The sequence below is a fragment of the Coregonus clupeaformis genome, chromosome 17, assembly GCF_020615455.1.
Source record: "Coregonus clupeaformis isolate EN_2021a chromosome 17, ASM2061545v1, whole genome shotgun sequence".
In the NCBI taxonomy this organism is placed as follows: domain Eukaryota; kingdom Metazoa; phylum Chordata; class Actinopteri; order Salmoniformes; family Salmonidae; genus Coregonus; species Coregonus clupeaformis.
This window is the reverse complement of record NC_059208.1, coordinates 42,026,090-42,170,268: the sequence shown is the minus strand read 5'-3', so window position 1 is coordinate 42,170,268 and position 144,179 is coordinate 42,026,090. Positions and strand designations below refer to the sequence as shown.

The 144,179-nt window shown below is 43.4% G+C and overlaps 5 protein-coding genes across 7 annotated transcripts; 4 read left to right on the top strand and 1 right to left on the bottom strand.

Moving 5' to 3' along the window:
• The first annotated feature begins 6,988 nt into the window (after positions 1-6,988).
• Positions 6,989-28,602, top strand: LOC121586435 (C-type lectin domain family 4 member A-like). Of its 2 annotated transcripts, none has more exons than XM_045226361.1 (6): positions 6,989-7,345; positions 15,944-16,069; positions 17,645-17,860; positions 18,190-18,407; positions 19,223-19,338; positions 27,893-28,602. In XM_045226361.1, the coding sequence occupies exons 1-6, from the start codon at positions 7,237-7,239 to the stop codon at positions 28,041-28,043; spliced, it is 936 nt and encodes a 311-aa protein (XP_045082296.1). In that variant the 5' UTR covers positions 6,989-7,236; the 3' UTR covers positions 28,044-28,602. The 2 variants fall into 2 exon arrangements, with proteins under 2 accessions (XP_045082296.1, XP_041759041.2); XM_041903107.2 differs by having other exon boundaries at positions 6,990-7,345; positions 17,666-17,860.
• An 11,643-nt stretch (positions 28,603-40,245) lies between these two features.
• LOC121586434 (guanine nucleotide-binding protein G(I)/G(S)/G(T) subunit beta-3-like) lies at positions 40,246-47,246 on the top strand. The gene is made up of 8 exons (XM_041903106.2): positions 40,246-40,727; positions 43,068-43,172; positions 43,599-43,744; positions 44,161-44,224; positions 44,525-44,681; positions 44,928-45,196; positions 45,546-45,762; positions 46,151-47,246. Exons 2-8 carry the CDS (start codon positions 43,116-43,118, stop codon positions 46,255-46,257), a joined length of 1,017 nt encoding a protein of 338 aa, XP_041759040.1. The 5' UTR covers positions 40,246-40,727; positions 43,068-43,115; the 3' UTR covers positions 46,258-47,246.
• Positions 47,247-62,583: 15,337 nt separating this feature from the next.
• Positions 62,584-75,546, top strand: LOC121586433 (triosephosphate isomerase A). Its single transcript, XM_041903105.2, has 6 exons — positions 62,584-62,808; positions 65,957-66,080; positions 68,877-69,094; positions 71,274-71,359; positions 74,405-74,492; positions 74,844-75,546. The coding sequence occupies exons 1-6, from the start codon at positions 62,697-62,699 to the stop codon at positions 74,960-74,962; spliced, it is 747 nt and encodes a 248-aa protein (XP_041759039.1). The 5' UTR covers positions 62,584-62,696; the 3' UTR covers positions 74,963-75,546.
• Positions 75,547-83,499: 7,953 nt separating this feature from the next.
• Positions 83,500-113,804, bottom strand: LOC121586430 (gamma-enolase). 2 transcript variants are annotated; one of them, XM_041903102.2, is made up of 13 exons: positions 113,706-113,804; positions 111,506-111,695; positions 103,567-103,652; positions 103,245-103,340; positions 103,075-103,133; positions 102,382-102,451; positions 102,089-102,222; positions 101,604-101,826; positions 100,308-100,505; positions 99,673-99,874; positions 97,544-97,652; positions 97,240-97,298; positions 83,500-84,194 (listed from the first exon to the last, which is right to left on the bottom strand). In XM_041903102.2, exons 1-13 carry the CDS (start codon positions 113,713-113,715, stop codon positions 84,125-84,127), a joined length of 1,506 nt encoding a protein of 501 aa, XP_041759036.1. In that variant the 5' UTR covers positions 113,716-113,804; the 3' UTR covers positions 83,500-84,124. The 2 variants fall into 2 exon arrangements, with proteins under 2 accessions (XP_041759036.1, XP_041759037.1); XM_041903103.2 differs by lacking the exons at positions 111,506-111,695; positions 113,706-113,804 and adding an exon at positions 105,799-106,018.
• Positions 113,755-139,302, top strand: LOC121586431 (cell division control protein 42 homolog). The gene is made up of 6 exons (XM_041903104.1): positions 113,755-113,839; positions 117,699-117,803; positions 136,429-136,501; positions 136,917-137,026; positions 137,646-137,843; positions 138,161-139,302. Exons 2-6 carry the CDS (start codon positions 117,699-117,701, stop codon positions 138,248-138,250), a joined length of 576 nt encoding a protein of 191 aa, XP_041759038.1. The 5' UTR covers positions 113,755-113,839; the 3' UTR covers positions 138,251-139,302.
• The last annotated feature ends 4,877 nt before the right edge of the window (positions 139,303-144,179 follow it).

Genomic DNA, 144,179 nt, shown 5'->3' with positions numbered 1-144,179 from the left:
TTCTGGGTAACAATGAATTACCTTACTGTGATTGTTTTCAATCTAAATGGTAAAATATAAACAAAAATAGCTTCTTCGCAAAAGCAATTTCTCAAGCAAGAATTTTCCGAGGACTGTCTGGGAGGGATCTGAGTGGGGAAAACTGAAAACTAGCTGTTATTGGCAGAAAGGTTTGGAACTCTCTTTCCTATTGGTCTATTAACTAATTTATCGCCTGGTGATGTCACCAGGCAGGCCAAAACTCCATCCCACCAAAACGGGCTGAAAATCCAGCTTCCATTTTTTAAACAACTCTAAAGGGGCATTATCATAATTCTCACAATATTATTCCACCCTCATAGTGTGGAACTATCTATAAAATACAGGAACATCTCGTTTTTGACTGCACTGGGTCTTTAATGGTGTGCTTTTCAGCCTGGGTGTCAAAATGACTGTAGTGCCACCTGCTGGTCCTTAAGCCTCCTTATATTCCTCTCACTTTTGTGAGCAGATCCAGTTATCCTCAGTTTCTACTAGGGTTGGGTTGAATTCCATTTAAATTTCTGTCAATTCAGAAAGTAAACAAAACTACAATTACAATTACTCATTTGAATGACTGGAATTGAAATGGAATTGACCCCAACACTGGTTTCTACATGACTTTTGAATGTTATTCCCTTTTTGTCTTGGCACTACAGAGGGAGTGGTGCAACTGTCTATCTATGCCTGCGCAATCATACCATCCTTACCAAAACAAACTCAGAATTTGATGCTGGTAGTTAGGTTTGCTAGGCCTCAGTCTTGCTTGGCCAGACTAGCTAGCTAGGCCCTACAGTAGTGTAGCCTAATGGTAATAATTTCCCCCTGTGTCACAGTAACTCCCCTGCATTCTATCAGTTGCTTCAAAGCAGTAGTAGGAACACACACATTCTGGCAGGCTTGTATTGGTTTATAATAGTACCAGGAACACACTGTGACATTTCCCAATCCCTTCCCAACCCCCAAACACATATAGTATTACTCAACATCCTAAAGTAAACAAGATCAGCATTCCCTTGAAAAGGAGTCACCCACTTCCCATATCTATTTTGACATTGCCAACTCCCAGATAGTGAATGAATCCAGGGGAGTATCACACAGCATTCTGATGTGAGAAGACTTAGTGACACAGTAACAGACACAAAAAACGGGAATTAACCTTTTGTTACTGTCTGGCTCAATGTGATATGTAATGTGTAGCCTAGTAAACCTACACAATGTAAGTTTAAGGTACACACACACACACACACACACACACCTAAAGACATTGAATTTACATCATTTATCTCCACCGGTCATTACAGTATTTTTTTTATCGCTTTGGAACTTTTTTCCCAAGCATGTTGTGAATTTTCAAAACTCAAAACTGATAACACTAGTAATGGCCCAATCTTGTGTTCAGAACCATTGATTGTGCATTCATTTGGGGTTTCACACATCTTTCATTCATACAAAGTTTTTCATGAAATACCATAAGAACCTTTTGTGATAGGATCACCATTTAGTCATTTTAACTACCTTTAATCCAATAGCAAAAAATACAAGATACATATTTCAAAACTGTTCTTCTTGAAGTGCTGACTAGAACGAATAGTAGATGGTAAATATCATTTTCCTTACAGTATTTAACTATAACTTGACATGCACAATTTTTTTTCAAAATTTGTTTACAACGGCAGGTTGTGAGCATGTTGAGAAATGTCTGTCTTACCGTTTCATTATCCTTATACAGTACATACAGTGCATTTTGAAAGTATTCAGACTCCTTCCCTTTTTCCACATTTTGTTACGTTACAGCCTTATTCTAACATGGATTATGTTAAAAAAATGTCCTCATAAATCTATACACAATACCCCATAACGACAAAGCAAAAACAGGTTTTTAGACATTTTTGCAAATTTATAAAACAGAAAAAACTGATACCTTATTTACATAAGTGTTCAGACCCTTTGCTATGACACTCGAAATTGAGCTCAGATACACCCTATTTCCATTGATCATCCTTGAGATGTTTCTACAACTTGATGGAGTCCACCTGTGGTAAATTCACATGATTGGACATTATTTGGAAAGGCACACACCTGTCCAAATAAAGTCCCACAGTTGACAGAGCATGTCAGAGCAAAAACCAAGCCATGAGGTCAAAGGAATTGTCTGTAGAGCTCTGAGACAGGATTGTGTCGAGGCACAGATCTGGGGAAGGGTACCAAAACATTTCTGCAGCATTGAAGGTCCCCAAGAACACAGTGGCCTCCATCATTCTTAAATGGAAGAAGTTTGGAACCACCAAGACTCTTCCTAGAGCTGGCCGCCAGGCCAAATTGAGCAATCGAGAGAGAAGGGCCTTGGTCAGGGAGGTGACCAAGAACCCGATGGTCCCTCTAACAGAGCTCCAGAGTTCCTCTGTGGAGATGGGAGAAACTTCCAGAAGGACAACCATCTCTGCAGCACTCCACCAATCAGGCCTTTATGGTAGAATGGCCAGATGGAAGCCACTACTCAGTAAAAGGCACATGACAGCCCGCTTGGAGCTTGCTAAAAGGCACCTAAAGGACTCTTAGACCATGAGAAACAAGATTCTCTGGTCTGATGAAACCAAGATTGAAGTCTTTGGCCTGAATGCCAACCGTCACGTCTGGAGGAAACCTGGCACCATCCCTACGGTGAAGCATGGTGGTGGCAGCATCATGCTGTGGGGATGTTTTTCAGCGGCAGGGACTGGGAGACTAGTCAGGATCAAGGGAAAGATGAACGGAGCAAAGTACAGAGAGCCTTGATGAAAACCTGCTCCAGAGCGCTCAGGACCTCAGACTGGGGCGAAGGTTCACCTTCCAACAGGACAACGACCCTAAGCACACAGCCAAGACAACGCAGGAGTGGCTTCGGGACAAGTCTATGAAAGTCCTTGAGTGGCCCAGCCAGAGCCCGGACTTGAACCCGATCTAACATCTCTGGACAGACCTGAAAATAGCTGTGCAGCTACGCTCCCTATCCAACCTGACAGGGCTTGAGAGGATCTGCAGAGAATAATGGGAGAAACTCCCCAAATACAGGTGTGCCAAGCTTGTAGCTTCATACCCAATAAGACTCAAGGCTGTAATCGCTGCCAAAGGTGCTTCAACAAAGTATTGAGTAAAGGGTCTGAATACTTTCCGAATGCGCTGTAGATGTCACCTTGATACATAACCTACATAAAGTCTACTACTCTATGGGGAGGGCATGAATGGCAACACCGGGACACAGTGCCCTTCACTCTCGCTTGACAAGCACTACTGTCCGGCAACTGCGTGGGAAGTAGCTACCTAGTAGCCAATATCAGGGTGACAGTACACCTATCATAAATACTTTTAATAAAAAATAAACAATCGTCAGTTTGATATGTACAATTATTTGTGTAAAACTAACAGTGAAATACGACTCAGACTCATCCTCTGGCTTAAAAACAGAAGTCCAAACTCTCGCAGTACGTTAGCTTGTGTGGTAAGAAACTGAAGAAAAAAACTACTGCTCAATAAACACTGTCCAACCTATAGCAGAGCGCTTTCGACACACCCACTCCTTTCCATACGCCCACTCCTTTCCACATGCCCACTCCTTTCCATACGCCCACTCCTTTCCATACGCCCACTCCTTTCCACATGCCCACTACTTTCCTTTTGATACACCCACCCGCCCAAACTCCTGTCGCAATATTGGGATGCAGCTACCCCCTTCTCATTCAAAGTGAAAACACTACACAAGAAGTGGGGCAGCATTGAGTTGCCATGACCTGCGTATTTGAATCAATGCTGAAAAAACATTAATGATTTATCAATGTAGTTTTTGTATGCAACGTGTATGTAGGCCTATACAACTCCCTTTCCACACTTGTCAGTCACCTAATAGTCTTAATTGTACACACCTTTAATAAATAGACAGTAGTTCACTTACCAGAATTTTTTTTACCTCAGACTCAGTCATGAAAATAAAACTGTTTACAGAAGTGCATTACTACTGTAGCTGTATAATGATTATAGACAACTGTACACACTGTACATGAAAGCATTTTAAAGGCTAGTGGTGCACTCTAGTGGCTGATCAAAGGAAAATAAGCGCAGAAAAAAATACACACTTTTTTATTACAATAGCCTACATGGAACAATTTTAAATCATTTTGAAGGCGAGCGGTGCACTCTGCTAATCATAATCTCTAGTATATTGATTGCACTGTACAGTCGTGGTTAAAAGTTTTGAGAATGACACAAGTATTGGTCTTCACAAAGTTCGCCGCTTCAGTGTTAGGAGATGTTTTTGTTAGATGTTCCTATGGTATACTGAAGTATAATTACAAGCATTCCATAAGTGTCAATGGCTTTTATTGACAATTACATTAAGTTTATGCAAAGAGCCAATATTTGCAGTGTTGACCCTTCTTTTTCAAGACCTCTGCAATCCGCCCTGGCATGCTGTCAATTAACTTCTGGGCCACATCCTGACTGATGGCAGCCCATTCTTGCATAATCAATGCTTGGAGTTTGTCAGAATTTGTGGGTTTTTGTTTGTCCACCCGCCTCTTGAGGATCACCCACAAGTTCTCAATGGGATTAAGGTCTGGGGTGTTTCCGGGCCATGGACCCAAAATGTCGATATTTTGTTCCCCGAGCCACTTAGTTATCACTTTTGCCTTATGGCAAGGTGCTCCATCATGCTGGAAAAGGCATTGGTCGTCACCAAACTGTTCTTGGATGGTTGGGAGAAGTTGCTCTCAGAGGATGTGTTGGTACCATTCTTTATTCATGTCTGTGATCTTAGGCAAAAAATGTGAGTGAGCCCACTCCCTTGGCTGAGAAGCAACCCCACACATGAATGGTCTCAGGATGCTTTACTGTTGGCATGACACAGGACTGATGGTAGCACTCACCGGACAAAGTGTTTTCCGGATGCCCCAAACAATCGGAAAGGGGATTCATCAGAGAAAATGACTTTACCCCTTCCTCAGCAGTCCAATCCCTGTACCTTTTGCAGAATATCAGTCTGTCCCTGATGTTTTTCCTGGAGAGAAGTGGCTTCTTTGCTGCCCTTCTTGACACCAGGCCATCCTCCAAAAGTCTTTTTTTTTGCAGATGCACTCACACCTGCCTGCTGCCATTCCTGAGAAAGCTCTGCACTGGTGGTGCCCCGATCCCGCAGCTGAATCAACTTTAGGAGACGGTCCTGGCGCTTGCTGGACTTTCTTGGGCGCCCTGACGCCTTCTTCACAACAATTGAACCTCTCTCCTTGAAGTTCTTGATGATCCAATAAATGGTTGATTTAGGTGCAATCTTACAAGCAGCAATATCCTTGCCTGTGAAGCCCTTTTTGTGCAAAGCAATGATGACAGCACGTGTTTCCTTGCAGGTAACCATGGTTAACAGAGGAAGAACAATGATTTCAAGCACCACCCTCCTTTTAAAGCTTCCAGTCTGTTATTCTAACTCAATCAGCATGACAGAGTGATCTCCAGCCTTGTCCTCGTCAACACTCTCACCTGTGTTAACGAGAGAATCACTGACATGACGGCAGCTGGTCCTTTTGTGGCAGGGCTGAAATGCATTGGAAAAGGTTTTTGGGGATGAAGTTCATTTTCATGGCAAAGAGGGACTTTGCAATTAATTGCAATTCATCTGATCACTCTTCATGACATTCTGGAGAATATGCAAATTGCCATCATCAAAACTGAGGCAGCAGACTTTGTGAAAATTTGTATTTGTGTCATTCTCAAAACGTTTGACCACGACTGTATATATACTGAACAAAAATATAAACGCAACATGCAACAATTTCAAAGATTTTAATGAGTTACAGTTCATATAAGGAAATCAGTCAATTGAAATAAATAAATTAGACCCTAATCTATGAATTTCACATAACTGGGAATACAGATATGCATCTGTTGGTTACAGATATCTTAAAAAGGGCCTCACAATGGGCCTCAGGATCTCGTCACAGTATTTCTGTGCATTCAAATTGCCATCGATAAAATGCAATTGGGTTCGTTGTTTGTAGCTTATGCCTGCCCATACCATAACCCAACTGCCACCATGGGGCTCTCTGTTCACAACGTTGACATCAGAAAACCGCTCTCCCACATGACGCCATACACGTGACCTGCGGTTGTGAGGCCGGTTGGACGCACTGCCAAATTCTCTAAAACAACATTGGAGGCGGCTTATGGTAGAGAAATTAACATTCAATTATCTGGCAACAGCTCTGGTAGATATTCCTGCAGTCAGCATACCAATTGCACGCTCCCTCAAAACTTGAGACATCTGTGGCATTGTGTTGTGTGACAAAACTTCACATTTTAGAGTGGCCTTTTATCGTCCCTGTGTATCATTTAGAGTGGCCTTTTATAGGCGCACCTGTGTAATGATCATGCTGTTTAATCAGCTTCTTGATATGCCACACCTGTCAGGTGGATGGATTATCTTGGCAAATGAGATATGCTCACTAACAGGGATGTAAACAAATTTGTGCACAACATTTTAGAGAAATAAGCTTTTTGTGCATATGAAACATTTCTGGGAGTTTTTATTTCAACTCATGAAACATGGGACCAACACTTTATATGTTGCATTTATATTTTTGTTCAGTGTAAATTAGGCCTATTAAAATGTCCCACAAAACAGACATAAAAAAACAGAAAACGATACATAGGCTACTAATCTTATATTCTACTTCAATAGTTAATTAATTGCGTATTAATTAGTAGTTAATACATTTGTAAAAGTTCCGATAGGTAAATCTATAAAATATTTTCCAGACGTTTGATATAATAAATTGACCTATTTTGCACATTTTGTTGAAAAAAATATTCTCAGAATTGTCTCTGTATGGCAAAAAAAATGCCTCTGTATGGCAATGCAATGATGTAATGACTATGTAATAATATCATTGGGCAACAAATTGCAACAGGCACATGAAACTGCACAATGTTGAACAGGCAGGAATTTAAAACGATCAGAAACGTCATTCTTCTTGTTGTCAGAGTTTAAAACGATCAGAAACGTCATTCTTCTTGTTGTCCAATGTCCATGCTACATTCCAAAATATGCTCCCCACCTCTTGCTGAATTCTCTGTTTATTTTCACCTCGCTTCATATGAGTTGGGACGGCGTAGAATCACAATAGACTAGCTATAGCTGCCGCATCAGTTTCTTATTGACGAGGATCACAGCGGTCCAGTGCAAGAGGCGAGATGGTTGATATGGGATCAACAGCATGCGAGGGGATGTATTCTAAACTTATCTACAACGATAGTCAATTTTTGGAAGATGCAGAGCTGTGCGGTCCTGAAGTGCACACTGGTAAGAAAAAAAGTGTTTCCTATGCAAAGCAATTTATTTAGGGAAATTATACAAATTATCTAAAATGTTACAGTAATGAAAGCAGCAGGTATTGGAAATAGCCTTCATGGTTTTGAAATGTATGCCATGTGGGACAAGAACAAAATTCAAATTAATGTGATTACGATATGACAAAGAGAGCCTAATGATATGAAGGATTTACATTGTAAAGTTTCGGGAGTTACTTTGGTTATGCAGTGTTGACTCAGGCATGATGTGTATTGCATTCACAATAAAGTTCACTCAGGGTTGCCATGTCTGTCTTGCGTATTTACCTTCTTGTCAAATCAACTCAATAGAATAGACACCGCTTCTAATTCATATTGAATATGCTTCCTCCCACGTATCTGACACCATAGCTAAAAGTAAAATGATTATATAATCGTATAATATTATAGAACTGTCAGAAGTTCTGAAAAACAATAGTTATTTATCAAGAAATGTTAGTTAAATTAAATCTAGCATATAATGTGAAAAAATATATTTGCGTGCTGTGGCCTTAATACTGTGAAGTGAAAATATTATAAATTTCAAAATGTGTCAATCTGTTCATCTGGGACCCCCAGCAGTTGCACATTTTTTATATTCCAGCACTAGCATACCTGATTCAACAAGTCAACTAATCTTCAAGCCATTGACTAATTGAATCAGATGTGCTAATGCTGCAATTGGACAAAATGTGCAACAGCTGGGGTTCCCTGAGAAACAGATTTGAAAACACGCACCACAGGAAATATTAGTTACAGGAATCCCATCTAAAATGGCGAATTTTCTCCAAACTGGAAACAAGCTACACCCCCTTCCCATACAGCCCATGTAGTTTTCCCGGAGTCCTCTTACTACCCCGGGGTGCGGTAAGTAACGACTCGTCCAAACATGCTCATGACATTTAACAGCAAGATAAATGTTCTTCTTTGTGTAGTGATAGCACATTTGCCTGTACATGTTTAATTTCCTAAACTAGAACATCAACATCCATAATCCTTCACTACAAATATTATGTGAAGTGTAATTCAACAACAGGCATTTTGTGAATCATCGGTGAGCAAGAGGTAGCCTACTAACACAGAAGAGCAGAATAGTCACATTAGTTTTCTTTAAATAACTTGCGTTCCTCTTTTAACAGTTGGCTCAAACAAACATCAAATCAACAGTTCCACAATTCTACAAGTACTGAATTACATTGATATGGTATATACAGTTGAAGTCTGAAGTTTACATACACCTTAGCCAAATACATTTAAACTCAGTTTTTCACAATTCCTGACATTTAATCCTAGTAAACATTCACTGTCTTAGGACAGTTAGGATCACCACTTTATTTTAAGAATGTGAAATGTCAGAATAATAGTAGAGAGTGATTTATTTAAGCTTCCTGACTGATGTCTTGAGATGTTGCTTCAATATATCCACATAATTTTCCTTCCTCATGATGCCATCTATTTTGTGAAGTGCACCAGTCACTCCTGCAGCAAAGCACCCCCACAGCATGATGCTGCCACCCCTGTGCTTCACGGTTGGGATGGTGTTCTTCGGCTTGCAAGTCTCCCCTTTTTCCTCCAAACATAACGATGGTCATTATGGCCAAACAGTTCTATTTTTGTTTCATCAGACCAGAGGACATTTCTCCAAAAAGTACAATCTTTGTCCCCATGTACAGTTGCAAACCGTAGTCTGGCTTTTTTATGGCGGTTTTGGAGTAGTGGCTTCTTCCTTGCTGAGCAGCCTTTCAGGTTATGTCGATATAGGACTCGTTTTACTGTGGATATAGATACTTTTGTACCTGTTTCCTCCAGCATCTTCACAAGGTTCTTTGTTGTTGTTCTGGAATTGATTTGCACTTTTCGCACCAAAGTACGTTCATCTCTAGGAGACAGAACGCGTCTCCTTCCTGAGCGGTATGACGGCTGCGTGGTCCCATGGTGTTTATACTTACATACTATTGTTTGTACAGATGATCGTGGTACCTTCAGGCCTTTAGAAATTGCTCCCAAGGATGAACCAGACTTGTGGAGGTCTACACATTTTTTTCTGAGGTCTTGGCTGATTTCTTTTGATTTTCCCATGATGTCAAGCAAAAGGCACTGAGTTTGAAGGTAGGCCTTGAAATACATCCACATGTACACCTCCAATTGACTCAAATGATGTCAATTAGCCTATCAGAAGCTTCTAAAGCCATGACATCATTTGCTGGAATTTTCCAAGCTGTTTAAAGGCACAGTCAACTTAGTGTATGTAAACTTCTGACCCACTGAAATTGTGATACAGTGAATTATAAGTGAAATAATCTGTCTGTAAATAATTGTTGGAAAAATTACTTGTGTCATGCACAAAGTAGATGTCCTAACCAACTTGCCAAAACCATAGTTTGTTAACAAGACATTTGTGGAGTGGTTGAAAAACGAGTTTTAATGACTCCAACCTAAGTTTATGTAAACCTCAGACTTCAACTGTACCTAATGATTAGTAGCCAGTAGCCTGTTTCCTTCTCAAACACCCACAATAACAATTGTTTATTCCAATCATTAGGGCTATTTTTCAAGGATGACAAAATTCTAATTTTATTTGAACCCTTTTTTCTTTGTGTAAACCACATAAAAAATGCAATCTCCCCCACAACAATCTCCCCCACATTGGTTGAAGCTAATGTTAAATTAAAATCGCCCTACCATCATATCTAAGCCAACATGACACCAATGTCGATTAAAATAAGCAAATCAACTTGATTGGAGGTACACAACACACTCTGTCACAACACAACACAACACGCCTTTCGTCATGAACAGTCTGGCCGTTACCGAGAACCACATAGCGGATTTTTAACAGGGTCGTTACATTTTTTTTTTCTAATGCTATCTTGCCCTGACCTCAACATCTAGACGTCGGATAAGAACAAGACGACAACGTCCATAAAGTGACAATTAGACTTGCCACATTTCGGACTGAATAAGTTTGTAGGGGCAACAGTTTTAATAAAATGTATAATTTATCCTCTCACGTGATAATTTCTGTCCATTTAAGAACCAACAATGTGCTACCTTTTTGTAGCATTTCTGACAATGCTAACATATTTTCAGCTGAATCGCAGTTCTAAAACCTGACCAAAGCACTTGGGTTGCGCAGCAACAGCGCTAGTAGCTAGCTAACACCAGTTGGATGAGAGGCAAGCTACAAGCAAAGGAAGTCAGCTATATTTTGCGAAGGAAGGTTTTTCCCATGGCTGAAGTCATCTGTGTAAACTGTTGGCCTTGACAATTGTGTGTAATCAGAGCACAAACAAATAAGCACAAATAACGCCTCGATCACACCGACAGCTTCATTGCATTTTGGTACACCAGAAGTACATTCATTTCCAATGGAACGCTGCGTTTGCTTGCAGCATTTCGTTGCAGAGGCAGTTGCGGTGTGTTCTGTGTGGTGCATACGTTGGATTTAGCAAACGTATGCGTCAAACTGTATGCGTAGACGGCTTGACAGAAATGGTAGCAGAAGGTGAATGTTTAACTTTTGTTGCACACATCCAGATGATGCTGCGTAGCATTTTATGCATTTACGCTATCGGTGTGATCAAGGCGTAAGATAGCAAATGTCCTTGGCTGCTATTGCCAGTTAGCCAGCCAACTAACGTTAGCTAGCTACAAGCCAACAAGGATGTAACATTAGCAGTATGGACAGATCGTGCACAGGCACAACTCAATGTTGACAATATCTCCCACATTCTTCCACAAAGCACAGCTAGATAGCTTGCTAGCTAAGTAAAGTTCATAGTCAACACCAAACTTTGGGAAACTGCCACACCAATAATATACACTGCTCAAAAAAATAAAGGGAACACTTAAACAACACAATGTAACTCCAAGTCAATCACACTTCTGTGAAATCAAACTGTCACTTAGGAAGCAACACTGATTGACAATAAATTTCACATGCTGTTGTGCAAATGGAATAGACAACAGGTGGGAATTATAGGCAATTAGTAAGACACCCCCAATAAAGGACTGGTTTTGCAGGTGGTGACCACAGACCACTTCTCAGTTCCTATGCTTCCTGGCTGATGTTTTGGTCACTTTTGAATGCTGGCGGTGCTTTCACTCTAGTGGTAGCATGAGACGGAGTCTACAACCCACACAAGTGGCTCAGGTAGTGCAGCTCATCCAGGATGGCACATCAATGCGAGCTGTGGCAAGAAGGTTTGCTGTGTCTGTCAGCGTAGTGTCCAGAGCATGGAGGCGCTACCAGGAGACAGGCCAGTACATCAGGAGACGTGGAGGAGGCAGTAGGAGGGCAACAACCCAGCAGCAGGACTGCTACCTCCGCCTTTGTGCAAGGAGGAGCAGGAGGAGCACTGCCAGAGCCCTGCAAAATGACCTCCAGCAGGCCACAAATGTGCATGTGTCTGCTCAAACGGTCAGAAACAGACTCCGAGGGTGGTATGATGGCCCGACGTCCACAGGGGGGGGGGTTGTGCTTACAGCCCAACACCGTGCAGGACGTTTGGCATTTGCCAGAGAACACCAAGATTGGCAAATTCGCCACTGGCGCCCTGTGCTCTTCACAGATGAAAGCAGGTTCACACTGAGCACATGTGACAGACGTGACAGAGTCTGGAGATGCCGTGGAGAACGTTCTGCTGCCTGCAACATCCTCCAGCATGACCGGTTTGGCGGTGGGTCAGTCATGGTGTGGGGTGGCATTTCTTTGGGGGGCCGCACAGCCCTCCATGTGCTCGCTAGAGGTAGCCTGACTGCCATTAGGTACTGAGATGAGATCCTCAGACCCCTTGTGAGACCATATGCTGGTTTGATTGGCCCTGGGTTCCTCCTAATGCAAGACAATGCTAGACCTCATGTGGCTGGAGTGTGTCAGCAGTTCCTGCAAGAGGAAGGCATTGATGCTATGGACTGGCCCGCCCGTTCCCCAGACCTGAATCCAATTGAGCACATCTGGGACATCATGTCTCGCTCCATCCACTAACGCCACGTTGCACCACAGACTGTCCAGGAGTTGGCGGATGCTTTAGTCCAGGTCTGGGAGGAGATCCCTCAGGAGACCATCCGCCACCTCATCAGGAGCATGCCCAGGCATTGTAGGGAGGTCATACAGGCACGTGGAGGCCACACACACTACTGAGCCTCATTTTGACTTGTTTTAAGGACATTACATCAAAGTTGGATCAGCCTGTAGTGTGGTTTTCCACTTTAATTTTGAGGGTGACTCCAAATCCAGACCTCCATGGGTTGATACATTTGATTTCCATTGATCATTTTTGTGTGATTTTGTTGTCAGCACATTCAACTATGTAAAGAAAAAAGTATTTCATAAGATTATTTCATTCATTCAGATCTAGGATGTGTTATTTTAGTGTTCCCTTTTATTTTTTTGAGCAGTGTATAATACATTAAATGGGCGTTGCTCATCCAACGTTAACTAACTTTATTCCTTACACTAGTCAACCTGGCTTGCTTAGGCCTTGATCACACCGATAGTGTTTTTGCGCAAAATAGTATGCAGCATCCTCTGGATATGTGTGCAACAAAAGTTAAACATTCACCTTCTGCTACCATTTCTGTCATGCCGTCTACGCATACAGTTTAACGCATACGTTCGATAAATCCAACATATGCACCACACAGAACGCACTGCAACTGTCTCTGCAACGCAATGCTGCAAGGCAAACGCAACCTTCTATTGGAAATGAATGTACTTCTGGTGTACCAAAATGCAATGACGCTGTCGGTGTGATCGAGGCGTTAGCAATGTAACTAGCTAACGTTACAGCCCTTACCTTATTCATTGATTTGGTACGCTACCCTCCTCTGTTAATGCAATTTTCTTATTGTCATTCTAATCCAAATTTGTGCTGACTGATTATTAACACCGTGTCAAGTTACTTTTCAATGTATTCCCGAAAACCTGAAGTCAACATCCAAGTAAAAAGTAGCCTGTGGGATGTGGGTGCACCCAGGTTAAACAACACCAAGATCATTTCTTGCTTGTGCCTTTGCACATTCAAAAGAAAACGCCATGCTTGCTAACTTGGTTAGCTATTTTACTGTTTTCAACACATCAACTGTTTTTGATTATTTTGTTTTATCAAGCAAGTCAAAAAAGAAAATTCAATCAGTACTGCGTGAATGAACAACAACAACAAAAGCTTCCTATCGTCACCAGACTGTCCATTTACTGTAAATAGAGTGTCAAGATAAGGCGTTCATGACAGGGTTGGTAGCCTAAGCATTAACGTCACCGCCATGGGATTTGAAGGTCCTGGGTTCGCCTCTCTGAGGAGACATATTGACCATTTTCTTCCGTGTATAGTTTTGACACCCCCTCCCAATCCCATGGCGTATGTGGACACCTGCTCGTCGAACATCTCATTCCAAAATCATGGCCATTAATATGGAGTTGATCCCCCTTTGCTGCTATAACAGCCTCCACTCTCCTGGGAAGGCTTTCCACTAGATGTTGGAACATTGCTGCGGGGACTTGCTTCCATTCAGCCACAAGAGCATTAGTGAGGTCGAGGTCTGATGTTGGGCGATTAGGCCTGGCTCGCAGTCGGCTTCCAATTCATCCCAAAGGTTTTTGATAGAGTTGAGGTCAGGGATCTGTGTAGGCCAGTCACGTTCTTCCACACCGATTTTGACAAACCATTTCTGTATGGACCTCGCTTTGTGCACGGGGTCAATGTCATGCTGAAACAGGAAAGGGCCTTCCCCAAACTGTTGCCACAAAGTTGGAAGCACAGAATCATCTACAATGTCATTGTATGCTGTAGCGTTAAGATTTCCCTTCACTGGAACTAAGGAGCCTGAACCATGAAAAACAGCCCCAGACCATTATTCCTCCTTCACCAGACTTTACAGTTGGCACTATGCATTGGGGCAGGTAGCGTTGTCCTGGCATCCGCCAAACCCAGATTTGTCCGTCGACTGCCAGTTGGTAAAGCGTGATTCATCACTCCAGAGAACGCGTTTCCACTGCTCCAGAGTCCAATGGCGGCGAGCTTTACACCACTCCAGCCGACGCTTGGCATTGCGCATGGTGATCTTAGGTTTGGAAACCCATGGAAACCCATTTCATGAAGCTCCCGACGAACAGTTCATGTGCTGATGTTGCTTCCAGAGGCAGTTTGGAACTCAGTAGTGAGTGTTGCAACCGAGGACAAACTATTGCGCTACGCGCTTCAGCACTCGGCGGTCCTGTTCTGTGAGCTTGTGTGGCATACCACTTCACGGCTGAGCCGTTGTGGTTCCTAGACGTTTCCACTTCCACAATAACAGCACTTACAGTTGACTGGGGCAGCTCTAGCAGGGTAGACATTTTACGAACTGACCTGTTGCAAAGATTGCATTCTATGATGGTGCCACATCGAAAGTCACTGAGCTCTTCAGTAAGGCTTTTCTACTGCCAGTGTTACCTATGGAGATTGCATGGCTGTGTGCTTGACTATATACACCTGTCAGCAACAAGTGTGGCTAAAATAGCCGAATCCACTAAGTTGAAGGGATGTCCACATACTTTTGGCCATGTCGTGTATGTATATATACATAGAACACAAATATAAACGCAACACGTAAGGTGTTGGTCCCCTTTTTCATGAGCTGAAATGAAAAATCCCAGAAATGTTCCATACGCACAAAAGCTTATTTCTCTCAAATGTTGTGCACAAATCTGTTTATATCCCTGTTAGTGAGCATTTCTCCTTTGCCAAGATAATCCATCCACCTGACAAGTGGTCATTACACAGGTGCACCTTGTGTTGGGGACAATAAAAGGCCACTTTAAAATGTGCAGTTTTGTCACACAACATAATGCCACAGATGTCTCAGGTTTTGAGGGAGTGTGCAATTGGCACGCTGCGTGCAGGAATGTCCAACAGAACTGTTGCCAGATAATTTAATGTTAATTTCTCTACCATAAGCTGCCTCCAACGTTTTTTAGTGCACCTGGCACCTACTATTATACCCCGTTCAAAGGCACTTAAATATTTTGTATTGCCCATTCACCCTCTGAATGGTACACATACACAATCCATGTTTCAACTGCCTCAAGGCTTAAAAATCATCCTTTAACTTGTCTCCTCCATTTCATCTACACTGATTGAAGTGGATTTAACAAGTGACATCAATAAGGAATCATAACTTTCACCTGGATTCACCTGGTCAGTTTTGTATACTCAATGTATTTAGGCTTGCCATGTCATGTCATCGCACCTCTCTTTCAATTATACTTAATAGTTTTTGATTTCATACTTTTTTCCATACTTTTTATAATGATTCATGGTCTATACAATTTTTTTTTTTTTTTTACAAAACACAGATATATGGTTCTTTGTCTGTAGGATTACCTTTAGTTGACATTCGGAGAAGATTTCAGTGTGTGCATCCCCAACCTGCAGACAGTAGGCTATAGTATAGTATCTCACTATGCCATCAAGTGTTTCCGGTGCACAAAAGCCCCCCAAAACCGCATACAGGGCAATTAACACCAACATTTTCAACTGAAACATAGCTCAATACACTGGTGTCATGTACTTCTCTGTGTCCTCCATAACAGTGTCTGTTCCCTCACTGAGAGCGGGCTCCAGACAGAGGGGCCCCGGGCCGTACAGGTTAGCCACGGGCTGCCTGGCCACACTCTGTGCTGTCCTGCTGATTTCCATCATCGCTATGAGCACCAACTGTGAGTATATTAAACACACAACCACCACACAATGTTGCTTCAATGTTGCCTCCATAAACCACTTCCTGATGTACCCTAGTGTCCCAATGTGACACAACATCTAAATAGAGGGCTCTGCTTCTGCCTTTTTCCCTCCGTTTATTGACTTGTGTTGTCGGTGATTGGTTACATGACGACTGTGTGTGTGTCTGTGTCTCTGTGTGTGTGTGTGGGGGGGGGGGCATGGACTCATGGAATCTGAATGCAGTGTGTGGGGCTGTCAGGGAATTACATTGTGAAACACTCACAGCTGTTTTAAATCAAATCAAATTGTATTTGTCACATGCGCCGAATACAACCGGTGTAGACCTTACAGTGAAATGCTTACTTACAAGCCCTTAACCAACAATGCAGTTTTAAGAAAAATAAGTGTTAAGTAAGTAGAAAATAAAAATAACAAATAATTAAAGAGCAGCAGTAAAATAACAGTAGCGAGGCTATATACAGGGGGTACCGGTACAGTCAATGTGCGGGGGCACAAGTTAGTCGAGGTAATTGAGGTAATATGTACATGTAGTTAAAGTGACTATGCATAGATAATAAACAGAGAGTAGCAGCAGCGTAAAGGAGAGGAGGGGGGGGGGACGGGGGGGGGGACAATGCAAATAGTCCGGGTAGCCATGTCATTAGCTGTTCAGGAGTCTTATGGCTTGGGGGTAGACGCTGTTAAGAAGCCTTTTGGACCTAGACTTGGCGCTCCGGTCCCGCTTGCCGTGCGGTAGCAGAGAGAACAGTCTATGACTAGGGTGGCTGGAGTCTTTGACAATTTTTAGGGCCTTCCTCTGACACCGCCTGGTATAGAGGTCCTGGATGGCAGGAAGCTTGGCCCCAGTGATGTATTGGGCCGTACGCACTACCCACTGTAGTGCCTTGCGGTCGGAGGCCCGAGCAGTTGCCATACCAGGCATTGATGCAACCAGTCAGGATGCTCTCGATGGTGCAGCTGTATAACTTTTTGAGGATCTGAGGACCCATGCCAAATCTTTTCAGTCTCCTGAGGGAGAATAGGCTTTGTCGTGCCCTCTTCACGACTGTCTTAGTGTGTTTGGACCATTTAAACTGTCTTCACTAGCTAGTGCTACCAGATACTCATTTGCGTTGTGTAATTTATTTCCCAAATCCCAACGGTCCCAAGGGTTAGGCATAAGATTAGCAGTGTGGTTAAGGTTAGGTTTAAAATCAGATTTTATGCCTCCACTACATCCCAATAAATGCAACCTGCAAAAAACAACTGATATGAAACTCTACTTGCACCCTGACAAGGTGTAAGAGGTCAAAAAGCGGTGTTGAGTCAGTGATTGTTGCTCCTGAACAAATCATAGGGCCGCAGTTGACGATTTCATACTCGGCACATTAATTAATAGACATTTGCTTGTTTTGTTCTATGGGGCTACCTTCCTATGACTTATGTCTGCCAAGTTCAACTAGCCTTATCTAAGGAACCTCTCCACATCTGCCGTACACTCACCTTATTCTTTGTCTTTGCCTTCCATTCTTTAAAGACTTGTTGTTTTTCCTGGATGCTTTGGACTGAAGTCCCCTGCTTCTTCCTCTCAGATAAGAACCTTTATCAGGGCTTGCGCAATGAGCATCAGGCTCCTCTGTCTCAGAATGAGTCTGGTGGTCAGATCCAGATGCAGAGGCAGCCCACCAACGTGACCACCCTGATTGAAGCCCTGAGCAAACTGCAGATGGAGAAAGAAGACCTTATGAAGGAGAGAGATGAGCTTCTGGCCAGGTTGGCCAAATCAGGTCAGCAGTGTGTGTGTATGGGTGTGTGTGTCATGCCATCAGGGGCGCAACTCTCATTCTGAAATAGCATTTTTGCCTCCCCCAGTTTTATCATTGGAATGTGATACAAAACGAGGCAACGGTGTGCTTTAGGACCATGCGGATGCCTCCGAGCAGACGGGTAGGCTGTTTGGAGTGTTTATCCGACTGGATAAGAAATTAATTAATAAAAAGGTATGTCCCCCCCCCCCCACTTCTAAAACCAAAGTTGCGCCCCTGCATGACATGATGCTGAATTAAATCAAACATTTGCTGTAGATCTAAATCCTACCTTCTGCTGTGTATGACAGAACTAGAGCCCACATCACCCCCATTACCCCCATCTCCACTGTCACCTACGTCAACCCCATTGCCCCCTTCAACCCCGCTAACCTGTCCTCGGGACTGGCTGGTGTTCAACAGCAGCTGCTACTACATCTCCACCAGGAGTATGAGCTGGCCAGACAGCCAGGCCTGGTGCAAGGAGAAAGGAGGCCACCTGGCCATCATACACACTGCTGAGGAACAGGTGAGAGAGGGGAGAGAGAGGGAGGGAGGAAGAGAGGGAGGGATTGGGGGAGGGAGGAAGAGAGGGAGAGAAGGAGAGGAGGGGGTGGAGTGAAAGATGGAAAGAGAGGTGAGGTGGGTGAGAGGAAAAGGGAGAAAGAAGGAAGGTGGGAAACAGAGAGAGGGAAGGAGAGAGAGGAGGAGGGAGGTGGTGGATTAGACATTTTCTCAAATATCTTGCAAGGCTGTAAATAACAGATCAATAGGGAAGATAAAGTCCTATGTCAACAAGAGAGTATTGGGGTTCATGATAATAGTCTAAACCAATTTCCCCTGCTAGAAAGAAATAATTGCATTGAGTGAATGTTATTTTATCATTTATCCTGTTATAGACGTCATCATTCACATACCAATGTAAACATGTCTCCTGTTATAGACATTGTCACATCCCAATGTAATCATGTCTCCTGTTATAGACATTGTCACATCTCTCAAGATACTACCTTTCTGAACTGTCTATCATCTAAACGTGTGGAAGGCCATCGCCCAAATACTGCCAGATCCCTATATTTGTTTTGTTTAATGACATTTTAGTCATTTAGCAGACACTATCCAGAGCGACTTACAGGAGCAATTAGGCTTAAGTGCCTTGCTCAAGAGAACATTAACAGATTTTGTTCACCTTGTCGGCTCTGTGAATCGAACCAGCGGCCTGGTTTATTTTGTTTTTAAAGCGACTTTGAGATTCTACTTGAAATGAAAAGTGCTATATAAAATAAATATATTATTATTATTATTATTATTATTATCCCAATGTAATCATGTCTCCTGTTACAGACGTTTCTGTGGAACCAGTTACCTCGGGGCCACTGGAATGCCTACTGGTTTGGAATCAGTGATGAGACGGCTGAGGCAGACTGGCTTTGGGTCGATGGAACCAAATTGGTCGGGGGGTAAGTTTTTGGCTTTGCTGGGCTACAACATCAATGTGAGCGGGTTTCGTGGATGCAGATTCAGGCCTAGATTAAATTAGATCAAGCGTTAACTGGCGATAGCAGACACCCGCATAGCGGATGTTTTGGCGGTGTCAGAGGTAGAACTGCGTTGGAGCCGTCAAATCGGTGAGCAGCTGCTCTTGCTATCATTGTCACGAAGCCACACCCACCCCACTCACGTTAGAAGTTCGAAACGAGAAAGTGTAGACTATATAGAAATAATTATGCTGAAATTGAAAAATCATTAAACAAAATCATGAGGATTTCTATCAGCCTAATCGAGGTGTAGCCTAGATTACATCTCACATTCTAGTGTTCGAATTTGTAAACAAGGCTGCATGGGAATTCTGTTCATGCGACTGTTCATGCAATGTCCGCTTTAGGTATAATGCCAGGAGCCGCTTGTGAATTTGACAGCTAACGCAGTTCCACCTCCGACACCACCAAAACAACCGCTATGCGGATGTCGGCTAAAGCGGATCTGATTGAATAGAGCCCTCAATCTACCCCAGGACTATATTGGATTCAATCAACACTAAATGATTGACTTCATACACATGGCCTAAATTATCCCTGGACTGTGGTGGTTCATTAAAAAATATATTGAATCACAGACCAAAGGCCTGATTAACCATGTAAGCCAAGATTAGGTGATGTTCATGAAATCCCTTTTTAAATTATAGTTTATTAACCAGAATTCAGCTACACCTGGGATTGTTTAATCTGGGTCTGTGGACCTAATGTAATGTACAAATTAGTATATTAATGTAGTTTTTCAAATTTGTGTTGTTTACTTAGTCCTATGTTTTCTCAGTTGGTACCTGTGGTGCAAACAACTTATGGTTCATTTGACATTTGTTTTTCCATCATTAAACGTCTTCAGTTGAGCACCTGCCCATTTTGCATTGATGGACAGGATCACAATAGCTGACCCCAGCACAACTTTCAATCAAGATGAAATCTGTAATTTCAGTGGGTTTGTCAAACACTTGCAGCCCAACCGCTCCTCCCACAACCTCGTCTTGTCAGAACTGCAGGATCAGTACTTTGGGATGGACAACCTGGCGTTTGTCAGAGTCAATGTGCCTTTCATTGCAATCAACATATTTGCAAACATATTTTTTGCCTTCTGCCTGCTCTGTCCTCAGCGAGGCAGAGAGGGACTCAAACAGCCTGTGAAGATACAGTTGAAGTCGGAAGTTTACATACACTTAGGTTGGAGTCATTAAAAATCGTTTTCCAACCACTCCACAAATTTCTTGTTAACAAACTATAGTTTTGTCAAGTCGGTTAGGACATCTACTTTGTGCATGACACAAGTAATTTTTCCAACAATTGCTTACAGACATATTATTTCACTTAGAATTCACTCTATCACAATTCCACAATTCCAGTGGTTCAGAAGTTTACATACACTAAGTTGACTGTGCCTTTAAATAGCTTGGAAAATTCCAGAAAATGATGTCATGGCTTTAGAAGCTTCTGATAGGCTAATTTACATAATTTGAGTCAATTGGAGATGTACCTGTGGATGTATTTCAAGGCCTACCTTCAAACTCAGTGCCTCTTTGCTTGACATCATGGGAAAATCAAAAGAAATCAGCCAAGACCTCAGAAAAAAATGTGTAGACCTCCACAAGTTTGGTTCATCCATGGGAGCAATTTCCAAACGCCTGAAGGTACAATGTTCATCTGTACAAACAAAGTACGCAAGTATAAACACCATGGGACCACACAGCCGTCATACCGCTCAGGAAGGAGAAGCGTTCTGTCTCCTAGAGATTAACGTACTTTGGTGCAAAAAGTGCAAATTAATCCCAGAACAACAGCAAAGGACCTTTGAGAAGATGCTGGAGGAAACCGGTACAAAAGTATCTATATCCACAGTAAAACAAGTCCTATATCAACATAACCTGAAAGGCCGCTCAGCAAGGAAGAAGCCACTACTCCAAAACCGCCATAAAAAAGCCAGACTACGGTTTGCAACAGCACATAGAACTGTTTGGCCATAATGACCATCGTTATGTTTGGAGGAAAAAGGGGGGACTTGCAAGCTGAAGAACACCATCCCAACCATGAAGCATGGGGTTGGCAGTATCATGCTGTGGGGGTGCTTTGCTGCAGGAGGGACTAGTGCACTTCACAAAATAGATGGCATCAGTCCTCCGTCTTTTTGGGCCACGAAGAAAAAGCTGGCGGAGGCAGGAGAGGTAGAGCGTCTGATGAACCCCTGTTTCAGGGTCTCCGCCACATACTACTCCATGGCCTCAGTCTCCGCCATGGAAAGGGGGTAAATGCAAATCTTCGGGGGGTGTTGTCCCTCCAGCAGGTCAATGGCGCAGTCCCAGGGCCTGTGAGGGAGACACGTAGCCTTTAATGAAGAGAAGACATCGGAGAGATCTGCATACTCACGTGGAATGTTGGGCTGGAGGGCGGACTCCGGACTCTCCACTGACGTGGAACAACAAACCACCGGCAGGCAGATCTTCCGGCATGAGGTGGACCAGGCTGTGATCCTCTTGGTGCTCCAATTGATGGTGGGGTTGTGTAGTCTGAGCCAGGGCAATCCCAAGACGATCCGGTGAAGGGGTGACGTGACGATGTGGAATGACAGCTCCTCGTGGTGCTCCGGTAGTGTGGGAATGGTGATGGGGAGAGTGACGTGCGTAATGGTGCCTGATCTAAGGGGTTTATTGTCACACGTGTAGCGGAGATGGCAGTGGCACAGTGGGCAACCCCCATTCAGAGACCAGCTCCCTATCTATAAGGTTCCCCGCTGATCCGGAATCTATCATTGCGGTAGAAATGGAAGAGAAGGAATAACCAGTCACCGTTATGGGAACTAAAAACAATGGTTTTGTGATAGGAGCTGACGTAACACTCATGGAGCGGCGACGGGAGTCATACCGCCTAGATAGGGAGCCGCCAGGAGATCTGTGGTCCGTGGTGGTGTAGGGGGTGCTGCCCACCTCCCTGGTGAGGACTCAAAAGCAGGGCGGCTCCCATAGCTCAGATGGGGTGAGCGTCGAGGCTCCGGGAGGTGTTGGGAACGCTGTCTCTCTCTCAACATGTCGTCAAGACGGATGGACGTGGTGATGAGGGTATCAAGGTCCATCTCGTCGTCCCGACATGCGAGTTCCGTCTTGATGTCCTCCCGTAAGCCTCTCCTGAAGGCTGTGCACAGAGCACGCTCAATCCAGCCGGAAGACGCCGCCACCGTGCGGAAGCTCAGAGCGTACTCGGACGCAGGCCCCTCTCTCTGTTGTAGATGGAGAAGATGCTCACCCCTGTCCTTTCCCTCTGTGGGATGATCAAACACCGCCCTGAACCTAGCGAGGAAGGTGAGGTAGGGAAGTGCCACTGCCTCCTCTCCTTCCCAGACTGCCGTGGCCCAATCCAGCGCCTTTCCTTTAAGAAGCGAAATCACCAGCGCTATCCTGGCTTGGTCCGATGGATATGCCCCAGGCTGACGCGCCAGATAAACGGAAACCTGTAGCAGGAAGCCGCTACATTTAGTCGTTTTACCGTCATAGCGCTCCGGTAGGGCGAGGGTTCCCGCAGGAGTGAGTGATAGCACAGGAACAGATGTATTGGGGGCACTCGCTGCTCCCTGAGGTGGAACCAGAGCGCTGGGCAGATTATGCAGAGTTTGGAGCACTTCCTGCATGGCGGTGTTCAACTGGGCAAGCTGCTGCTGGTGCCGGTCGAGGCACTGGGAAACTCCTGCCGCATCCATTTTCGTTGGGTATGTGATTCTGTGACGCGTACTGAGTATACGAAGAGGCAGGACGCAGACGCAGAAATTAACAAGGTCAAGGTTTACTTAACAATGAGCAAGAGAAATAACAAAGATAGAGTAAACGACACGAAGCTTAACAATCACACACAACATCATCCAGAACAGTCCAGGGCTAAATATGAGGTGCAGGTGCGCTGGAGGTGATTAGGGTGCGTTGGGTTTCCATTCCGGTGTTGCCGAGGGGGTGCGCTCAGACCGGTGGCTCAGTAGCCCGGCGAATCAGAGCGCCGGAAGGGAGCAATGGGAGGAGACGTGACAATTTGTTTATTCTGTTGTCCTCTGTAGCTCATTTGGTAGAGAATGGCTCTTGCAACGCTAGTGGTTTTGAATTCCGGGACCACCGTAAAATTTATGCACACATGAATGTAAGTCCCTTTGGATAAAGGTATCTGCTAAATGGCATATATTAGATTTATGTTTCTACATTATGTTTTCCATCTGTATCTGAGATACAAATACGGTATGGTACATTTTACTGTGTTTTTCATACATCAGGCGTGTGATATTCCTATTTGTTTTTCCATCCTTTAACTTATTAAGTGGACTATGATAATAGATTTTAAATAATAATGGATTATATATAATTTGTTTAGTACATAATACAGTATGAAGATTACCAAGATGGATAACTATACATGTTCTTTCTGTAAATTGACCTCTATATTCTCTACTACATGATTGTACTTTCGGTTACTCTGTAACAAATCTTTAACTTGTAAAAATAAACTTGTGAAATGTGTGACTGTCTTTTGTGTGCCCATAAATAAATAATATAAAACAGAAAAATACCCCAATGGATCTACATGCAAGATAAATAGGCTATTACAAACTACTGATCTGACCATAGAAATAAAATTACTTCCTGCTTTACTCCAATGGGTACACTCAATATGGCCGCCGGTCCACCCATCACAGCGCATTGACTTGACTGGCAAGGTCCTTTCTAGTCATTATATTTCTATGGGTCCAACTAACTACCTATAGCTCAGGTAGAGGGAAAATAGAAGGCTGTGGCTCTGGATCCATATAACCGCCCCATTCCTCCCCCGCCCCGTTCCCCTGGAAAGATCTGTATCACGTTTCGCACATGTGTTTCTTTACCTCTACTTTACGCACACATTTTTGTGGTCACCCTCCCTTCAAATTTCTTCTCACTGTCAATCGTGTATGATAATTCTTCAACTTTTACCAGTGAAACGTCCATGCAGCTTCTGCATGCCAACCATTTGATCTCAATCAGTTACATGGGAATATGCATTTCAATCTTTTTAGTTATGTACAGTGTTGTTTCGAATTATGTACAGTGAGCGCATTTTAAAGAGGATAGTGTTAACAAACTATAGCATACCTGTGTTTTTGTTTCAATCAAAGCAGATATTTTGCCTAGTGGCGCCCGCTGTTGAGTTGTGGCCGCATGAGAGAAACGTGACCATTAGCACAATCATCCTAACGTCTCATAAGAAATAAATTGGTGTTTTTTTGTCTTACAGTAACATTATGCTATTATATTCGGTTCTGTTATGTTCAATACTATAATTATGTGCTCTTGAAGACATTGATTCAGCTTTGATCTAACTTTATTAAACAAATTATATTATTATTATATTAAGCACCATTTGCCAGAGTAGCCTGTTCTCCATGGGCCCGACTCGGGAAATGTACGCCTTTCCTACGTACTTCTCAGTAGTTGGTATTCAGACTTACCTTATACAGGTGCATAACGGGCTTTGCAGGCGTTGTTCCTTTGTGCATGCTGAATAAATTAAATTAAACCGCTGAAAACCCTCGCACTTGCTGGCAGATTTTCTCGTGGAGTTTTGATTCAATAGGGTTTTCAGCACATTTATCTAAAGCCATCCCTTTAAATTTGGTGTACCTTTTTAATTTCAATTCTCTCGACAGACACACTGGAATATATGGAGAACGGTTCATATTAGGGATCAATGAAAGAAAGCCATGTTACACAAATATTCGTCTCCTTTTCAGCACCAATTGGTAGATTAAAAAATACTCTGATCTTGTATATTACTTAGTGTTAGGAAAGTATTTATGAATTATAAAAAAAAAATTAAAAAAAAGTTGAGAGCATTTATGCACTAAATATATTGGTGAATCAAAAAATACAGTGGTTTGATTCATCCTGAAAGTTGCCATGTTCAATTGTTCAAGCCGTGAAATTTTGGAAGGTGAGAAAAGTGTACAATAGTCCTATAAATCTACCCTAATAATCCTCACAAATCATGGAACTGTGATGACAACGGTCCTGTCTTCGTGAATCGTGCGCCAGGCTCCAGGTTTAAACTGCTACATAAGGTATTCGTTCCATAATGATTCAAATAGGCTACATGTCCCAAATTGACATGACGTCTCCCGAGTGGCGCAGTGGTCTAAGGCACTGCATCGCAGTGCTAGCTGTGCCACTAGAGATCCTGGTTCGAATCCAGGCTCTGTTGTAGCCGGCCGTGACCGGGAGACCCATGGGGCGGCGCATAATTGGTCCTGCGTCGTCCAGGGTAGGGGAGGGAATGTCCGGCAGGGATGTAGCTCAGTTGGTAGAGCATGGCGTTTGCAACGCCAGGGTTGTGGGTTCAATTCCCACGGGGGGCCAGTATGAAAAATAAAAGAATGTATGCACTCACTAACTGTAAGTCGCTCTGGATAAGAACGCTAAATGACTAAAATGTAAAATGTAAACGTAAATTACTGCACAACTTGTAATACGTTAGCCTAATATGATCCACTATTGCTAGCTATCCTCGGGAACAACCCGGCGAACGTGACAGAAGAAACAAAGGTAAACTAACGATGTAATGGAATGACGCAAAATGTAAGGAAACTAACACTAAAGTGAGAGTTTAAAATGTAGGTGGATATAACTGACGGTGGCTACCGATAGTGGCTAATATTTAACCCGATACAAATGATTACAAATATAAAGTCCGGGCATATAATGAAAACATTATAGAAATCATAAATCAGCTCGGTAGGTTTGGGGCTATACTGTCATTTGCGCATGGCTACAGAAGCCTATAGCTTGGGTCTGCAAATTTCCTCCGTGTAGGTTATAAGGCCGGCATTTCATAAACTTCACTGTGGAAAGGTGATATGTTGATATGCTTCAGTTTGCTGCCATATTAATGGTTTCACATTTGTCTCCAGCGATCATAAGGTAAAATATACCTAAAACAATTGTCATTTATATTTACAATCCCCTTATCCAAACGACTTACTCATTTACCTAGCTCTTATCAATAGCTCAGCCTCTAGCCTCATCAATTTGTAAATTACAGTACATGGAGAATTGTTATTTCTATCAGAAAAAATAACGTTGCTCCACTTGGAACCAACAGGTTGCTTGACGTTATTAATTGTTTCATTGAGTGTAAAGGTGGTGGAATTATGAGGGAATTAAGTAGACACACCTCTGCCACACCTTCATTTCTTTGATCTCCACCCCAAGCAAATAGTATTAGTCATAGGTCAGGGATAGGCATGATATACATCCTCCAAGGAAATGCTTACTTGCAGGTTCCTTCTCAACAATGCAACAATAAGAAATAAAAATACGAACATAAAGTAAATGGCAGTAGAATAGAATAAACATTTTAGCAAGAGTATAATTTATAGTCCAATATTTACAGGTGTAATGGGGGATGGGGGGCAAGTGTTATTCTCATGCTTAAGTTCAAGGTCAGAATACACAAGAGGAAATTGCATCAAATGGGAATTATGTTTCATTTATGCTTGATTAACTCGGGTTGGAATTCACCCCTATGAGTAGAGCAGAGACTGCATAAAGTAGAGAATCCTGCACATGCGCAGATGCTTTGGGACCTTTAGCCCCCGGGAAGAAAGTCCAGAAAAGTTGGATCTGCAGCCACTCCGAAAACAGAAACAGCTACTAACTTACTATAGCTTGTTGTCACCCTAGATCTAGTTCACATGGACACTGACCTCTTGGACTGTGTGCTCAGGCAGCAACATAATTGATCTTACAGTCCAGTAATATAGACAACAAGGACAGTCTGTGTAACACACAGTTACCGGTATGTTTTGGCATGCATACTTTGAAAGACAACCTTTCCCCTTTGGCCCAGTTTCCCCTCCTCATGGGGCCATAAACTCACTTGTTTTCTCCAGGGTTCTTCTTCCCTCTGTCAATGCTGTGTCAGCCTGATCATCATCGTATGATCTCTCTTTCTAAATGTGTTTTCGAATTAATTTCATGTTGCTTCAGATTACCTCCTTCCTCTTGTTTTGCTTGTCTTATCCTCCTCCATCCCATTCTTCAGCATTTTCTTCCTTTTATTCTTCATCTTTTCTTAATATTCTTATTTTTCTTAACATGTTCTACTGCTTTGTCTTTCCTTACTGTTGCTGCAATTAAGTCAGCAATGAGAGAGTGAATAATATGGTCCATCATTGTACATTGTGCAAGGTACATGATGCAAGTGTTTTATCTAGTCTTTCTTTATACAGGTTTGTCTCATTGAAATAAAAATCCATTTTGCAAGAGAGACCTGTAGAGGCACTGTAGATAACACAGTTCAGTAGTGCACACCATTGGCCAACAGCTATTCTAGTGAAACAATATAAATTACATTATATATATGTATGTATGTGTTGTTTGTATATGATGTACATTATACCAAGATATGTTTGGTTGAATTTGTGTTTTTTTAAAATAAAGAAACCATTTTTCTCTCTGTGTAGCTTTTGGGAGGAGGGCGAGCCCAACAACCACATTGACGAAGACTGTGGCTACATCGTGAAGACGCGCAAGCTGGAGCGCAAGGCGGTGAGCAGCTGGTACGACGCCCCATGCACCATGTACTGGCCCTTCATCTGTGAGATAGAGATGTAATCCTCTGCTCCTGCTACTTAGAGATAAGCACTTACCAGACTCATGTTGGATTCAGAATTACTTCCTGTCAATGTTCATAATGGTAGACTAGTGATGACCAACCCTTCACCTGCAGAGCTACTGGGTATGCAGGTTTTTGCTCCAACCCTGCTCTAACACATCTGTTTCAGCTAATCAAGATTTGGATGAGCAGCTGATTAGTAGAATCAGGTGTATTAGAGCAGGGCAAGAGCAAAAACTTGCAAGATCTGTAGCTCTTGAGGAGGATGGTTGGCCACCCCTGTGGTAGACTTTAGTATACTTTTGCAGCATTATCAGGTCTGAAGGCGAATGCTTTACTTTACTAGTATCTACTGTAATTTGCTTTTTAAATTCAAAATGTACTCAATGAGGATCTTATATAGTTACTGTTGTGTCGTGGTCACCATTGTTCAAAATACTTCTAAAGCACTATCTGTCAATCAACGGTCATGTGATTTAGATTTATAGAAGAAGAAAAAGATGTATAAAAAAAAAAGATGTAAACTCCATCCCACCCGAACAGGCTGAAATTCCAGTAATATATAGTACCAGTCAAAAGTTTGGACACACCTACTCATTCAAGGGTTTTTCTTTATTTTTTACAATTTTTTACATTGTAGAGTAATATTGAAGACATCGAAACTATGAAAGAACACATATAGAATCATGTAGTAAACAAAAAAGTGTTAAACAAATCAAAATATATTTGAGTGTGACGGTAGGATGTGTACTGCAACGGCAAAAGACACCTTTCTTGGACTAATTAAATCATTTATGTCTAATAAACATGAGGCCTGATTGGCTGATTGGCTGAAAGGATCGTCTAGACTCTAGAGCCTACCCCGCTTACCCCTTCAAAGTAGGAGGATACATATTCAAATAAAATATGACTGGTCAGAATAAAACGTCATAATACGGTGCAGAGCGTTCTATTTGGCTGCTGGGGGGGGGGGCAAGGAGACCCCAGCTCCGCTAAAACCATTGACAACTACGTGCCGTTTTCAAGGGATTGTTAAATAAATGTTATAACTATTTGGTTTTAATATCATCACCTCTTGAATAGCATAGTCAGAACTTCACATTTCCTATTATTAAACATTTAGCTCTATCATCAGAGTTATACTGCAAGTAACTGCATGCTTTTCATGATCAGTAAACATCAATTGATCATGTATTTTCAGATATCTGAGGGTAGCCAGATCCATTTGGTATGTAGCTAGCTAGCTAGCTAAGCAAACAACAAGTGTCATTTAGCTTGCTTCATCAGAAATTAGTATTTTGGAAAGAGCTTGAAATCGGCAAGTCCTCCTCCTGGTAAAGTTGTCAGTCTGACAATATATTTGGATATAGCCATCTAGTTTTTCCCCTGAAAGTTAGTTTGTTAACTAGCTAGCCTTATTGACTTGATCTGTTGTTAGCTAACTAGCCAATTTGACGTGTCCATCAATCAATGTAGCCTATCATGTCTATCAGCAGCAATCGAGATTAAACATTCTTGAACAAAACAATGTTGAAAAGGAGATCATGTTAGCTAACTTCACTAGGTAGGCCTATGTTGGTTGGAGAAAAAAGTACATTAGGTCTACTTACAATTGTACAAAGTTTCTACCGGTAGCTTGCAAAGTAAACATTATCCGCTAGCAGTACATTGGAAAATGCGCCCTTCTGCTACTTGACAGGCAGATGCCACAAAGGATGGGAATTGGAAATTAACCTAAACCATTCATACTTGTCACATATAGTTCACTTGTATTTTATATCACTCAAATATCAAATTAATGGTGGCCAATATTGAGAGATCTCGTGAGGCTACCCTCAAATATCTAAAATAATGTTTACTGATCATGAAAAGCATGCAGTTACTTTCTGTATAACTCTGATGATATCACTGGAAATGTGTAGTTCTGACTATGTTAACATTTATTTAACAATCCCTTGAAAACGGCTCGCAGGTTTCAAGGGTTTTAACGGAGCTGAGGGTCTCCTTGCCCCCAAACAGGCAAATTGAACGCTTTGCACCTTATTGTGAAGTTTTATTGATAACAACCTATAATCAGATTGTGATGTCATCAAGCGCTATGATGAAACTGGCTCTCATGAGGACCGCCACAGGAATGGAAGACCCAGAGTTACCTCTGCTGCAGAGGATAATTTCATTAGAGTTAACTGCACCTCAGATTGCAGCCCAAATAAATGCTTCACAGAGTTCAAGTAACAGACACATCTCAACATCAATTGTTCAGAGGAGACTGCATGAATCAGGCTTTCATGGTCGAATTGCTGCAAAGAAACCACTACTAAAGGACACCAATAATAAGAAGGGACTTGTTTTGGCCAAGAAACACGAGCAATGGACATTAGACCGGTGGAAATCTGTCCTTTGGTCTGATGAGTCCAAATTTGAGATTTTTGGTTCCAACCGCCGTGTCTTTGTGAGACGCAGAGTAGGTGAACGGATGATCTCCGCATGTGTGGTTCCCACCGTGAAGCATGGAGGAGGAGGTGTGATGGTGTGGGGGTGCTTTGCTGGTGACACTGTCAGTGATTTATTTAGAATTCAAGGTACACTTAACCAGCATGGCTACCACAGCATTCTGCAGCGATACGCCATCCCATCTGGTTTGGGCTTAGTGGGACTATAATTTGTTTTTCAACAGGACAATGACCCAACACACCTCCAGGCTGTGTAAGGGCTATTTGACCAAGAAGGGGAGTGATGGAGTGCTGCATCAGATGACCTGGCCTCCACAATCTCCCGACCTCAACCCAATTGAGATGGTTTGGGATGAGTTGGACCGCAGAGTGAAGGAAAAGCAACCAACAAGTGCTCAGCATATGTGGGAACTCCTTCAAGACTGTTGGAAAACAATTCCAGGTGAAGCTGGTTGAGAGAATGCCAAGAGTGTGCAAAGCTGTCATCAAGGCAAAGGGTGGCTACTTTGAAGAATCTCAAATATATCATATATTTCAATTTGTTTAACACTTTTTTGGTTACTACATGATTCCATATGTGTTATTTCATAGTTTTGATGTCTTCACTCTTATTCTACAATGTAGAAAATAGTAAAAATAAAGAAAAACCCATGAATGAGTAGGTGTGTCCAGACCTTTGACTGGTACTGTATTTTTATTTTATTTTTACACAAAATGGGCATCATCATATTTTTCAGAATTTCAATGATATTTCGACCTAGTGTGTGGAAATGTCATAAAAAAACGGGTAAATGACGTTTTTAACTGCACTGCCTCTTTAAGTATTGTTCTATTTCTTATACATTATTAATGTTAACATGACAGATATTTGGATTGTTATTCATAATGTCTTGAAGTAATGTCAGTAACAGGTGTGAAATGGCCCATTATTAAGACCAAAAGGTAAGACACAGAACTGCTTCAGTCCCTGTAATACACATTTACAATAGTCCTCACAAAACAGATATGGTTAGAATAGCACTGTAACACACAGTATCCTGAACACTATCATACCAACATATTAGCTACCTTCAGGACTATTCCCCCTCCCATGTAGCAGTATATGCATGGTAGCCAATGGTAGCCAATACAAAATCATGCATGAGATCCCGCCCTCTTTCTATGTTGGCCACGAGCCAAACATGGTTTCTGATCCTTGCTACTTCCCTAGACATCCCGTACTTTTGATAGGCTTACAGTACGTGTCAAACTCATTCCACAGAGGGCAGAGTGTCTGCAGGTTCTTTCATTCCTCCTTTATACTTTATTGATGCATTAAAGTTACTAATTAGTAAGAAACTCCCCTCATCTTGTTGGCAAGGGCTTAATTGAAAGGAAAAACCAGCAGACACTAGGCCCTCCATGGAATGAGTTTGACACTCCTGGTACAGCGTCAAACCTGTTTTCACCCACGACCTTGACTTTCTCAGATCATTCAGGAAAAGGGATGTAATGCTTGTACAAAGGTAAATAAATAACCAGCCAGGAAAATTGTGAAAGTTAATATTTACAACAATATATTTAATACTAGTAATACTTTGTGCTGAATACTCAATGTTGGACTGTTCTGCATGAAGTGCTGCCCTGAAAACATGGGCCATGACAGTATTGGACCAACCAACCTACATCAGCTTGGTTGTGTACTTTGTCAGCTTCCACCCAGATAAATGTGAAATTGCCTCAGTAGCAGTAGGTGAAATGGCAGTATTGGCATGGGTTAGATTCAATCTGGAAACTAACACTTTACCTGAACCTTCCGTCCTGAGGCCTACTTAACACTGTGGCTGTCATCATACTAGTAATATATCATGGCATACGCTCTCAATAGACATGATAGGTTAAGACACAGTTGGAGCAAAGTGTTACCACACACAATAAATGAATATACACCACATATCAACTGTTGACAATGCACACCAGAAAATCATGGTGTGATCAATCTGATTTACACCTTGTAAAGTTTAAAGTTTAACCCATTAAGAGCTTAGGAGCAACATTAATGCAAGGCTGACTATTCTTTCAGGTTGTTTTTTAAAACTTTACTTTATTAAAATTAATGTGATAGGGGCAATGCAGATTAATCAAAATTGCCCTACATGTGCCAGAATTAGCCAATTATACAAAAGACAAATTCATTTGGTCATAGTGTTAAAGCCATTGTATGACCGGCCCGACGATACATTCGATACATCCACGATGGAGACTAACTGTCAGGTGACCATGTTCTTAGTGGGTCCGGTGTCAAAGGTGACAGGGGTTTGTGTGCTATACTCTAACTTCCCATCTACCTCCTGAGCTTGTTACTAATGGAGTCATCAGGACGTTTGCTAGCCCGTTTCTGTCATAGTTGGTTAGTGGTTAGCTTGGATTACAGCAGGGGAGGGAGGGAGACGGACAGAGAGACGTAAACTGAGAAATTGGCACACAGACATATACCCCTTTCATACACAGACCAAAATCCCACAAATTTACCATGCAAGCATTTTTATACCAGCTTGTTCGTATATCTGAAAGGGGTAGGGGGTAAAAAATCATGGAAAAATAAAAGCCACCTACAGTGAGGGAAAAAAGTATTTGATCCCCTGCTGATTTTGTACGTTTGCCCACTGACAAAGACATGATCAGTCTATAATTTTAATGGTAGGTTTATTTGAACAGTGAGAGACATAACAACAAAAACATCCAGAAAAACGCATTTCAAAAATGTTATAAATTGATTTGCATTTTAATGAGGGAAATAAGTATTTGACCCCTCTGCAAAACATAACTTAGTACTTGGTGGCAAAACCCTTGTTGGCAATCACAGAGGTCAGACATTTCTTGTAGTTGGCCACCAGGTTTGCACAAATCTCAGGAGGGATTTTGTCCCACTCCTCTTTGCAGATCTTCTCCAAGTCATTAAGGTTTCAAGGCTGACGTTTGGCAACTTGAACCTTCAGCTCCCTCCACAGATTTTCTATGGGATTAAGGTCTGGAGACTGGCTAGGCCACTCCAGGACCTTAATGTGCTTCTTATTGAGTCACTCCTTTGTTGCCTTGGCCGTGTGTTTTGGGTCATTGTCATGCTGGAATACGCATCCACGACCCATTTCCAATGCCCTGGCTGAAGGAAGGAGGTTCTCACCCAAGATTTGACAGTACATGGCTCTGTCCATCGTCCCTTTGATGCGGTGAAGTTGTCCTGTCCGCTTAGCAGAAAAACACCCCCAAAGCATGATGTTTCCACCTCCATGTTTGACGGTGGGGATGGTGTTCTTGGGATCATAGGCAGCATTCTTCCTCCTCCAAACATGGCGAGTTGAGTTGATGCCAAAGAGCTCGATTTTGGTCTCATCTGACCACCACTTTCACCCAGTTCTCCTCTGAATCATTCAGATGTTCATTGGCAAACTTCAGACAGGCCTGTATATGTGCTTTCTTGAGCAGGGGGACCTTGTGGGCGCTGCAGGATTTCAGTCCTTCACGGCGTAGTGTGTTACCAATTGTTTTCTTGGTGACTATGGTCCCAGCTGCCTTGAGATCATTGACAAGATCCTCCCGTGTAGTTCTGGGCTGATTCCTCACCGTTCTCATGATCATTACAACTCCACGAGGTGAGATCTTGCATGGAGCCCCAGGCCGAGGGAGATTGACAGTTATTTTGTGTTTCTTCCATTTGCGAATAATCGCACCAACTGTTGTCACCTTCTCACCAAGCTGCTTGGTGATGGTCTTGTAGCCCATTCCAGCCTTGTGTAGGTCTACAATCTTGTCCCTGACATCCCTTGGAGAGCTCTTTGGTTTTGAACATGGTGGAGAGTTTGGAATCTGATTGATGTATTGCTTCTGTGGACAGGTGTCTTTTATACAGGTAACAAACTGAGATTAGGAGCACTCCCTTTAAGAGTGTGCTCCTAATCTCAGCTCGTTACCTGTATAAAAGACACCTGGGAGCCAGAAATCTTTCTGATTGAGAGGGGGTCAAATACTTATTTCCCTCATTAAAATGCTAATCAATTTATAAAAAATTTTACATGCGTTTTTCTGGATTTTGTTGTTGTTATTCTGTCTCTCACTGTTCAAATAAACCTACCATTAAAATTATAGACTGATCATTTCTTTGTCAGTGGGCAAACGTACAAAATCAGCAGGGGATCAAATACTTTTTTCCCTCACTGTAAAGACCTAGATTCCTGCATTTTCACAAACCCTGTAACCAAAATGCAGGTATCGGGTCTGTGTGAATGGTTCTCTGCTTTTTTTAAGGTAAAAATCATTAACACTTCCATTGTTTAACACCTCCCTAATTTGAACTGCAAACAGCCCCCATGGCTTAACAACACCCCCATCCCTCCCAATTTGCCAGTTACCCACTGATATGTATAAAAGGGGTATATAATTTCAATTAAGTGGTAATTAAGGGGCTGTTTGAAAGGGGGTCACATAAACATTGCCGTATATTTTTACAGCTAACTTATCACATCTACATCTGCATTGCTTCTACATTTTCCATCTGCATTGCTTGCTGTTTGGGGTTTTAGACTGGGTTTCTGTATAGCACTTGTGACATCTGCTGATGTAAAAAGGGCTTTATAAATACATTTGATTGATTGATTGAATTTGATCTTCTGTCTGAAATTGGTAAAAGAGAGAAGAGGGAGAGAGGTGATAGAGTGCAGAGAGACCAGGGGGAGAGAGAGAAAGAGTTTTTAGTTTTTTTGTTGATGTTGTGTCTTCTCACTTTTGTTTATTGTTTATTTCACTTGCTTTGGCAATGTAAACACATGTTTACCATGCCAATTGTCACACCCTGACTCTGGGGACTCTTATTTGTTGAGTCAGGGTGTGATTGTCTATGTTGTGTTGTTCTATGTTATAGGTTCTAGTATGGGTATTTCAATGTTGGCCGGTGTGATTCCCAATCAGAGGCAGCTGTCGCTCGTTGTCTCTGATTGCGGACCATACTTAGGCAGCCTATTGGCACTAGTGGGTTGTGGGATCTTGTTCCGTGTAAGGTATGTTGTTTGTGTGCTACCTTGGACTTCACGTTTCGTTTGTTGTTTTGTCGTGTGTTTATTCGTTTAAATAAACATGTATGCATATCACGCTGCGCCTTGGTCTGACCCGTCGATCAACGAACGTGACAGAAGATCCCACCAAACGAGGACCAAGCAGCGTGCCCAGGAAGAGCGAATTGCCATGTCACAGGTGGGCAAATGGTGGTCATGGGAGGAGATATTTGCGGGGAAAGGGCCATGGGCAAAGGTAGATGCCCAGGCATGAGAGGAGCAACGGCAGCATAGAGAAAGCCGGTCGAGGAAGAAGCCCGAGAGACAGCCCCAAGATAATTTTTTTGGGGGGCTAAGAGGGTGGTTGGCGGAGCCTAGGGTTAGAGCAGAGCCAACTCCCCATACTCACGCGAGAAGGCGTATGACTGGGAAAGCTCCATGTTATGCGGAGCTACGTACTGTGTCGCCAGTGCGCCGGCACAGTCCTGTACGTCCTGTGCTTGCACCACGCATGTGCCATGCGAAGATGGGCATCCAGCCAGAACGGGGTGTGCCGGCTCAACGCTCCTGGTCTCCAGTACGTCTCCTCGGTCCCGCATATCCTGCGCCAGTTCTACGAGCTGTATCGCCAGTGCGCGTGCACAGCCCAGTGCGTCCTGTGCCAGCGCCCCGCACGTGTAGTGCGAAAGTGGGCAGCCAGCCAGGATGGGTTGTGCCAGCTCTCTGCTCCAGACCTCCAGTCTGCCTTCGCAGCCCGGCCCGGCCTGTTCCTGTCCCTCGCACCAAGCCAGTGGTGCGCGTCGCCAGCCCGGCCCGGCCTATTCCTGTCCCTCGCACCAAGCCAGTGGTGCGCGTCGCCAGTCCGGCCCGGCCTGTTCCTCTCACCAAGCCAGTGGAGCGCGTCGCCAGCCCGGTCCGGCCTGTTCCTGCCCCTCGCACCAAGCCAGTGGTGCGCGTCGCCAGCCCGGCCCGGCCTGTTCCTGCTCCTCGCACCAAGCCAGTGGTGCGCGTCGTCAGCCCGTTCCGGCCCGTGCCTGCTCCTCGCACCAGACCAGTGGTGCGTGTGTCCAGTCCGGCACGGCCCGTGCCTGTCAGCTGCTCCACTCCGGAGCTAGAGCAGTCCGCTCCACCGGTGCCTGATCCAGCTCCGGTTAGCTGCTCCACCCCGGAGCCAGAGCAATCCGCTCCACCGGGGTCCAGTCCAGCTCCGGTCAGCGGATCCACTCCGGAGCCAGAGCAGTCCGCTCCACCGGTGCCTGATCCAGCTCCGGTTAGCTGCTCCACCCCGGAGCCAGAGCAATCCGCTCCACCGGGGTCCAGTCCAGCTCCGGTCAGCGGATCCACTCCGGAGCCAGAGCAGTCCGCTCCACCGGTGCCCAGTTCAGCTCCGGTCAGCTGCTCCACTCCGGAGCCAGAGCAATCCGCTCCACCGGGGTCCAGTCCAGCTCCGGTCAGCGGCTCCACTCCGGAGCCAGAGCAGTCCGCTCCACCGGTGCCTGATCCAGCTCCGGTCAGCGGCTCCACTCCGGAGCCAGAGCAGTCCGCTCCACCGGTGCCTGATCCAGCTCCGGTCAGCGGCTCTACTCTGGAGCCAGAGCAGTTCGCTCCACCGTCGTCGGGTTCAGCTCCAGTCAGCGGTTCCAGTCCAGACCCAGACGTCAGCCCCTCTCCAGGTTCGGGGTCTCCCACACCAGGGTCCAGACAGGGCTTGGTACTTCGTGGGAGGAAGGAGAGGGCAAGCAGCCCTCTCCTACCAGACCAGGGGAGCAACAGGGAGGCAGAGAATAGGTGGTGGTCACGCCCGGAGCCGGATCCGCCTCCGAGGCGGAATGCCCACCCGGCCCCTACCCTGTTATGTTTATGTTGCGCGGTCAGAGTCCGCACCTTTGGGGGGGGGGGTACTGTCACGCCCTGACTCAGGGGATGCGTATATGTTGAGTCAGGGTGTGTGTATTTCTTGTTGTGTTAGTTCTATGTTGTAGAATCTAGTATGTCTATTTCTATGTTGGCCGGGTGTGGTTCCCAATCAGAGGCAGCTGTCGCTCGTTGTCTCTGATTGGGGACCATACTTAGGCAGCCTATTGGCACTAGTGGGTTGTGGGATCTTGTTCCGGTTAAGGTATGTTGTGTTGTGCTGCCTTGGACTTCACGGTTCGTTGGTTTGTTGTTTTGTCGGTTGCTTATTCATTTAAATAAACATGTACATATATCACGCTGCGCCTTGGTCCGTCCCGTCTGTAAACGAACGTGACACCAATAAAGCCGAGAGAGAGAGAGAGAGAGAGAGAGAGAGAGAGAGAGAGAGAGAGAGAGAGAGAGAGAGAGAGAGAGAGAGAGAGAGAGAGAGAGAGAGAGAGAGAGAGAGAGAGAGAGAGAGAGAGAGAGAGAGAGAGAGAGAGAGAGAGAGAGAGAGAGAGAGAGAACTAGGTGTCCTACTGGGGCCTGATAAATGCACAGCCTTGCACTAATACTGAGAAAAGGAGGGATGAGACAATGGTTAGGTTTAACAGAACCATAGTAACTAACAATATCACTGGGAAGCATCAGTTGGCTTGACCCTTACACTGCTTTGAACGGGCTTTGCAGACTTTTCAGTGCCGACTGCAGAATAAAATCAACACAGAACACCAATCTGTATTATAACGTGTTATAAGATTATAAAATGTATTATAAAGACTTGGATCAAATTACAAATACTTAACTTGTGAAATACTTGACATGCGTTTGATTGATTTTGAGTGGTACAAAGTAACCAATAGAATAGTTTCCATCAGAAATGCAAACTCCAAGCTAAATAAAGCACAGATACACACTTGCACAGGTCTGTAAAGTGTCTGAACATTGTAAAGTGTCAGAACTCGTTCCCAAATGTTCAGACAACATATTCTATGGTAATGATTATGACGTTCATAATTGGCTGTTAGGGGGGCCAGGGTGCAAGCGTTTCATGCCTATTGAAACTTTTATCAATGCTGAACAATAAAGATAAAGAAATGATTGTGTCTTTTATGTAGAGGTTATTCAAAGATATCACATTTGGCCATCAGTGCCACTCATGAAAATAGTTACAACTTTATCACGTATTTATTGGAATCTCATGGTCCACAGCCCCCTGGTGGTAGCCAGGTAGTGCATAATCTGTCAAATCAATGGATTATAGATCAAGGCCTTTTGACTGGTGAAGGCGTGAATCCAATCCAAGGTCGTTTCACTATGTGTGCTGCAAACCAACAGTCACCTCAACCCTTAACTATTTCTGACCCCACAACACATGCCACGGTGCAGGGTGATTGGTAGATCGCCCTGATATGGAACCTGTAGAAATAGGCAGGATCAGTGATTGGTTCTATGGTGCAACCAAATGCATGACCTCCTTACTATATATCAAAATAACTTTTTGCATGCTTTCCATTGAAGAGGATTCAGCTACTTTTCACTATTTCTGCACACTGCAACTAGGATCTTAATTCCTGATCGTTTAGGTTTTCACTTGTACTCCTTCTTTACTAGGAGATCAAGGTGTATTGTCTTGTTAATACCAGAGATTGCATTGCAAAGAATAGATGTGTTTGCACAAGACTTCTCCTCACATGGGATCTAATACGACTTATAAAGTAATCGTTGCATGGCGCCATCTAGAATATCAGTATTAGGCCATATTGTGTGCATCTAGGTACAAGATTTGTTTGTTAAATGTCATTGGCATTCCTTGCAGCGAATTGGCATTTCAAGCAACATCTTGCGTTACTTCATCGAGTGGTAATTGCGCCAACGTATCAAGGCACCAATGACCTCTTGAACTCTTACTGCGAGTACATCTGAATCTATATACTGCTGTAATATTACAGGTATTACTGCAACAGCACCCCCCCCCCCAAACTTCTCGTTCCCATCCATCCTGATCTTTAACCCCGCCCCGATCTTGTGGGATCTGTGAAATCTCTCCCTCAGAGCCACAAGTCAGTTTACTTCCCATGGCTGAGAAAAGATTATCAACTCTAACGGTAGAATTCTCCTTTTATCTACCACAACTGCAAAGGCTTGCCATTTATACCCAAATTAATTCTGTAACTGCACTGGAATCTTCACACCCAAATCTCTATTTTAACCCACAATCGATCCCTCGATTTCTTGATCCATTTTCATCTTGTCTTTTCTGTGTCACTTGTGACGCACGTTCTGGTTGGACTGCTCCAATTCCTTAACGAGATTTCAGATTCCCCGGATATCCAATTGGATCCTGATTAACTGGGCTCAACTCATTAGCTCTGACAAATGAATTCAACCCCCCTCAACCTCAACCTCTGCCAATCTCTCAGAAACCAGACAAAGTTTGACTGCCCCACCAATACAGTCAGACAATAATACTATGATGTCTGGCAATCTCTGACTGCTGCATCAGATGACCAGAAATGAAGGCTGCCATTGATAGACTGGAGAAGAATCCAAACACCACTCGTTAGTGATGTGTACAGTAGGCCTACCATCCAATTTGGCTCGAAGATTTTTGTTTCAATATATGGTGATATAAATCATGAGCCAGTCCAGGTCAGAAAAAAAAAATACCATCTCCTTGCAGACCTTAATATTATACTGTTGAATGATGTGGAATTGAATGTGGAAGACATCAAATGTGTTCCTCTACCAGCTTTATGTAGTAGCCATTGATATGATGTAATAAATGATGCGTTCTCACTATCAATGCCACTCTTTACCACCTTGCATCTCTCTACTGGATTGGATCTCAAACTCCTCAGTATCGCTCTACTTTCTAATATTCTCACATTTACACCTCCACCTGTCCCTCTCTCCCTTCGTTCCTCCTCTCTATACCTGCTCTTGACTTTTGACCTCATAACCTGATTTCCTCCTCCAATCGGTTTACCTACCTCCTCTTGTCATGCTCCCTGCTCTCTGCTCTCTCTCTTTCCCTCTCTCTATTTCCATCTTCGAGCTTATCCCTTCATCCCTGATCTCCTTCATCCCCTCCAATCCTCATCTGTTCCTCACAGGAGGAAGGGAGAGAGAGTTTTCACAGGTTGCCTGCAACCAGTCTGTGGGTGAAAGCGTAAGAGGAAAGAGAGAGAGAGAGAGAAGGATAGCAGGGCTGATTTGAGTATTGTGGAAAATAAAAAGCTGCTCCAAAGGGCTACTGAGGCGGAAAAGCCCAAAAAAGAAGAAGGACCACATTTTGTGTGGAAAGGTGAGTGATTTTTGGCCACTTTCGTTGCAAATTCTTCTGGGCATTTACATGGAACTATGTGGAACTACATTGACTCCTCTGATGATTACGAACATGGATCCACATAATCATGGAAACTATCCCATTACCTATCTCAGTATTCTCATCCATGATAAGATTTCATAGTTGAAAGAATGGAACTTCATCTGATTTGCAGTACGGGCCAATGGATTGAATATGAGCGAAATAAACTACTCAAGGGTCGGTCAATGACAACCGTAGTAATTGGAGTGCTCAATGGTGCTCATTTCCATCGGAAAATGAATTCTAATGGCATGCATGAAACAAGTGTGCTGTAGTCCATGGAAAACTTGTTGACTGATGTCTGTGCAAGTGTGAGAGAGAGAGCGAGAGAGAGAGAGGCAGAGAGAAGTAGGTAGTGACATCAAGTGCTTTTCTTCTCAGAATCAGTTTCCTTTATTAGGTAACAACAGCATGCAGAAGCATTATCAACTTTATCATGAAGGTTGCAAAACCTCCCCCATTGATTCCAGTAAAAGAAGAACAGCAGAAAAAAATCACGACTGAAAGCAGCAAACTGTAGAACTTTATTTCTCAGTTGTTTCTCGCTTGACAACAGGATTTTTGCAGGTGGAAATGTCTTACAGATATTGATTCTATGCATTGAAGTCTTCTTTAATTCTGCAGCCATGCTAAGAGAATGGTGCACTTCTAGAGTACTTCTATCTAGACAAAGAGGAATAGAGGCCATTCTGTGCATTTGTGCAAAGATATATTCAAAGGAAATGACCAAACAGGAAACTGAAGGAGAAGACTTTTGAAAACTCAAATGTCTACCTGATAGACCCTATCTTTGCATATTCTTGCACCCTCTATCCACTCTGTCTCTCTTCCCCCCTCCCTCACTCCCCCTTTCTGATCCAGGGGTAAAGAGCAGTCAGTAATCGGATGACAGAAGATTTGACTGGAAAAGCCTCCCTTAAGTTCTGGGGCTTTAAAGCTCTCTTCCCACTAGGCACAGACATCATTTCAACATCTAGTTTTGATTTACATTTGATTGAGTTGTCAACTAACGTGAATTCAACATGAAATCAAAATAATTTGAACTGTATCATTGGATTTAGGTTAAAAGACACACAAAAAAGACACAAATTCCAGAAATTCCTTTACGTTGATTACTTTTTGCCAATCTAATCAGTTTTCCACATTGATTCAACTTCATCGCATTTTTTTTTTTTTGGGGGGGGGGGGGTAATGTGGAAACAACGTTGATTTAACCAGTTTGAGCCCAGTGGGTTGTGCCCACCCCTCCTCGCCCGCTGTTTCCCTGGCTCTCGTCATACTTCAAACTTCCTACTGAACACCTATGCTTTGTTCAACACGTGAACAATTGTTTCCGTGAAAGTAATACCTTTAGTAGTTGGACACATTTTTTCTAGATTCGTTGTTAACCTTTTAAACGAATTAGAAAGTGGTGTGTGTTGGTAATTGGCCTCCAATTACGAAAACGTCAGCATCCAATTAAGAGTATTAGGGCCATAGACTGCTAAGCACTAATTATGTCTTGATCAATAATTATTCTCTCTTAAAAGGCATTGAAAGTCAGGGTGAGGGGTGAGAGAAGAAGGTTCATGGTCAATTGTGTCTTAAACTTGTTTTAATTGTAACAAAAAATAAAAATAATTGAAGTCATGAATAGGAAAATAAAAGTAATAAAGTAAAGTTGTAAAGTTGTGGTAAAAGAGTCATTCTAAGTAAAAAATAGCAAGTACTCTCGAAAGACAGACAACACTTCCGTAGTGACCTATAAAAACCAAAATGGCTTTATGTGTTACAGATAAGATGGCCAGTAATTGGCCCTAATCTTCAGATAGGTGAAGGTAGAGCTTGGATATGTCACTAATTCTGCATATTAGACTTCTAGCACAGCGGTTGTGGGATTATACCTCGTACCATACTCAAGAAGGCCAAGCTCTCACACCAGACTAGATGACCAAGCACCTGAGTGATTTAGTTTAGGATGTCAGGGGCCATGGGGGGTTACTGGAGCAATGAGTCCAGTCACAGTATGTTCTCCCCAAACAGGTGGCCACTGTATATATCTACTGTATATATCTACTGTACATATCTACTGTATATATCTACTGTACATATTTGAGAACATGAATTCTTAGTTCTATTGAAGGTCTTCCTTATATTATTGAGTTCTACATTATATTTAATTTTACAATGAGGACAGCATTTTTGCCAAGCCCTGGTTTGTATAAATATGTATGCAATCAAATAAGTTCAGAATATATCAATTTTTTTTATCCTTTTCCCTTTCTCCCTATCTTCTAGTCTACTAGTTTCTTTCTCCAGCGGTAACAGCCCCTATCAACCGTTGCCATGGGTGAAATGGACACGTTGAAAAAGGAGGCCGATGGCTTGAAGACACAGATTGAAGTGAGTCTTCCTAGCACTGCATGCGTTGATGTTGGGGTCGCCATGACAATAGTTACCACAAGACATACTCATCAAGCACATTTCTGTAACAATATTCAATATCACCCCCAGTCAAAAAAGGCCTCATCATCAGATAAATAACTAGGAATCACAGTACCAATAATGCACAATAATTTATGTATGTGTTGTACCTACAGAGTTCAGAACGTATAGCTTACATTTAATTTCCTCCACATACCGAAACTGGTATTGAGCTAAAGTTATACTAAGACATTTTAAGCAGTGTTTGGTTCCTGAAAAATGTAAATACAACAGAAGTATGGAGAACATTCTGCTCCAAACAATTTATGCTTCTTTTTCTACAACTATTTTACTCTTCACTAATCTTATTCCTCTCCTATCTGTATCTCCCCCTCCCATCACTAGGCAGCCCGCAAGGCGGTCAATGACACCACCATGGCCGCTGTAGCATCTGGTGTGGCGGCTGCACCCCGTGTCCAGCTGAAGAACAGAAAGACATTGAAGGGCCACTTGGCCAAAATCTACGGCTTGCACTGGTCCGCTGATAACAGGTGAGAAGGAGTTCTTGTCCAGATAGCTGAGAATCAGGATAGCGTCAGGGACAGTCTAGCTCACCATAGACACCCCACCACTACCACTAGCCAGTGTGATATAGGGACTAATGAACAACATAGAGAAGGTCTACTTTGCGCAAGATAGAGAAGGTCGATAAGAGGGGTCGTTTGATGCACCACTCAAACCAAATGGACTCTGACATCGAAAAGTCCCATTGTTTAATGTGTCCACGATAACATGCAAGTGTTATGGGGTTCAATGAAAAGGCTTTTGAAAGGCCTTCATTTTTTCAAATTTTGCATTGTCAAAGTATTAAACCAGATTCATACTGGATCTCATGCCTAAACCCTGTTCACACAGAATTTGATACACTGACTGACCACTTGTTTAACTCTCTTTCTCTCTCCAACAGGCACATGGTCAGTGCCTCACAAGATGGCAAGCTTCTTATTTGGGACACCTACACTGGCAACAAGGTAAGGGATGATCACTGATCAGTCATTATTTTCACAGTTCTAACTGTTTTCTTAATAATGCATAGGATTTCTATAGAGAGCTTTCCATTTGGTTTAGTGTATGGAGTAAATCCCTCCTTAAACCACCGATGTGTGGAAGCAGTATTGACTTTTGTTTCAGATTGTCTTGACTTTGACTACACACTCTACGAATGTATTTATATGATAAAAGTCAGCTAGCTAGGTATCTTAAGTCTTCTAACCTTGAGACAAAGTGAACTAGAAAGTGAGTGGTTAAGCGTTCTTCTCCCTGCCCTCCAGGTATATGCCGTCCCCCTCAAGTCCTCCTGGGTGATGAGTTGCTCCATGGCCCCTTCTGGCAATCTGGTGGCCAGCGGAGGTCTGGATAACATGTGCACCATCGTCAACATCAAGGCTGCTAGCCCAAAGACCCTCAGGGAGCTGGACGCACATGAAGGTAGCTACCCTAGTACATTGTTTGCTTCACCCGTGTTATGGTCAACTCCGATACCAACTGGGTTACGGTCAACTCCGTGACCAACTGGGTTATGGTCAACTCATGACCAACTGGGTTATGGTCAACTCTGTGACCAACTACAATTCAGAGAATTCATTAAAATCGTGTTCATAAATTGGATGTCCTAAAAATATGTAGGAAATAAGTAGAATAAATAATATCTCTGTCTGTCTCCTTCCATCTCAGGCTACCTTTCCCATAGCCGCTTCCTGAGCGACAATGAGATCCTCACTGCATCCGGTGACACCACTTGTTGCCTGTGGGATCTGGAGACTGGCAAGCAGAAGGTGATCTACAAGAGCCACGTGGGTGACTGTATGTGTCTGGCCGTGTCTCCAGACCAGAACAGTTTCATCTCAGGGGCCTGTGACTCCAGCGCCAAGCTGTGGGATGTAAGAGATGGTGGCTGCAAGCAGACCTTCATCGGCCACACGAGTGACATTAACGCCATTGCGGTGAGCACAAAAGACAGGGCCCAGAGTTTTTCCTGGTCAGAAAGACTCTGAATTGTCTATATATTGTAGTGACCTTAACCCAACAACTACCGACCTCTTCAAGGTGTTGGGTTGCAGTCACAAGATTCTGGGTTCAAGCTCCGGTTGAGACTACCCCCCGACTACAATATAAGCAAAACAGGAGCAGTGCGATCCAAAATCGAAACATAGTTTAGCATCACAACACCAAATCTTTCCAAGGAGTCTGTACTCTGCAACTCAGTCCAATCACCAGGCAACTAATCTTCAAGCTCAATAAATGTCAAAACAAAACAATACATACTCTCCTCTTCTTTTTGTCATACCCCAGTTCTTCCCTAGTGGCACTGCAGTTATCACAGGATCCGATGACTGCACCCTCAAGATGTATGACCTCCGTGCCGACCAGGAGGTCAATGGCTACCAGGACGCTGCATTGAATGCTGGCGTCACGTCAGTCTCCCTCTCCAGCTCTGGACGCCTCATCTTTGCCGGCTATGACAACTTCAACTGCAACATCTGGGATTCCCTGAAGGCAGAGAAAGTCGGTGAGTAAAAGTGTGAGAGAAAAGAGTGAGAGAGAGAGGAGGGGACTGAGGGGATGGGGGGAAAAGAGAGTAGAGGCAGAGAGAAACAAAGACAGAACAGTATATGTAAAGAAAGGGAGGCAGACCAGGTGATAGATGGCAGAAGTAGGTGGTTGAAACAGAGGCAATGAAAGGGAGAAAGCGTAACGTTTTTAAAAAGTCTGGATGAGAGGTTTGTGGAGGCAGTCAATTAAAGAAACACGGGTGAAAAGGGAAAATAAACTAGAATTTGCATCAGTGTGTATGACTTCTTCTCTCATCCCTCTCTCTCTCTCTCTCTCTCTCTCTCTCTCTCTCTCTCTCTCTCTCTCTCTCTCTCTCTCTCTCTCTCTCTCTCTCTCTCTCTCAGGTGTTCTGTCTGGCCATGACAACAGAGTGAGCTGCATTGGGGTGCCAGATGATGGGTTGGGTATCTGCACAGGATCCTGGGATAGCTTCCTGAAGATCTGGAACTGAGCTGGTGCTCCAGAGGCGACATTAGGAGATGGGGAGTCAGGGAGAGGGGGGATGAATGGAGCTAGAGGAGGAGAGGGGAAGGGAGGGGGGGGGGAAACAACCTGATAAATAAGGATGCTCATTTTGGGATTGGGGAGATACCAGGAGGATGTTTGTCGTACCATTTCACGTCATTTGTTATCGCTAGATCTTCCCTTCTCTCGCTCCCTCTTTCTCATCTATGTATGGAAATGTGAGAGGTGGGGAATGGGACTTCATAGAACATACTGCATAAATGGCATCGACAACAGCACAAGATACATCCCCACTACATGTACACAAGAGTTTTTAAGTTATTGTTGAGACTATCAATATCTAGACAATGACAAACACCAAAAAATAGGATATTTTAAGTCATTATTTTAAATAACAAATTAATTTAAAAATATGCTCTACTTGTATCTAAGGTGAGAGTGACAATTACACATATAGATTTTTGACAATAAAAACTTGGGAAATAAATACAGAAATATAATGAACATCAATAAAGATTTAGTATTACAGATACATTTTTATTGTTTTGAGATCTTTGATGTATAAAGCCCGCATTTTATTAGCTGAAAGTTGATATGTACATTTATTTACATTTAGGTAATTTATTAGAGTGCAGAGTTGATGTACAGTGCTGTTTGGTCACACATATCCAATGTATGTGTGCCACAGGAATATGACTGTTGCCGTTTTGGATATATGATGATACATGCAAACCAGCAGCACCCTCTGACTTTGCCCCAAAAATGGCTGCAATCACCTATCACCAGGCAAATCCATTATGTAAAAACAAAATGCAACGCCTGTATCATACTTCAGGGAAAAGCGTTGTTGAGGTGTTACATATCAGATGCCAATACATTCCCTCCCAATAAGCACATTTACACATCTGCAGTATCTCTGTAAAATTGCAATGTTTGTTGAAAAACCTTTCTAATAAACATAGAATTCTGCATTAACACCATGTCTGTGTATTTGTGCTTTGACAGTCAACCATTTAGAAAAAGTTTGGCCAAATGTATACAGTTGTATTTCAAATGCAAACCTCTTTCTGGAGGACTTATTGTAACAAACATGCCCAGGACATTAATCGAATCCCCTCACTGTCCTCCAAGAGTTGCTGAATTCTTTCTTCACTAAAGTCTTGTTCTTGCAAGGTATATGTAGAGCAGGGTTTCCATTATGAAAATGTGGCACTGGACATTTGACCAGCAGCATTTTACTTTACCGGATCCATATGCATTGGGTGCGTAACCTGGTTAGGGCGTCCACCCACGGTGCTCAGAATGACAGAAATCACATTTCGATTATGGTAATTCATCTTACAGTTTTTCTCGATTGCTAAGACACATTTCTTGAAAGCTGCTCTCCTTTTCTCTTAACTGTGAACACAAAACCCAATTTTCAAGCTACATTCACAAAACCTCAGACTCTTCTTGCAAAACCAAACTTTCACCTCAAAACAGTTCAATCTGTGCTCAAAACTGAACTATGTTGTCAAATCGTGCCCCGAGTCAATCAAAATAAAAAACACTACTGAACAGTCACTAAACACTACGTAGAAAAATAGAAAACACAATGCTCAGGACATGAAGCTGGAGAAATAAATGTTTATTGTTCACTGTAGGCTAAATGCATGTTGCAAAACAAAAAAACCTGTGCATTTAGCACTTGTACAAAAAGACAAAACAGAAATATTGTGCATTTACATGTAGCACTTGTAAAAACAAACAGAAATCTTATGCGTTTGCCGCTTGTGTACAGTAAGCCCATGTAAAAATAAAGTACAAAAATATACTAATAAGTGCATTACTCAGCCACAGCATCATGTCTCCGTACTGGGTCAGGCCACAGGACTTCATCCACATCACAGGCCACATTTTGTCTGGCCAGGCAACGGGGAAAAAACCCCTGGCATGCCGTATCCAGGCTTGGCATGCCTCCACACCTATGTCACCACAGGCAAGTCCCATGGCTTGCAGGAGATTTACCCTGGTGTAAGGTTGGCGTTCATATACCTTCCACCGCCATGAGGAGAAGAATTCCTCAATGGGGTTTAGGAAAGGGGAGTACGGTGGAAGGCAAAGATTGATAAAACCTTGGTTCATATTGTACCACTCTCTAACCTGGAGGGCTCTGTGAAAACTCACATTGTCCCAAACAACAACATAGATGGGATGCTCATCCTGCTGCCCTAACAAAGCATCTCGCATGTGATTGAGGAAAATGAGGAGCTGGTGAGTGTTGTAGGGCCCCAGGTTGGCATGATGGTGGACAACCCCATGATTGCTGATGGCAGCACATAATGTGACATTGCCACCACGCTGCCCAGGAACACCAACAATGGCCCGATGGCCAATCACATTACGGCCTCTCCTTCTCCTTTTGGTGAGATTAAACCCAGCTTCATCCATGTAGATGTATTGATGGGGTCTTTCCATTGCATCCAGTTGAAAAACCCTCTGTAGAAATAGATATAGTTTTGTAAGTGATACGGAAAAAAGTGATTTAGGCCACTACAGTAAATCACTACTTAGAGTAATCAACATTGAATGTGTCTGGATATATGCCAACCTGTACATACTGGAATCTTTGCTCTTTGACTCTGTCTGAGTTGCGATCAAAGGGCACTCTGTATAGCTGTTTCATGCGCAGTCTGTTGCGCTTGAGGACACGATCAACAGTAGAGAGGCTGACACTGTTGATACCCTCAAAATGTAAATGGTCCTCAATGATCTTCTGCTGAATTTCGCTCAGTTTAATGGCATTTTTCTTACGGACCATATCAACAATTAGGGTCTCTTGGTGTGGGGAGAACATACCTGTCCTCCCACCCCCATGTGGCAGTCTTTCAATTCTACAAAAAGAGAACATGGAGTTACAAAAAATATACATGGAATACTAGGCCTACAAACAGTTAGACCAACCCTCCATTACAATACTACAGTACATTGGTACAGTGATGTACTGAAACATATATTCACTTACAGTATACTGTGGTACAGTATATAGTATGTCATACAGTAATTGCTGTCAACATTTACATACTGTACTATAATGTCAAAAAAAGGTAATTACCTGTTCTCTTCTCTAAATCTTCGGATTATGGTGGACACAGTGAATCTACTGATGTTTGGTTGTACCCTTTGTCCAGCCTCCCTCATGCTCATACCATGGACAAGAACATGGTCAATCACAGTAGCTCTGATTTCATCAGATATTACTGTTCTTTGTCTTCGCTGACCACCTCGACCACCTCGACCTCCTCTCACACGAACTCTTCCTCTCAGATTTCTATCCATTGTAGGGCCTCACAAACCAGTGCTCTCTGAACTGGCTTACTGTATATGTTCCCTCACATCATTAGCCACAAGTGTGATCAATTTTGAGTTGTTGTGTTCAAGTGGTGATACCTGTGCTCTAATTGTGTTTGACTTTTGTCACATGTGCTCACCATTATGCAGCACGGGTGCATCACAATGAAAATGTGTTGGCAAGTTGTGTCTAAACAGGTGAAAAGTGCTTATGGTTTTGCCAAAAGAGTGATTGATTCAATCAGTGGGTTCAGGCAACTGAGCATTTGGTTCAGACAATAGGGTTTAGTGTTTTAGCAATTGAGAAAAACTGTAACAGAACAGCCATGCCGATGTGAGTAAGACTTTTAAGCAGGTCAACATTCACAAGGCCGCAGGGCCAGATGGATTACCAGGACGTGTACTCCAAGCATGTGCTGACCAACTGGCAAGTGTCTTCACTGACATTTTCAACATGTCCCTGACTGAGTCTGTAATACCAACATGTTTCAAGCAGACCACCATAGTCCCCGTGCCCAAGGACACTAAGATAACCTGCCTAAATGACTACCGACCCGTAGCACTGACGTCTGTAGCCATGAAGTGCTTTGAAAGACTGGTCATGGCTCACATCAACACCATTATCCCAGAAACCCTAGACCCACTCCAATTTGCATACCGCCCCAACAGATCCACAGATGATGCAATCTCTATTGCACTCCACACTGCCCTTTCCCACCTGGACAAGAGGAACAGCTACGTGAGAATGCTATTCATTGACTACAGCTCAGCATTCAACACCATAGTGCCCTCAAAGCTCATCACTAAGCTAAGGATCCTGGGACTAAACACCTCCCTCTGCAACTGGATCCTGGACTTCCTGACGGGTAACAACACATCTGCCACACTGATCCTCAACACGGGGGCCCCTCAGGGGTGCGTGCTCAGTCCCCTCCTGTACTCCCTGTTCACCCATGACTGCATGGCCAGGCACGACTCCAACACCATTATTAAGTTTGCAGACGACACAACAGTGGTAGGCCTGATCACCGACAACGATGAGACAGCCTATAGGGAGGAGGTCAGAGACCTGGCCGTGTGGTGCCAGGATAACAACATCTCCCTCAACGTGACCAAGACAAAGGAGATGATTGTGGACTACAGGAAAAAAAAGAGGACTGAGCACGCCCCCATTCTCATCGACGGGGCTGTAGTGGAACAGGTTGAGAGCTTCAAGTTCCTTGGTGTCCACATCACCAACGAACTATCATGGTCCAAACACACCAAGACAGTCGTGAAGAGGGCACGACAAAGCCTATTCCCCCTCAGGAGACTGAAAAGATTCGGCATGGGTCCTCAGATCCTCAAAAAATTATACAGCTGCACCATCGAGAGCATCCTGACTGGTTGCATCACCGACTGGTATGGCAACTGCTTGGCCTCCGACCGCAAGGCACTACAGAGGGTAGTGCGTACGGCCCAGTACATCACTGGGGCCAAGCTTCCTGCCATCCAGGACCTCTATACCAGGCGGTGTCAGAGGAAGGCCCTCAAAATTGTCAAAGACTCCAGCCACCCTAGTCATAGACTGTTCTCTCTGCTACCGCACGGCAAGCGGTACCGGAGTGCCAAGTCTAGGTCCAAAAGACTTCTCAACAGCTTCCGGAGGATGTCCTCCAATCTATCAGAACTCTTGCAGCATGAACTGACATATTGTCCACCCAATCAAAGGATCAGAGAATGAATCTGGTACTGAAAGCATAAACTACAGCTATCTAGCACTGCAGTGCATAAAATGTGGTGAGTAGTTGACTCAAAGAGAGAGAAAGACAATAGTTGAACAGTTAACAAATTAATTTCTTCCAAAATGGAGGAGAAGCAAGAGAGAGATAGAGAGAGAGAAAGATTGTCTTTTTTTTTTCACTTTCAGTTTAACTTACTTAGCTAGCAAATGCAGCTAGCTAGTTTAGCCTACTCAAACACACTGCTCAAACAGAGGGATGCTATAAATTGTCCAAAAACAAAGTGCCCACTCACCAGTGATATGGCCGATGCTCTCCTTTGGTGCCAATAAGATAGGCTATAGGCCTAGGCCTACTGTTGTTCGCACAATTAAGTTGCGAATTTTGATAACTAAAATACAGATTAGAGTCTTTTCATTGGCTTCTCTTTACAGCAATAGCCATTTGCTCTCCAAATTATGTTTTTCCGCTACTGAATTTTAAAATATTGTGATATACCTGGCTGGGCCTCTCTATTTTTCACTGACAGTTGCAACTCAATAATCATCTATTTGGTATTTGTTGCGTGCGCTGCTAAAATTACGCGTGCTGCCTTTCCTTCCTACTGTAGGCAATGCGATTTAAAACAATCTACAACTTATTGTATTTTTTTAAGGCCAGGGGAAGCTAATGATCCTCTGCGACCAAATCATTCAGTAGCCTTTGAATGACTTTATTTCTTTCTGTATCAACAGGATTAGGCTAATTAGGCTATATAATTTTGCCAATTTAATTCAATTTACTTAGGGAAAGCATCCCCTAGCCTATGGACGCACCGCCTATGAGCCTATGTCAATCTACTATCCCCCATTGTAGAAAAGTTTACCTATTCTATTGGTCAGCTTGTCGTGACAGTTATGCGATGATAGATCCCAAATTCATACAACAAGTAGGCCTAGGCTACATAAAAAAAAAACTTTAAAATGCAATGAATCTGATGCAACAGATCAGAACATTTAGCTTACAATGTTGATCAACTACTATTTCTTAACATTATTCACACAGCAATGCGCACAAGGCAGTAGACTACACGCAAATGTGCATTTGGCTACCTGACAATGAAAGACAGTTGAAAACCAATAGAACATGAGAGAAATAGGCTACTGGTTTCAATGGCATATGGAAGTCTTTATAAAATAATTGCCTCCACGGATATGGTCGGATTTTGCCTAGGCTACTTTGAAGCAAGGTAAAACATGCCTCATAATATAGGTAAAACGTTCAGGTTTCAAACAATTAAATAGCTATATGTTTTCAAAATGCCTACTGCCTCCAGCTCATTGCAAAGTGGTGAGTGACACCCTGACGAAGCCTGCCTTCCATTGCCCATGCTTTTGAATGGCCAATGGGAAGCAATCTTCAATTACCAGTTGAGAAATAAAAATAGTAGCTCTTTTTAATCGTGGCACAAAAACTATTTTTAACACAGATTGCATTTAAAATAGTTGCGCAATGATTGGGCTTATAAAAGTGCTGTCTGACAGATTTTCCGCTACAAGGCTCTGTATCTGTATGCTGTGCATGTGTGATAAATAAGATACAGAACGAATATACACAAGCGCCAATTTAATTCCACTAAATTATGAAAATTAACCCATAGACCGATAAGCATGACCGGTCAAATGTATTTCCATCAACTGGTATTTCCATCAATAAATAGGCTAAAAAGCATTATTTCGCAATGGGATTTTTTTAATTATAAAGCTAGGCTAGTGGCCTACAGCACTCCTAGAGCAGTCTCTAGCCTTGTTCAAGGGCACAATGGCAGCAGATCATCTAGGATTTGATACCACACACACCCTACTAGATTTTGAGACCCGGGATTCCACCAAGCTCAATAACAATTTTTGTTAGGACCAAATTTCCAAATTTGAAAAGATCTGGCAACACTTCCTCCATTACCTTGAGGATATGGCAACTAATTACATTAAAATGATGTGCGTATATGTACTTATTATTTCACTAGGGGAGTGTGGTGGGGTGAGGTGGGGACAGAGAGGGGACGGATGTTGTCGATTACTGCATTAATTACTATTTCATTGGCGAAGTAGGCAAACTTAGGCATGAAATGCCAACAACACACTGTGAGCCATCATATTCATGCATAGAATACCTAATACTGAAGGCAAAGCATTGTAATTTAGAATTTTGTAAAGTTAATGTGGGCAAGGTGGAAAAGGTATTGTTGTCCATCAATAATGAGAAACCACCTGGTATTGACAACTTAGATGGAAAGCTACTGAGGATGGTAGCGGATTATATTGCCACTCCTATTTGTCATATCTTTAATTTGAGTCTGGAGAAAAAAATGTGTCCACAGACCTGGAGGGAAGCCAAAGTCATTCCACTACCCAAGAATGGTAAAGCACCCTTTACTGGTTCTAACAGCCAACCAATCAGCTTGCTGCCGACTCTTAGCAAACTTTTGATAAAAATGGTGTTTGACCAGATACAATGCTATTTCTCTATAAACAAATTAACAACAGACTTTCGACATATTTATAGAGAGAGAGACATCCAACATGTACTGCGCTGACACAAATGATTGGTGATTGGTTCAAAGAAATTGATAATAAGAAGATTGTGGGAACTGTACTGTTAGATTTCAGTGCAGCCTTTGATATTATTAACCATAACCTGTTGTTGAAAAAACATATGTGTTATGCCTTTTCAACCTCTGCCATGTCATGGAATCAGAGCAATCTATTAAATAGAATACAGAGGATTTTCTTTAATGGAAGCGTCTCTAATGGCAAACATGTAAAGTGTGGTGTACCGCAGGGCAGTTCTCTTGGCCCTCTACTCTTTTCTATTTTTACCAATGACCTGCCACTGGCATTAAACACAGCCTGTGTGTCTATGTATCCGGAGGATTCAACCCTATACGCTTCAGCAACCACAGCTAGTGACATTACTGCAACCCTAAACGGAGAGTTACAGTCAGTTTTAGAATGGGTGGCTAGTAATAAACTAGTCCTGAACATCTCTAAAACTAAGAGCATTGTATTTGGTACAAATCATTCCCTAAATTCTAGTCCTCAGCTGAATCTAATAATGAATAATGTGGCTGTTGAGCAAGTTGAGGAGACTAAATTACTTGGTGTTACCTTGGATTGTAAACTGTCATGGTCAAAACATATTGATTCAATGGTTGTGAAGATGGGGAGAGGTCTGTCCGTGATAAAGAGATTGCTCTGCTTTTTTGACACCACACTCCACAAACAAGTCCTGCAGGATCTAGTTTTATCTTATCTTGATTATTACCCAGTCATATGGTCAGGTGCTGCAAAGAAGGACCTAGGAAAACTACAGCTGGCCTAGAACATAGTGTCACATCTTGCTCTTAACTGTAATCAGAGAACTAATATCAATACTTGGCATGCCAGTCTCTCTTGGCAAAAAATAGAGAAGAGACTGACTGCATCACTTCTTGTTTCTATAAAAAACATTAATGTGTTGAAAATTCCAAATAGTTTGCATAGTCAACTTACACACAGCACTGACAGACACGCTTAACCCACCACACATGCCACCAGGGTTTCCTGGTTTAAAAAAAAAACAGTTAAAGCAACACCTCACCACACAACGCCTCTCCCCTATTTGACCTAGATATTATGTGTGTGTACTGATATGTAGGCTATGTGACAAGCTGTTCTTGTCTATTAATGTTCTGTATTACTTCATGTTTCATGTTTTGTGTGGACCCCAGGAAGAGTAGCTGCTGCTAAAATACTAAATACCAAATAGAGGGGTGGGTTGAAGAAGCTGAGGGAGGTATGATACGTCTCGGTATGATGGGGGAGGTGCGGGGTACATGGGAGGGGGTGGCTGGGTGAGAGGGGGCAGGGTGTGTTTTTTTGCCCTGGGTGAATTGGGTTAGCATTCATTGCATTCGATTTGGAACCGGGCTGGCTCCCGGGTGTGAGCCAGGTGCCCCATTCTGGTCGACAGCGAAGTCAGCTCAGAACAATAGTGACGTAGGTTAAGCACTTGGAGTAATGAGTAGGATTCTGTGTTTTCATGTGCAAAAGTGATTGCTTTTGATAAAAGCGCTTTATCTGCCTTCCCAATGAAAACTAGTTTGAAAATTCAAACATATATTTTATGGAAAAGAGATGTTGTATGTTTCTGAATGGTGCAACATGCTGCATTATTGACAATATGACCAAGCAGGGAGTGCCTCCCTCACCGGTTTTGCCCGGTCATGTGACTGACCATAGCCTTGTTCAACCTGGGGCAGCTTAATTGAATCCCCTAATTGTTGTTGTAAGAGTCGAATGGGGGTAGCTTAGAGAAAAGACGGGGGTAGGGGTGCTCATGTTGCTGGGGATCGGAAGTGTCCGGTGTGAGAGGGGCAGGTTCAGAGTAGTGCAGAGGGTGTTGTATGCTGAGGCAATGAAGAAAGTGGAGGAGGATGGGTCAAGGGTGAGGGATCCTGAGAGGATCCCAGTGAGTAGTAGATTTGTGCCAGCACAAATGTAAATCAAAGAGAATAGATGCTGTGGTGGCAGCTGCAGATAAGTATTTGGGTATACGAGATTTAACTTCAGAAGAGTTACAGGATGTGTTGAGGGGTGGTGTCCCGTCCTCCCAGGCCGTTGGCATGGTGCAGGAGCAGATAGGGTCAAAGTAATGGAATGGGGTAGTGGGTTTTTAGTGTAGGTGGCAGCTACAGAGAAGTAGGCTACCTGTTTACATGTAAGAATTTTACTGCAGAAGAGTTATTGGGGTGGTGATTTGTATTTTTATGAGGTAGTGGTATATAGGTGTAGGGTTAGTTGGTGGTGCAAGTTTTTCCTTTTAGGAACAGTAATAATGACGAGAACTTAATGTAGGTAGGCTGTGACTGGCCTCACACTTTAGTACAGTAGGTGGCGGTGTATGCACCTTTAAGTTGGATGCGATCCGCCAACCCAATCCCAAAGAAGAAGAAGAAGAATAGACGGGGAGAAGACGGCTTCTGTTTGCCCAAATAATCTGACAGAAGAGGGGCAGTGTGGGGTAGAGAGGGTCAGAGGAGAACATCCGGGGGTCCTGGATCAGAGAGAGATGGTGGGGGATACATTGAATAGCCCTTTTACGTTGGCTGAGATAAAGAGAGCATTAGCTAAAGCTGGGGTAACATCTCCTGGGAAGGATGAGATGTGTTACATCATGATGGCTCATCTCAGTGACACTGCAATGGGGAAAGTATTGGGCCTTTACAATAAGGTGTGGCAGGAAGGGAAACTGCCTGTAAGTTGGAAGCAATACGGAAACCTGGGAAAGACCCTACTAGTCCTTCGAGCTATAGGCCGATAGCGTTGACATCTCACGTATGTAAACTTATGGAAAGGATGATAACGGAAAGGCTGACTTACTTTCTGGAGAGTAGAGGACTAATGTCACCAGATCAAAGTGGGTTCAGGAAAGGCAGGGGAACGATGGATCCTGTACTGTGCCTTGAGTCAGTCATACGGAAGGAACAGGCAAACAAGGAGGTGATGGTAGACGTTTTCTTTGATGTAGAGGCTTATGATATGAGGTGGTAGGAAGGCCTACTTATCAAGATGGATAACATGGGGGTTGGAGGAAGGGTTTTTAACTGGATAAAGGATTTTATTTTTGAGGCGATTAATACAAGTGAGGGGGGAGAGCTCTATGTCAGAATGCTATGAGGTGGATACCCCCCAGGGAAGTGTCATTAGTCCTTTGTTGTTCTCCATTATGATTGACGATGTATTCTCTCAGGTGAGACCTGATATTGCGAGGACATTGTTTGCGGATGATGAAGCGCTGTGGTAGAGAGGGAGAAATATTACCCATACAGCCAGAAGAGTTCAAGAAGCGATTAGTGAAGTAGAGCAGTGGTCCCTCAGGTGGGGCTTCAAGTTTTCAGTTGAGAAAACACAGACTGTGTTTTTTTCTAGAAGGAAGGTTGGGGAGGAAATATACTTGAAGTTGTATGGAAGGAATCTGGATAGGGTCAGAGGGTTTAGGTTCCTGGGGGTCTGGTTTGACGCTCGAATGACATGGGCGGAGCATATTAACAGAGTCAAAGGAAATAAAAGATTGAATGTGATGCATTGCTTGTCAGGAATGGAGTGGGGGGCAGATAGAATGGCGTAAAATGATATATATAATGCTGTTAAATTCATCAATGGATTATGGAAGTACAGCACATGGATCAGCAGCTCAGACATCTTTTTTAAAAAAGCTAGATGTAATCCAGGCCCAAGCCCTAAGAATATGTTGTGGAGCACTCAGGACCTCTCCAGTGGCAGTGATGCAGGTAGAGTTGGGAGAGATGCTGTTAAAGTTAAGAAGACAACAGCTAGCCATGACATATTGGATACATCTACAAGAACATAAGGTTACACATCCTACAAAAAAGGTGCTCCTAGAGTGCTGGGAACATGAACACAATCTGAATACCAGCTTCGGGTGGATAGGCAATTGCATGACGAGAGAGATGGGGTTGTTTGGGAGGGAGTTTAGCCCCACTGTGCTTCTTCCTGCTATCCAACCTTGGTTTCTCCCTCAACCAGTGATAGATCTAGGGTTGCTTGAGAGTAAGAGATGTTGAGGAAGGAGTAATGATAATAATGACCTTAAAACAGGGAGGACAGGAGCAGCTGTTAGTGTTCCTGAGTTTAAGGTGGCAGTGACGAAAAGAGCAACAGATAATTTATCTGTTTACACAATGGAGTTGTTGTCCATACTATTGGCTGCAGAGTGGGTGGAGGAGGTGAGGCCAGACAGGGTAGTCATCTGCTCTGACTCCTGTGCAGCACTGATGAGCATAAATTCATGTGTGTCTCAGAGCAGACAGGATGTATTGTATGAGGTTTTGCAGTGTTTGTATAGGGTGAAACAGATGGGGGTATTTGTGATGTTCCTCTGGGTACCAGCTCATGTGGGAGTAGAGGGGAATTAGGAAGTGGATATTATTGCCAAGCAGGCTCTTAAGCATCCTAATGTTGAGAAAAGCAGATGCCAAGGGATTAATAAGAACAGTGGTTACAAATAAGTGGCAAGAGTTGTGGAACAGGGAGAGTAAGGGAAGAAACCTGTATAAGATCCAGGAAAAGGTGGGTCCTCAGGCCGAAAGAGAAGGGAGGAAAGTGTAGTCACAAGGCTGAGACTGGGACACACAAGGCTAAATAGTACATTGAAAGTGGTGGGGAAACATCCGACTGGGAGGTGTGACCATTGTCAGGAGGAGATGGAGACAGTGGAACATGTTCTATTTCAGTGGCAGAAATATGTGAGAGAAAGGGAGCAATTATTGGAGATTTGAGGAGTAATGGGGTTGAAGAGCCAGGATTAAGTGAACTGCTGGGGAAATCTTTAGGGGATGTAGTATTTAATTATGTATATCGTTTCCTTAGGGAGATTAGATTATTGAGTAGGATTTAGACCTTCACGGTCTCTGGTCCACACTCCAGTCCAGTTGGTGGCGGTAACGCACCTTAAAGTTGGTTGCCAACCGCCATATAAAATCCACAGAAGAAGAAGAAGAAGCAGAAGAAGAAGAAGAAGAAGAAGAAGAAGAAGAAGAAGAAGAAGAAGAAGAAGAAGAAGAAGAAGAAGAAGAAGAAGAAGAAGAAGAAAGTGATTTACAAGTGGGATGCGCTGTTGAGTGCTACATCCCGAGGGGTTTGTGCTGATTGTACGGAGATTGTGACAGCCAATTAAATGGCGTCCCTTGACAAGGCAAGAACAAGATGTACAGTGAGGGAAAAAGTATTTGATCCCCTGCTGATTTTGTACGTTTGCCCAATGACAAAGAAATGATCAGTCTATAATTTTAATGGTAGGTTTATTTGAACAGTGAGAGACAGAATAACAACAAAAAAATCCAGAAAAACGCATGTCAAAAATGTTATTAATTGATTTGCATTTTAATGATGGAAATAAGTATTTGACCCCCTCTCAATCAAAAAGATTTCTGGCTCCCAGGTGTCTTTTATACAGGTAACGAGCTGAGATTAGGAGCACACTCTTAAAGGGAGTGCTCCTAATCTCAGCTTGTTACCTGTATAAAAGACACCTGTCCACAGAAGCAATCAATCAATCAGATTCCAAACTCTCCACCATGGCCAAGACCAAAGAGCTCTCCAAGGATGTCAGGGACAAGATTGTAGACCTACACAAGGCTGGAATGGGCTACAAGACCATCACCAAGCAGCTTGGTGAGAAGGTGACAACAGTTGGTGCGATTATTCGCAAATGGAAGAAACACGGTGAGGAATCAGCCCAGAACTACATGGGAGGATCTTGTCAATGATCTCAAGGCAGCTGGGACCAAGTCACCAAGAAAACAATTGGTAACACACTACGCCGTGAAGGACTGAAATCCTGCAGCGCCCGCAAGGTCCCCCTGCTCAAGAAAGCACAAATACATGCCCTTCTGAAGTTTGCCAATGAACATCTGAATGATTCAGAGGAGAACTGGGTGAAAGTGTTGTGGTCAGATGAGACCAAAATGGAGCTCTTTGGCATCAACTCAACTTGCCGTGTTTGGAGGAGGAGGAATGCTGCCTATGACCCCAAGAACACCATCCCCACCGTCAAACACGGAGGTGGAAACATTATGCTTTGGGGGTGTTTTTCTGCTAAGGGGACAGGACAACTTCACCGCATCAGAGGGACGATGGACGGGGCCATGTACCATCAAATCTTAGGTGAGAACTTCCTTCCCTCAGCCAGGGCATTGAAAATGGGTCGTGGATGGGTATTCCAGCATGAAATTGACCCAAAACACACAGCCAAGGCAACAAAAGAGTGGCTCAAGAAGAAGCACATTAAGGTCCTGGAGTGGCCTAGCCAGTCTCCAGACCTTAATCCCATAGAGAATCTGTGGAGGGAGCTGAAGGTTCGAGTTGCCAAACGTCAGCCTCGAAACCTTAATGACTTGGAGAAGATCTGCAAAGAGGAGTGGGACAAAATCCCTCCTGAGATGTGTGCAAACCTGGTGGCCAACTACAAAAAATGTCTAACCCACTGGCTTCCAGTTGAAGCTCGCATCTGCTACAAGACCATGGTGCTTGCCTATAGAGCTGTGAGGGGAACGGCACCTCCGTACCTTCAGGCTCTGATCAATCCCTACACCCAAACGAGGGCATTGCGTTCATCCACCTCTGGCCTGCTGGCCCCCCTACTTCTGCGGAAGCACAGTTCCCGCTCAGCCCAGTCAAAACTGTTCGCTGCTCTGGCACCCCAATGGTGGAACAAGCTCCCTCACGACGCCAGAACAGCGGAGTCACTCACCACCTTCCGGAGACATTTGAAACCCCACCTCTTTAAGGAATACCTGGGATAGGATAAAGTAATCCTTCTACCCCCCTTACCCCACCCCCCCAAAAAAAACATATTGTAAAGTGGTTATCCCACTGGCTATAAGGTGAATGCACCAATTTGTAAGTCGCTCTCGATAAGAACGTCTGCTAAATTACGTAAATATAAATGTAAATTGCCAACAAGGGTTTTGACACCAAGTACTAAGTCATGTTTTGCAGAGGGGTCAAATACTTATTTCCCTCATTAAAATGCAAATACATTTATAAAAATTTTGACATGTGTTTTTCAGGATTTTTTTGTTGTTATTCTGTCTCTCACTGTTCAAATAAACCTAACATTAAAATTATAGATTGATCATTTGTTTGTCAGTGGGCAAACTTACAAAATCAGCAGGGGATCAAATACTTTTTTCCCTCACTGTATGTCAGGAGAAGTGCAGTATTATCATAAGATCTATACTTGGATTACGGAGGAGGAATGGAGGGAAAAAGAGAGGCAGAGGAGGTCTGAGAGAGAGAGAGGGAGGAAGAGGGTGCGCTTGAGTCGGTTAAAAATGGCGGAAAAAGGGAGATGGCTTGTTAAAGAAGAATGGTAGAAAGTGTAAGCAGAGTGAGTTGAAGACAGGAGGAGAAATGGAAGTGAATGAGGGAGAAGTATCGGAGATGGTAGGTGTGGTGAAGTTCTCAGAGCCCGAGGATTGCACCGAGGGTCAGGATAAAGATGAGTCTGTGACAGTAGGAGTGAAGTTTTTGGAAAAAGTGGACCCTTGCCTTTTGGCTGATCCATTTGTGGTTTCAGGGTGGGTGAAAACAGAGTTAGGTGCTGTGGAATCGGTGAGGGTAACCAGAAGTGGTCTTGTGATAATTGTTTCTGTTTCTACTGGTCAGAGGGCACAGGCGCTCCGTGTTAATCGAATGGGGGCAAGAGATGTGAATTGTTTTGCTCTCAAGAAAAGTGCGCCATTGAAAGGAGTGATTACTGGGTTAGCGGTAAATGTGAAAGCTGACCAAATGAAGGGGAAGATCCCGGTGTTTGTGATGCTTGTGGTTTGGTGTGACGCAGACAGGATGGCATGAGTGGCGACACAGAAGAGTCATTGTCTGTTCTTTTGAGTTTTGATGTTGAGTCTTTGCCCGACAAAGTGATGTTAGGATATATAAATTATCCTGTACGAGCTTTTGTGCCGAATACATTACGTTGTTACAGGTGTCAAGCTTATGGGCATGTGGCAGCAGTGTGTAGGAGGGAGGTTCCTAGGTGTGAGAAGTGTGCAGAAGGGCATAAGACAAAGGAATGTGTAGCATTGGGGAAAATAGTGGTATGTGTTAATTGTAGGGGTGCCCATGGGGCTGGGGATCAGAAATGTCCCATGAGAGAGTGGCAGGTTGAGGTTTCCAGGGTTAGAGTAGTGAAGAAGTTGTCATATGCTGAGGCAGTGAAGAAAGTAGAGGAAGATGGGTCAAGGGGGAGGGATCCTGAGAGGAGTGATGTGAGTAGTAGATCTGTACCAGAACAGAGGAATAAACCAGCAAGTGATATATGTTTCAGTAAGATTGGATTTTTGGCATTTATAGCAATGGTTATCAACTGTACTGCAGGGATGGAACATAAGTCGCAGAAAATAGAGGTTGTGGTGGCAGCTGCAGCGAGGTATTTGGGTGTGCAAGACTTGACATCAGAAGAGGTGTGTCAAGTGACGGTGTCCCATCCTTTTAGGCTGTTGGCCTGAAGTAGGACTAAATAGATTTAAATAGTGGAGTATGTTTTTTTATTTATTTTTTATATGTTTTGTTAGTGTAGTGTTAGATTGTAGGGTATTAGTATTATTATTATTTTTAATTTTATTTATTTGTATTATTATTTTTAAAGCAAAGTATAAGGGAGTTATACTCCAGTCTAGTAGGTGGCGGTAATGCAATATTTATTGGATGCCAACTGCCGTTAAACCTCATCGAAGAAGAAGAAGCTTCTGTTTGCCTGCTGTTTGTATCGAGCGCATCACCTCCTAGGCCCGTGTCGTCGTTTTCCCGGTATCATCTACCGCCCAGCCATTATGTCGTCCAGAACATTTTTCGTAGGAGGAAATTGGAAGATGAACGGTGACAAGAAGAGCCTGGGTGAACTCATAACGACCCTGAACACAGCAAGCCTCCACGATGAAACCGGTATGCAATTTTTTGGTCTCTCAAAATATCTTCAGTCTAAAATTAGCCCTAATACGTTGTTTACAGTCCATACTGATTAATACCAATTTCCAATACTTACATGTAAACATGTTATGTAAGGAGTAAATGTGACGGTCTGTTTTTTAACGGTAAGTGTCAAACGACACCGTGACATTGAAGTCACGTGACGTGTAGTTTTCGACTGCTCCATCCATGCAGGGCTGTTGGCCTAGCGCGAGCTGTGCTCATTGGACTGAGCATAGTTTCTCATAAGATCTGAGTGCATCGATGCCACCGGGGCTTGAAATTCCCAATAAGCCAGCTTGTCCGCAATGCCTTGGGACTGGGAATGACTGGCTAAACACTGGTCCTGAGTAAACTTTCCAACAGTCTTAATCTACTGTCACTTACAAGCAAACCTTATGCTGGGACAGTGCTTATGGGATAGGCCAGGGTTCCCCAACTGGCGGGCCGAATTTGGCCCGCGGGTGGTTTTACTTGGCCCCTCCAGTTTTCCGAGCAAAAAACCACATTAATTTAAAAAAAACATTTTATAGACATAAAAGACTAAAAACACCAGTAAATCAGCTCCACGTGATTTTCATTTAAGAAATCTGTTCCCAAGTATTCCCACGTGTAATTTTACATTTTAGTCATTTAGCAGACGCTCTTATCCAGAGCGACTTAGTTAGTGAGTGCATACATTATTTTTTTATTTTTCATACTGGCCCCCCGTGGGAATCGAACCCACAACCCTGGTGTTGCAAACGCCATGCTCTACCAACTGAGCTACATCCCTGCCGGCCATTCCCTCCCCTACCCTGGACGACGCTGGGCCAATTGTGCGCCACCCAATGGGTAATAGAGACACATGATTGTATACAAATGTAAGCAAGGTTTGAAATGATTATGTTTTAGTCAAACATTATATCTGTTTGGGCTTCTTGCGGTCAATTTGCAGTCTACAAATTATTTGTAATTATGTTCCGGCCCCTGACCATCCACTCAAGAAAAAATCGGCCCGCGGCTGAATCTAGATGATGATCCCTGAGATAGGCTATCACCACCGATAAAAGGGGAAGCCTTAAAGGCTCTGCATGGTCAATCCGTCATCTGCAGTGGCCTTATAGCATTTACTGCAATACGGCCTCTGTAGAAGTCAGGGCTTTCATACTTCTTACGCTTTGCAGAGCTGTTGTAAAGGAAAATGTCAAAAAGTGAGTTTGTGTTTATAAAGGACCTCCCGCCCCCACCTACCGTCAACCAATCATGTCAATGCAATTGCTATACGGAGCCCTCTGCATAGTTAAAACATTTGGAGGCGCACAGCGATGCGGTACGGAGCTCGATTTGTCCTCCGGAGGCTCTGCAATTGCATCACTCCCTCTGTACGGAGTCTCTGGATTGCATTTCCGGGGCAACCATAAATTGGCTTTTACAGTGCCTCTCAACTGAAAACTGTGGGCAATGAAACTTCGGAAAGCCATTAACTTCCAAGCGAAGTGGGCGGGGGACTGTTGGGCGACGCGAGCATGGGAGAGGGACATGAACAGGTTTGGACCAAAATTGGGGAAAGCTGAACTTTATGCAAATACTTTGACATTGAGGTACGCTTGACCAATCGAAGCTCATTAGCTTCAAGCCCCTACTGGATTGGATGTGAATAATACATAGCACTATCTAACTTGCTCACTTGCACCCACACAAGGGCGAAACTAACGTGGGGAGGCAGAAACAAGTGCTTGTTAAAATGTACTATTAGTTCTATAATCTTTGCTATTGCTGTGCACATCTGTCCTCACCTCTCTGTAAAGTTATGTTTGTTGGGTAACAGCATCCATGAGAGTTTCCCACAGTGTAGTAGGGCTGGGAATAGCTCTCGAGAACCCAAGGGGTGTCTACCCAAACATTACTAATCTTCAATAGCAATACAGTTTTGGAAACCTTTGGAACTTAACTTTCGCATAAGCGAGAAAGAATCTTTAAAATACACCCGGCTGTTTTCACACACTGCCTCGGCTATGACACATCCTCTCACCTTGCGCTCGCATTTCCATTAGACCAGTCCATTCCACATTTCCGGCTGGATTGCATGTGTTTCTCAAAATGCAGCCGGGTACAACTTTCCTAAACTGCATACAGTAAGTGTATTTTTTGTGTTTGAAAAATATGAAAGTGAAGTTCCAAATGTTTACAAAACTGTATTGCGTGCGAGGCATATTTGCGTTTAGACAGCGCATTTGGGCAGCATCAGGGAGGGCTGGGCCTTTCCCTTCACAAGGCTAAAGGGGACGTCCAATGGCTCAATGTAATGCGATGGAATTTGAGTCATGAATAAGGGTAAGGCTGGGAATTGCCAGGGACCTCACAATAGAATATTATCACGACACTTTGGTGCCGATACAATATGTATTGCGTTTCTCACAATTCTATATGTATTGCAATTTGATACTGTGATTGTTATTGTGATTTGATGTTCCTAACATATTGCTCACTATATGTCTGCTGCAGAGAGAAGAGGGAGCATGGAAAAATGAATTTTGATCAGTCATTTAAATAAGTGCTGAAAACACATTGACTCACTATTTAAAAAGAAGATAGAGAACAAGAAATAGGATGAAAAATACCAGAGTATTTGCTACCTAGCCAAAACATTATTATTTTTACAAATCGATACTTCGAGTTAAAGTATCGATATCATATCGTCCAAAATAATATTGCGATATGTAACTATCGATTCCCCCCCCCCATCAGACCATGGATCTAAGTCAATGAGCAGATGTACTCCATCCCCAATGTAGCAAATAAATGATTGCATGTTTTGTGTGGGATCAATGTGTTAGCTAGTGATCAAGGATGTGTGCATTACGACACACAAAGGAAAACGTTTTTCAACAAAAAATGAACATTTGCATTTCTTATAGAACAGACAGGTCCAGATAGCCCCTCCATGTTTCAGTCCATGTTTCTCCATTTGGTACCCAATGAACACAACCCTGACCTTTTGAGCCATGTGACCAACCTTCAACCTTCCACTGACCTCAGCAGCTGCAAGGATGTCCATTCTTCTGCTGTTCTCCTAACTCCTACTGTCTCCCTCTCTTTTGTCTCCTCACCCCCACCACTCACTCACTCACACCTCTCATAGAGGTGGTGTGTGGCGCTCCCACCGTCTACCTCGACTTTGCCCGCTCGAACCTGGATGCCAGGATCGGTGTGGCCGCACAGAACTGCTACAAAGTCGCCAAGGGGGCTTTCACTGGCGAGATCAGGTAAGGCTCCACTCTAGCATATGATGACACGTCTTCCACCTTCAAAAATAATCTGTGACAGAAAACTTGTTCAAGGTGGCCTCCTTATTTGGCGATTCCACACCAGCGGGAAATATTTTTGGGTTCTAAGATTGTTCTTGCAATTCTCACATAGGAACTTCATTGGGAGGAAGGATTTTAACATGCTTTCTACATTTGTATCACAATAAAAAAAAGTACAAATTGTATGATGAAATTGGCCTATTTAGACCTATACATGCCTCCTGTAAGACCCTATGATCTGTGAACCGTACATAATACAGATAACATATTGGTGTTATTATACTCCTTATAGTGTTAGACATATGGAGTATATCTAGATACTGAAATACAAATTTTCACATTAATTTATCCACAATAAAAAATATGAATCTCAAAACCACCCTTTTTTTGATTTGGCTTATTTTTTAGATGTATTGTTTGTAACAATATACTCTTCAAACACGTAATATTTCCATAGTGGGCTATTTGGTACTTTTAATGATATGACACATTTTATACATAGAAATTGACATTATAGGTCATTAACCACTAGCGTCGGCTAAACAGCCGATTACTCATTTTCAGCCGAATACTTTTTCCACCAGAGATTTGTTTCCATCAAACAGACTTTTTGCGGATAAAAGGCTGTGCTTGATGACATAGTGCACATAAAAATTACTTTTGCGGTTAAGTTGGTTTCCCTTGTATTTTCAACTCTACTAATGGTTTTGTCACAAAAACTGTTGCGTTATATAGCAAATGTGCCCACTCTGGTCTTGGCACGTGCGCATGATGAGATTATTATGGATAAGAGCGAGATTATTTGTATTTGTCAAATGGCAGCCAAGCATAGATCACCATGTCACCAGATTAAGACCTTCAATATTTATTGGAAATGAGCATCAAGCTCATCACCTTGCACATTCACCACCCTGTGAAGAACATAACTTATTTCATCTGTAGCCTAATAAACTGCATGCTTTCCTGAGTCGTAGTGGGAGGACCACACAACATATCATCGCATGACTCCAAGTTTACTTCGATATGATAGTTATTACATCAATATTTGCGCATAAAGGCGTTTCCACCTCCATTTCTCGCATAATTAATTTGGCAGACACAAGAAGATCCCACCATGTCTGTCGGCATTTATAAAATTGTACCGGCATTTCATGTTTCCATCCGCCCGGTTGTGACTTTTTTCATGTGTCAGGTAATTAATCCGCATGAAATGGTTGGCTGGAACCCTGTTTAGTGAGTGAATTTCAGGACTCTACAGTGCGACCATTTTACTCGCACTACTAAAAATAGATGTGTGCGAACTGAAAAAGTAAAGTATGAGCACATGTGCGAGTTGAGATTTTTATCGCAACCCCAAAAAAATCATACCGTAGCTATTTTCAAAGTATTTCTGCCGTTTCTGTTTCGTAAGTGGTAGCTAATCACACAAAGAACCATAGAAATAAGATTGGTTTTCTTATTTCTATGCCAAGAACCACATAGAGTCCCATATATCCCACCTGGGGCGCTGTGCACACTGAGTGAAGTACAAAAGTATTCATTTTTAGAAGCGCACAGGCATAGAAGTTGGTTTAATTTACCCAAAGGTCTACTAAAGTGTGACTTTGTCCTAGTTTCTTAGCTATTTACATCGTTTTGATCTCATAGTAGGTTGTTCATAATTTGAAGAACAGACATAATTGTGGCCATTCATATCTTGCAGTAAAACTGTAAATAAGACTTCAATCTCAAGAGAAGACAGGTTAAAGGTGCAATATGCAGAAATCACTAGAATTCTAATAGTTAGCCTAATTTCAGTTTGACAAAACAAGCTGTCATTATGTAGAGAATCATTGTACCATCTAAACCACTGTGAAATATATTTTCCATAACCCAAATTTGGTCTGGTCGCCAAAAGTTACATATTGCAGCTTTAAATGTTAAAGGTTTAATGTTCTTTTACTTTGAAAATAGTCCTGATCATATAGGCCTAGGCAATATCCAAAACAACAAAAAATACACTGAATTCATACATTTTCTGTAATTTAAATGGTGAAATCATGTCCTTCTACACACAATACCACAATTAATATTTCCAATCTGGGTAGTAAATTTGATAATGTATTCAATAATTTTGCGGTGTATTTCGGATGGAATCAAGGCATTAGAATGTACATTTTGGCTGGCTACGCCTGGTACTAGCAAGTCACCAGCAGAGAGTTCCCTTTTTAATCCATTTTCGCATTCACTGTGTTGGTGGTGCTCATAAAATTGATCACACCTTCAGAATTAGCAGAGAGCCTACACTGGAAATGTGATGTACTTGTAGAGTATATTGTTCTAAACAATGTCTTAAAGTGAACAACATTTTACTGAGGAGGTTGACAATTCTCACATTGAATAAATGAATGTGAGAATTGTATTTCAGAATCAAAACCTAATCTATATTTTAGAGCACACTATAAGGAGTATAATGACACCAAGATGTTGTCTGTATCATGTATGGTTCACAGATCATAGGGTCTTACAGGAGGCATGTATAGGTCTACAAAGGGCCTAAAATGGCCACTTTCATCATGATTTTCAAAAATAAAATGGTTTATGATACAAATGTAAAAAGCATTTCAAACATCCTTCCTCCAAATGGCAATTCTCACAGAAACGGCATGACAATCTGAGATACCAAAAATATATTTAGCTGACGTGGAATCACCCTATTTTCAATTAAATCTACTATTAGTGGATGTATTGAGAATCCCTCTCTCACTTCCTCAGCCCTGCAATGATCAAGGACTGTGGCGTGGAGTGGGTGATTCTAGGCCACTCGGAAAGGCGCCATGTGTTCGGGGAGAGCGACGAGCTGATTGGTCAGAAGGTGGCCCACGCCCTGGAGAATGACCTGGGGGTAATCGCCTGCATCGGAGAGAAGCTGGAGGAGAGAGAGGCTGGAACCACAGAGGAGGTGGTGTACGCCCAGACTCAGGCCATCGCAGGTAACAGCTGGGTTCGAACCCTGGGTCTGATGTGCGTCAGAGGACTGTGTTAGCCCTGTGACTAACACCGTAATCTTTCTCATCATGCAAGTGTGATGCACCACACCAACACATGATGTACAGTATTTACCCATTGTTTTATCTACTGAATAATTCTGTGGGATTTTTTTTTTTTATGTCCATGAAAGCTTAATTTTATCTCTTCTACCCGCTCTAGATTCAGTTAGCCCGTTCAGCATACAGTGGGGGAAAAAAGTATTTAGTCAGCCACCAATTGTGCAAGTTCTCCCACTTATAAAGATGAGAGAGGCCTGTAATTTTCATCATAGGTACACGTCAACTATGACAGACAAAATGAGAAAAACATTTCCAGAAAATCACATTGTATGATTTTTAATGAATTTATTTGCAGATTATGGTGGAAAATAAGTATTTGGTTAATAACAAAAGTTTCTCAATACTTTGTTATATACCCTTTGTTGGCAATGACACAGGTCAAACGTTTTCTGTAAGTCTACACAAGGTTTTCACACACTGTTGCTGGTATTTTGGCCCATTCCTCCATGCAGATCTCCTCTAGAGCAGTGATGTTTTGGGGCTGTCGCTGGGCAACACGGACTTTCAACTCCCTCCAAAGATTTTCTATGGGTTGAGATCTGGAGACTGGCTAGGCCACTCCAGGACCTTGAAATGCTTCTTACGAAGCCACTCCTTCGTTGCCCGGGCGGTGTGTTTGGGATCATTGTCATGCTGAAAGACCCAGCCACGTTTCATCTTCAATGCCCTTGCTGATGGAAGGAGGTTTTCACTCAAAATCTCACGATACATGGCCCCATTCATTCTTTCCTTTACACGGATCAGTCGTCCTGGTCCCTTTGCAGAAAAACAGCCCCAAAGCATGATGTTTCCACCCCCATGCTTCACAGTAGGTATGGTGTTCTTTGGATGCAACTCAGCATTCTTTGTCCTCCAAACACAACGAGTTGAGTTTTTACCAAAAAGTTATATTTTGGTTTCATCTGACCATATGACCTTCTCCCAATCCTCTTCTGGATCATCCAAATGCACTCTAGCAAACTTCAGACGGGCCTGGACATGTACTGGCTTAAGCAGGGGGACACGTCTGGCACTGCAGGATTTGAGTCCCTGGCGGCGTAGTGTGTTACTGATGGTAGGCTTTGTTACTTTGGTCCCAGCTCTCTGCAGGTCATTCACTAGGTCCCCCCGTGTGGTTCTGGGATTTTTGCTCACTGTTCTTGTGATCATTTTGACCCCACGGGGTGAGATCTTGCGTGGAGCCCCAGATCGAGGGAGATTATCAGTGGTCTTGTATGTCTTCCATTTCCTAATAATTGCTCCCACAGTTGATTTCTTCAAACCAAGCTGCTTACCTATTACAGATACAGTCTTCCCAGCCTGGTGCAGGTCTACAATTTTGTTTCTGGTGTCCTTTGACAGCTCTTTGGTCTTGGCCATAGTGGAGTTTGGAGTGTGACTGTTTGAGGTTGTGGACAGGTGTCTTTTATACTGATAACAAGTTCAAACAGGTGCATTAATACAGGTAACGAGTGGAGGACAGAGGAGCCTCTTAAAGAAGAAGTTACAGGTCTGTGAGAGCCAGAAATCTTGCTTGTTTGTAGGTGACCAAATACTTATTTTCCACCATAATTTGCAAATAAATTCATTAAAAATCCTACAATGTGATTTTCTGGAGAAAAAAAATCTCAATTTGGCTGTCATAGTTGACGTGTACCTATGATGAAAATTACAGGCCTCTCTCATCTTTTTAAGTGGGATAACTTGCACAATTGGTGGCTGACTAAATACTTTTTTCCCCCACTGTAGCCCTGTTGTACACCTTCCAAAAAGGTTTTGCCGCTATTTCGGTTTAAGTGGAAAATGTTAGTCTCAAATGCCTGGATGTTGCCTTGAACTTGTGTGCCCCTTATTCAGGAAGTAGTCAAAGGGGTTGGAAGTAGTTCACTAAACGGTGGTGTTGCATGATGAGAAACCTTGCCAGAGACCTAAGAAATTAACTCTAGGGTCCATTCCATTCAATTGGTTTACTTACCACATATTGTATTATACATTTAAGGCAATTAGTGGTAGGCCAACATACCTTATCATTATCTACATACAGTGCCGTCCATTATCTTGATAATAAGCTGTTGTGTTGTAGACAACGTGAAGGACTGGAGCAAAGTGGTGCTGGCTTACGAGCCTGTGTGGGCCATCGGTACCGGCAAGACAGCCTCACCTGAGCAGGTACTACTCATCACCGTTTCATAACAATATTTACTTATTTACCTACAAAATGCATACTTTGCTATGTTATTTAATAGTTACAAGCTGCTCTGTGGGAAATTCATATTGGTTTGCTTAATCGCATGCATTGAAAAAGTATTGGAAAATTTAGGAGATGCCAAGTTGTCTGAACATGACTGCAGGTGCAGTGAGTGGGATTGTTACGTGAAAGGCACCAAATGTCAGTTGGCATCTCGGCATGGCCTGCTTCCATCAATCTTCATAGACCTAAGCATTTCACTGTAAGGTCTTCAACTGTTGTATTCGGCGCATGTGAAAAATAAAATTTTGATTTGATGTTTAGGCCTGCCGTACACTCACTAGAAACGCATTCATTACCCTCACTATCAAGACTATATTATGCGCATGTCTTTATTCCCAGGAACTTGCCCATGCACTGTGCATTCTGTGCTTACACAGTCTATTGCATTCACAAATATTGTTATAATTGTTAGGGAGATATGTAGATAAGTACATCTTCAACAATAGTTCCATGGCCGAGTGGCGCAGTGGTCTAAGGCACTGCATCGCAGTGCTAGCTGTGCCACTAGAGATCCTGGTACGAATCCAGGCTCTGTCATAAGACGGCCGTGACAGGGAGACCCATGGGGCGGCGCACAATTGACCCAGCGTCGTCCAGGGTAGGGGAGGGAATGGCCGGCAGGGATGTTGGTAGAGCATGGCGTTTGGAATGCCAGGGTTGTGGGTTCGTTTCCCACGGGGGGGCAGTATGAAAAAAAGAATGTATGCACTCACTAACTGTAAGTCGCTCTGGATAAGAGCGTCTGCTAAATTACTAAAATGTAATGTAAAATGTTGTTGTTTTCTTTGTATCGTTTGAAGAAATTGTTTAGTGGTTTGTGCAAAATGTGGTTATAGTGAGCACCATTTTATTTCTGCTGCAAGAGTAGAGTAGTGTTTTTAAAGGCCCAGTGCAGTCAAATTTGATTTTCCTGTGTTTTATGTATATTTCCACACTGATGTTGGATTAATACTGTGAAATTGTGAAAATTATGATAATGCCCTTTCATTCTAATAGCTGTTTGAAAATACTGCCTGACATTTTTTGTGGGGGTGGGATGGAGTTTTAGCCTGCCTGATGACATCACCAGGCGATAAATTAGTTCATAGACCAATAAGAGAGTGAGTTCCAAACCTCCCTGCCAATAACAGCTAGTTTTCAGTTTTCCCCTCCACACTCCGACCACTCCCAGACAGTCCTAGCAAAATGATTGCTTGAGAAATTGCTCTTTGCTAAGAAACATTTATTTTTACCATTTTAATTAAAAACAATCACAGTAAGGTACTTAATTGTTAACCAGGAATTATTTGATATTGAGATGGCTGCATTGGACCTTTTTAACCTTTATTTATCCAGGCTAGTCTGAGAGAATACATTTTTCAAGAGACCTGGTCCAAGAGAGATCTGGTGTGCATGTATCTATTTACTATACAGTGCATTCAGAAAGTATTCAGACCCCTTTACTTTTTCCATATTTTATTACGTTACAGCCTTATTCTAAAATTGATTAAATTGTTTTTTTTCCTCATAACTCTACACACAATACCCAATAATGACATTGTGAAAACAGGTTGTTAGAAATGTATCACATTTACTTAAGTATTCAGACCCTTTACTCAGTACTTTGTTGAAGCACCTTTGGCAGTGATTACAGCCTCGAGTCTTCTTGGGTATGATGCTACAAGCTTGGCACATCTGTATTTGGGGAGTTTCTCCCTTCTCTGCAGATCGTCTCAAGCTCTGTCAGGTTGGATAGGGAGTGTCGCTACACAGCTATTTTCAGGTCTCTCCAGAGACGTTAGATCAGGTTCAAGTCCGGGCTGTGGCTGGGCCACTCAAGGACATTCAGAGACTTGTCCCAAAGCCACTCATGCGTTGTCTTGGCTGTGTGCTTAGGGTCGTTGTCCTGTTGGATGGTGAACCTTCGCCCCAGTTTGAGGTCCTGAGCGCTCTGGAGCAGGTTTTCATCAAGGATCTCTCTGTACTTTGCTCCGTTCTCTTTCCCTCGATCCTGACTAGTCTCCCAGTCCCTGCCGCTGAAAAACATTCCCACATCATGATTCTGCCACCACCATGCTTCACCGTAGGGATGGTGCCTGGTTTTCTCCAGACGTGAAGCTTGGCATTCAGGCCAAAGAGTTCAATCTTGGTTTCATCAGACCAGAGAATCTTGTTTCTCATGGTCTGTCCTTTTAGGTGCCTTTTGGCAAACTCCAAGCGGGCTGTCATGTGCCTTTTTACTGAGGAGTGGCTTCCGTTTAAGCCACTCTACCATAAAGGCCTGATTGGTGGAGTGCTGCAGAGATGGTTGTCCTTCTGGAAGGTTCTCCCATCTCCACAGAGGAACTCTGGAGGTCTGTCAGAGTAACCAAGGCCCTTCTTCCCGATTGCTCAGTTTGGCCGGGCGGCCAGCTCTAGGAAGAGTCTTGGTCGTTCCAAACTTCTTCCATTTAAGAATGATGGTGGCCACTGTGTTCTTGGGGACCTTCAATGCTGCAGACATTTTTTGGTACCATTCCCCAGACCTCATGGCTTTGTTTTTGCTCTGACATGCACTGTCAATTGTGGGGCCTTATATAGACAGGTGTGTGCCTTTCCAAATAATGTCCAATCAATTGAATTTACCACAGGTGGACTCCAATCAAGTTGTAGAAACATCTCAAGGATGATCAATAGAAACAGGATGCACCTGAGCTCAATTTCGAGTCTCAAAGCAAATGGTCTGAATACTTATGTAAATAGGGTATTTAAAAAAATAAAAATAAAATTATAAATGTGCGAACATTTCTAAAAACTTGTTTTCACTTTGTCATTATGGGGTATTGTGTGTAGATTGATGAGGGAAAACATTTATTTAATCCATTTTAGAATAAGGCTGTAACGTAACAAAATGTGGAAAAAGTCAAGGGATCTGAATACTTTCCAAATGCACTGTAAATTCCAGTGTGTGTGTGTGTGTGTGTGAACTTCTCGTTTCGCCCCAGGCCCAGGAGGTGCATGAGAAGCTGAGGGAGTGGATAAGGGCCAACGTCTCTGACGCCGTGGCTAACTCCGTCCGCATTATCTACGGAGGTCAGTAGGGGACACACTGAACCCAGCACTGGGAAGCCTATCTTTTCAGAGGGTCTTATACATTCTCTAGAAGGCTGCTGATAGCTAAGAGACAATCCCCAGAGATTGGAAATCTAAACAAATATGTATTGGGCTGTATAGAATTAGGGTCAAATAAACACTGACAATCAAATGGACCTTAGAGCATGTATAAATGACTTTGGTAGGTATGTACATTGGTATCTTGAACTTTTGAGAATAATATTTGTGTTCCTAAACCTTTTCATATATTATAAACCTTACATATGTACACACACTTGTGATAAAAAAATAATAATAATGTTTTACCAAAGTCCCTCCCCTCTCCTCCAGGCTCAGTGACTGGTGCCAACTGCAAAGAGCTAGGCTCCCAAAACGATGTGGATGGCTTCCTGGTGGGCGGAGCCTCCCTCAAGCCCGAGTTTGTTGACATCATCAATGCACGTGCCTAGAGCGCACAAGAGCAACCTAACCTGCTGCTAGTAGTGTCCTGTGACTGTCCCTCTTCCCAGAGTCTCTGTGTGACAATGTCTTACCTGTGTTTTTGTGTGTCAACAAGGGACTATTTGACTCACTTTGTACTACACTGTAGTTTAGGGGCACGCCACAGTAAAAGTCCCACATTAAGAAGTCCAGTTGATTTCACCATTGGTTTATCCAGATGGTATTCTGTGTGTTGAGGATGGGACTTTTATTATTGAACGGCCCTTTGGATGCAAGTTCCTAACAACTAATATATCAACTATATACAATCTAAAATATATATTTCTGATATATTAATAAGCACTGCACTTGATGTTCCACACTGGATATGTGCTCACTCACTACTGTAAGGGGACCACGACTTTGTGTATTGCTAGTGGCTGTACAAGTTGCAGTGTCACTAGAAGCACAGTCATGCACATGCTTGGTTTAGTCCCTCTCTCTCTCTCCTATTGGTTGAATCACATGTCAGTAACATTTTCCAGAAAATGACTGTCAAGACAAACCCACAAGGCTGAAGACTACTTGAATAAATGGTTGTCTGTGCTGTGAACTTGCCTGTGTTCTCCCTCCTTTGAGTCTGTCCTCCATTTCTATGGCTTTTTATTGTCATGTCGTCGACCTTGAGACATTGCAGAATTTATTCGAACCAACACAAGTCTCTCCAGTTACTGCATGACTAGCAGAAATATGGCTCCTTCCATCCACCAAAAGCACACTGGATAACACTTTCTTGTAAACAAAACGTTTCAGCCTTCATCAATGGCCTTCATCAGAACCTTTACAATGAGCAAATGTTTTGTCTGCACCTCTACTCACCTTAGTTGAGCACCCTCCACTTTCCATTCTAAACAATCATGATTTCAGTTTCCCCTGTATTAATTTAGCAGCGGCATGCCACTTTTAAGATCAGAGTAACAAGTTACATATCTTCCTCAAATTCTCATCAGATCCTCAGAGAAACCTCCAAGGTAACTAGCTAGCTATCTTGTAATCCTGGAAGTGTAGCCAACCCAATTAAAGGAATACTTAAATTGGGTTGGCTACACTTATCTACTTCCCCAGAGTCAGATTAAAATGTTGTCTCTGCGTGCAGATTTAATTAAGTTGCTAACTAGTGTAGCACAATTGACTGGAAGTCTATGGGGAACCGCTAGCTGTTCCTGTAGACTTCCAGTCATTGCACTAATGCTAGTTAGCATTGGCTCATGAAACTACCTCAATGGCTGCATTTACACAATTCTGATCTTTGTTTTCACTAATTGGTCTTTACACCAATCAATTCAGCTCTGAAAAGGATGTTGTGGAAATTCTTACACTGGGACACTCGAGGTCAATCTTAAATGCATCATCCTTTATTCTCAGCGTGCTGGAGAGGTTCCAACCAACTCAATGCACCATAGTACATGTCAATCAGGAGCTCTGCTGGGGCTATCCCAGCAGTTGTTTTATATACGGCTATACCCAGACAAGTTATATTTGCATAATAAAGTAATCATTACCGTTTTGTTTCATTCATGTGACCGACCAATACTGGTTCATAACGTGACAGACCAATACCTCATGATGCTTCTTCTCTCTAAGCTGAGACCTTGAAACTGAGATATCTTTCATTCTCAAAACAAGGTCTGGGCGTATTGCCAAATTGCAGCTACTGATAGTGAGGATATGTTCAGTCAGTCACTTGCATGAACACAGAGCATGAACACAGAAATTGGTTTATAGAAAATCACATAGAAATGTATAGGTTTGTAAAGCACCAACATTACAATTTCTATCACATTCCATCCTCTTATCACTTGTGTGATAATAATCATTACATTTTAATGTAATCACTTACATTTTAGCTTCCCTCAAAGGAGATTCTATCAAAATATTATTTACTCCTATTAATGTAAGGGAAAAACCCAGACACTTCATTTCAAACCCTTCATCCTGGGTTGTACAATCCAATTAGTATGGTAATACTATAATCATAATAAAGGTTATACTTCTACTAATGGGAGTGAGTATCAAAAATACACACACATACACAAGGGATCTGTAGATTCAGAGGTGAATAAATCTCTCAATGTTAACCACTGTTTCCATATCACAATCGGGTTGGATTGACCTATGTTTTTCACTAACTGTCCGTGGGACATCAACTTAGTCAAAGTGTAAAACCCTGTTGTTTAACAATTCTGCTAAGACCTTCAAAAGGTTGGTGCTGGCTCATCATCTCAGTGTTCCACATAATGTAAACAGGTTAAGGGTTCAGATGACATTACCCTCAACTTGTTAAACGAAAACAACCTTCAATCATTACTCATCGTCCGTATCTACAGGGGGAAATGGGAGCTCATCCAGTTGGCAGCTCATTAGTTTCACCATCCTCTGGAGGAGCAGAAAATATTTCAGCAGCTATCATGTTATCAGCCAGAGAGGTACAGATCACCTTACAGCATGTTAATAACATGTCACAGGGAAGAGAGAGAGAACACATGTTATAACAGTTTCGCATCAACCTTGATAAGAATGAGATTGGGGCAAGGTTAGCCCAAGTTACAATCTAGTGGCTCTCCTCACAATTTAGGGGCATAGAAGCCTCGCCTTTCCAAATCAGAATTATAACTATTGATAAATTATCCAACCCAAATTTAGAATGACAGTCCTTAGTGCTTCACGTTGGTTCTATCACTTTAATTTAAGACCCTCAACTTAGCACACATGGATACTGGAAGAATGTACATTTACATTGTCATACAGTATATTCATCTCATCATTTCTAGCATTAACCTTTCTCATCACTTGTGGTATTGACAGATTGGTTACTATACATTTCGCAGTCTGCAGACCTCCACAATCAACCCGATACCCCAAATAAACAATTTTGTATAAGCCTAAATCAATTACGGGCACGGTTGACTACCCCCCTCCGTCCCGGCACATCCATCTGGCGTTTGTTCATGTTCTTCTTCAGATAGTGTTTCAGTTCGTCCTCCTAATGGCACGTGTTCAAAGTGGATGGCCCTTGATAATGTCTCTCACCTGAGCCGCCACTGTCCTTTACAGTCCATTATGTCTTTGTCCCTTTTCCTACCAGTACACCAGTAAGTTTGGATGGGATCTCTCTCCATGCTCACTCCACGTGGACCCATGTCGCACTCTGAGAGAAAAAACATGAGAGAAAAGGCCGTTGATAGCTTCAACTGGATACTGTGTACAGGTTGCTGGCTCGGACTCAGGTCTCACGTTAGAAGTGGTGAAGGACCATACTAAACGCCATTTTCGCCATTCTTCAGCCGGTTAGAGGGGGTGTTGAGGTTCACACTGTTCTTGGTCAAATTATAACCCTTCCATGCATCTAGATACCATCTGTGGTCACCTTCGCCATAACAGACCAGAACAACAGTTTAGTTTAGGGCATTCCTGTTTCAGGAAATCCAGACAAATTATTTACTCTATGACAAATTATTACTACTACCAATATTCTTAATACAGATTTCTAAAACAAATGTCAAAGAGAATAACAACACACAGTTGAAACAATTATTTTCTCCAAATTGGCTTATCCCTTTGATATTGGCGATCTCACTGCAGAGTTACAGGTCAGGGAGTTAGAGGGCTAATCCTTAGGGAGAAATCCCATCCATCCAGCAGACCCAATCTGGTGAGATTTGTTATTGAAGCAAGACAAAAACAAACAAACAACACAACAACAGCAATACTAATTCATATAGAACTAGAGGTGTGGAAAACTTCAATCCATTTGGAGTAACTGTCAACCATTACCAACATATATTTGTTCCTTTTACAGGCAGGCATGTGAAGAAAATCTATTTGCAGAAAATCTATTTATTACCAAAGGGCCCCAGGGGACTGGTAATTCCCACTTTGGACACATTACTCACATTGTGATTAACGGGTCCAAAAAACAACAACAACACTGCCTGTTAAATCAAAAATAAACAAATTAGAATAACAAATCAGATTAGAATTACCACTCTTGATAACTCCATAAGGAAATAATTGTATCCTATAAGGTAATGGTAAAATAGAATTGAGGCAGGGGCAGCGCTCTCTCTCTGTCCTTCTCGTGGTCGGAATCACACATTGGACTATTGATAAACTTCTTCTATTAATTAGTGTTTACATAGTCCATTTAAATCTCACCCAATGTCTCTAGGCTCTCTAGTAAGGGTGATCAGGCCTCACCATAAAGTCAGAACAGAGGTCAGAGGTCATTCAACCCCATTAAGTGAGTATCTCTTTCCCTTTTCTTCCCATGTACCTCAGACATTATTTAAAGACATTTCAAACATTTGTAACCTGTACCAGGTTTACATTGGGTTTTTCAGTACATTTCTTATCAGGAGAATGTACATGTGTGCAACCAAAACTCTGACAATAGAAACTTCAAAACATTTCATTTGTGTACAGCATCCTTTCTAACCTGTGAAAAACCCACTAAAACAACAAATAAAAAGACCTCACACCTCTACATCAAACAGAGTATTAACCACTAACAAATATTCATTAACAGGTGGGTTGTGTGTAGGTGCTGGCGTGTGTATAGTGTAAAGATTGTAGGGTAAACACAAACAAAATGGCCAGGCCTGCTCAATTTGGGAGGTCCCTTAACAGCTGGATACGGGTACTTTTAACTGCTCTCCTAAGGCACCTGCCTCAGGAAGCCTTTCAAAGGGAGAGATACAGAATAATTGCTAAACATGTAAAAAATAAATTAAAATAAAATAAAACATAATCGAGTTTACTGCATCTTGGGCAGGGAGTCTTAATAAACCCATGCGTATACAGAATTATACTTCAGACACATTTATACTTCAGACACATCAGATGATATGGTGTTCCTTAAAGCTGAATTAGGCACCTTCTATAGTAAACAATCCCAGAGCCCCTCTTAAATCCCTGGTGCTACCCAAACTATAGAATTGATAAATACATTGTCAAGAACGTGTCTTATTTAATTATTCTCTGTCCCAAATTTCCCACTGTCTCTCTTACAGCCTGTTTGAGTTCAGTGTGTACTGGCGGCTATCTATTGTTCCACAGGAAGCTTATCTCTTAACCCAAACACCAGATGGCTTAAACACGAGAGCAGTGGACCAGGCCTTGAAAAGTGAGCGGCCTCTAATTTAAGTCGCAATGCTCAATCCCTCTGTCTTACTTCTTCAAATTACTAAAATGTTGCATTATTGGATTGCTATCTGAAAGCCAATTACCATTCACCTTGTTACTTTCACTAGTCTCCATATCTGTTTCCCTCAACTTGGACTTCCTTCCATATAGGAAGACCTCAATCACTACTGCTTAAACACACGGATCACTCTCAAACAACATTCTGCTTTTCCCTCTATTTCAAGGTTTAAAACAAAACAAAAAAACATGATAACTTTCTCCATTTTGGAAGACATTGTTTGTATTTTAGTATACCTTCAAAAAGTTACTCTATATTTTTATTACCAATCTCTGTTGGATATTCAATTTCTGCTTCAACATTTATTAAATTACTATTATTTTAAGATTTATATGTAATGCTTTGGAGGGATCAATATGTATTAACTCAATCAATATGTATTCCCCTGTAGATGGCATGCTCTGTCCATAATAAGTCTCTACCTAGCACGCTAAACGGTTGAGTAGGTGAATACAGAAAATCATTGGTTCTATTTTACAGGGTATGGGCTTATTTCAAAATGTATTATCAGGGTGGAGGAAATCTCATAAGCGTGTATAGTTTTATTGGTTAGGGGCAAATCAAGTCCCGAACCTTGCTTTAACCTAATTTTCATCAAATGATCCATAAAGCGACCACTCTGAACAGAATACCTTTTACACCACTTATGTACATCTACGTATGGGTAGATGTTACTTCATCAGATCCCTAGTAACCCATTATATAAATATTATGTTACTTTATCTCTAGTAACCCATTATACATTTCTGCTACATCACAAATTCCTTCTCTACACCAGTGTTCTATTCATACAGGGGTTTACATTTTCACTAGTGTTCTATTTAACAGCATATTTGGAAATAGTACTTTCTCTTTTCATATCTCCATACAGAATCCCTTTATAACATTATAAAGCTTTAGATTTTCACCTCCACACCGCAGCAACAATCACAGCGCAGCAGCCCGAGAGGTAAACATATCTTTCAATGGCTTCTCCTGTCAGTGCTCACTACCTGTAGATCGATGGGCGGTGGTGGACAGAACCCCTAGATAACGTTATAGATCTAAAAACTCAGCTCACACAGAACTGGTTGGGGTATCCATTCTTTCATGCACTCAGTAATCCTCTTTCACACCGGAGCTAGTCCCCTGACAGCTCTCATTCACTCAGTAATTTATAGCTACATTTCTCAATCAATCTTAAAAGTAATAATTTCAATCCATTTATTCTCCAAATTTCAATCAGCCAAATTTACATTTACATTTTACATTTTAGTCATTTAGCAGACGCTCTTATCCAGAGCGACTTACAGTTAGTGAGTGCATACAAACTTCAATCTTAATAGTAATAATTTCCAAATTCCAATCAATCTTATTATCTTAATATCCAAATTTCAATCAATCAGCTCGTTATCCAATTTTCATTCAGCTTAATATGTCATATCTCACAATCACACAGCTTTCACATCCACATTCAATTAGTACTATTCCCAAACACACTCGGTAATCTCCCTCATTACCCCATGTGCATCGTCAACGATTCTCTTGTCGTTACTTGCTATGCACCATATGTATCTTCACTATACATATAAAATAGCACAGAGTGCACCTTATGCTGTTCTCTACCAGTGGCTGCAGACCACGTAGACGTCTCTAATAAATGCCTACAGACAGCTGTCAGCGGGGCATGATACCGTTACTTGCCCTAGCTCTAGCCTTCTTCCACGTCATTTGTATCTTCAACGGTTCCTCTATAGTCTCTACAGTATCCATGGTCCCTGAGCATCTGTAGTCCCTGAGCATCCATAGTCCCTATAGTTATAGCATCTATGGTCCCTACAGCATCTATAGTCCCTCATCATCTACAGTCCTCAGCATCCATAGTATCAATAACTTATATAGTCATAAATGTTATGGTCTCTATAGGCTCTGTAGTCTTGTCGCTTCCCATATATGTAAATAACACCCTGTATTCAAAAACACCTCATATTATTTTGTAGGCTAGTGGTACCCTCCTTCTACATCTTTATGTTTCTTTTCATTGGTTTTATAATTTTTATTACATTTTTATACAAATTCATTTAAATTGACTTACTGAAATCAGTTGCCGTCCCTCAATTGTTCGCAGATTATGTGTCTCCTCCTGGGAAGCTCAAAGTAACGGTCTGGTCTGGGCGGGTCCTCGTCCTCTTTTGGTCAGACAGGAATTTCCCTCACGCTTCATAAAATGTGCCACCGGTTTTCCTTGCAGAACCCAATTGGAAAGCTTCGCTGGCAGAATCAATCATCCAATTCTTACACAGGGACACTCGAAGATAATCTTAAATTAATCATCCTTTATTGTCAGCGCGCTGGAGAAGTTCCAACCAACTCAATGCACCATAGTGAGGCCGTCCCAGCAGTTGTCTTATATACGGCTATACACAGACAAGTTATATTTGCATGATTTAGCATAATAAATACATCATTACCATTTTGTTTCATTCATGTGACCGACCAATACTTCACAAGGTTTCTTCTCTCTAAGCTGAGACCTTGAAACTGAGATATCTTTCGTTCTCAAAACAAGGTCTGGGCATACTGCCAAATTGCAGCTACTGATAGTGAGGATTTGTTCAGTCAGTCACTTGCATGAACACAGAGCATGAACACAGAAATTGGTTTATAGCAAATCACATGAATGGAACATAGAAATGTATAGAATAGAAAAGCACCAACTTTAACATTTCCATCACAAGGACCTGATGTGATTGGTCAAAAGACCAATAAGTGGAAAAATATATATATTTGAGCTGCCTGTGTAAATGCAGCCTAACTTCCTTCATACTGGACGCAGAGACATACAAAAGGTATCCACCAGTGTATCTGACTCTGAGGAAGTAGATAAAGGGCTTCATTGCCAAAATCCTGAAGTATGTAATAATTGTTAGCTGATACAGTAACATTACACTAGCTAAATAGTTTACAAATGGTAACAATATGGTATAATCAATTCACTTGCCAAACATAAAATAGTGTTACAGCAAGTGTTTGTCATTTGTTCTGTATTTTATTTGAGTACTGCATGGGAAAGTTGTGTGGGACAGTGGGCGCATACTGTGGCATCCAGTGCCTTACATTGAGAACTACAAGTACAGCACAAAGATGTGCATTGGTTGTAGAACCAGAAAAGGTTTTAACATTTCAGTCATTTACATTTGTGTGTAGGCTATATATGATGTAGGGAGAAATTGCCCCCATATGCTGCTCTAAGGTCATTTTTGTGTGACATTAAGATTAGGAGAGGGTAAGCTGATATTAATAAATAAAGTGACAATGCCAGTGTGGTTGAAACTGTAAATTACCCTAATTTTATTTCACATATTATTTTCATGACAGGCGTTCTGTCTTTCAACACAGCAATTCTATTGACAAAGGAAAGTAGGCAAAGGGGAAACAGGGACTTCAAGCATCAGGCCAATTTCTGCAATCATAGCAACACCAGGAGTGAGAGTGGAAGTACCAAGAAACAACAACAAGAACGAGGGATGACTGCAGAGCCAGGAAAGGAAAGAGGAGAGGGGGATGTAGGAGGGAGAGTGCAGGTCTGTGTCATCATGGGTGAATGAGAGCAAACAACTGCAATACAATGTTTATTCTTTTTTTCTCAGTCAGCATGTAGTTAGTCTGTCCATGTCAGCCATCAGTCGGAGTGTCGCTTCTTTTGTATACAGCGTTGTATATTTAATTTTCTCTTTTTTTCATTGACACTCATCTCTGTCTTTCTTAGGTGTGCTTCAGGCTTCATATCTACACTTTTGTGTCTCTATGTGCACGTTTGTGTCTGTCGGTCGGTTGGTCGGTCTCTTTATTTCTTTATCTGTCCATCTGTCTTTGTGTCTCAAAATCAGAGTAACTGTGCATCTCATGTAGCTTAGTGGCTCTGTGCATATATTTTACGGTGATGTGTGTCTCACAGGGCAGTGGGGTTTCTGAAGTTATAGCCTGCAAAGCGAGCTTGATCCCCCAACTCCTCCTCGATCCTAAAGAGACCAACAGAATGGACAAAGAGGGAAAGAGAAAACAGGTAAATGCATCTGAACTGAATTTGCATCTGACATCTATTTCCTCAAAGTAAAAGCCCAGGAAATCTGATCCTAGATCTGTGGTTAGGTTAGGGGGCGACTTCTACCTGCATCTATTAACTCAGTGATCAGGGAGTTATAGTAGCCGTTAATGGTTAACGCTTCTGTGGATGGGCAATCAGATCCTAGATCTGTGTTTATTTTTTATTTTATTTAACCTTTATTTAACCAGCTAAGCCAGTTGAGAACAAGTTCTCATTTACAACTGCGACCTGGCCAAGATAAAGCAAAGCAGTGCGATAAAAACAACAACACAGAGTTACATATGGGGTAAAACAAAACATAAAGTCAAAAATACCACAGAAAATATATATACAGTGTGTGCAAATGTAGCAAGTTATGGAGGTAAGGCAATAAATAGGCCATAGTGCAGAATAATTACAATTAGTATTAACACTGGAATGATAGATGTGCAAGAGATGATGTGCAAATAGAGATACTGGGGTGCAAATTAGAAAAATAAATAACAATATGGGGATGGGGTAGTTGAGTGGGCTAATTTCAGAAGGGCTGTGTACAGGTGCAGTGATCGGTAAGGTGCTCTGACAACTGATGCTTAAAGTTAGTGAGGGAGATAAGAGTCTCCAGCTTCAGAGATTTTTGCAGTTCGTTCCAGTCATTGGCAGCAGAAAACTGGAAGGAATGGCGGCCAAAGGAGGTGTTGGCTTTGGGGATGACCAGTGAGATATACCTGCTGATTCTTTTTTTCTCAGTCAGCATGTAGTTAGTCTGTCCATGTCAGCCATCAGTCGGAGTGTCGCTTCTTTTGTATACAGCGTTGTATATTTAATTTTCTCTTTTTTTCTTTGACACTCATCTCTGTCTTTCTTAGGTGTGCTTCAGGCTTCATATCTTCAAAAATAAATAACAATATGGGGATGAGGTAGTTGAGTGGGCTAATTTCAGAAGGGCTGTGTACAGGTGCAGTGATCGGTAAGGTGCTCTGACAACTGATGCTTAAAGTTAGTGAGGGAGATAAGAGTCTCCAGCTTCAGAGATTTTTGCAGTTCGTTCCAGTCATTGGCAGCAGAAAACTGGAAGGAATGGCGGCCAAAGGAGGTGTTGGCTTTGGGGATGACCAGTGAGATATACCTGCTGGAGCGCATACTACGGGTGGGTGTTGCTATGGTGACCAATGATAAGGCAGAGATTTGCCTAGCAGTGATTTATAGATGGCCTGGAGCCAGTGGGTTTGGCGACGAATATGTAGTGAGGACCAGCCAACAAGAGCGTACAGGTCACAGTGGTGGGTAGCATATGAGGCTTTGGTGACAAAACGGATGGCACTGTGATAGACTACATCCAATTTGCTGAGTAGAGTGTTGGAGGCTATTTTGTAAATGACATCGCCGAAGTCAAGGATCGGTAGGATAGTTAGTTTTACGAGGGCATGTTTGGCAGCATGAGTGAAGGAGGCTTTGTTGCGAAATAGGATGTAACGATCCCGGCTGTCTGAGTCGGGGTCTGGTCGTAATCGCCAGTTTCCCGAGGGTTCGGGAACGCTCCGGGGAGCGCTCTGGTTTCCGCACCTGATTCCTGTTAGCAATCTGCACACCTGGGCCTAATCAGCACCTTTCTTAGGCTCTGGCCCAACATCCAGTTCCTGCCGGATCGTTAGCCATGAACAGTAGGGTGTTCTGTGTATCAGTTGAGCGTTCTAGCGTGAGTTTTGTTATTTTGTACTTTGTTGAGTTTTTGTGTCCTTACCTCCGTTTTTGTTCCACCTGCAGTCACACGTCCGGAACCTTCACCCCACCTCTGCCTGATGGTCGGCGGCTGCCGAGCCATCACTGGACCCAGACTGCACCCCCAACTACTCAACCACGCCGCCCGCTCTGTCCCTGGATTATTCTGCACCTTTTTGTTATCTGAATAAACCCTCACTTTCGTTCAACTCTTCTTGTCCTGGTCTGCTTCTGGGTTCTGGCTGAGGGAACTGTGACAGAACGATCCGGCCAATTATGAACCCAGCGGACCTGGACTCTGTTCGCCATGCTATTACCCAGCAGGAGAAGATGTTGGGCCATCATAGCACGGTACTACAGGAGATCGCGTTGTCAGTTCGGAACCTTTCTACCGGTCTGACGGAGGTCCAGAACCAACGCAAGTGTCCGGTGGAGGATCCACTACCGGTTTCACCCATCTCGCCTGCCGCTTCTGAAGCTGTGTCCATCCGTGAGCCCAAGGTTCCGACGCCGGATAAGTATGAGGGAGAGCTAAGATGCCGTCCTTCCTTATGCAGTGTGGACTAGTGTTCGATCTACAGCCCCTACTCTTATGCACAGACAAGGCTAGGATAGCCTTTGTGATTGAGTTGCTGCGTGGTCGAGCGCTGGAGTGGGCTTCAGCCGTTTGGGAACGACAGGATTCCTGCATGGCTTCATACCAGGGTTCACGGCCGAGATGAGGAAGCTCTTCGACCATTCCGTCCGAGGGAGGGACGCAGCTAGGCGCCTGTTTTCGCTTCGCCAAGGAACTGCAGCGTGGCCGACTTCGTGATCGAGTTCAAGACGTTGGCTGTGAGATGGGTGGAACGAGGAGTCTCTGCAAGCGGCCTTTTACCAGGGTCTGTCGGAGCAGCTCAAGGATGAGTTGATCTCCTATCCGAGCCTAGTGACCTGGACAGCTTCGGTAGCTTTGTCTATTCGGGTGGATAATCGAGTCCGAGAGCCGAAGGAGGGAGAAGCAATGGGTTCCGTCCAACCGATCAGCTTCTCAGGATCCAGTCGGGTCGCCAAACTCGCGCGGCTCGCAAAGTTGGGAGGACTTTTAGCGAGCCAGTTTCGACCTCTCAATACCTCTGTCAGACCCCCGTTTCCAGGCTACCCTTATGAACAGGAATCAGAGCTTAGCGATTAACGCTTTTATCGATTCAGGTGCCGAGTGGAAGCTTTCTAGATGCCGAGTTGGTGGAACAGCTGGGGCTTTCCAAGGAGCAATTGCCGAAGCCATTGAAGCTACCACTCTGAACGGCAGTAGTCTGGGCACGTATCACGATGAGGACTGAACCGGTTAAGATGCGGTTGTCGGGAATCATTCTGAGATGATTTCATTCTTCATTCTGCCGCCTTCCCATGTTCCTCTGGTCCTTGGATACCCCTGGCTGAAGGAACACAATCCCACGTTCGATTGGGTGACGGGCAAGGTAACGAAGTTGGAGCCTTGATTGTCATGCTAACTGTCTCAAGACTGCCTGCCCCCATTCGGGTTCCCAGTCAGGTGATTGAGGCTAAACCCCCCAGATTTGTCCCTGGTTCCCGAGACATATCACGATTTGGGGGAAGTTTTCAGTAAGCAGAAGGCTCTGTCACTCCCCCCCCACCCGACCATATGATTGTGCCATCAACCTGGTCCCTGGAGCTGTCTACCCCAAGGGAAGGTTATACAGTATCTCCCGACCTGAACGTGAGGCGTTGGAGACCTACATCAAGGAGTCCCTAGCTGCTGGTCTCGTTTCGTCCCTCGTCATCACCCCCTGGGGGCAGGATTCTTCTTTGTGGGTAAGAAGGATGGCTCTCTTGACCGTGTATTGATTATCGGGGTTGAATGGCATCACGGTCAAGAACAAGTATCCCCTGCCCTTGATGAGTTCTGCCTTCGACTCCTTACAGGGTGCTACGGTGTTCACCAAGCTAGACCTCACGCAATGCGTATCACCTGGTCCGGATCAGAGAGGGGGACGAGTGGTTGACGGGTTTCAATACACCGATGGGTCACCGAGTATCAGGTGATGCCGTTTGACTGACCAATGCTCCAGCGGTATTCCAGAGTATGGTGAACACGCCCTGAGAGATATGATCGGTCTCTTTGTGTTTGTTTACCTGGATGACATTCTGATCTTCTCGAAGGGAACCTTCCGACCACGTCCAGCATGTCCGGCAGGTTCTGCAGCGATTGTTGGAGAATCGCCTGTTTGTGAAGGCCGAGAAGTGCGAGTTTCACGCCCACCGACATCCTTTCTCGGGTACATCATCTCCAGGGGAGAGAGTTAGGATGGACCAGGAGAAGGTTAGAGCGGTTCTGGAATGGGCCCAGCCCGGTACGAGATTGCAGCTCCAGAGATTTTTGGGGTTTACGGATTTCTACCGCAGATTCATCCGGGGATTACAGCCGTGTGGCCGCTCCGTTAACTGCCTTGACTTCCAGCATCAGGACCTTCGTCGGAATCCGGAGGCGGATCGAGCGTTTCTGGATTTGAAGAGGCGATTCACCAACGCACCGAGTTCTCTCTCAACCGGACCACGGCCCGTCAGTTCGTCGTTGAAGTGGACGCGTCTGATGTGGGAGTTGGCGGCCATCCTGTCGTAGCGTGCTCCACGGACAGTAAACTCCATCCCTGCGCCTACTACTCTCGTCGCTTCCTTTCGCCTGGAGAGGAATTACGATGTGGGTAACCGGGAGCTTCTCGCGGTGAAACTTGCCTTGGAGGAGATGGCGACCACTGGTTGGAGGCGGAGCAACCGTTTATTGTCTGGACGGACCACAAGAATCTTGCTTACGTGCAATCGGCTACACGCTTCAACTCCCGTCAGGCCAGGTGGGCGTTATTTTCGGACGATTCAAGTTTGCCCTGACGTTCCGACCTGGATCTAAGAACGGCAAGGCGGACGCCTTGTCCCGGATGTTCTCCAAGACGGAGGAGAGTGGGTCCAAGACCGAGACTATTCTCCCCGGAACTGCGTCGTGGGAGCGGTGATGTGGAAGATTGAGGAGGAGGTGCTGGCGGCCCTTCGGACTCAGCCGGTCCCGGTAACGGTCCACCCGGTCGGTTGTTTGTGCCTGAGTCGGTTCGTCCTGCTGTCTCAAATGGTCCCACGCCAGCAAGATGGCTTGTCACCCGGCGTGGCTCGGACGATGGCGTTTCTTCGCAGACGCTTTTGGTGGCTCTGCCATGGCCGAGGGATACTCGGGGTTTTGTTGCTGCCTGTCCAGTGTGTGCCAGAATAAGAGTACCAATCGACCCAGCTCTGGACTACTTCATCCCCTTCCTATTCCCCGCGTCCATGGTCGCATCTGGCCCTGACTTCGTCACGGGGTTGCCCGCTTCTGAGGGGGGAACACGGTCGTTCTGACTATCGTGGACAGATTCAGCAAGTTCGCCCACTTTGTGCCTATTGCCAAGCTTCCCTCTGCCTCGGAGACGTCCGGAGATCCTGGGTTAGGAGGTTTTCAGGGTCCACGGTTTGCCCAGTGATATCGCTTTCCGACCGTGGCCCTCAGTTTACCTCTCTGCTGTCTGGAAGTCCTTCTGTTTGGCCATTGGAGCTACAGTCAGTCTCACATCTGGTTTTCACCCCCAAATCCAATGGTCAGAGCGGAGAGAGCCAACCAGAAGATGGAATCCACGCTACGCTGTCTGGTCTCTTCCAACCCCACCTCCTGGGCCTCTCAGTTGCCTTGGGTTGAGATGTGCCCACAATACTCTCCCTACTTCGGCCGACTGGGATGTCTCCTTCCAGTGCCTGTATGGCTACCAACCTCCCTGTTCCCTTCTCAGGAGAAGGAGCTCTCAGTGCCTTCTGTTCAGGCCCATATTCGGCGTTGCCACCGACCTGGCATCGGGCCAGAAAGGCACTCCTTAGAGGTTCGGACGTATCAGCTCCAGGCGAATCGTCGCCGGATCCCGCTCCCACCTATACCACCGGAGATAGGGTTTGGTTGGCCACACGGGATCTTCCGTTACGGACTGAGTCTAGGAAGTTGTTACCGAAGTTTATTGGTCCGTTTGTGGTGGAGAAGGTGATCAATCCAGTGGCAGTGCGACTCAAACTACCGAGGACGCTCAGAGTCCATCCCACTTTTCATGTCTCCTGCCTCAAGCCTGTCTTCCTCAGTCCTCTGTTGCCTCCTCCGCCTCCTCCTCCTCCTCCTCGGATGATCGGAGGTGGTCCTGCCTACACGGTGCGCCGCATTATGGATGCCAGACGGCGGGGCCGGGGTTTCAGTATCTCGTGGACTGGGAGGGTATGGTCCGGAGGAGAGGAGTTGGATTCCGCGGCGACAGGTCCTAGATGCGGATCTCATCAGGGACTTCTACCGCCTCCATCCTGGCGCTCCGGGAGTCCGCCCGGGTGGCGTTCGCCGGAGGGGGGTACTGTAACGATCCCGGCTGTCTGAGTCGGGGTCTGGTCGAAATGCCATGGTTTCCCGAGAGTTCGGGAACGCTCCGGGAGCGCTCTGGTTTCCGCACTGATTCCTGTTAGCAATCTGCACACCTGGGCCTAATCAGCACCTTTCTTAGGCTCTGGCCCAACATCCAGTTCCTGCCGGATCGTTAGCCATGAACAGTAGGTGTTCTGTGTATCAGTTGAGCGTTCTAGCGTGAGTTTTGTTATTTTGTACTTTGTTGAGTTTTTTGTGTCCTTACCTCCGTTTTTGTTCCACCTGCAGTCACCGTCCGGAACCTTCACCCCACCTCTGCCTGATGGTGGGGCGGCTGCCGACGCCATCACTGGACCCAGACTGCACCCCCAACTACTCAACCACGCCGCCCGCTCTGTCCCTGGATTATTCTGCACCTTTTTGTTATCTGAATAAACCCTCACTTTCGTTCAACTCTTCTTGTCCTGGTCTGCTTCTGGGTTCTGGCTGAGGGAACTGTGACATAGGAAGCCGATTCTAGATTTAACTTTGGATTGGAGATGCTTAATGTGAGTCTGGAAGGAGAGTTTACAGTCTAACCAGACACCTAGCTATTTGTAGTTGTCCACATACTCTAGGTCAGACCCGTCGAGAGTAGTGATTCTAGTCGGGTGGGCAGGTGCCAGCAGTGTTCGATTGAAGAGCATGCATTTAGTTTTACTAGTGTTTAAGAGCAGTTGGAGGCTACGGAAGGAGTGTTGTATGGCATTGAAGCTCGTTTGGAGGTTTGTTAACACAGTGTCCAATGAAGGGCCAGATGTGTACAAAATGGTGTCGTCTGCATAGAGGTGGATCTGAGAGTCACCAGCAGCAAGAGCGATATCATTGATATACACAGAGAAAAGAGTCGGCTCAAGAATTGAACCCTGTGGCACCCCCATAGAGACTGCCATAGGTCCAGACAACAGGCCCTCCGATTTGACACATTGAACTCTATCTGAGAAGTAGTTGGTGAACCTGGCGAGGCAGTCATTTGAGAAACCAAGGCTATTTAGTCTGCCAATAAGAATGTGGTGGTTGACAGAGTCGAAAGCCTTGGCCAGGTCGATGAAGACAGTTGCACAGTACTGTCTATTATCGATCGCGGTTATAATATTGTTTAGGACCTTGAGCGTGGCTGAGGTGCATCCATGACCAGCTCGGAAACCGGATTGCATAGCGGAGAAGGTACGGTGGGATTCGAAATGGTCGGTGATCTGTTTGTTAACTTGGCTTTCAAAAACTTTCGAAAGGCAGGGCAGGATGGATATAGGTCTGTAACAGTTTGGATCTAGAGTGTCACCCCCTTTGAAGAGGGGGATGACCGCGGCAGCTTTCCAATCTCTGGGGATCTCAGACGTTACGAAAGAGAGGTTGAACAGGCTAGTAATAGGGGTTGCGACAATTTCGGCGGCTATTTTTAGAAAGAAAGGGTCCAGATTGTCTAGCCCAGATGATTTGTAGGGGTCCAGATTTTGCAGCTCTTTTAGAATATCAGCTGTCTGAATTTGTGTGAAGGAGAAGTGGGGGGGGGGCATGGGCAAGTTGCAGCAGAGGGTGCAGAGCTGGTGGCCAGGGTAGTGTAGCCAGGTGGAAAGCATGGCCAACTGTAGCAAAATGCTTGTTGAAATTCTCGATTATTGTACATTTATCGGTGGTGATAGTGTTTCCTAGCCTCAGTGCAGTGGGCAGCTGGGAGGAGGTGCTCTTATTCTCCCTGGACTTTACAGTGTCCCAAAACTTTTTGGAGTTGGTGCTACAGGATGCAAATTTATGTTTGAAAAAGCTAGCCTTTGCTTTCCTAACTGCTTGTGTATATTGGTTCCTAACTTCCCTGAAAAGTTGCATATCGCGGAGGCTATTCGATGCTAATGCAGTACGCCACAGGATGTTTTTGTGCTGGTCAAGGGCAGTCATCTGTTCTTAGTTCTGAATTTTTTGAATGGGGCATGCTTATTTAAGATTGAGAGGAAAGCACTTTTAAAGAACAACCAGGCATCCTCTACTGACGGAATGAGATCGATATCCATCCAGGATACCTGGGCCAGGTCAATTAGGAAGGCCTGCTCGCTAAAGTGTTTTAGGGAGCTTTTGACAGTGATGAGGGGTGGTCGTTTGACCGCGGACCCGTTACGGACGCAGGCAATAAGGCAGTGATCGCTGAGATCCTGGTTGAAGACAGCGGAGGTGTATTTAGAGGGAAAGTTAGTTAGGATGATATCTATGAGGGTGCCCATGTTTACGGATTTAGGATTGTACCTGGTAGGTTCCTTGATCATTTGTGTGAGATTGAGGGCATCTAGTTTGGATTGTAGGATGGCTGGGGTGTTAAGCATATCCCAGTTTAGGTCACCAAGCAGTACGAACTCTGAGGATAGATGGGAGGCAATCAATTCACATATGGTGTCCAGGGCACAGCTGGGGGCTGAGGGGGGTCTGTAGCAAGCGGCAACAGTGAGAGACTTATTTCTGGAAAGGGGGATTTTTGTTTGTTTGGGCACAGACCTGGATAGTATGATAGAGCTCTGCAGTAGATTGCAACTCCACCCCCTTTGGCAGTTCTATCTAGATGGAAAATGTTGTAGTTGGGGATGGACATTTCTGAATTTTTGGTGGCCTTCCTAAGCCAGGATTCAGACACTGCTAGAACATCAGGGTTGGCGGAGTGTGCTAACGCAGTGAATAACTCAAACTTTAGGAAGGAGGCTTCTGATGTTAACGTGCAAAAAACCAAGGCTTTTACGGTTACAGAAGTCAACAAATGATAGCTCCTGGGGAGTAGGAGTGATACTGGGGGCTGCAGGGCCTGGGTTAGCCTCTACATCACCAGAGGAACAGAGGAGGACTAGAATAAGGATATGGCTAAAGGCTTTAAGAACTGGTCTTCTAGTGCGTTGGGTACAGAGAATAAAGGGGGCAGATTTCCGGGCGTTGTAGAATAGATTCAGGGCATTATGTACAGACAAGGATATTACATTTACATTTACATTTTAGTCATTTAGCAGACGCTCTTATCAAGAGCGACTTACAGTTAGTGAGTGCATACATATATATATTTTTCTCATACCCCCCGTGGGAATCAAACCCACAACCCTGGCGTTGCAAACGCCATGCTCTACCAACTGAGCTACATCCCTGCCAGCCATTCCCTCCCCTACCCTGGACGACGCTGGGCCAATTGTGCGCCGCCCCATGGGTCTCCCGGTCGCAGCCGGCTACGACAGAGCCTGGATTCGAACCAGAATCTCTAGTGGCACAGCTAGCACTGCAATGCAGTGCCTTAGACCACTGCGCCACTCGGGAGCACAATGGAAGGATATGAGTACAGTGGAGGTAAACCTAAGCGTTGGGTAACAATGAAAGAGATAGCATCACTGGAGGCACCGATTGAGCCGGTCTCGGCGTGTATGGGGGGTGGAACAAAGGAGCTATTTGAGGCAGTTTGAGAATGACTTGGGGTTCTATATTGAAATTGTATAATAAGAACTAACTGGAACAGCAATAGGCAAGGCTTATTGACATGGGATAGAGGTATAAAGCAATCACAGGTGTTATTAGAAAGAGCTAAGACAACAACTGGTAATGGCGATGAAAGTTTGGGCTGAGGCTAAACAGATAAACAGGACAGGGTACCGTGTAAAGGAACAGTCCAGCAGGCATCAGCTGTGCAGCTGAGTGATCAATAAGGTCCAGTGAACAGCAATATGTGAGTCCGAGAGCAGTACGAATTGGTGCTACAGCACAGCGAGCAGGAAGCATGGCTGTTGTTTGCGTGTGCTAGCGAGCCGGGGCTAGCAGATGGATCTTCGTGGTCGTCGCAACGGGAAGCCCACAGACGATTACGTCGGCAGACCAGTCGTGATGGATCGGCGGGGCTCCGTGTCGACTCTAGAGGTAGATAGCCGGGAGATGTGCCTAACTCGAGGCTAGCACAAGGCTGATTAGCCAACAACAACATCCATTTGGTTGCAGCTAGCTAGTTGCGATGATCCGGTGTTAAAGGTCCAGTGATTTAATGATTCCGGCAGAAAATCCGATATGTTCTGGGTTGATAACGCGCTATGCAGACAGTGCAGACTGGCCGATAATAGTCCAGGCTAGAGCTGGCTGGTAGGTAGTGCAGGCCACGGACAATGGTGAAAAACCGCTAACGGTGGCTAATAGCAAGTAGCTATTTAGCTGGCTACTCCCGTCCGGTAGACAAAGAGGTAGATAGCCTGGATATGGGCCTGGCTCGAAGCTAGCTCAAGGCTAACTGGTGCTTGCTTCGGGGGCAGTGGTGATTAGCCTACAGCAACATCCATTCGGTTGCGGCTAGCTAGTTGCGATCCGGTGTTAGGGTCCAGTGGTTCAGTTATTCCGGCAGAAAATCCGATGTTCTGGGTGAAAACCGCTAACGGTGGCTAATAGCAAGTAGCTAGTTAGCTGGCTAGCTAGTTTCAACTGGAGATTCTAGATAAAGGTGAGTAAATAATAGAATCCGTTCCACATTGAGTGAGGCGGGTTGCAGGAAAGTATATTTAGTAGAAGGATGAAAAGTGTGATAGGGAAATATGTACGAAAAATACAAAAAAAAATACAAAAAACTGGCTATTTACACGGACACACAACAAAGAACACGACCGCACTGCTACGCCATCTTGGTTACATACACCTCCACCTGCAACTATTATCAGTGATCATCAGGGGTTATAGGAGCTGTTATTAGGGGTCATGCAATCTGATTCTAGATCTGTACAACTTGTAACTTCTACCTGAAACCATTAACCCAGTGATCAGGGTGTTATAGTGGCAGTTATCAGTTAATGCTGCTGTGATTGGGTAAGAGGCCCTCCCTCCTCTGTCCTGCTAAGAGGCCAATGGGATTACCCTGAGCAGATCCCAGGTGCTCTCCGTGCTCTGACTGGCTCTCACACATGGGGTGACACTGGCGTGTTGTTAGCATGCGCGTCACAGCAATTAGCTTGGTGACGCTTGTTTAGAATGGGACATGTGGGAATACGCTCTTGGCTAAGCTCTTGGCTACAGTCACACTCAAGGTGAACGTTGTCCTTATATGTAGATACAGGACTAGGTTCAGTTTACAGTAACTGAGTGCTAACCTGACCTTGAACTATTGAGGGTGGAAGGTAAAACTGACGTTAGATCAGTGTCTAGGGGCAACGTTGTCCTAATCCTATTCTTACTTTTAGGGATTGTTGACCAGTAACTCGTTGGTCTCTACATAGTATAGCTACAGTATATGTTCATCTATGTTTGTGTAGCACATGGGGATGTGTAAAACCTACTCATCAGCCTTAAGTGTCCCGCTTGCGTCATCTCATTTGAGGAGGCGCGATCCTCTAAGACGCTTGAGGGCGGACGGTCACGTGTGTTTGTGAGGCAGAGGTCCCGATTTCACGCCAGGTATCAAAATCAAATCAAATCCAATTTTATTTGTCACATGCGCCGAATTCAACAGGTGTAGACCTTACAGTGAAATGCTTATTTAAAAGCCATTAACCAACAATGCAGTTTTAAGAAAAATAGGTAAGTAAAAAATTAAAATAAAAAATAATTAAAGAGCAGCAGTAAAATAACAGTAGCGAGGCTATATACAGGGGGTACCGGTACAGAGTCAATGTGCGGGGGCACAGGTTAGTCGAGGTAATTGAGGTAATATGTACATGTAGGTAGAGTTAAAGTGACTATGCATAGATAATAAACATAGCGTAGCAGCAGCGTAAAAGAGTGGGTGGGGTGGGGGGGGTGGACAATGCAAATAGTCCGGGTAGCCATTTGATTAGCTGTTCAGGAGTCTTGTGGCTTGGGGGTAAGAAGCTGTTAAGAAGCCTTTTGGACTTAGACTTGGCGCTCCGGTACCGCTCATTGAGTGTCTTAGTGCCAGCATCGGTTTGTGGTGGTAAATAGACAGCTACGAAAAATATAGACGAAAACTCTCTTGGTAAATAGTTTGGTCCACAGCTTATCATGAGATACTCTACCTCAGGCGAGCAAAACCTTGAGACTTCCTTAATATTAGATTTCGTGCACCACCTTGTCTTACCGGAGGCAGCTGTTCTATCTTGCCGATGCAGTGTATATCCCGCCAGCTGTATGTTATCCATGTCGTCGTTCAGCCGCGACTCGGTGAATCATAAGATATTACCGTTTTTAATGTCCCGTTGGTAGGATATCCGTGATCTTAGTTTGTCTATTTTGTTATCCAATGATTGTACGTTGGCTAATAGGACTGATGGTAGAGGCAGATTACGCACTCGCCGTCGGATCCTTACAAGGCACCCCGACCTACGTCCCCGATATCTCTGTCTCTTTCTCATGCGAATGACGGGGATTTGGGCCTTGTCGGGTGTCTGAAGAAAATCCTTTGCCTCCGACTCGTTAAAGAAACAATCTTTGTCCAGTAATTGCTGTCCTGATATCCAGAAGCGCTTTTCGGTCATAAGAGACGGTGGCAGAAACATTATGTACAAAATAAGTTACAAATAACGCGAAAAGACACACACAATAGCACAATTGGTTAGCAGCCTGTAAAACGGCAGCCATCTCCTTCTGCGCCATTATCGTATGTGCCGTATCGGGAGGAAGTGGTACTCGCTAAGCAAGCAGTGTGACGTCCTTTACACTTACATGCAATAATACACATACAAGTATATACATACAAGTATATTATTATTCCTTTGCGATGCAGTATTTATTATGGAAAAATAATGATTTATGGTTTTGAGGTGCAGTATGCTTTCAAATTTTTTTCAAGAAGCAATATAAGCCACTGAGTAGAATTTGGCGGGATAGCTAAAGAGGATAATGTTTGACCACTGACCTCATGAGCTGGTTGTACTTGGCCAGCCTCTCAGATCTACATGGTGCTCCTGTCTTAATCTGAGAGAGAGAGAGAGAGAGAGAGAGAGAGAGAGAGAGAGAGAGAGAGAGAGAGAGAGAGAGAGGGAGGGAGGGAGGGAGGGAGAGAGAGAGAGAGAGAGAGAGAGAGAGAATTAGAACAGATTTAGTGAAAGCGATACAATGTTGTGGTCAGATTTGTATAATGGTCGGGGTCTTCTGTATCTGTATGGAACGCTCCGCATGTCTCTGTGAGTGAGTGAATGAGTGAATGAGTGAGTGTGTACCTGTCCAGTGCAGAGCCCCACCACCAGGTCAGCAATGAAAGTGTCCTCTGTCTCTCCCGAACGGTGACTGACCATCACTCCCCAGCCATTGGCCTGGGCTAGCTTACACCTGAGAGAGAGACCGAGAGAGCGAGAGAAGGTGTCAGGCAGAGAGAGAGAGAGAGAGAGAGAGAGAGAGAGAGAGAGAGAGAGAGAGAGAGAGAGAGAGAGAGAGAGAGAGAGAGAGAGAGAGAGAAGAATAAGCATGAGGGTACTAAAAGGAGAATAAAGTAAATGTATGATTGATGGCTATATTAATACATTTTAATTGAACAACTTTGAATGACTGTTGGCAGTACTTACGGTCAAGATTGATGACAACAGTTATAGATGATGGATAGCTGTAAAATGTCAATGATTGACGGCAATGATTGTTGCAACATTTGACAGGTATATGCAGTGCACTCGGAAAGTATTCATACCCCTTCACTTTTTCCACATTTTGTTACGTTACAGCCTTATTCTAAAATGGATGAAATCGTTTTCCCCCCTCATCAATCTGCACACAATACCCCATAATGACAAAGCAAAAACAGTTGTCTTGGCTGTGTGCTTAGGGTCGTTGTCCTGTTGGAAGGTGAACCTTTGCCCCAGTCTGAGGTCCTGAGCGCTCTGGAGCAGGTTTTCATCAAGGATCTCTCTGTACTTTGCTCCGTTCATCTTTCCCTCGATCCTGACTAGCCTCCCAGTCCCTGCCGCTGAAAAACATCCCCACAGCATAATGCTGCCTCCACCATGCTTCACCGTAGGGATAGTGCCAGGTTTCCTCCAGACTTGACGCTTGGCATTCAGGCCAAATAGTTAAATCTTGGTTTCATCAAACCAGAGAATCTTGTTTCTCATGGTCTGAGAGTCCTTTAGGTACTTTTTGGCAAACTCCAAGCGGGCTGTCATGTGCTTTTTACTGAGGAGTGGCTTCCGTATGGCCACTCTATCATAAAGGCCTGATTGGTGGAGTGCTGCAGAGATGGTTGTCCTTCTGGAAGGTTCTCCCATCTCCACAGAGGAACTCTGGACCTCTGTCAGAGTGACCATCGGGTTCTTGGTCACCTCCCTGACCAAGGCCCTTCTCCCCCGATTGCTCAGTTTGGCCAGGCGGCCAGCTTTAGGAAGAGTCTTGGGTGGTTCCAAACTTCTTCTAATTAAAAATGATGGAGGCCTCTGTGTTCTTGGGGACCTTCATTGCTGCAGACATTTTTGGGTACCCTTCCCCAGATCTGTGCCTCGGCACAATCCTGTCTCGGAGCTCTACGGACAATTCCTTCGACCGTATGGCTTGGTTTTTGCTCTGACATGCACTTTCAACTGTGGGGCCTTATATAGACAGGTGTGTGCCTTTCCAAATCATGTCCAATCAAATGAATGTACCACAGGTGGACTCCAATCAAGTTGTAGAAACATCTCAAGGATGATCAATGGAAACAGGATGCATCTGAGCTCAATTTCGAGTCTCATACCAAAGGGTCTGAATACTTATGTAAATAAATTATGTTTCTTTTTTTTAAATATAAATTAGCAAAAATGTATAAAGACCTGTTTTGACTTTGTCATTATGGGGTATTGTGTGTAGATTGATGAGGAAGAAATGTATTTAATCAATTTAGAATAAGTCTAACGTAACAACATTTGGAAAAGGTTAAGGAGTCTGAATACTTTACGAATGCACTGTAGATGGAAGTAAAGTGTTGGCTATATAAATATGGCTGATTGATGGTCATGTGAATGTAAAAAAAGCTCATTATTTTCTTCATTAAATTATATTTTATTTAAGCAGGTAACTACCATTGAGATTGACATCTCTTTCTCAAGGACTTCCAACCTGGCCAAGAGACAGACCTGATAATTGACTGCTACATAAATGTGTATGACTGACGTCACACTTTACTTGAACCCTATGTACGTCATAAGGGCTACATAACCTTGTTATAGAGCATCATAGTGTTTCTCCAATATATTACCTGGTCATCTATTTTTCAAGGACAACCTAGCCTGGCCAAGTGACTGAGATTGACAGATTGGCTTGATGATTGACATCTATATATCTATATCAAAGTGATTGATTGACAGGTCATGTGACATGGGTCACTTACGCCTGGATGGCTTCAGTGACAGATCCGATCTGGTTGACTTTGAGCAGTAGGCAGTTGCAGGCCCGCTCCTCGGCAGCCTTCTCTATCCTCTTGGGATTGGTCACCGTCAGGTCGTCCCCGACAACCTGGATGCCCACGGAAGCAGTGAGACGGGACCAGGCGGCCCAGTCATCCTGGTCAAACGGGTCCTCGATGGACACCACTACAAAGGGGAGAAGGGTTTAGTGGAGTGCACACTCAGTTGGGACATGTACTCAGTCGTGGTTTGGAACTGAGGTTTTTCTATAGGGAGCAAAGCAGTAGACAGCCATAGTATTGTAAGAGGAAATGTGTCGTGGGATCTTTCAACATGAAGGTAGACATGACCTTGAACATCTCTTTTCTCCAATTTCTATGGGATTGAATGTAACTGTAGGATCAGTCTGTTGCCTCTATAATTTAATTGAATGGATTTGAATTTAATCTAATTTATTTTTTAAGTCAGTGACTTTTTTTTGTGTTATCCCTGTCTAGTTTTAAAAAATGTATGCACTGTGTGTATATGTATTTTTTAAACTCTCAAATAAAATCAATCAATCAAATTCATGTTAGATTGAATTAGGAATCCAATAGGTGTCAGGTGACTGTTTGCCTACCTGGGTAGTCGTTAACAAAGCCTTGGTAGATGTCTGACAGCTCCTCTCCACTGATGTGCCTGTCAGCGTCCGGAGGAGACTTGAAGTCCAGGTCGTACTTCCCCTCGCGGTAGAACTCGGACGCTGCTACATCCATCCCGATCACCACCTTATCCGTGAAGCCTGCTTTCTCGATGGCTGTCTTTATCAGCTCCAACGCTGAGGGGAGAGACGGAAAGAGGGAGGGGAGGAGGGGAGGAAAGAAAGAAAGAAAGAAAGAAGATAAGTGTTGGGGGGAGATAGAGAGAGGAAGGGTGTAAGGGTAGACTCTACCTAGCCTGTGAACCACTCTGTTTCTGCTTTAGCCTACTTGTCTTGTTGCTTGTTTGGTGAGATGATGCTGCTGTGTTGCTGAATGCAGAAATAGTCAAGTATCCAAGCTGGAGTGGGTTTGAGAGTGAGGCAGAAAGGTTGCAAGAATACACACTGATTCTAGAGAGATACTGCAGACCAAAATCTATTCTAAGAGGCTACAGCTGACATTCCTTCAGGCTTTTCACACTTCTTTTTGCTCTTGCCAGGGTTTCGACTTCCTGTCACACCTAGCTACTTCTTCAATAGTGGGATAGCGGCATCATTCTTTCCCCAAGGCCCAGGGTTATCACACACACACACACAGTTAGTTCAAAGATCATCTGATACACATTGCCTTTGCTGTTGGGAAATGAGAGAAAAGCAAGCCTTGAGGAGGACACATCTTCACAAACATACAGATGGGCAGACACTGTACCAGAGGCAGGTTGGAAACTCATTAAAGCGTACCACCTTAGATTTATGATTTGATCTTTAACACCATGTTAGATTTATGGCTGCTGTTTTCCCATAGACATTGCAGCAAAGACTAGATTGTGGGTGAAAAGATGTGTCTATTTGTGTAAATGCCCATACAGAATGTGGGCAACCAAAAGTGTTGAAAATATTAACATTGGTACAGTCCACTATTTTCACTGCCCCCTAGAGTATGTATAATTTGAACTTGTGTCGTGTTCAGTGGGGCACACAGCAAAATGTTTTAAAACAAAAAACAAAAAGGAGAAGTCCAGACTGCTTTCTTGTGTTTGATACGTAATGAACACGACCCAAGATAGAAGTAAAGTGCCATGAACATCCTATGGTTGGATTTGTACCGCAGATGTCTCGCTCGGGAATCCAACGTCTTAACCATTATGTCAACAATAAAATCCCTGTAGACCGAGGGTGACAACTGGGCTTACAGGTCACAGGACTGTGGTTCTAAATCAGCTCTGCTGCACTTACCCTCACTGTTCTCCAGGATATTGGGGGCGAACCCCCCCTCGTCGCCCACATTAGTAGCGTCCTGGCCGTACTTCTCCTGGATCACCCCCCTGAGCGTGTGGTACAGCTCGGAGCCCACCCGAAGCGCGTCCCTGAAAGACTCCGCCCCGACAGGAAGTACCATGAACTCCTGCATGGCTAGCTTGTTGCCCGCGTGGGAGCCTCCGTTGATCACGTTGAACGCCTGTGAAGGAGATGAGACAGGGGAATTAGCAGTTAGGCCAATACCCATGTTCAGCAGGTACCGGTACAGTGCTTCAATTTCCCATATATCTTTCACCCATATATATACCAATGTTTCATATACAGTATATATTATTTTTATCATACATACCATTTTGGTAAAGCCATTTACACAATGACTGTTTCAGTATTGAATTATTGTTATTATGCTACTGCTACACCTCCTTCTCTGATATGACCGTCATAGAAGTAGTGTGGCTTACTGGAACTGGGAGCACCAGCTCTGTGTTTCCCGCCAGGTCAGCGATGTGACGGTACAGGGGGACCTCTTTCTCTGCTGCACCAGCCTTGCAAATGGCCAGGGAGACTCCCAAGATAGCATTTGCACCAAACTGAGCTGTCGACGAGGAAGGAAATGTGAAAAATGTCAAAAGGGCTACCAAAATCTGGGTTCAGACAAAAGCCCATTCTCTCAGTTAATGCTGGACCTCAATTGATCGGGGGATACATATTGACACATTTTATCTGTTTCTTTGGTAGGAACCTGGAGACTCACACTTGTTCTCTGTGCCGTCCATTTCGATCATCGTGTTGTCCAGTTGCTCCTGCTCCACAACACTGATACCCTATGGGACACATCATATTTATACAACTAATTAATAAGCATATTAATATATTCATTATATTGGTAAGTTATCGAGGATCAATTCTCTAATTCAACAAATGGATGGATAACCCGCAACATATCTGCACACAATAAATATCTCATATTTGCAGCCTCCTTTGAACTATAAGCCTTACCCTCTAAAGTATTACCTCTTGCACATATCATATATGTAACAGATTTGCTTGTATAGAATCAGAGTACAACATCATTGAGTTGTAAGATGTTCAGCTCATTTCTATATGTACATTCTATAAGTGCAGTACAATGGCAATGTGATTTTCGTACGTTGCAGCAATGCGTTTTTACTGGCTGACTGCGTCCTAAAATGTATTTTCCACTACTCACTCTCTCTCTCTATCACTCTCGCACTCCGCTCTCTCTCTCTCTCTCTCTCTCTCTCTCTCTCTCTCTCTCTCTCTCTCTCTCTCTCTCTCTCTCTCTCTCTCTCTCTCTCTCTCTCTCTCTCTCTCTCTCTCTCTCTCTCTCTCTCTCTCTCTCTCTCTCTCTCTCTCTCTCTCATCTCTCTCACTCTCACTCTCACTCTCACTCTCACTGGTTATCTGCAAATCAATATGCACTCACCGATGCTATGAGGGCAGGAGCCAGAGTGTCATTGATGTGGCCCACTGCCTTGAGTACACCTAGAGCAGAGAAAGAAGGCAGATAGGAGAGAAGATGGTGAAGGACAGACAAACATCATTCTGTTTACTCAAGCATTAGATATACATGCACACACACACAAACAAACAAACCTTTGCCCTTGTAGCGGCTCTTGTCTCCATCCCTCAGCTCTAGAGCCTCATAGATGCCTGTGGACGCTCCACTGGGCACTGCAGCCCTGAAAAGACCTGAGAGAGACAGAAAGAGGGAGAGAGGGTAGGAGGGGAGGGAGTTGTAAGAGATAGAGAGGCAATAGAGAGAGTAACGTTAGAGGGGAATGATACAGAAATAGTACGAGAAAGAATAGGCCTTAGACGGTGATGCTCTTAAAAATGTATCATAGATTTTGGCTAATCTTTACGCTCTTTGTATGGTGCGATGCTAAGCTTTGTAGACAGGCATGAGAGGGGTCACCTTTCTCTGTGCACAGGTCCACCTCCACAGTGGGGTTTCCCCGGGAGTCTAGGATCTCCCTCGCAATGATGCTCACAATCGACATCCTGTGAAAGAGAGAGAGAGAAGGGGGTCGAGAAAGGGAGAGAGGTCATAAGTGCCTCTATTTTTACCATTGCATTTGCACATACAGGAAGGAAGTGCATAATGGGAGTGCAAATGAAGTGTGCAGAGAGTGACATTACGATTGCTATAAGCCATCATGATTTAAAGTTGGAATTGAATTGATTTAGATTTTTTACAATGCATCGTGTACCAGAAGGTTAGATGGAGCTATTACCATGGTAAAGGATCAGACTCAAATATATTCTAAGTCCATGATGCTAAAACATGGCTCACTCAGACACTATACCGCTATCAGGTGTGGAATCTGTGGATGATCGGTGACTCAAGCTAAATGACGACATCGTTCCTAGTCACCTGGCTCACGACTTCATGAGACACAGGGAATCCATCACTGCCATTGGTCAAGATTGGACTGTCAGCGCCCAGCCCCCCACGACAAGCATTATCCATAAATCCACAGGCTAAAAGGGCCGACTCTCACTGCATGTGTGGGTATGGATGTGGGTACGCAGACCCGTGAGCCTCTGCGGCTCCTCATGATGAGTGCCCATCCCTGCCCTATGGTGTACCATATGATGTCATTATAATTTTCCTTATTAATAGTACTATGCCTCTAATAGTCATTGTTGCTAATTGCTCATTTATTTTGATAAACAAAATAACAAGGATCCCTACAGAACTGCACAGCTATATAATCTCCTGTCTTCACAGAAAGACTGAAATGTTACAGCAACTGAAATGTCACTGAAATGACAACTGAAATATATAATAAGTCCTTGTACACTTACAGCTCTATTCTATGACACCCCCCTCATTCTGTCAGCCCCATACATTGCTGTCTATAAATGTATGAATGTCGCTGTAGGTTTTTCACTGAAATGTTTGTGATGCAGAAATATATTATACATTCCTTTCAGCCCCATACTTTTCAGTGACTATGAATTTACTTAACCTTATGTTCTTCATTTAAATGCTTGTAATTTAATGGTGCCACCATATGCAGAAATCCCTATCCACTTTCAGCCAATCAGCCCCATACATTATCGTGACTCATATATGAGTGCAGCTGTAAGTTATATAACCACTCCCTCCCAGCAGTGTGCAGTATGAGGACACCCATGTCCACACAGCACATACTGAAGATTGCAGCGCTCAGCACAAATACCCAGAGAGAGCGTGATAGAGGGAGATGGCGGGAGGGAGGAGGGGAGAGGAGGAGAGGAGAGGGGAGGGGAGGGGAGGGGAGGGGAGGGAGGGAGGAGGGGAGGGGAGGGGTGGGACGATGGGGAGAAAAATAGAAGAAAGGAGATTCAGAGATAGAGGGATGGTTGGGTAAAAAGGAGAGCAGGGAGGGAGAGAGAGGGACGCAGAAGGCTTATTTTCGCAGGAGTGGCACCGATTGGACACAGGCCGACACAGAGGCAGTCTAACGCATGGCACACACACACAAACACACTTTTGCAGACACTATCCCTCTTCCTCTCTCTCACACATTCACTGTACATATACACACACACACACACACACACACACACACACACACACACACACACATTCTCGTACACATACTGATACAGACATTCAAGGCTCTCTCCCTCCCCTTCACCGTCTCTCAAACACACACACACATACGTGTAGAGCTCTCCTTTCCTCTCCCTGCCTCACACACACACACACACACACACACACACACACACACACACACACACACACACACACACACATAGCTCAAACACAATCACATTTTCTGCATACATACACACACACACAGATCATGCACTGAGGCACCTTCAAAGAACCCAGATACTACGCAAATGCTCTAATACAAACTGACACACACGTACACACAGTACACACACACACTCACTCACAGTGAATCAATAAAACCCAGAGCCAGGCAGGACTGACACTAGTTAGCATACACAACCGTAATGCCTCACATACAGAACTAAGCAAGCAGCAGCATCATCATCACCGTGACCCAGTCCAACACAGCACATCTCTGCTACTGGGAGGCAATCAATACAAGATGCAGGAATAAAACAGGGGATAACGGAAGGCAGTCTGGAGTATGAAAAAAAGAGAGTGGAAGAGGGAGAGAAGAGAATGAGGATGTTCCATCGTTACCTGCTGTCTGTGTGTTCCGCCTAATAGGGAAAGCCAGAAAATACTGGAGAGATGGATGAGAGAGGGAGAGAAACAGAGAGGGAAGGGGGAGAAACAGAGAGAGAGAGGGAGAGCAGAGAGGAGGAAAACAGAGGGAGGGGGTCAAATGTGTGACAGAACGGGGAGGGGATGATGGGATGACTCACAAGAAGACGCTGAGAAAAGAGGAGAGAGGGGGAAGAGAGTGGGGAGGCTTGATTAATTAGACGGAAAGAGGGATGGAACAGAGGTGGATCGGAGAGAAAAAGACAGGGTGCTGCATTTGGAACTGCAAATCAGCTGTAAAAATAGAGAGGGGAGGGAAGAAGTGGAAAGGGTCTGTCTACCTTCTCTCTCTCTCTCTCTCTCTCTCTCTAACCCCCTCTCTCTCTCTCTCTCTCTCACTCTTTCCCTCTCTCTCATCTCTCTTTCCCTCTCTCTCTCATCTCTCTTTCCCTCTTTCTCATCTCTCTTTCCCTCTTTCTCATCTCTCTTTCCCTCTCTCTCTCTCTAACCCTCTCTCTCATCTCTCTTTACCCCTCTCTCATCTCTCTTTCCCTCTCTCCTCTCTTTCCCTCTTTCTCATCTCTCTAACCCTCTCATCTCTCTTTCCCTCTCTCTCATCTTTCTTTCCCTCTCTCATCTCTCTTTCCCTCTCATCTCTCTTTCCCCCTCTCTCTCTCTAACCCTCTCTCTCATCTCTCTTTCCCCCTCTCTCATCTCTCTTTCCCCCTCTCATCTCTCTTTCCCTCTTTCTCATCTCTCTTTCCCTCTTTCTTCTCTCATCTCATCTCTCTTTCCCTCTCTCGCTCTCTCTAACCCTCTCCCTCATCTCTCTTTCCCTCTCTCTCTCCTCTCTCATCTCTCTTTCCCTCTCTCTCATCTCTCTTTCCCTCTCTCTCATCTCTCTTTCATCTATCTTTCCCTCTTTCGCATCTTTCTTTCCCTCTCTCTCTCTCTCTCTCTCTCTGACCCTCTTTCTCATCTCTCTTTCCCTCCCTCTCATCTCTCTTTCCCTCTCTCTCATCTCTCTTTCCCTCTTTCTCATTTCTCTTTCCCTCTCTCTCTCTAACCCCCTCTCTCATCTCTCTTTCCTAATCTCTCGCCTCTCTTTCCCTCTCTCTTCTCTCTCTTTCCCTCTTTATCATCTCTCTAACCCTCTCTCTCTCTCTCCTCTCTTTCCCTCTCTCTCTCATCTCTCTTTCCCCCTCTCTTATCTCTCTTATCACTCTCTCATCTCTCTTTCCCCCTCTCTTATCTCTATTATCACTCTCTCATCTCTCTAACCCCCCTCTCTCTCTCTCTCTCTCATCTCTCTTTCCCTCTCATCTCTCTTTCCTCCTCTCTCTCTCATATCTCTCTTTCCCTCTTTCTTCTCTCATCTCTCTCATCTCTTTCCCTCTCTCATCTCTCTTTACCTCTCTCTCTCTCTAACCCTCTCTCTCTCTAACCCTCTCTCTCTCTCTCTCTAACCCTCTCTATCATCTCCTTTTCCCTCTCACTCATCTCTCTCTTCTCTCTTTCCCTCTTTCTTCTCTCATCTCTCCTCTCTCTCCCTCTCTCTCTCTCTAACCCTCGCTCTCTCATCTCTCTCGCTTTCTCTCTCTCTAACCCTCTCTCTCATCTCTCTTTCTCTCTCTCTTATCTCTCATCTCTCTTTCCCTCTCTCTCTCTCTCTCTCTAACCCTCTCTCTCACCACTCTTTCCCTCTCTCTCATCTCTCTTTCCCTCTCTCTTATCTCTCTTTTCCTCTTTCTCATCTCTCCTCTCTGTCTCATCTCTCTTTCCCTCTCTCTCTCATCTCTCTCTCATCTTTCTTTCCCTCGCTCTCTCTCTAACCCTCTCTCCCATCTCTTTTTCTCTCTCTCTCTCTTTCCCTCTCATCTCTCTCTCTCTCCCTCTATCCCATCTCTCTTTCTCATCTCTCTTTCCCTCTTTCTTCTCTCATCTCTCTTTCCCTCTCATCTCTCTTTCTCTCTCTCTAACCCTCTCTCTCTTTCCCTCTTTCTTCTCTCCTCTCTCTCATCTCTTTCCCTCTCTCTCATCTTTCTTCCCCTCTCTCTCTCTCTAACCCTCTCTCTCTCTAACCCTCTCATCTCATCTCTCTTTCCCTTTCTCTCATGGTCCTCTGTAGCTCAGCTGGTAGAGCACGGCGCTTGTAACGCCAAGGTAGTGGGTTCGATCCCCGGGACCACCCATACACAAAAATGTATGCACGCATGACTGTAAGTCGCTTTGGATAAAAGCGTCTGCTAAATGGCATATTTATTTATATCTCTCTTTCCCTCTCTCCCTCTCTCTCTTCTCTCTTCTCTCATCTCTCTCTCTCTCTCTCACCCTCTCTCTCATATCTCTCTTTCCCTCTCCCTCTCTCTCTCCCATCTGTCTCTTTCTTTCATGATGCTGTAAAGGCTGTGTAGTCAGTATATAAGGCACCGTCCATATACTGTACACAATTGCATCATCTATACTAAACACAGGCTCAGCAATGATGAACCTACAGTGTATACCACTTCTTATATATGACTAACTGTATAGGCACTAAGCACTGTGAATGGCAATGTTGCACTGTTGCAGCATCAAAGTGGATTTGGAAACATTTAATGTATTCCCCATTCAAGCATATATTGAAATTACTACTATTATCTTGTTGTTTGAAAAATTTGTTTTTAAACGGTAAGAGAACGATTACACGTAAGAAATGCAAACACATTTCAAATGTATTTTGCTTTAAAATGTGCTTATATGCAAAACCATCCATGAAAAGTAATGTCCTTAAAAATGGCAATTTCTTGATTACTGGAGGAGTTTAATGTTTTAGGACTGCTTGATGGTGGAGCTGAGGGTGAAACAGTGTGTGTGTGTGTGTGTGTGCGCGCGCGCATGTTTAAAGGGAGTATGCCTAGACAGAGGAGAGTGAGAGATCTATAATTAAATAGCCAAGTAAAAATGGGATTATCTTTGGAATACAACAACAACGTCCTTGACACCCATCTCACTCAGATAGAGAGAGAGAGAGAGAGAGAGAGAGAGAAGGGCAAAGAGCAGACACAGTGAGAGAGAGCTGTACAGGGAAAGTGCCTCTATCCAACGACTATTTTAATCATGGTTGATTGACAACATGTCCTCCGCCCTCTGGTCACACGTCTGGTTCTCCAACCTCTGTTTCAGTCCACACAGCTGCTCCTGTCCCATCCTCCTTCCTCTCATTACCTCTCTTCCTTTTAGAATGTGTGTGTGGGGTGTGTGAATGTGGGGGTGGGAGGCAGGGTAGCTCTGTGTGTGTGTGTGTCTGTGTGTGTCTGTGTTATTTGTGAGGAGAGAGGGAGCCAGAGAGTTGCAGATGTCAGGGGAGGCACAGGGGTGTATGGGAGGCCAGTGGACGGAGAGCCAGTGTGACAGCAAAGGGAGTCTGCATGGACTCCTCTCCTAGGGCAGTGTGTGTGTGTGTGTGTGTGTGTGTGTGTGTGTGTGTGTGTGTGTGTGTGTGTGTGTGTGTGTGTGTGTGTGTGTGTGTGTGTGTGTGTGTGTGTGTGTGAGAGAGAGAGAGAGAGAGAAGCCATTATTTGAAATAATGCATTGGTGTTAACGCTCTAGCTTCTAATTATCCTCCATAGTTTCCAGATTCCAGTCGAGATTCATGGACACTTTCTATAGGTGGATTCTGGATGATGAGGGGGTGTGCCAACAGCTGTTCAGTGTGTAGGTTATGCATGGGTAGCTTTGTTTGCAGGTGTATCGAAAGATGTGTGGAATGCAGAATTCCTATTCTACCTAATTTATCAGATACACTACACTAGCTCCACATTGTCCAGATGTCTTACGTCCTTCTTGTTTGTATTCTGCCATGCTACTACAGTTTAAAACCCAACGGTCTTATTATAATGAACTGTGTCTTCATATCAATGGTCTGAAGCAGCTTCCAAATCCTGTCTCTGTATCCTTCATTGTGATCTGGAATTTGATTGATAAAAGCAATATGGGGGATGTGGTCTATGAGCCACTGTCTGTCGCTTGTCTAGTTCTTTTAAATCAGTTCAGATATGCAGTGCCTTCGGAAAATATTCAGGCCCCTTGACGTTTTCCACATTTTGTTAGGTTACAGCCTTATTCTATAATTGATTAAATAGTTTTTTTCCCCCTCATTAATGTACACACAATACCCCATAATGACAAAGCAAAAACCGTTTTTTTTTTACGGAAATATAACATTTACATAAGTATTCAGACCCTTTACCCAGTACTTTGTTGAAGCACCTTTGGCAGCGATTACAGCCTTGAGTCTTCTTGGGTATGACGCTACAAGCTTGGCACACCTGTATTTGGAGAGTTTCTCCCATTCTTCTCTGCAGATCCTCTCAAGCTCTGTCAGGTTGGATGGGGAGCGTCGCTGCACAGCTATTTTCAGGGCTCTGGCTGGACCACTCAAGGACATTCAAAGACTTGTCCCGAAGCCACTCCTGCGTTGTCTTGACTGTGTGCTTAGGGTCTTTGTCCTGTTGGAAGGTGAACCTTCACCCCAGTCTAGGTCCTGAGCGCTCTGGAGCAGGTTTTCATCAAGGATCTCTCTGTACTTTCCTCCGTTCATCTTTCCCTCGATCCTGACTGGTCTCCCAGTCCCTGCTGCTGAAAAACATACCCACAGCATGATGCTGCCACCACCATGCTTCACCGTTGGGATGGTGCCAGGTTTCCTCCAGATGTGACGCTTGGCATTCAGGCCAAAGAGTTCAATCTTGGTTTCATCAGACCAGAGAATCTTGTTTCTCATGGTCTGAGAGTCTTTAGGTGTTTTTGGCAAACTCCAAGCGGGCTGTCATGTGCCTTTTACTGAGGAGTGGCTTCCGTATGGCCACTCTACCATAAAGGCCCGATTGCTGGAGTGCTGCAGAGATGGTTGTCCTTCTGGAAGGTTCTCCCATCTCCACAGAGGAACTCTAGAGCTCTGTCAGAGTGACCATCGGGTTCTTGGTCACCTCCCTGACCAAGGCCCTTCTTCCCCGATTGCTCAATTTGGCCGGACGGACAGCTCTAGGAAGAGTCTTGGTGGTTCCAACTTTTTTCCATTTAAGAATGATGGAGGCCACTGTGTTCTTGGAGACCTTCAATGCTGCAGAAATGTTTTGGTACCCTTCCCCAGATCTGTGCCTCGACACAATCCTGTCTCGGAGCTCTACGGACAATTCCTTCAACCTAATGGCTTAGTTTTCACTCTGACATGCACTGTCAACTGTGGGACCTTATATAGACAGGTGTGTGCCTTTCCAAATTATGTCCAATCAATTGAATTTACCACAGGTGGATTCCAATCAAGTTGTAGAAACATCTCAAGGATGAACAATGGAAACAGGATGCAACTGAGCTCAATTTCAAGTCTCATTGCAAAGGGTCTGAATACTTTTGTAAATAAGGTATTTCTATTTTATTTTTTTAATACATTTGCAAAAATTTCTAAAAACCTGTTTTCGCTTTGTCATTATGGGGTATTGTGTGAAGATTGCTGAGGATTTTTGTTTTATTTAATCCATTTTAGAATAAGGCTGTAACGTAACAAAATGTGGAAAAAATCAAGGGGTCTGAATACTTTCTGAAGGCACTGTAGGAAAGGTGACAAGGAGAGCCTAGGACACCACTTTAGAGACTATTGACGATTGGACGGAGTGTGTAGTCTAGAGACTATTGTACCCACCTTTTGCTGCTACCACACAGCTTCCCATACTTCAGTGCCCTCTTGTGGTCATCTTCCCATTGCTGCCTGAGAGAGTCCAACCTTATGTAGCGTCCCTGTATGTCAGCAATCCTGTATGGGGTGGTGTGGGTAGCCTCAAGGTTAGAAAGTCGGGCCAGTAGCCGAAGGGTTGCCGGTTTGAATCCCAGGGCTGACAAGAAAAAAAGTGGAGAGAGAGAGATGGCATTTATACCTTAGGTGCCACCTATTGCCATTGTGGCCTTGAGAAAATTGACAATAAAGATCTATTCTATACTGCGATCTGCCATCAAGAGGTCTGAATGTTATGGTACGTACAGGACAGGTATCAGGCTTGTCTTGTAGCTGCAGATTCATGCCCCATCCCTGCTATCCTCTAGCCTGACGACTCACACTAAATTCTTCCGCTGCTAATAATATAATAATAATATGCCATTTAGCAGACGCTTTTATCCAAAGCGACTTACAGTCATGTGTGCATACATTTTTACGTATGGATGGTCCCGGGGATCGAACCCACTACCCTGGTGTTACAAGCGCCTTGCTCTACCAATTGAGCTACAGAGGACCACCCATACTCTGTCGTTCACTACATACTTTAGTCAGAGACTGCCATCATTGAAGTTGTTTGTGGTGAGAAAGGGAATGAAGGGTGTTGGATTGTCTCTAACCAATCAGAGTATCAAAGCCAATGACGAATTTTCAAACCGCCGCTTTACCTGGTTTCCACTAGATAGCACAGCCACAAAGTCCTAAAATGGGCTATATCAAAAGGAAATATCGTCTTCATTTAAGGTTGGGGTTACGCAAAAGGTTAGCAGTGTGGTTACGTTTAGGGTAAGGTTTAAAATCACATTTTAAAGCTGCAATATGTAACTTTTTGGTCGACCAACAAAATCCACATAGATATGTGAGTTATAGATCTGTCATTCTGATTGAAAGCAAGGCTAAGAAGCGGTAGAACTGTTCTATTTGCGCTATTTCTATGCTTCCCATGATTTCATTTTTGCCATCTTCAAACAGATGAAAATACAATATTTTTGGTTACTGAAAATATATTTGACAGCGGTTTAGATGGTACGATGACTCTCTACACATTGCTTGTTTTGTCACATAAACTGAAATTAGGCAAACTATTAGAATTTTAGCAAACAGGAAATGGCGGAGCGATTTCTGCATAATGCACCTTTAATAAGATAAATTGTAGAAATAGGAGGGGTTTATGACATAAAAAATGTTGTTGACCAAATTGACCCACATACAAAAACTCATTGCTTGGTGAGTGAAAAAATAAAAGAGCCACCTGCTGGACAAGATCAACAGAAGACAGATTTTGGGCCCATTTATCCCTTCACCTCTTCCACTCTGGTGAAGTGTAGGGGAGTACCATAGAGAATGATAGAGGCCTCTACTAGCCAAAAAGCAGTTTTAGCAAGAGCAGTGCCATTGAGGGATTCCACCATTTTAATGTAGTCAACTGAGTGGGACTTCTAGCTTCATTGGCTGATCCCTCCTGATGACCCAGTTGGAGTCATGTCCAATCGGGTCATCATGGGCCAATCGTTAAGAAGAAAATGGACTACTTTAAAATGGAGATAGACTCAACGGCTGCTGCCCATGCTGTCACAGACGCTTTAATGTCACAGATACAAAGATGAGTCCTCTATCTATCTCTTTGGGAGGTACTCCGATCAAGACTACTTCTGTGGGCGTGGTCTAGCGTTTGGCCAGAGCAAGGAGTCTGCGTAGCCAGGCAAGCGATCCTTCCCCTAATTCACAAAGTAGCCCACTTGTTAGAAGAAAAAATAAATAATGTGTTACTCACTCCTGCTAGAATAGCATTCAGTAGTACTCACCTCACCTAACTCATATCTCCTGTGGCATGACTCACCGCTAGGCAGTTCCGGGCTTGCTCTGAACATGTACGGACTCTCAATGTGCACTGATCAGTAAAGCAATACTGCAGATTTATTAATTATTTTTAGTGAAAAACGTTTTACCAATGTCAACCCCTCTCCACTGAAGATCACCTGCCTGCCCTAATAAAAGCTATTCAAGGTTGTCTCACCACTTACCAAGGACAATGTATGTAGTCTCTATGGAGGATGTCTCTCTTTTGCTCTCTAGATTTTCTTATATAACTAAGCGGGAGGGTAGATAAAAAGGTAGAAGATATACTCACTAAATGCCATTTGATGAGCCACATATGGATGAACCTCAAGAATCTTAGGGGCTGGGTTGTATGAAACGCCTTCTTTACAGTGAGCTCTCGCGAGCGAATCCCAGATGTGACAACGCCTGTGGTGGATTGATAAGGTAGGTAAACTTTTGCAATCTACGTCTGATTTGTATAAGATAAATCGTGAAATGTATGTTATGTAGAAAGAGTACAAATTAACTTTTATATTTGGAACAACTTAGTGTATGTATTAATTTTAAAAGAACCGCATTAGCAGTTGACAGCTAGCTAACCAGCTGCTAAGAACGTTAGCTAACTTTTGTTTGTTTTTAACTAGTTAACGTTACGTGCTGAAAGTGTCTACATAGCAAATTGGGAAAATAACATTTTTTTTTGTTTAGTTTGCTTCGTTATGTTTTTTTAAATGACATGGCACTGAAAATGATTGAGGCGAAATGGTTTTACAGGCCTTTTCTGAGATTTAGCTAGCTAACTAGCAAGCTAACGTTAGCCTAGCGAGCTATGATAGGTAGCCAGATATAAAACGCTCTGTTTAGTCGGTTTGGCAAGCTCTAGTTGAGATTTGGTATTATTAAAAACTTTCCATGAGTGTTTTGCTTTTTTTATTTGCTAGTTAGCTTGCTACCTTCACCTTACCTCGAACTTTGTATGCGGAAGTGACGCTTGCTAGCTAGTAAGCAACAATGTAGCAATTAGCAAGGTTTGAAAGTGCTAACAATAACTATCTAACGTTAGCTGGTTAGTAAGCTAGCTATAATTGTGCCCATATTATTCATGCCTGTTATGGTATAGTGAATAACAATTCTTAGGAAAAAAATTGCTTATTTAAAGTTAGAGGTTGCCTAGCCTACTTCCCACAGCGTTTGCTTGCCTGCAATCCTCCTCTAATAGTTAGCGTTATTCACAGTCTGAAACGATGCCATATTTTTTGGGAACGGGTCTCAGGATCTCTGCAAGCCAGAATGTTTTGTCTGTTTTTATTGGACAGCATTTAGAATTAGTATTGTTGTTAATTACTTATGTCTTACTCCTAGCCCAGCCAAGAACCGTTAAAAATTATAAGACACTCATTGATGTAAACAAGAGATACTCTATGTAATATAATAATATGCCATTTAGCAGACGCTTTTATCCAAAGCGACACAGTCATGCGTGCATACATTTCATTTGTGTATGGGTGGTCCCGGGGATCGAACCCACTACCCTGGCGTTACAAGCGCCGTGCTCTACCAGCTGAACTACAGAGGACCACTAATGACGAGTTGGTCTTATCTCTGCTCTAAGAGCCAATTTATGCTTGATCCGAAAATGTAGTCTGAGGAGCTGTATGGATGGTGTGACGCAATGGCGGGTCCTCTGGAGGCACGCAGAGGCCAAATTGAGCTCTGTACCGCATCGCCTTGGCCTCTCAAATTTTGTAACAATGCGGAGGGCTTGGTATAGCTCCGCGTTTAGGTCCTGTATAAATACAAACTCACTTCCTTGACAACCGCTCTGCGCTGCTCCACGACGCGCAAAAAGTATGTTTGCTTGATTTCTGCGAAAAAATTATTTACCATGTAGTGCCTTTAACAATGGGAGTCGTTGTCGCAACAGGGCTCCGACAGACCAAACCCCTCTTTCCGTGGTAATTTTCGTGGTTATGGTTCCAGAACTGACACACCCACTCATTTTAAGCCTACACATTTTAACAACATGCTGGTCGCGTGGTTTCAAACGTTACATAGGTACACAAATCTCTGGGGTGAACCATTGATTAGAAATGGCATTTAAAAAACGGTGATATATTTAAGCAAACCCCCGAGGTGCCTTATTGCTATTATAAACTGGTTACCAACATAATTAGAGCTGTAAAAATAATTGTTTTGTCATACTTGTGGTATATGCTCTGATATACCACGGCTTTCAGCCAATCAGCATTCAGGGCTCGAACAACCCTGTTTATAATAATGAAAAGAGGGTACAAGAGTGTGGACATACCTGCTTCGTCCTGCAACGAGCCATTGTTTACAGACAGATGGCTTGTTGCGGAAACTTCTGTAGCCTGGCGTCCTTGATCAACCAAATTGAAACTATTTGGTTTCACCAAAATAACATTTCCAGTCAACAGAGGCATATCCAATCTCTCTAGGAACAATACTTACAATTCATTAGGTTGAATGTGTATTTCGCTATCAAATAAGCATTTAAAACATTTCTATCCAGGGTCTCCCATTTTCCGCCTGTAGAAGTGGTAAATTACGTGGTAGTTTACTCTCGCGAAACTGCGTGATCTAGAATGAACTACAATGGCAGCTCACAGGCGCAAAATGGGAGACCCTGAATAAAAACGTGTTTTAAACTTGTATTTGTTGGCGAAGGACCCATTCAACCCGGCGTATCGTAAATATTGTTCCTACAGATTTTGGATATGGCTCTGTTGACTGAAACGTTATTTTGGTGAAACCGAATAGTGTAGATTTGGTTGATCAAGGACGCCAGGTTACGGAAACTTCCACAATGAGCCATGTATCTGTAAACAATGGCTTGTTTCTGGGCAATGCAATATACATACCTGAGTTAGGGGGCAAACAAACTACTCATCTGATACAGCAGGGCGGATACGCATGTAAACAGACACAACTCCGATATAAAAAAAGTTGCAGAGGTTCCACGTGTATACTTATGTCAGTACATTCGGAACAGCATTACGAAACTTCTATTAGGCCTATATCAAATAAACCACACTTAGCAAATTAGCAATAAAACATTTTAGTTTGCCCAAATCTGACACACTCATAAACCAGGTTTCCATCCAACCTTTTTATGCGTGTAAAGTACATGTCGGATAAAACATGTCACGACAGGCCTGATGGAAACAGCTAATTTGTCGGTACACTTTCCAAATGACGACAAAACAAACGCTAGACAAGGTGGAAACCCTTTAATGCACAACAATAATAACCATCATATTGAAGTAAACTTGGAGTCATGCGATGATATGTTGTGTGGTCCTCCCACTACGACTCAGGAAAGCATGCAGTTTATTAGGCTACAGATGAAATAAGTTATGATGAACTTCACAGGGTGGTGAAAGTGCAAGGTGATGAGATTGATGCTCCTTTTCAATAAATATTGAGGGTCTTATTCTGGTGACATGGTGAAATAATCCATAATAATCTAATCGTGTAGGTAGCCTACCCGCACTGTATCTGCGAGCTGTTGGCTAGAACGCACGTGCCAAGACCAGAGTGGGCACATTCGCTATATAACGCAACATTTGTTGTGACAAAACCATCAGAGTTGAAAATGCGATGAAAACCCATTTATCTGGTATTTTTCATCTCAGGTGGAAACATTTGCATATTGTTTTTATACAGATTTTGGGATATTCGCATGAAAATTGGTCGTCAATTGGATGGAAACCTAGCTACAGACCTGAATACAAGTCCCCACTTGGTCTGTTTATCTCTGTATCTCGCGTGGACAGATTTTGATGGGAGTGGAGCCTCTCGCTTCACCTCTTCATCTTTGTGTAAACCCTTTGCAATTGTCCTTTAATTTACCAAATGAACAGGTATGTGTACTGCTCAGCAACATACTGGTCACAGGGCCTTGTGCTGTAAACGGTTTATTACACAGCCTCCCCTGTTTGGACTGTCTGACAGCCTATTGTGTGCACTTGAGCTATCAAGATGCGTGGAATTCTTACCACTTGTTATTCACAAACGCACTGTTGGGTCTGTGGCCAATGGGTCATACAATGGTGGTGTCTGCTCTCTCTCATGCCCACCCTCTCATGATGTGTATTATCTTCTCGCTCTCATCCTTAGTGTGATAAACCAAAGATGATACACCTATTCTCTAAATTATGACTACAGCTACCAAAAAGACAGTTCATTTGCTGATTTTTTTTGTCTTCCCCGATTGGTCTGAAGTTTCACTCGCATAAGTATATTCAACCCTGTTTATGTCTCCCTCCTTCCATCCATCCAGATGCAGACCATAAAGTGTGTGGTGGTGGGTGACGGTGCAGTGGGAAAGACCTGCCTGTTGATCTCCTACACAACCAATAAGTTCCCCTCGGAATACGTCCCCACGGTGAGTGGTACTGATTGGAGTGTTGTCAAGAAAGGTCTTTGAGTGGGGGCATGGCCAAGTGTCAGGGTTTGTCAAGTGTCTAGGATAAGGGGTATGCAACAGGAGCCACTGCAGTTTGTGCCGTTTGTTCCAGACCATTTCTAACACATTTCTGATTCAACTAATCCATTTTAAACCACTATTGAATGAATCCGGTGTGTTTAGTGCTGAACAGGAACAAAAGCCTCCACACACTGTCTGTAATTCTTTATGGCTGGAGTTGCCAATCATTGATCTGTGCAGAATCTCAAATATAGAATGGGTTTTGATAAGAGAAGGTATTTGTTTTCTTGCTGAAAAGAGCACCCCTTTGAGGAAGAGCCAAACTCGTATGGAATTGGTTGTCAGTTAGCCCATATCAGCTATCAGTGACTGACATAACAAGAGAGAAACTGTAGAAATTGCACCTTGTGTATTCTACTATTCTAACTCACAATATTAAGTTGACTGAGTTCCCAAAAAACCCACAACATTATTTTGGGGGTGGGATGGGGGGATTTATCCGAGGGCCTTCAAAAAGGGGGCCGCCAGTTGTCCATCCCTGAGGTAGCCTAATCCTATAGCTCACCAACTTGGGTAATCAGTTATCAGCACAGTGCTGTACCAGAGCCTGGCAGAGAGAGTCTGTCGACTCAGTCCTCTTTCCAGTCAGGCCCAACTGGGTGTGTTCATGTTGTTGGCCTGTAAAACAGACCCAATTGTCTCCATGATGTTTGTCTGTCCTTCTGTACTCAGTACAGTGCACTCTTCTCATAAGAATCACGTGGCAATTTACGATTTTTAATTCTAAGCAGATGACTCAAAATCCTCAAACAATGCACAGTGTTGACAACTACTGGTTGATTTGGTAGGTATTTAAATACTCTTACATGTACAGAAATAGGCTGAGATTACCTGCAATTGGCCTAGTGTAGGCTTATATTAGATGCATGTAGTGCATTCTTATAACCTAATTTATTGGTGAATACAGTCCTTGTACTACTGCATTTGGGAGTTGAAACATCTGAATATTGGTATAGTGTGGACAGTCGCTGTTGTAGAGGCAGGTTTTGTTTTTACCCACCATTCTCCATGGTATTAGGCCTAGCTCTGTCCAAACACATTATTGTCATGGTGATCAGAGATGTGTTTTTGACTTTGCTTGGTTGCTCTTCAATGTGTGCTGCCTGCCGCGCCTTTCCACTGCATGCCCCAACGCCTCACTGTTTTTATGTCTAAACTTGAACTGCCCTAAGAAGCACGGCCTCCCATGGTTTCTCAACCCAATAGAGACCGAGACTGTTCTCTCTCTGGATCAGATAACGGATAAGTTGACCAAGGGTGTTTGGCAGACTGAAGTCCATAGTTGCATCTTAATAGTCGAAAGTGTCTTCCTCGTCTCCTCGCTTTCGTCTTTCAGCACTGATGTGTAAAGAAATAGGCCTATGATATATAGCCTACCTCCTGGGAAATTGCTTTCACCTCTCCAGTTCTTTCATATTCAGACAGTATTCAGTAATTCAATAGTGTTGTCACGATACCAGAAGTTTGACTTCGATACCAGGTTTAGTATCACGATAATCGATACCATCACGATACTCAATACCAAAATGATACCACAGCAAAAAAAGACAGTATATTAGCCAAAGTGCACAGATGAAAAACAATCTGTTTCCTTTCCATTTGGGACTTATTTTATTGTACTGATCAACAACATTGGCATAAAATAAGCAATCTCTTATTTTATAAAAGTGTGCGCTGTCTCTAAGACCTAATGACATCATTCACACACACAGTGAGAGAGACGTGACCTAGGCGAGGAAGACTAAGTGAATGGGTAAATTGTTTTTTTACATTGCCCGGTGCCCCGGGCCGGCGAGGTTTGCTCATTTCGACCATTCCATTGATCCTAAGGAGAAATCTCCACTCACCCGGGACACGCAAAATGAACTTGCCCAATGAATAACGTTTTTTTGGCAGTGACTGTATGGTTTTTGGTGACAATCAGCTTTGAAATAAGCATATTTAGCGTTATGGTTTGCATATTATCACAAACAAAGTACTAGGGTAGTGAATTGATGTTAGCTTCAGCTGTAAACTAGCAAGGAAAGTTGGCCTACAAAGCTGGAAGCTACCGGTATCTTCTTGCGTTGTAAATTGTTCTAGCCTTTAATGGGACTGTTTTGCGAACAGTAATTAACAGTTGCAACATTTCTATATGCCGTGTTGCATTATTAGTGTGTTAACTTCTGTGCAGCAAGAGTGTGGAGCTAACATGATACAGCCATAACTCCCAGTGAGTGCAGTGATTCCTCAGGACAGGCTAGAGCTAGCAATGAGTAAGTGGAGCAGGCACAGTACGCTCGCGCTATAAGGTGACATCAGCTTCACTGATAGACAGACTTGATCCTCTCTCAATCAGTAGACGACGTGTGACACATTTGATAGAAGTACCGAAAGTAACAAACCAAGTACCAAACCGTTTTTCATGTTCTAGTATCGAAAAAGTACAGAAGTTTCGGTATACAGTGCAGCACTAGTATTCAGTCATTTTCAGTGCAGTTAAAGGAGAGGTGACAAGGAGAGGAAGACATTTTAGACCATTGAGATGCACCCCAACTCTAGCAAGCATGACTTGTGGGTAGGGCTGTAAGGGTACACGTATTCGTACTGAACCGGGACCTCTGTTCGGTACGCACTGTGTACCCGAATGAATACATAAAAAAATGTCAAAAAATGAAAACACTATAGGCAATGCCTACGCTGCGTTGTATGAAGTTGCCTTGAGAGTAAATCTGAGCTGAGAAAACATTGTAGGGTATTCTGTTAAAACAACTACAGTTATGCGCACGTTGAAATCAAAATTCTAATCTTAATTTCAAGATATCCTTCTGTGAGGCGCAGCCGGGAATTCTGTTGATGGGGAGTGGTGGGATCGATAAACCATAATTGGTGGATACTCCATCATCGTTTAAATCTCCAGTTTGGGAAAATGTTGGCTTCACAGTCGATTACAACAGCGATCGACAGAGTTGTGGATAAAAAGTTAATAGTATGTTCTCCACTGCTCAAGGAGAATAGCCTATGCAGAGTGGCGCGTGTGGCTTGTTGTTTTTGTCGGCCAATCACAAGTCATCAAAGCGCCAAGTCATAGAGCAGGGGTGTCAAACGTCCGGCCCGCGGGCCGGATCAGGCCCGCAAACGGGTTTAATCCGGCCCGCGAGATGATTTCGGAAAAAACAAAACATTTTTTTTTGTAAAGTATAAAAATGCGCTGCAATTTTTCAATAAAATAAACTGCTGTTCCAATTGCGTCCACTGGATGGCGCAATAGCAATTGTGTTAAGCAAGCAAACTGTTTATACCGGGGCAGAGCAAGTAGGTCAAGCACGTGCAGCCAATGAGCTACTTTGTTTTGCCCGCGATATTTATTACGGCTTCTACTTTTAACATTATGTGCTTTGGCACCCTCATTGCCCCAATATGTCTCTGTCAAAAAAGAGAAAAGTGGACGCAGAGTGCAGAGTGTTCCAAGAAAAATGGTCATCCTATTTATTCACGGAATTGAATGGGAAAGCTGTATGTTTGGTGTGTTCAGAGCATGTTGCAGTGCTGAAAGAATATAACCTTCGTCGCCACTATGTGAGTCTTCATGCCGACAAATATGACAACTTTCAAGGACAGCGGAGATGAGAGAAGGTGAATGAACTGTTGGGGGATCTGAAGAAACAGCAGTCTGTGTTTACTCACAGCCGAGACATTAGTGACGCTGCAGTGAAAGCTAGCTACCTCATTGCTAATGAAATCGCAGTGGCTTCAAAACCATTTAGTGAGGGTGAATTTGTAAAAACATGCATGATGAAGGCAGCGGAGATTGTGTGCCCTGAAAAGCGGCAGGCTTTTGCAAATATCAGCCTGACAAGAAACACAGTTGCAGACAGGATTTCCGATCTTTCAGTGGATTTGGACAGCCAGTTGAAGCAAAAAGTAGTCATTTATTGCGTTTTCGGTTGCAATTGATGAAAGCACGGACATTACAGATGTTGCACAACTGGCCATTTTCATCCGCGGAGTTGATGACACATTGACCGTCACCGAGGAGTTCGTGGAGTTGGTGCCGATGACAGATACAACGACAGCAGCTGATATTTTTACCGCACTCGTCGGCGCGCTGGACAGGGTCGGAGTGGACTGGTCCCGCGCTGTCAGCCTGGCTACAGATGGTGCGCCCTCAATGATCGGGAAAAAAGCAGGCGTTGTGACAAAGTTCAGAGAGAAAGTGCAATCTGCAAATGGAGGACGTGATTTTTTGACTTTTCACTGTATTTTGCACCAGGAGGCTTTGTGTTGCAAGTCATTAAAGATGGATAACGTCATGAAGGTGGTCATCCAAACTGTTAATTTCATCCGATCCAGAAGCCTGAATCACCGTCAGTTTGACAGCCTTCTCAGAGAGAAAGACCACATCTATGGCCTGCCATACCACACTGAGGTAAAATGGTTAAGCCGAGGTGCTGTGCTGAGGCGTTTCTTTGATTTACGAGAAGAAATTGAACAGTTCATGGAAGAAAAGGGCAAACCAGTGTTAGAATTTCATTCCGCAGAATGGATGCAGGACCTTGCATTTATGGTGGATGTTACAGAGCACCTGAATAACTTGAACAAACAGCTGCAAGGGCGCAACAAAGTTGTCACGCAGTATTATGACAGCATACGTTCTTTCAAGTTGAAGCTGTCATTGTGGGAGACGCAACTTGCCGGTGGTGATGCAGCTCACTTCCCCTGTCTGAAAAATGTGTGCGCGACCCAACATGTGGCAGACATGAAGCGGTTCAAATATAAAATAACGGGACTGTTACGGGAGTTTGAGCAACGCTTTCAGATTTATGTTTATATGTTTTTATGTTGATGTGCTATTGTTTTTAATTTATTTTATTTGTATATTTAACCTATTCTTGACTCTGTGGTTCTTGCACTTGTTTGGGGAACAGGATTTCATTATTTTTATCTACATTTCTGCCTGAGAAATGACACCCTGATATAGTTCTGTGATCTGTGAAACAGTTCTGTTAATCACTGAGGCATTGTGTGTTTGTGTGTTCTTTTTCTTTAGAATGTTCAAATAAACTTGACGTGTTTTATGATTAATAGTGATGTTGTGCTTGTACTATTTTGGACACACTGTCCTCAGGCTCCAGCTTTATGTTGTATGTTGATCGTATTAAAACAAAGAAAACAATCTGAAGTTGTTGTTTTTAAGTTATATATATATACCATGATTTTTCCAGTCCGGCCCACTTGGGAATAGATTTTCCTCCATGTGGCCGCTGAGCTAAAATGAGTTTGACACCCCTGTCATAGAGCCTCCGTGTGTGGCAAAGCAAGTTAGGAGATTATCTAATCAATGGAAGATGGAATTAGTTTAAATGAGAAGTATATGCTATAACGAACAAGAGCTAACAGGTAGGCAGCTATTTAATCATTTGAATGGAGGTGTTATTTGTAACTAACTGTAGGACAGGAAGAAAACGCATGCCGACTCAATTAGACTAGCTCGCAGGCTAGCTCTTAGCTAGCTATTTTAGCCAACTAATAATAATAATAATAATAATAAGCCATTTAGCAGACGCTTTTATCCAAAGCGACTTACAGTCATGTGTGCATTCATTTTTACGTATGGGTGGTCCCGGGGATCGAACCCACTACCCTGGCGTTACAAGCCCCATGCTCTACCAATTGAGCTACAGAGGACCAACCACCTTCTCTCGGTTTGATGCAGTCAAGAGAGGTACTACGTAATCATATAGGATGATAAATAACCTAGCTATGACAAGCTAGAAGTTAGTCTACTAGCGCCAGTCGGCTCGGTTGGTTGCTGCCTCTACCTTGCTCCCGTTTCACTTGCTCACTGTATACACACCGCAAGGCCCCTCCTCCGCCTGCTCTCCCTCATGCTGTATCAGCTCTGGTTAATAAAATAGCTTAGAAATTGACTTTTCTGCTGCTTCCCTCATTGATCCAACCACGTCTATACAGAACCTGTCGTCCTCGGGTCCGTTCAGAACAGGTCTCTGTATTGAAAAATGTATTTATGCATATTTGTTCAGGTGGGACAGTATAAAAAAATAAAGATATATATATATACATTGTATGCACTCACTAACTGTAAGTTGCTCTGGATAAGAGCGTCTGCTAAATGACTAAAATGTAAATGTACTTGTGGGTGCATCTCAATGGTCCTCTCCTTGTTGCCCAGTGAGGCTCAAATTCAAGTGTACTAGGATGAGGCCTGAGATGAAACAGGGAGTGGACAGCCAGGGAAAAAGGTAAATTGGTGGTTTAGTGACTACACAAGGCAGGAATGTCAGGAATCTCCCACCCAAATTAAAGGAATGTCCCTCATGCGCCACACTAAAGTAATAGTAGTTAACACTGTTGCTCATTCCCAGGTGACAGCCATAAGACAGCCATTCTTTTTATATAGAATGCCAGCAGTGATTTAGTGTTTCACACTAGTCCACATTTTCCAAAGCAATGTCAAGAACTGCCTACACCATTTTCAGTCACTTTTTGCACCCCACCTAAGTAATGGTGGGAGAAACACTGGTTGGGCTAAAGAGAGAATGTGTTTTTTACAAATTTCCTTCAAAGTTTGCTGACCTAAAAATAAGCTTGAAAATGATACTGCCCATGAACCTGCGCTACGGTAGTCACTGTCTACGCAGTATTGTGTGACGGAGACAACATGAGAAATGGCAATGCCATTCAGCTGCATTTGGGACAAAGCATAGTTGTTTCATCAGCACATATAAATGAGTCAGACAGTTTCTCATTCTTACTGAACAGTAGGTGGCTTCATTGCCTCTACAGGGAGGCACCTTAAGAGGAACGCAGTGAAACATTCTGAATTTATTTTATTTATTTAACTAGGCAAGTCAGTTAAGAACAAATTCTTATTTACAATGACTGCCTACCCCGGCCAAACCCGGACGATGCTGGGCCAATTGTGCGCCGCCCTATGGGACTCCCAATCACGGCCGGTTGTGATACAGCCTGGAATCGAACCAGGGGGTCTGTAGTGACGCCTCAAGCACTGAGATGCAGTGCCTTAGACCGCTGCGCCACTCGGGAGCCCATTGGTACCCTACGTACGCAACACAAGAATGCGTACCATTTTGCGTAGCTACTTGTAGTTCTTCCATGCGTACATATGGTATAAATCAGGGCTTACTTAGTTGACAACATGGTTCCCTTTGACCACCTGACACTCTAAGTGTCATAGACTGTTCTGTCAAGGGAACCAAAGTGAGGGGTTTTCATGTGTTGTGTATATAATGGGAAATTGGCCTAGGTTATGAAACTGAACCTAGCCACAGCATGACCATATTCCTGTATCCATACCTGTACCATATAGATTAAATGGTTACAAAGATAGGAAGAGGTCTGTCTGTATTAAAGAGATGCTCTGCTTTTTTTCACCACACTCTACAAAGCAAGTCCTGCAGGCTCTAGTTTTATCGTATCTTGATTATTGTCCAGTCATATAGTCAAGTGCTACAAATACATACCTAGTTAAGCTGCAGCTGGACCAGAACAGAGTGGCATGTCTTGCTCTGCATTGTAATCAGAGGGCTAATATTAATAGCATGCATGCCAGTCTCTCTTGGTTAAGAGTTGAGGAGAGACTGACTGCGTCACTTCTTGTTTTTATAAGAAACATGAATGTGTTGGAAATTCCTAATAGTTTGCGTAGTCAACTTATACACCGCGCTGACACACACACTTACCCACCAGACATGCCACCAGGGGTCTTTTCACAGTCCCCAGGTCCAGAACAAATTTCAAGGAAACGTACATTATTGTAAGTGAACAGAAAACCTGGTTTAAAAAAAACTAATAAAGCAACACCTCACGGTACAACGCCTCTCCCCCATGTGACCTACTTATTGTGTGTATGTACTGACATGTATGTGTAACTGATAGATGCACACACACAATATACATGTTAATGTTTTTAAATGTATGTAAAGTATTTTGTCTGTAATGTATTTTTCATTATGTGTCGGACCCAAGTAATACTAGCTGTCGCCATTGGAGTCGGCTAATGGGGATCCTAATAAATGTAATTATGTAGGACTACTGTGAACTCGCACTCTGTGGAAATAAATAATCTAAAAGAATCCATCCAGTTTTGAAAATGTTGGTTGTATTGTGATCCTTATTTCCTTGCTATTGATTCAATAAAGAAATTGTTCACAAAAAAAGTTAATAATTTATACAACACAACACAATTCCACAGATGTCTCAAGTTTTGAAGGAGTGTGCAATTGGCATGCTGACTGCAGGAATGTCCACCAGAGCTATTGCCAGAGAATTGAATGTTCATTTCTGTACCATAAGCCACCTCAACGTCATTTGAGAGAATTTGGCAGTCTGTCCAACCGGCCTCACAACCGCAGACCATGTGTCACCATGCCAGTCTAGGACCTCCACATCTGGCTTCTTCACCTGCGGGATCGTCTGAGACCAGCCACCCGGACAGCTGATGAAACTTTGGGTTTGCACAACCGAAGAATTTCTGCACAAACTGTCAGAAACCGTCTCAGGGAAGCTCATCTGTGTGCTCATCGTCCTCACCAGCGTCTTGACCTGACTGCAGTTCGGCGTCGTAACCGACTTCAGTGGGCAAATGCTCACCTTCGTTGGCCACTGGCAAGCTGGAGAACTGTGCTCTTCATGGATGAATCCCAGTCTCAACTGTACCGGGCAGATGGCAGACAGCATATATGGTGTCGTGTGGGCGAGCGGTTTGCTGATGTCAACATTGTGAACAGAGTGCCTCATGGTGGGGTTATGGTATGGGCAGGCATAAGCTATGGACAACGAACACAATTGCATTTTATCGATGGCAATTTGAATGCACAGAGATACCGTGACGAGATCCTGAGGCCCATTGTCGTGCCGTTCATCTGCCTCCATCAGCATGATAATGCACACTCCCATGTCACAAGGATCTGTACACAATTCCTGGAAGCTGAAAATGTCCCAGTTCTTCCATGGCCTGCATACTCACCAGACATGTCACCCATTGAGCATGTTTGGGAGGCTCTGGATCGACGTGTACGACAGCGTGTTCCAGTTCCCACCCATATCCAGCAACTTCGCACAGCCATTAAGGAGTGGGACAATATTCCACAGGCCACAATCAACATCCTGATCAACTCTGCAAAGGAGATGTGGCGCTGCATGATGGTGGTCACACCAGATACTGACTGATTTTCTGAACTGCATGAACTGTAACTCAGTAAAATCTTTGAAATTGTTGCATGTTGTGTTTTATGTTTTTGTTCAGTGTACATAGGAGAGTCACAGCTTTGTGAGTATGTCATATATTTCTCACCTTTTAATATTGAGTTCATGGCACCACTTTACAATCGGAGCAGGCTATAGTTAGTTGATTCGCCTGCGGAGCGTTCCATTTGCAGTGAATAGGACTACATCAAGTAGTCTAGGCCTAGCGCTGGAAAGTTTTTGTAGGACATTAGCCTAGATTTACTGTTAGATTAATCAATTAGCCTACATGGCTATCTAGCAGCAATATCATATTTAGAGTTAGCAATCTAGCTAAGTGTTTTGAGTTTCCACTTCCTCAGGTGGTGAATAATATAGCTTATACAGTGAGGGGAAAAAAGTATTTGATCCCCTGCTGATTTTGTACGTTTGCCCACTGACAAATAAATTATCAGTATAATTTTAATGGTAGGTTTATTTGAACAGTGAGAGATAGAATAACAACAAAAAAATCCAGAAAAACGCATGTCAACAATGTTATAAATTGATTTGCATTTTAATGAGGGAAATAAGTATTTGACCCCCTCTCAATCAGAAAGATTTCTGGCTCCCAGGTGTCTTTTATACAGGTAACGAGCTGAGATTAGGAGCACACTATTAAAGGGAGTGCTCCTAATCTCAGCTTGTTACCTGTATAAAAGACACCTGTCCATAGAAGCAATCAATCAATCAGATTCCAAACTCTCCACCATGGCCAAGACCAAAGAGCTCTCCAAGGATGTCAGGGACAAGATTGTAGACCTACACAAGACCATCGCCAAGCAGCTTGCTGAGAAGGTGACAACAGTTGGTGCGATTATTAGCAAATGGAAGAAACATAAAATAACTGTCAATCTCCCTCGGCCTGGGGCTCCATGCAAGATCTCACCTCGTGGAGTTGCAATGATCATGAGAACGGTGAGGAATCAGCCCAGAACTACACGGGAGGATCTTGTCAATGATCTCAAGGCAGCTGGGACCATAGTCACCAAGAAAACAATTGGTAACACACTACGCCGTGAAGGACTGAAATCCTGCAGCACCCGGAAGTTTCCCCTGCTCAAGAAAGCACAAATACATGCCCTTCTGAAGTTTGCCAATGAACATCTGAATGATTCAGAGGAGAACTGGGTGAAAGGAAAGTGTGGTGGTCAGATGAGACCAAAATGGAGCTCTTTGGCATCACCTCAACTCGCCGTGTTTGGAGGAGGAGGAATGCTGCCTATGACCCCAAGAACACCATCCCCACCGTCAAACATGGAGGTGGAAACATTATGCTTTGGGGGTGTTTTTCTGCTAAGGGGACAGGACAACTTCACCGCATCAAAGGGACGATGGACAGGGCCATGTACCGTCAAATCTTGTGTGAGAACCTCCTTCCCTCAGCCAGGGCATTGAAAATGGGTCATGGATGGGTATTCCAGCATGACAATGGCCCAAAACACACGGCCAAGGCAACAAAGGAATGGCTCAAGAAGAAGCACATTAAGGTCCTGGAGTGGCCTAGCCAGTCTCCAGACCTTAATCCCATAGAAAATCTGTGGAGGGAGCTGAAGGTTCGAGTTGCCAAACGTCAGCCTCAAAACCTTAATGACTTGGAGAAGGTCTGCAAAGAGGAGTGGGACAAAATCCCTCCTGAGATGTGTGCAAACCTGGTGGCCAACTACAAGAAATGTCTGACCTCTGTGATTGCCAACAAGGGTTTTGCCACCAAGTACTAAGTCATGTTTTGCAGAGGGGTCAAATACTTATTTCCCTCATTAAAATGCTAATCAATTTATAAAATGTTTGACATGTGTTTTTCTGGATTTTTGTTGTTGTTATTCTGTCTCTCACTGTTCAAATAAACCTACCATTAAAATTATAGACTGATCATTTCTTTGTCAGTGGGCAAACTTAGAAAATTAGCAGGGGATCAAATACTTTTTTCCCTCACTGTATATGCACAAAGATGTTGGGAAATGATCTGAAGAGCCAAAAAAACATCTCTTAATTCTGGATCCTATTTTGACAAATTGCACATCAAAATATCAATCATGCATTTCCTGGATATGTTAGATGAAATGGCTTACTTTTTTAATCATAGGCTACCATCTCAGTTGTGTTACTTGGCACTGGAAAGAAATGGTAAAATACTCTCTATTGTATAGTACAAGACATTCTACTGCAAGGATCACCAACTAATATTCAGCTACGGCCCAAATTATTTTTTTATTGAGCGGCTGGTCAGGAGGCCAGAACATAATTACAAATAATTAGTAGACTGCAAATTGACCGCAAGAAGCCCGGTCAGATATAATATTTGAATAAAACATAATAATTTCAAACCTTGCTTACATTTGTGTATATATAATATATCTGTCTATTATGTGTGGGAATACTTTGGAACAGATTTCCCAGATTAAAATCACTTGGAGCTGATGTGCTGTTTTTTTTTTTTTGTATTTTATGTCCAACAAGTAAAAAACAAATAGATAATTATTCATGTTTTTGCTCAGAAAACTTGGGGGGGGGGCAAATAAAATCACCCGTGGACCGCCAGTTGGGTAACCCTGTTCTGCTGTATAGTACAAGACTTTCCAGAGGTTTGGAATGAGGCAAAACCTGCCACACACTCATCTGATATCTAATAGTGAAAGAGGACACTTAACACAGTCATACTGACACCGGATAGGAACATCAAAAATAAAGTATTGAGCAACTTTTGGCTTTTGGCCTTTAAGCACTGCCCCAATGTCAATCAGACAGTTCTGTGGTTGCCATGGCACTGTGAAATAGCCTAGGCAGAGACCTCTGTAAATATTGTACATGTTTTGATATTTAAAAAATATATGTTTTGTTGCATAAAAAAACTAATATTTGGGGGGTTTTGATTGCTCTGGGTTTTGTTCACCTACATCTGGTTGTCTTGACTCACAGAGTTGCAGATCTGAGATGAAATGCCTACTTGTTTGGCTTGATAGCTAGTGAGCTACCTAGTTAGCTGGCTATTTGGATGTAAATAATGCAGCACTGTTGTTTTTTTTCATCTGCTTGGAAAGACAACAACAACTGCATGCGATGTCCAGGGATGGCAGAGAAGGCTAAAGGACTGGTTCCTAACTACTGTCTGTGTGGTGGCTTTTGAGCGCTTTTTCAGCAGCCATGGCATTACCCAGGTGGGTGCCACATTTTCGGCAATGGAGTACCAGTACCTGCGGAGAAGCGGCTTCTGTGGAGGAACTGAAGGTCAGCGAAACCAGTGGGGTGCCCCGACAAAGAGCTTAGGGCCTGTTTGTCAGACTGCATTTGTTTCTCCCTGGATGTACCAACAATGCCCCCTTCACTCAAGCTATACTGCCTTTCCAGCCCACTGCCTCAACTCCCTTTCCATCATCCGGAACCAACAACTAGCGAGACTTTTCAATCTCCATCACATACTTTTTTATTCCTGGACTACAATGGAAATAAGGCAGACTTTTTTGTGATATCCCTGTCATGTTTTTAAAATGTATACTGCGTATATACACTACCGGTCAAAAGTTTTAGAACACCTACTCATTCAAGGGTTTTCTTTATTTTTACTATTTTCTACATTGTAGAATAATAGTGAAGATATCAAAACTATGAAATAACACACATGGAATCATGTAGTAACCAAAAAAGTGTTAAACAAATCAAGATTCTTCAAATAACCACACTTTGCCTTGATGACAGCTTTGCACACTCTTGGCATTCTCTCAACCAGCTTCACCTGGAATGCTTTTCCAACAGTCTTGAAGGAATTCACACAATTGCTGAGCACTTGTTGGCTGCTTTTCCTTCACTCTGCGGTCCAACTCATCCCAAACCATCTCAATTGGGTTGAGGTTGGGGGATTGTGGAGGCCAGGTCATCTGATGCAGTACTCCATCACTCTCCTTCTTGGTAAAATAGCCTTACACAGCCTGGAGGTGTGTTGGGTCATTGTCCTGTTGAAAAACAAATGATAGGCCCACTAAGCCCAAACCAGATGGGATGGCGTATCGCTGCTGAATGCTGTGGTAGCCATGCTGGTTAAGTGTGCCTTGAATTCTAAATAAATCACAGACAGTGTCACCAGCAAAGCACCCCCACACCATAACACCTCCTCCTCCATCCTTTACAGTGGGAAATACACATGCGGAGATCATCCGTTCACCCACACCGCGTCTCACAAAGACACGGTGGTAGGAACCAAAAATCTCCAATGTGGACTCTAGACCGAAGGACACATTTCCCACCGGTCTAATGTCCATTGCTCTTGTTTCTTGGCCCAAGCAAGTCTCTTCTTCCATGAAGGCCTGATTCACACAGTCCCCTCTGAACAGTTGATCAATCAATCAATCAATTTTATTTTATATAGCCCTTCTTACATCAGCTAATATCTCGAAGTGCTGTACAGAAACCCAGCCTAAAACCCCAAACAGCTAGTAATGCAGGTGTAGAAGCACGGTGGCTAGGAAAAACTCCCTAGAAAGGCAAAACCTAGGAAGAAACCTAGAGAGGAACCAGGCTATGAGGGGTGGCCAGTCCTCTTCTGGCTGTGCCGGGTGGAGATTATAACAGAACCATGCCAAGATGTTCAAAAATGTTCATAAGTGACAAGCATGGTCAAATAATAATCAGGAATAAATCTCAGTTGGCTTTTCATAGCCGATCATTTAGAGTTGAAAACAGCAGGTCTGGGGACAGGTAGGGGTTTCGTAGCCGCAGGCAGAACAGTTGAAACTGGAATAGCAGCAAGGCCAGGCGGACTGGGGACAGCAAGGTGTCATCATGCCCGGTAGTCCTGACGTATGGTCCTAGGGCTCAGGTTCTCAGAGAGAAAGAGAGAACGAGAGAATTAGAGAGTGCATACTTAAATTCACAGGACACTGGATAAGACAGGAGAAGTACTCCAGGTATAACCAACTAACCCCAGCCCCCGACACATAAACTACTGCAGCATAAATACTGGAGGCTGAGACAGGAGCGGTCCGGAGACACTGTGGCCCCATCCGAAGAAACCCCGGACAGGGCCAAACAGGAAGGATATAACCCCACCCACTCCGCCAAAGCACAGCCCCCGCACCACTAGAGGGATATCCCCAACCACCAACTTACAATCCTGAGACAAGGCCGAGTATAGCCCACAGAGGTCTCCACCACAGCACAAACCAAGGGGGGCGCCAACCCAGACAGGAAGATCACGTCAGTAACTCAACCCACTCAAGTGACGCACCCCCAGGGACGGCATGAAAGAGCACCAGCAAGCCAGTGACTCAGCCCCTGCAACAGGGTTAGAGGCAGAGAACCCCAGTGGAGAGGGGAACCGGCCCGGCAGAGACAGCAAGGGCTGTTCGTTGCTCCAGCCTTTCCGTTCACCTTCACACTCCTGGGCCAGACTACACTCAATCATATGACCTACTGAAGAGATAAGTCTTCAGTAAAGACTTAAAGGTTGAGACCGAGTCTGCGTCTCTCACATGGGTAGGCAGACTGTTCCATAAAAATGGAGATCTATAGGAGAAAGCCCTGCCTCCCGCTGTTTGCTTAGAAATTCTAGGGACAATTAGGAGGCTCTGCGTCTTGTGACCGTAGCGTACGTATTGGTATGTACGGCAGGACCAACTCGGAAAGATAGGTAGGAGCAAGCCCATGTAACGCTTTATAGGTTAACAGTAAAACCTTGAAATCAGCCCTTGCCTTAACAGGAAGCCAGTGTAGGGAAGCTAGCACTGGAGTAATATGATCAAATTTCTTGGTTCTAGTCAGGATTCTAGCAGCCGTATTTAGCACTAACTGAAGTTTATTTAGTGCTTTATCCGGGTAGCCGGAAAATAGAGCATTGCAGTAGTCTAATCTAGAAGTAACAAATGCATGGATTAATTTTTTCTGCATCATTTTTGGACAGAAAATTTCTGATTTTTGCAATGTTACGTAGATGGAAAAAAGCTGTCCTTGAAACAGTCTTGATATGTTCAGTCAAAAGAGAGATCAGGGTCAAGAGTAACGCCTAGGTCCTTCACAGTTTTATTTGAGACGACTTTACAACCATCAAGATGAATTGTCAGATTTAACAGAAGATCTCTTTGTTTCTTGGGACCTAGAACAAGCATCTCTGTTTTGTCCGAGTTTAAAAGTAAAAAGTTTTCAGCCATCCACTTCCTTATGTCTGAAACACAGGCTTCTAGCGAGGGCAATTTTGGGGCTTCACCATGCTTCATTGAAATGTACAGCTGTGTGTCATCCGCATAGCAGTGAAAGTTAACATTATGTTTTCGAATAACATCCCCAAGAGGTAAAATATATAGTGAAAACAATAGTGGTCCTAAAACGGAACCTTGAGGAACACCCGAAATGTACAGTTGATTTGTCGGAGGACAGACCATTCACAGAGACAAACTGATATCTTTCCGACAGGTAGGATCTAAACCAGGCCAGAACTTGTCCGTGTAGACCAATTTGGGTTTCCAGTCTCTCCAAAAGAATGTGGTGATCGATGGTGTCAAAGGCAGCACTAAGGTCTAGTAGCACGAGGACAGATGCAGAGCCTCGGTCTGACGCCATTAAAAGGTCATTTACCACCTTCACAAGTGCAGTCTCAGTGCTATGATGGGGTCTAAAACCAGACTGAAGCATTTCGTATACATTGTTTGTCTTCAGAAAGGCAGTGAGTTGCTGCGCAACAGCTTTTTCTAAAATTTTTGAGAGGAATGGAAGATTCGATATAGGCCGATAGTTTTTTATATTTTCCGGGTCAAGGTTTGGCTTTTTTCAAGAGAGGCTTTATCACTGCCACTTTTAGTGAGTTTGGTACACATCCGGTGGATAGAGAGCTGTTTATTATGTTCAACATAGGAGGGCCAAGCACAGGAAGCAGCTCCTTCAGCAGTTTAGTAGGAATAGGATCCAGTATGCAGCTTGAAGGTTTAGAGGCCATGATTATTTTCATCATTGTGTCAAGAGATATAGTACTAAAACACTTAAGTGTCTCTCCCGATCCCAGGCCCTCGCAGAGCTGCTGCAGATCCAGGACAGCTAAGCCCTGGAGGAATACGCAGATTCAAAGAGGAGTCCGTAATTTGCTTTCTAATGGTCATGATCTTTTCCTCAAAGAAGTTCATGAATTTATCACTGCTGAAGTGAAAACCATCCTCTCTTGGGGAATGCTGCTTTTTAGTTAGCTTTGCAACAGTATCAAAAAGAAATTTTGGATTGTTCTTATTTTCCTCGATTAATTTGGAAAAGTAGGATGATCGAGCAGCAGTGAGGGCTCTTCGGTACTGCACGGTACTGTCTTTCCAAGCTAGTCGGAAGACTTCCAGTTTGGTGTGGCGCCATTTCCGTTCCAATTTCCTGGAAGCTTGCTTCAAAGCTCGGGTATTTTCTGTATACCAGGGAGCTAGTTTCTTATGACAAATGTTTTTCGTTTTTAGGGGTGCAACTGCATCTAGGGTATTGCGCAAGGTTAAATTGAGTTCCTCAGTTAAGTGGTTAACTGATTTTTGTCCTCTGACGTCCTTGGGTAGGCAGAAGGAGTCTGGAAGGGCATCAATGAATTTTTGTGTTGTCTGAGAATTTATAGCACGACTTTTGATGCTCCTTGGTTGGGGTCTGAGCAGATTATTTGTTGCGATTGCAAACGTAATAAAATGGTGGTCCGATAGTCCAGGATTTTGTGGAAAAACATTAAGATCTACAACATTTATTCCATGGGACAAAACTAGGTCCAGAGTATGACTGTGGCAGTGAGTAGGTCCAGAGACATGTTGGACAAAACCCACTGAGTCGATAATGGCTCCGAAAGACTTTTGGAGTGGGTCTGTGGACTTCTCCATGTGAATATTAAAATCACCAAAAATTAGAATATGATCTGCTATGACTACAAGGTCTGATAGGAATTCAGGAAACTCAGAGAGGAACGCTGTATATGGCCCAGGAGGCCTGTAAACAGTAGCTATAAAAAGTGATTGAGTAGGCTGCATAGATTTCATGACTAGAAGCTCGAAAGATGAAAACGTCATTTTTTTTTTTGTAAATTGAAATTTGCTATCGTAAATGTTAGCAACACCTCCGCCTTTGCGGGATGCACGGGGAATATGGTCACTAGTGTAACCAGGAGGTGAGGCCTCATTTAACACAGCAAATTCATCAGGCTTAAGCCATGTTTCAGTCAGGCCAATCACATCAAGATTATGATCAGTGATTAGTTCATTGACTATGACTGCCTTTGAAGTGAGGGATCTAACATTAAGTAACCCTATTTTGAGATGTGAGGTATCACGATCTCTTTCAATAATGGCAGGAATGGAGGAGGTCTTTATCCTAATAAGATTGCTAGGGTGAACACCACCATGTTTAGTTTTGCCCAACCTAGGTCGAGGCACAGACACAGTCTCAATGGGTATGGCTGAGCTGACTACACTGACTATGCTATTGGCAGACTCCACTAAGCTGGCAGGTTGGCTAACAGCCTGCTGCCTGGCCTGCACCCTATTTTATATTTTGATGTTGAGATGTGTCTGTTACTTGAACTCTGGGAAGCATTTATTTGGGCTGCAATTTCTTAGGCTGTTAACTCTAATGAACTTATCCTCTGCAGCAGAGGTAACTCTGGGTCTTCCATTCCTGTGGTGGTCCTCGTGAGAGCCCCCAAAAAAAACTTGATGGTTTTTGCGACTGCACTAGAAGAAACTTTCAAAGTTCTTGAAATTTTCCGTATTGACTGACTTTCATGTCTTAATGTAATGATGGACTATCATTTCTCTTTGCTTATTTGAGCTGTTCTTGCCATAATATGGACTTGGTCTTTTACCAAATAGGGCTATCTTCTGTATACCCCCACTACCTTGTCACAACACAACTGATTGGCTCAAACGCATTAAGAAGGAAAGACATTCCACAAATTAACTTTTAAGAAGGCACATCTGTTAATTGAAATGCATTCCAGGTGACTACCTCATGATGCTGGTTGAGAGAAAACAAAGAGTGTGCAAAGCTGTCATCAAGGCAAAGGGTGGCTATTTGAAGAATCTCAAATGTATAATATATTTTGATTTGTTTAACTCTTTTGGTTACTACATGATTCCATATGTGTTATTTCATAGTTTTGATGTCTTCACTATTATTCTACAATGTAAAAATTAAAGAAAAACCCTTGAATGAGTAGGTGTTCTAAAACTTTTGACCTGTAGTGTGTGTTTTTTTAACTGGCAAATAAAATCAATCGATCAAAACTCAACATGTTACGTTGAAATCCCTAATGATTTATCATTTTTCTCTCTCTCTTCCTCAGGTGTTTGATAACTATGCGGTGACAGTGATGATCGGAGGGGAGCCCTACACTCTGGGGCTGTTCGATACAGCAGGTAAAACAAAATGGCCGCTCTCTGCTACATGAGCGCTTCCTAACTACAGTGTCTTGAGCCTCGACTTGTAATACCTTCTTCTCACTCACCATGGTCTGCCTGTATTATTTTCACATGGTGCTTACGTGGGCATTATGGATCGTGTTTCTCGCCAGGCATCTAATCGTTTAACATTGCATGGGTAACTCACCTTGTGCACTAGCCTATGTAGTGATAGCATGTACCATGGTGTCTAAACTAGTTTTTGTGTTTGTGGGTTAGTCTACTGATGTGTTAGTCCACTGAGCTCAAATATTAGCTAGATAATGTAGAGCCCATTGTGTAGTTGCTTATTTAGGCTTTTTCTTGCATATGAAAGGGATCCTTGATGTAAAATCCTAAAAATGTTGCTGTCTCACTCTGTCACCCTCCCCAGGTCAGGAGGACTATGACCGACTGCGACCGCTCAGTTACCCCCAGACAGATGTCTTCCTTGTGTGTTTCTCTGTCATATCGCCCTCCTCCTTTGAGAACGTCCGTGAGAAGGTGTGTGTGTGTGTGTGTGGAATATAACTTTATTGTCCATTGGTTAGAACGGACATTCGTTTTCGGCCTTTCCCAACACCCCCAGATACAAACACACACACCTGTGACTTTTTTCTAGCCCATGTCTTTACACCTGTGTTTCTCTGTAAACATAGCATTGTGTTCCTCTTCCGTGTGTGTTGGGGTTAGTATTCTTTCTCTCCCCTCTCTTTTTCTCTCTCGCCATTACTCACACCTGCATAATTAAGCAATAAGGCCTGAGGGGGTGTGGTATATGGCCAATATACCACGGCTAAGGGCTGTTCTTATGCACGACGCAACGCAGAGTGCCTGGACACAGCCCTTAGCCGTGGTATATTGGCCATATATCACAAACCCAGAGGTGCCCTATTGCTGTAATAAACTGGTTACCAATGTAATTAGAAGAGTATATATTTTGTCACACCCGTGGTAGACTGTCTGTAATACCACGGCTTTCAGCCAATCAGCATTCAGGGCTCAAACAATCCAGTTTATAAAAGTATATATAACATGAAACACTCCCATACTCAATGGACATAATATACAGCAGGATCAGAACCCGGGTGGGATCCTAATATGCCCCCCTCCTCTCCCACAGTGGGTCCCAGAGATCTCCCACCACTGTCCGCGTACACCCTTCCTGCTGGTGGGCACCCAGATGGACCTGAGGGACGACAGCAACACGGTGGAGAAGCTGGCTAAGAACAAGCAGCGGCCCCTGGCCCCTGAGAGTGGAGACAAGCTGGCCCGGGACCTCCGGGCAGTCAAATACGTGGAGTGCTCCGCCCTCACCCAGGTGTGTGTGGGTGCGTGTGTGTGTACGTGTGTACATGTGGGCGAGAGATACAATCTCTATCTACTAAGTCTCTGGCCCTCATTCAGGTAAACAGGAAATGGTGGGTGTAAGTGACTTGAATGGTTTCTGAAAAGTAACTTCCTCTCACTCTATCGACCTCTGTCCTCCTTTGTTTTGATAGATGTCATATTTACTCACTAGGAACTACTAGCGGATGATGGCTACTGTCGACAGCATTTCAAATTGCAACTGTGGACATTTTGAAATTAGGACAGTGGATCAATTAGTAAATTGACCTCTCTCTCTCTCTCTCTCAGCGAGGTCTGAAGAACGTGTTTGACGAGGCCATCCTAGCTGCGCTGGAGCCGCCAGAGACCAAGCCCAAGAAACGCTGCGCACTCTTATAAAACATTTTAAATGGGGCCAAAGAACCAGGGGAAAGACATAACAGGAAAAAAAGAGACAGGCGGACATGGGGAACAGACAACAGACAGAAAGCTGGAAGGGGTGTAGGGGGAGGGAGCAAGAGGACAAGTGAGACATTCGTTTAATAGTGCCTTCAGCAATAGAGGTGGGGAGGGGCGATGTTGGGTGGATGGGTAACAAACAGAGACATAGAAATACATCCTAATATATAATAGAATGTATATCTATGTTTCTTGTAACAAGCTGATCAATTCTCTTCCTAACCAGTATAGTCCTTCTTAAAAGGAGAACGACAGAGCAATATAGGGAAGAGACAAGGTTTTGAAACCTCTATTGCCTTAAAGTTACAGTACAAACAAAATAAGTTAGACAAGAAGAGGAAGAGACAGTGTGGAATTTATTTTGTGTTTGATGATACTAAAAACTGACTGGAAAAATTAGCTTAAACTGCGCAATCTAGACGCGCACACACACACCGGTCCTTTACTCCCTTCAACCCACAACTGCTTTTTCTCTTTCAAATTGTCCGCCTTAGTTTTGAAAATCCTGCTTCTTCCAAGATGAACTCTTCTTCTTCACCCACTATTTGCCATCACCGCTCCAATGAAAACTACAAGCGCTTCTTTCTTCTTGGTTTTCACTGCCCCCTAACATGAACTGAATTTCAACTTACTTCCTTTTTTTTCCCATTTATTGTTTTGGAGATGATGGTGTATTAATGACGATAATAAGAGTATTATATATTTTTTGGCTCTTTATTTCCGGGGATACCCCTAGTGGTTAGCGATTTGGACACTTGAATTGTTTTTTATATGTTTTTGTTATTATTTTGATGGTTGTGTGCCAATGTGTTGAGTGTCACTGGTTTCATTTGACATAACAATCATAATATGCCACTAATGACTACGTAGCTGGTTGTGATATCAGTAGTAATAACAGCAAAAAGCAATAATGGTTATGAGTAACAATAATAGCTCTGTTGAAGCATCCTCATCCGGTTGTTTGAAATAAAAAAATTACTTTAACTTGAAAATGGTCTCTAACTTGAACTATTCTCAATTTCCCCATAAAGAATAGTATGTATGTGTATACAGTTGAAGTCGGAAGTTTACATACATACAACATAGCCAAATACATTTAAACTCACTTTTTCACAATTCCTGACATTTAATCCTAGTAAAAAAGTCCCTGTTTTAGGTCAGTTAGGATCACCACTCAGAATAATAGTAGAGAGAATGATTTATTTCAGCTTTTATTTCTATCATCAAATTCCCATTGGGTCAGTAGTTTACATACACTCAATTAGTATTTGGTAGCATTTCCTTTTAAATTATTTAACTTGGGTCAAATGTTTCAGGTAGCCTTCCACAAGCTTCCCACAATAAGTTGGGTGAATTTTGGCCCATTCCTCATGACAGAGCTGATGTAACTGAGTCAGGTTTGTAGGCCTCCTTGCTCGCACACGCTTTTCAGTTCTGCCCACAAATGTTCTGGGCCAAAAAAGGAGTAGTAAACAGCGTTGTATGAGATCTTCAGTTTCTTGGCAATTTCTCCCATGGAATAGCCTTCATTTCTCAGACGAGTTTCAGAAGAAAGTTATTTGTTTCTGGCCATTTTGAGCCTGTAATCAAACCCACAATTGCTGATGCTCCAGATACTCAACTAGTCTCAAGAAGGCCCGTTTTATTGCTTCTTTAATCAGCACAACAGTTTTCAGCTGTGCTAACATAATTGCAAACGGGTTTTCTAATGATCAATTAGCCTTTTAAAATGATAAACTTGGATTAGCAAACACAACGTGCCATTGGAACACAGGACTGATGGTTGCTGATAATGGGCCTCTGTGCGCCTATGTAGATATTCCATTAAAGATCAGCCGTTTCCAGCTACAATAGCCATATAAACTGGGTGGTTCGAGCCCTGAATGCTGATTGGCTGACAGCCATGGTATATCAGACCGTATTTTTTTTTTACTGCTCTAATTATGTTGGTAACCAGTTTATAATAGCACACCTCCTCTGGCATTATTGCTTAAATATATGTGTGTATTCTGAACAAAAATATAAATGCAACATGTAAAGTGTTGTTTTCATGTGCTGAAAAAAAAATCCCAGAAATGTTCCATACGCACAAAAAGGTTTTGTGCACAAATTTGTTTGCATCCCTTCTAGTGAGCATTTCTCCTTTGCCAAGATAATCCATCAACCTGACAGGTGTGGCATATCAAGGAGCTGATTAAACAGCATGATCATTACACCAGTGCACCTTGTGCTGGGGACAATAAAAGGCCACTCTAAAATGTGCAGTTTTGTCACACAACACAATGCCACAGATGTCTCAAGTTTTGAGGGAGCACGCAATTGGCATGCTGACTGCAGGAATGTCCACCAGAGCTGTTGCCAGATAATTGAGTGTTCATTTCTCTACCATAAGCCGCCTCCAATGTTGTTTTAGAGAATTTGCCAGTATGTCCAACCGGCCTCACAACCACAGACCACATGTAATCACGCCAGCCCAGGACCTCCACATCAAGCTACTTTACCTGCAGGATCGTCTGAGGGAGAGGTGCTGAGGACTATTTCTGTCCATAATAAAGCCCTTTTGTGGGGAAAAACTCATTCTGATTGGCTGGGCTGGCTCTCCAGTGGGTGGTCCTGGCTCCCAAGTGGGTAGGCATATGCCCTCCCAGGCCCACATTTTTAAAAACATTTTTAGTCATTTTAGCAGACGCTCTTATCCAGAGCGACTTACAGTTAGTGAGTGCATACATTTTCATACTGGGCCCCCGTGGGAAACGAACCCACAACCCTGGCGTTGCAAGCGCCATGCTCTACCAACTGAGCTACAGGGGACCACCTCTGCCCAGTCATGTGAAATCAATAGATAAGGGCCTAATTTAGTTATTTCAATTGACTGATTTCCTTATATGAACTGTAACTCATTAAAATCTTTGAAATTGTTGCATGTTGTGTTTATATTTTTGTTCAGTGTGTATATACAGCGCATTCGAAAAGTATTCAGACCTCTTGACTTTTTCCACATTTTGTTACGTTACAGCCTTATTCTAAAATTGATTAAATTGTTTTTTCCTCATCAATCTACACACAATACCTCATAATGTCAAAGCAAAAACGTTTTTCTTGAAATTTTTGCTAATGTATAAAAACAAAAACCGGAAATATCCCATTTACTTAAGTATTCAGACCCTTTACTCAGTACTTTGTTGACGCACCTTTGGCAGCGATTACAGCCTAAATTCTTCTTGGGTATAACGCTACAAGTTTGGCACACCTGTATTTGGGGAGTTTCTCCCATTCTTCTCTGAAGATCCTCTCAAGCTCTGTCAGGTTGGATGGGGAGCGCCGCTGCACAGCTATTTTCAGGTCTCTCCAGAGATGTTCGATCAGGTTCAAGTCCAGGCTCTGGCTGGGTCACTCAAGGACATTCAGAGACTTGTCCCAAAGCCACTCCTGTGTTGTCTTGGCTGTGTGCGTTGTCCATTATGCGATCCTTGTTTTGCAGGCTTTACCCACACACATCAAACAACTATTTGACTTGATCTATTTGTCACTCAGTTAGTGCCTCTCTATTAAATAATGGAATTCCATGAGGATGAGTTTTTAAACTGAGGCAGTAACTGCATAATCTGCTTGTTATAGTTTCAGGTAAGTCCCTTCTATTGAAAAAGTTGGGGAAAAGTGTCCAGAGAGGAATATCAAAACTAGTTGGAAAAATGCTGTCAGAGAGACAAGTGGTGAAGAAACAAAGTAGCTGCTTATAAACTACTCTCCACTTTTGAGTAAATAGTGTTTAGATCCAAGCTATCTCTTGGTATAGTGAACATGCTAAATATAACCACTTGGTTAGTGATGGGTGAAGTTACTAGTCATGTCTCATACTATTTATTTAACTTTCACTGAATCCAGAGCAAGCAATGCAAGCACTTCTGAGAATCAGAAGATATATAGAAAAACAAACATGCAATGTCCTTCAGTAAGTTTATCTATCCTGGGCTGTTTAATCATTTCCTTATGGCGCAAAGGAGAACCCTGCTCATCATGAGGGATTAATGAGGGTCTGTAGCAAAGTCAACAAGCTTTTATGTATGTAATTAATGCATGCATTTTCATTAATATTAAATGGAAACAACCGCCATACAAGTATAATTTTCTCAGAGGTTAATAGCGCTGACACAAGTTGATGAAACCAGTGGAACCAGTATTTGTAGTGGATGGACAAAGTGAACTAACTGTAAGTTGCTCTGGATAAGAGCGTCTGCTAAATGACTAAAATGTCAAATGTAAAATGTAAATGTGAATGAATACTAATGTAACTAGTAACCTCTTGAGTGGAAGGTTGAGGGTTAATTTGTTACATCTTATTGCCACTAGGGGGAGGTATGCCATCTGTTTTGAGAGGAGCTCATCACTGAAGTCCCATTTTGATTGGTGATTTAAAATGGATCTCATTTCAATGAAATTAAGTGATGAAATGAAGAACCATTGGCTTTAGTCTCCATGAGAGAAACAGTAGTGGAGAGATTTAAACAGAGCAAATGGGAGTGTGTTGGTTTGTGTGATATGATTAAGTGAAAAGAATAGTTCTCGGGTGAGTTTCCCAAAAACAAAGATAATCTTTAGCATTAAGATCACTGTTCATCCATGTAGTGCATACCAGTGGAATGATCTTAGTGGTAAAGATGATATTTTTGGTGAAACTCAACCCTGGATGGCAAATACATTGAGGAACCCCACTCCACGAATAATTGATTGAGTAAGCGAAGAGCCACAAATAGCCTTTACAGACAAATGGAGGTCTCAGTTCACCTCCATTTCTTAAACAGAATGATGTGTAGTGCTATCTTATGTCACAGTAAATGTGTATCAGTCTGACATACTGGTCTCTAAACTCTCTTTCACCGTACCTCTCCCTCAGACAGATTTCCCTCCATTACGAAGCTAAACTAGAGCCACTGCACTTTATCTGACATTTTCTTATCTTTTATGAATTGAATGTTTTTCAACATCACAATAGGGTCATTGAAGGTAAAGTCTCTGTCCTTACAAGTGAGGCTACATTCAAGATCTCTGTCCCAACCTAAGCCTCTTAACAGCCTGTACCCACTCCTACTGTAGGCCTACAGTGCATTCGGAAAGTATTCTGACCCCTTGACTTTTTCCACATTTTGATACGTTACAGCCTTAATCTAAATTGATTACATCATTTTTTGCCCCCTGATCAATCTACACACAATACCCCATAATGACGAAGCAAAAACCGTTTTTTAAAAACATTTCTGCAAATTTATAAAAAATAAGAAACAGCAATATCACATTTACATACAGTACAATTCAAAAGTTTGGACACACCTACCCATTCAAAGTTTTTTTTTTTTTTTTTTACTATTTTCTACATTGTAGAATAATAGTGAAGACATCAAAACTATGAAATAACACATATGGAATAATGTAGTAACCAAAAAAGTGTTAAACAAATCAAAATATATTTTATATTTGAGATTCTTCAAATAGCCACCCTTTGCCTTGATGACAACTTTACACACTCTTGGCATTCTCTCAACCAGCTTCACCTGGAATGCCTTTCCAACAGTCTTGAAGGAGTTCCCACATATGCTGAGCACTTGTTGGCTGCTTTTCCTTCACTCTGCGGTCCAACTCATCCCAAACCATCTCAATTGGGTTAAGGTCGGGAGATTGTGGAGAACAGGTCATCTGATGCAGCACTCCATCACTCTCTTTCTTGGTAAAATAGCCCTTACACAGCCTGGAGGTGTGTTGGGTCATTGTCCTGTTGAAAAACAAAGGATAATCCCACTAAACCCAAACCAGATCGGATGGTGTATCACTGCAGAATGCTGTGGTAGCCATGCTGGTTAAGTGTGCCTTGAAT

What these genes read in the sequence shown, in the direction of transcription:
- LOC121586435 (XM_045226361.1), top strand. Translation starts at nt 7,237, where the DNA reads ATGGTTGATATGGGATCAACAGCATGCGAGGGGATGTATTCTAAACTT. An exon ending in CATCGCTATGAGCACCAACT is followed by an intron (nt 16,070 to 17,644) that starts GTGAGTATATTA and finishes TTTGGACTGAAG; the next exon opens with TCCCCTGCTTCTTCCTCTCA. An exon ending in GGAACCAAATTGGTCGGGGG is followed by an intron (nt 19,339 to 27,892) that starts GTAAGTTTTTGG and finishes CTCTCTGTGTAG; the next exon opens with CTTTTGGGAGGAGGGCGAGC.
- LOC121586434 (XM_041903106.2), top strand. Translation starts at nt 43,116, where the DNA reads ATGGGTGAAATGGACACGTTGAAAAAGGAGGCCGATGGCTTGAAGACA. An exon ending in GCTTGAAGACACAGATTGAA is followed by an intron (nt 43,173 to 43,598) that starts GTGAGTCTTCCT and finishes TCCCATCACTAG; the next exon opens with GCAGCCCGCAAGGCGGTCAA. An exon ending in ACACCTACACTGGCAACAAG is followed by an intron (nt 44,225 to 44,524) that starts GTAAGGGATGAT and finishes CCTGCCCTCCAG; the next exon opens with GTATATGCCGTCCCCCTCAA.
- LOC121586433 (XM_041903105.2), top strand. Translation starts at nt 62,697, where the DNA reads ATGTCGTCCAGAACATTTTTCGTAGGAGGAAATTGGAAGATGAACGGT. An exon ending in AAGCCTCCACGATGAAACCG is followed by an intron (nt 62,809 to 65,956) that starts GTATGCAATTTT and finishes CACCTCTCATAG; the next exon opens with AGGTGGTGTGTGGCGCTCCC. An exon ending in GCTTTCACTGGCGAGATCAG is followed by an intron (nt 66,081 to 68,876) that starts GTAAGGCTCCAC and finishes TCACTTCCTCAG; the next exon opens with CCCTGCAATGATCAAGGACT.
- LOC121586430 (XM_041903102.2), bottom strand. An exon ending in TATCCTGGAGAACAGTGAGG is followed by an intron (nt 100,506 to 101,603) that starts GTAAGTGCAGCA and finishes CTCTCCCCTCAG; the next exon opens with CGTTGGAGCTGATAAAGACA. An exon ending in CTTTGTTAACGACTACCCAG is followed by an intron (nt 99,875 to 100,307) that starts GTAGGCAAACAG and finishes TCCCCTTTGTAG; the next exon opens with TGGTGTCCATCGAGGACCCG.
- LOC121586431 (XM_041903104.1), top strand. Translation starts at nt 117,699, where the DNA reads ATGCAGACCATAAAGTGTGTGGTGGTGGGTGACGGTGCAGTGGGAAAG. An exon ending in TTGAGAACGTCCGTGAGAAG is followed by an intron (nt 137,027 to 137,645) that starts GTGTGTGTGTGT and finishes CCTCTCCCACAG; the next exon opens with TGGGTCCCAGAGATCTCCCA. An exon ending in AGTGCTCCGCCCTCACCCAG is followed by an intron (nt 137,844 to 138,160) that starts GTGTGTGTGGGT and finishes TCTCTCTCTCAG; the next exon opens with CGAGGTCTGAAGAACGTGTT.